Consider the following 114,489-nt stretch of genomic DNA (forward strand, 5'->3'; position numbering starts at 1 on the left):
AAGAACAGCCGATGGAGGGAAGGAGTTAAAAAAAAAAAAAATAAGAAAAAAGTAAGATTCTTTAAATCTGTATCCATACGAGCCAACTCAATGATGAGCTTCTGCCAGCTCTGTGCTTCTGCAGTTTCCTACACGGACCCCACAGCCGGCCCCTCCTTACGGGCGCAGCCACAGCTCCAGAGCACAGGTCATCTCCACCTTGGCCCAGGCGGCACAGGGCTGAGCAGCACAGCCTCCCTCCTAACCTCACCTGGCCCTCGCCAGCGCCCATGGAAGCGCCTGGGCACACTGTAATCCTCCCTTATGAGGGAGCATTAAATCAGTAATTACATGACACAACAGGGTGAGCAAGCACCAGAGACGTCTGTCTCCCAAGTGCCTAAGGCTGGGAAATAATCTTTTAAACCCCACAGGTGCTCAACACACAAAACCACAGCGAAGTCTTCAGAAGCCACTCATGTCTTTTATTAACTAGTAGGAATGAGAAGTAAGCCCAAAGAGGTAGTTAACAGCTCGCCTGCAGCAGGAGAGAAGAGACCCCGCACTCCCCAGGTATGCACGGGCTCATTGTGCAAGGCAATAAACCAGCCTCCCTTCCAGCCCTCTGAGTCAAAAGCGGCTGGCTCTTGGAGTAAAACCACCACTGCGGCAAGGACAAGTCAGTTCCAGTCATTTATTCATTGCAGCATTTGAAGTACACCAGGTACCTGGTGAAGCTCCCCAGACAGACAACAGGAAGATTACTCTGTACAGTAGATTTATGTAAAAAGAGAATTAAATAGATAAAATGACACGGTAACCTCTCACTCTTGCTAAAAACAGCGCAGACTAGCCCTGAGCCCAGGTTAACAGCAACAGCTTCAGTCTTTCCAGCCAGTCATGGTTAGAACCTTTATGGCCCCATACCCAGCAAGACATCTGTCCCCACAGCTGGGGCAGGGGGTGCGCTTCTCAGGCCAGCCCTTCAGGAGCTTGGCCTCAGACGCTGTGCAAAGCCTGGCTTCCAGTAAGGTTCAACCTTGTTGAGCACGTCCGGCAAGCTGTCCCCAGCTTTGGTGCACAAGTGTAAGAGTAGCTCTGCTGAAGATCGAGCCTTCAAGTACTTCAGGATCCACCACAGGTAATGTGTTCGAGCCATCTAGAAAGACTGGTAGAGCCAAGACACAGGGAAGCACCCCAGACTGTTGCCTTTCCTGCGCTAAGCCAGATTTAAACCACGTTTTGGGGCTGTTCCCGAACTGCGCACAGTTCAGTCATGCTTTTGCAAGACGCCGCATTGCAACTGTGTTAAAACAGTCTCCACCTACTCTAGGTCTCCTGTTTATGCCAGAAAAAAATCCTATACCAAAAAGACTAAGTATTTCTCTTCAGTTTTCACATTTCCATTTTCAGGAACTGTTCACCTTCTGTTGAGAAGACGGGGTCCAAAGCCACGTGCCTGCAGAACAGCAGGCAACATAAGTAGCACCAGAATGAAGAAAGCCCACGTTACTGAATACGAGACTGTTGATCCCACTGACACTGGCTGTACTTAATCTAGGAGATCACTGTATCTCTCCAGAGTCTCCCTCTCCAGCTCCAACAGCTTTTGGTAAAGTTTCTCAGCAGTGTCCTCATCCACATCAATCTGGAAGACAGTAAGAACAGCAGTGTGAGACCACCACTCAGGTGGCAGCCAGCAGAGATGCTGAGGGCAGCTCTGGGGACAGGCAGGGTGCATCTCCAGAGCTTCTGCGGTCACAGAGAGGGAAGCAGAGACATCTGTCACCAGGGCACAAGCCAGCATGTATTTTGGGGAAGCACCACTAGGCACTCACCCTGTTTTAACCATCACCTCCACCGCCTTCCAGACTCCAGCCTGAACCAAGTCACTCTAGGAAACCTCACAGATAATGTCAGATCCCTCCTTGCTGCTCAGCATTCAACAGGCCTCTTGTTTCCACTCCAGCCACAGGACACCCTTGGCACCAACCCTTCCATGCAAGGGAGATGGCAAGACCCCTAGCCAAGTCCCCTGCAGCAGGAGACTGCCATTTACCTTTCTGGGTTCCACGTAGTTCTTCCCCAGTCCAGAAGTACAGCTGTGGTACTTGACAAGTGCATCCAGGTGCTCCGGCTTCTGTTTGAACAGCCACACCTAGGAAGGACAGCAGAAGCGTGTCTGAGTCTGGTGCACACTGCCCCAGCCAAGCCTGCGGCCAGCAACCCAGCTGCCCATGGATGCAGCAGAACACGCCACAGGGGCTTCCATTGAGCAGGGGAAGACCCGGTATCTAGAGAAAAAGTTCTGAGCTGGCTCCCCTCAGCTGTGACCTGTCTGAGCCAACAGTACCCCAGGCTTGTGTCCCAGTGCTGAACCACTAACGTGGCTAAGTTGGGTCGCTGCTGTGCTTGAGACACACTGCGCCCTGCACCACCCACCTCCACCCCCATGCCAGCACGTCTACGGCTGCTGGGCTGCCAACAGGGAGAGCAGCCTTCCCCGCACTGAGATAGAAGGAATAGGTTTTTCTCCAAAACAGTTTATTTTATGGGTACCTGATGAAGGTCATAAAGCATCAGCTGGTGGATCAACCTCGCTCACAGCTGGGCCCCCAGCCCCCCCGCTGTACACTGCTGAGGGCTGAAACACAGCACCCACCCACCAGCCTTGCCAGAGGCTCTTTGCTCAAGCCAGCAGACCCTGGAAGGGCTACCCAGGAGGAGGGAATATTAAAATCAATTTTTGTGAACTACTTACATGAGCTTCTGCTCCATTATACGGTGTCAGAGTGTAAGTTTTGGCAAAAAATCGGATCTGAGGGGGAAAAGTAATGACAGAATCTGTATTGTGGCCCATGGGTTCTTTGGCAAGCCCCCTGCAGCCCAGCCACGCCAGATAATTTACTAGAGGTAGAAAGGCTTCTCAAAGCTGACTCAGGTAACACTGTGTGCTTACGACTAAAGCATCCCTTTAACACCACAAACTATCTTCTGGAGCCACCCAGCAGATCGGGAAGCCCTGTGCCACACTCACCCCCAAAGCAAGAGGCAACGGGCCACACATATGCCTTGTGGGCACCTCTCCCTGAACGGCCTCAAGCACACGTAGGGCAGGAGGCAGAGAGGATCTGCAGTGCTGCCAGCACCCAGGACAACCGAGAAGGCATTGCCTCTCCCCTGCTAGGAGAAACGTGATCCACCAGGATCAGCTGCTGCCAACTGGGGCAGCTTAAGGGGAAAGGCCAATCTTGCAGCAAGAGCACCAAAGCTTACAGCAGACAGCCTTCAGGGGCAGAACCGTAGCGAATGTAAAAAGCTAGAGCCCAGAGGAATAAAGACAAGGAAAGTTTTGGGGAAGAGGCAATAGAGTGCAGGAGGCTTTGGCTTCCAGAGGGAGGGAAAGAAGACAGCAGGAGACATGGCCTTCTGGACGGATGGAAAGGAGAACACTGAAAGATACAGAGTCTGTTCTAGAAACAAACAGCATTTCAAAGCACAGGGGCCAAGTTTTGTCCTCGGCTCTGCTGCCACCAAAGCGATGGTGCCTCACAGGCCCTCAGCAGGCTGGCTACCCTTCCAAGGCGAGCCTTTACAAACACCGCTGTGACCAAAGGGCAGAACCCCGGCTCTGTGCACAGTGCTGCCCAGCGCCAGACCTCTGAACTCAGCTTGGAAATCAGGGCACCAAGGTGGCAATGGGAAGGTTTGCAGAGGGGCCAGCCTGCTCCATCCAACAGAAGTGTATAGCAGCACAGGTGGCAAGGAGCCAGAAGCACGCTGCGCATCACTTGCGGTGAAGTGTATCACAGCAGAGCTACCTCAACCCAAAACCAGCCAGGAGATCCACTTACCAGCCACATGATGGGCATCAGCAGCTTCCACAGGAAAACTGGCAAAATTCTGTAGGTCATGTTAGACATAACGAGACCAGGACAAACAACACTGGAATACAGACCCTGCAGAGGAGAAACCGAGTCAGTGTGCAAATACACAACAGTCAGTTTAAAAACGGATCATAATCCTTCCGTCTTAGTACTTCTCAGCAAGAAAATGAAGGTGAGTATGGACTAGTAAACAGTAGGTATTCTCCTCTCTGAAGTTACCAGAGCTAGAGAGTGATTAGATGTCAGGACTTCTGAGAAGTTTAAGTTGAAGATGGTCAAGTTAAAGCTGTGCCTGTTGCAAGCCCACGAGACAGAAGGTGCAGCCTCCCAACACATCACCTCATGTTGCAGCCTCCATGCGGCTCAGCACCACCAGCAGTCATCCCATAAATTACAGCCCACTCAGGTCAAAGGCTACCTCGCACTTAAGAGATAAGGGCTCAGCCTTCTAGGACAAAGCCATTTTCTCCTGAAGTACTTCTAAAGAGTGCAATCACCATCACTGGACTAGGGCTGCAGCTTGCCAACAAAGGCTGGCAGTCCCCCGTGACAGGGAAGGCAAGTTGCTCATACATCTTCGTATAACAAATGTGAACAGCAGCGTTGGAGCCATCAGGAGAGACAGCAGAGCCTGCACCTCAAGAGCTCGCAGGCAAAGCTGCCAGTGCAGCCCTGTTCTGACAGGCAGGTACGCCTGAAAAGAGCCGCAGCTCTTTGCTCTTTAAGACCAATTCTTTAGTCTGAAGAGACGGCTAGAGCTTGCAAGGCAGGGACAGCTCTTAAAGTCTTCTCTTTCAGAAGTTTTTCCAACAAGAACCCCAGAAGCAATCTCTCTGGCAGATTCTCTACCACCCACACCACCAGTTCAACCTCAGGCGTGTTTAGCATCTACATGTGCATTAAGGAACATATAGGATTGCTATGAATGAATGCAACTAGGCAACAACAATGTAATGATAATTATAAATAGTAGGAGCTCATTAGGTTTCTTCAGACATACAAACCCCATCATCACCTGCTTATTAAATTTCCTGTTCAAAACCACACTTGTCAGGTCAGTAGCATATTTGGAGGAACTGTATGATTCCTGCCCCTTGGCATGCTGATAGTCAGAGAGGCTGAAGGCAGACTCCCTGGCATTGCTGGAAGAGGTCCAGATGAGTCGTGAGGGCTTTTCGTTACCGCAGAGTAGAGACTCAAGTTGACGAACCTGCAAGAGAATTTTTAACTTACTTAACACAGTAGTTGTCAAGTTTTACAGTATAGCTTTACAGTTCTCAAAAGCTGCAACCTTATGTCAGCTTTCTTGGCCAGTCTTCACTAGACAAGCCAGTGGCCACTGCTCACGTTGACTTTGGCCCAAAGTCCACCAGGAACATTTAGAAGCAGCTGCCATTCGCTTGCACAGCTCAGCTGAGCCCTCAGGATTTAACACAGCCGAGCCTCAGTATTCACTTCGGACACACAGAGAGAATTAGGTATGGCTCACCTCTATTCACTAGCTAACTAGAATAACCTTAAAATTATATCAATCCTTTCAATGCTGCTTTCAATTGCTATTTAAATGGAGCCTTTGCCCTATCATTCGTTACCTGCCAGGCTGCAGCATCATCCAAACCTGTAAGCCAGAACCAATTCACCAGTACTGCCTGCACCCACCCCTACCCACACCAGGCACACCTCGGCCCTCACACGCAGCCTCACCAGGATAAAGTGTCCAAAAAGGTTGGTAGCAAACACCTCCTGAAGTCCATCTCCGTTCAGCCTGTCTGTCTGGGTCATGATGCCTTCCGCAGTGGTCAGCATGTGAAGCACCCTCCTGAAAGCCAAGGATGTGAGTTAGGAACACTGTCAGGAGACACCTATTGCTCCCCAACTCACAGGCACCACATGGGCTCTCTAGTTTCACCTTCAAAGGATTCATGAAAAAAATGACGGGAAAAAAGTTATCAGAGTATCCCAGTCTCGTTATTTGTGAGCGTCTCAGTACTGACTTGAGCAGAGATGACTTGTCCCTTCCTTTCCCCACAGTAAAGTACCATTAAAGAAAAAAAAAAAAAGAAGTCTTACTCTCCCATTTCATATTCAGGTAACAAAAATCAAGCTCCAGCATAGAACTAAACCCTAATTCAGGTAAGGAAAGCAGTCTAGCACCTCTGGCCAACACCCCAACAACAGCATGGGACTCAGCGCCAGCCCCTTCGCTCCCTCGCTCAACATCCCCACGGGGCTTACAGGACGGAGATGCTCAGCCTCACAGCACTTACACCCACACCAACCATTAGCTTCACAAAACACGCAATCCGCAGCTGAAAACAACTACAAAAACCTACAGCAGAACCAAAACAACAGCAAGGAGACCCAGCAGCAGCAGCCTTCCCCCCCCCCCCCCCCGGCAGCGTGCCGGCGGTGTTCACCCGGTACCTGGCATCACCTTCTAGGTACCCGGGATCAGCAGCAGCCCCGGGTGCCCCACAACACCCCAGCTGCCAAGGCCACCCCACACAAGGCCACGCATCCCACTGGGACGTGATGGGGTCTGGCCTGGGACCCAGGGGCACACCCTGGCCGCTGTCAGCCGGCCCCCCCCCGGCATCTCCTACCCGGTGAGCAGGCCATGCCAGAGCGCCTTGAAGTTCACGTGTGGGTTGGGCATGATCCCAGCGTTGAGGTAGACAAAGTCCAGGTGCTGGAACCTGCGTGGGGCAGAGCACAGGGGTGAGGGGGCCCCGGCGGGGTGGCGGAGGGGGGGAAGGGGGACAGACGGACCCCGGCACGGGGGCCCCGTACCTGCAGCGCAGCTCACGGGCGACGCGCAGGACAGAGGCCAGGTTACCCAGGTCCACCTCCACGGTGGAGACCTGGGCGGCGGGGTGGGTGTCCAGGATGAGGTCCCGCGTGGCTTCGCTCTTCTGGGCGTTGCGGCAGGCGATGCAGAGGTGGATGCGGCCATCCTCCTCCAGCAGCCGCCGGCACAGCGCCAGCCCCACGCCGCTGCAACGGCACCGTGTCACCCGCCGGCTGACCCGCGCCCGCTCCCGTTCCCGCTCCTCCTCCCGTTCGCGCTCCCGCTCCCCCTCCCGTTCGCGCTCCCGTTCCCCCTCCTCCCCCTCCCGTTCGCGCTCCCGTTCCCCCTCCTCCTCCTCCTCCCGTTCGCGCTCCCGTTCCCCACCCGCTAGCACCGGTCACCAGCACCACCCGCTCCATCACGCTGCCACCGCTACCGCCGCCCCTCCCCCGCACTATAAGGGCGCCCGGCGGTGACGCCCCGCCCCGCTCCGCTGCCCCCGCCAATCGCCGCGCGCGGAGGGGGCGGGGACTGCGCCGCCGGTGGCGTGATGGTGGGCCGAGCGGAGGGGGCGGGGCGCAAGGGGACACGCCCTCTTGGACACGCCCCCATGTTGAGGCCACGCCCCACATGACGGCCACTCCCCTGTGCGAAGGCCACGCCTACTCTTTCGAGCTGCTCTCCTCGCCATGCTGCTTTGCCATGCGTTGCCCAGGCTTGCCTTGCCCTGTCATACCGTGCCTTGCTGCCTTGCCTCACCTTGTTATGCCTTGCCGCGATACTTGGCCTCGTTTCCTTGCCTTGCCTCACTGTTTTGTCTTGCTTTGCCTTGCTGCTTTGGCTTGCCTTGCCTTCCCCTGCCTTGCCACTCTGCCTTGCCTTGCCAGCCTGGCAAAGGCAAGCCCATTGTGCTCCGCCGCTGCAGCAGGCAGGCTTTCCGCAGGCAGCCCTGGCACGCTCTGCCCTCCCATCCTTCGCCACAGAGAGACGTTTTGCAGCCAAACAGAAGCACCACCAGGTCACTGTTTCCCGGTGCTACTGTGGCAGAAGTCTGGATGCCCAGACCCTGCCAGAGATGCCAGCTGCCACCCTTCTCCTGGTGGGCTGGTGTCATGGCTGGAGCAGAGGATGGACACGCCAGCCCCCAGCACCTCCCTGAGCCATGGCCCACGGCCATGTGCACCCAGTGCAGGGTGCCCAGGCACAAAGCCCAGGGGTCGGGTTGGCGGGGTCTGCGGTGTCCTTGGGCAGATGTGCCCCTGCCTGGCCTGATGCTCCCAGCTCCCAGCTTGCTGAGACAGGGCTGGGAGAGGCTGCAGTGCTCCCTGAGCAGGTAGAAGGCATCTGAGGCCAGAGACAGATATCAATTAAGTGGCATGAACAAAGCCTGTCCTCGCTCCTGGTTCAGCCACAGCGTGCCGTGTGGCCACCAGTAACACACACAGCAAGGACGAGATCTCCTCTGCCACAGCCAGCAGAACCACGTGCAGGGAGACCAGCCAGCCTGCCCACAGAGCACAGACCCCTACCCCTGCCCTCCCCTCTGCCAGACCCACCATCACACCTCGGTCCCTGCTGGTGACATCTCCTGATGCGGATGCTGAGCCTCAGAGCGCCCTCCCTCCCTGTCACCCAAGGAGATGGACAACTGCTGTGGGTCAACCAGCAGGTCTCTTCAGCATCCTTCCTCCATCTCTTGTGCTTACCCGTGTGTGCTCCCCCAAGCTCTCCCCACACAGCATCTCAGGGCACACAGTGCAGCCCCCAAGCACCCCAGCCGGTGGGTACTGGCTGGGCTCCCGGGGATGCCCACAGAGGAGGCGAGCTGCATTCTGAAGTGCCACAAGGAAACCATGCAAGCAGATTCACGTAGCAAGTGTCTCTTCAGCGGGTTTGCCCCTATATGTAGGTGCATCTACTGAATATATACATGCCTTAGCAATAGTATACTGGAAACTGTGCCACGCGTGACTTGATGGTGCTGAATTAATGCATACGAAAGTATGGAGGGGTCCGTGTACTCTCAAAGTACAAAGTTCCTCCTGTCCAGCAGCAGGAGGGTCCGATACGGGGGCATGATGGGTACCCTGCCAGGGCTCCTGGGGGACATGCGGCTTTGGCACCTGTCCAGTTTGCTCACGGAGCTGCCGGATCTGGAAGGACGGACTGGTGCCAGACTGCTGTGGGATGCTCAGGGCACCAGAGTCCAGGTGCTTTAGCCGAGCTGCGATCTCTGGGCCAAGAGCCAGGGAGAGCTGGGGTGCCTGCTGCTCCATGCCCACGGGCTGTTGCAGGCTTGGGCATTGGGCAGCAGCCGGTGAAAGCTCTGCTATGTGCAATTCCTCTCACGGCAGGTGGAGATGTGGATTTATCCTGGGAGAGGAGGACCTGAAGATTTCCCCTTGGAGGTGAAAGGTGCTAACATCCTGCTGCTGTGCAGCACCCGTGGGGCATCCAAAATGCATTTTGTGGGCAGTTGAGCAGCTCTAGAGTGGCTGTGGGTGGTGAGAGGAGGTCCCCTTGGCATGTTTCTCATCGGGGCTGGCATGCCCACTCCTCCCTGGCTGACAGGGAGGAGCTGCAGCTGAGCACGCTGCCCACCCCAGCAGCCAGGCAAGGAGCCGGCAGCACACCAGGCTTCTCCCTGTGCAACTGGGGTCTGGCCAGCAGGGACGGGGCTTCCTGCCCCTCCACACAGCATATCCAAAGTCCAAAATGTCTGGGGAGTTTTTGTTTTCTCCCTGTAATTGCACAGCCCGCTGTGAGCTAGCGGCAACTCCCAGCTCCTCCTTGAGCAGGTTGTGGCTGCTGGACGGTCCCTGCTCCAGCGGGCACGTACCCGCACGCATCCCTTCCCCAGGCACCTGCCCCATGTATGGGCCAGGAGATTCCTCATGGAGAAGGTCCAGCTGATGTTTCTCCCCTCCAACCAGGGGAGAGAAGCTGCTCTGTCCTGGTCATCATCACCAAGAACACACTGTGTCAATAAATAACCCTCATCTCAGCCCACGTCGCTCCTGGGCTCGGGTCAGCAAGCAAGCAGGAGGTCCGAATCGTCCCATGCCGTGGCTCTCCTTGCTGCCCTTGGGGTTTTCTTCTGAGGCTTCACTGTACAATGAGAACAAGACCAGCTGCCTGGGTTTTATTGCTAAGTCCGAGTGAAGTGGCTTCAGTTTGCGTATGGGGCTCCTCTGGGAATGGGAAGGGATGGGGACCAGGCTGCGGGGGAGCAAAAGGTCATTCTTCACTGGCTGACTCTTGGAGAAGGCAATGGATGTCCTGGAAGGATGGCCGATCTTTAGTGTCCCGTCTCCAGCAGCTGAGCATTAGCTTATAGACTGAGTCAGGGCAAAGTGCAGGCTGGGGAAGGTAGGTCTTCAAAACAAAAAGCAAAGATGACAAAGGGAGAGACTTACTGACACGGAAATAAAAAAGCAAACCGCTCCCTGCAGTGAGGCAAGGGGCTGTGCTGCTGTGTGTTGAGGGGCGAGGGGACATCCAGACAGCAAAGTGCAGGTCCTGGGAATGTTTCCCAGCCTGGCTAAACACCAGAGTGGGGTCAGCAGGCTGGCGGTGCCCAGGGCTGTGTAAAGTGCAGGATTTGCTGCGCCAGGCCCTTCACCAGGGCTCCTTCCCAGAGGAGCTCCTGTCCCATAACTCCCACATAGCCAGGCTCCCTATCTGGTCACCTTAAAGTCTTTCCCCAAGACCCTGGTGTCCCCAGCACACCACTGCCTGTCATGTCCCATCCTGTCCCATCCCCTCTCACCCAGCCCCATCCCATTCCATCCCGGCCCATCCTGTCCTGTCCCATCTCTACCTGCCGGCCCTGGTCCCGGAAGAACTCGCCGGTGTTTTCGATGACCTGCTCGTCGGAGAGCTGGGAGTAGGGCTGCTCCCGGCAGAGCGTGAAGGTCTCCCACAGCGTCACGCCGAATGCCCACACATCACTGGCTGTCGTGAACTTGCCCTGGCCAGAGGGAGCAGAGGAGGGTCAGGCACAGGCATTACCCCATCCTGCTCCATAAGCCCTACGTGCTCAGGATTCAATACATCTTTTGGGTTGCTTCAGCTTCCAGACCTGGGCCCAGAGCAGGGCTTGTCCCACGGACCGGCTCTCTGCCTGGGGCCAGAGCCTGGTGAGCTCCAGGTCCAGCTTGCAGCAACTGCTCTAAGAGCTGGGGCTTGGTAAGGACTCAGCTCCTTGCTGAGATAATGTAACCCTCCTCCCTCTTCCATGTCTGATCATGGCCATGAGAAAATATCAAGCATTCCTCCCAAAGGTTGGACACCAAAGATCACCTTTGTCCTCTTCTCCTGCCATGCCTTTCTGCATGCTTCACCCCAAAGCTAGGCTCCAGGAAGGAGAGAATTCCCCATCCCTTCTGCACCCCCCAGCCCAAGGAACCAAGACTGTGAGCAGCCCCAGGTCCACGTCGCATCCGTCAGAGGACCTCAGCCCCCACGTACCAGCAGGATGCTCTCCCAAGACATCCAGCGGATGGGGAGCACCGCCCGCCCCTGGATGCGGTAGTAGTCCCCGCTGTAGAGATTCCTGCTCATGCCGAAGTCTGCAATCTTGATGGTGTACTGCTTCCCCACCAGGCAGTTGCGTGTGGCCAGGTCTCGGTGCACAAAGTTGAGGGAGGAGAGGTACTTCATGCCAGAGGCGATCTGGGTGGCCATGAAGTGCAGGTCACTGTAGCTGCCGGGGGGGGGAACACAAAGTAGGACTGAGATGCCAGGAAGGACGGCAGCCATGGGGTCCATGGCCCCGAGCAGGTGCCCCATTGCCAAGCAGCGTGCCTAGAGCAGGCAGCGCTGCCTGCCCCTGCCTGTCCCGGGCAGTGCTACCTGACAGTGGGCGCATGGCCGGCGGGGGGGCTGCCTGCCTGCTGGCGGGACAGGAATTGATTGAGGTCTCCATTCTCCATGTACTCTGTAATCATGCACAGAGGGTCGTCCGCAATGCACACCGCCAGCAGCCGGATGATGTTGGGGTCCTTCAGCCGCGACATGATCTTGATTTCCTTCAGAAAATCATTCCTTTCCGGAACAGAAACCACACGGATCGGATAGACAGACCCCGAGGGGCACGGAGGTGCGCACGGACTGGCCAAACATGCCACCCGTGTGCCGTCCTCCCATCCAAGCCTCATGGGGGACCTGCGGGTCCCCCCTCCCCTGGGAATGGAAGCCACAAGGGGAAGCTCAGGGCTGATCCACACACGGCTTTGGGGTGACCTCAGTGGGTTGGTGGGGCACTGGGGAGCTGATTAGGACCAGCGAGGACCAAGAGTCCTGAATTGCAGCAGCCCAGCAGCCCCAGACAGCTCAGATGTGTGTTCCTCGCAGCTGCACCAAGCGCCTGGCTGCTGCAGGCGGGGGATGCTTTCCAAGCATCCCGGCTCTCCTGGGGGACCCTACATGGGGGGCAATGCCAGGGTGTGTGCACTCCCAGCCCCATACCTGGCGTTCTTGTTGGCATCCGCTCGCAGCATCTTCACAGCCACCAGCACGGGGCGGTTGGAGCTGGCGTCCAAGCCCTCCAGAAGAAAGTCCTTCACCTTGAACTTCTCCATCCCCTCCACTTCACAGAGGTGAACCTGGAGGGGTGCCCAGGGCAGCCATTACCTCTGTGGGCTGGCAGCCTCCCCCGGCCCCTGCAAACTGGGAAGAGCCTTGCCCGAGCCTGCCTCAGAGCAGGTCCAGCTGCCACTCACCTCCCCAAACTGGCCTTCCCCCAGCTTCTCCTTGAAGGTCAGCAGCTTCCTGGGGAACTCCTCGACGGCCACATCCTTGCCGGAGAGCAGGTCCATGGTGAGGGCCGGCACTGAGTAGGTGTTGCCGCCTGTCACACCCTGCAGGTTCACGATGTCTGCCTCTGCATAGTGGGGGACGCCCTCGGGGACACTGGCCTGGGATGGCTTCACGGGGCCGCTGCAGCCTGGGGAGGGACAGCAGGGCCAGCACCTCCGTGGGTGTCCTGCCCTGCACTCTCCGCTCCCTGGCACCCGCTCACACTCCAGCCACCGGCTTCTCCGTCCCCGTCCTCCCCAGAGCTGCCGTGCTGCCCCAGCATGGCTGGGCTCCTGCAGGCATCACAGGCTGCTCTGCCCCTTCCTCGCCACTGACAAATGCACCAGCCCAGCCCCAGGCACCAGACTTCACCAAGGAGGAGATGCCAGAGCATCCCAAGGATGCGCTGGGGACACAGCTTAGCCTGGCAATGGACACCGGCGATGGTTCCCGGCCGCAGGCTCTGCGTGACCTCCAAGCAGGATGCACAGGAGCATGGGTGACCTCCCCCCACCCCTCTGTGCTTAAATGTTTGGAGATTGGCCAGGAGCTGGGGCTGGGGAGAGGGGGCTTCAGCAGGGGGCTCAGGGCATGCAGGGTGTCCTGGCTCTCACCCGTGTCCTCCTCCCCTGGGGTGAACTCGGGCAGCTTGCGGATCAGGCGGGAGGGCTCCTGGTAGTCAGGTCCCAGGGGGAATATGCGGTCATAGGTTGAGCTGGACTCCTGCTCGCTGGAGGAGGAGGAGCGGTTGTGGTTGAACATGCTAGATTCGCTGGGCAGGGAGAGGCTGACGGTCATTTCGTCATCCAGCATCCTCCGCGACGCCTGTGAGAGAGGCACAAGGGAGGAGACAGCTGGGCAGCGGGTCCCCATGGCACTGGCAGGACGGGGTGTCCTGTGCTCCATGGCACCAAGCCTGTGCTCAGACCCAAGCTCCCCTCTCTAGCTCCCTGTCCCAGGGCTGCAGCACCCATCTAGGGAAGATGCTGGTCCTCATGTCACCCCTTTCTATTGTCTGCCTCTGCGGAGAAGAGTTTCACTACACCACCTTCGTGACTGCCCTCGATTAGCCGGGGGCTGCAGTGAGACCCCCTCCTCAGGTTCCTCTTCCCCAGCCCAGCTTTAGGATAGAGGGGTGGGAGAGCAGGAAGATCCCAGCATCACCACCCTGCTCAGCTAAATCCCCTTGCTTGGGAGATGGGTGCAAATCACAACCTTCCCAAAGAGGGGAAGGGAACATCAGCCCCCATGTGGAGTCTGCTTTCCCCGTTCTGGGACAAGCCCACCACCCTGGAGCACCTCACAAGCTACCCCACGCTTGCCCACCTTCTCCAGCATCTTCTGCCAGAACTGCCGCCACAATATGATGACGATGATGGCCACCAGGATGAAGATGATTGCCACCAGGCACCCAATCAGGATGCGTGTGTTGCTGTCATCTACCTTGAGTGTGGGGTCTGGCAGGAGAAAGGGACAGCAAGAGCCTGTCATGCTGTGGTGTGTGGAGAGCCACTGCCCCTTTCCTCCATCGGACAGGGCAGACCCCCCTCAGAGCATCCCCCCACCCAGCTCAGGGTGACGTGCTTTTTGATGCCTTACCATAAGTGGTAGGGACCACAGGTGCCTCAGGGGGGGGCACCGAGTTGTTGTACATGGCTGCGTCTGGCAAGGGAGAAGAGGACAGCATCAGAGTGGGGGGCGTGGGTACCCCACAGCCCCACTGCCTCCTTGAAACAGCCCCCCAGGAGTGTCCGGTCCCGGTGGGACCGGTGGTAGCAGGTACCTGACTGGAAAGTGATCTCGCTGAACATCATCCAGGCGTCGGCGAAGTAGTACTGGCACTTGATGGCACTGGCCATGCGGTGGAGCAGGGGCACGGTGACGAAGCGGGCGCTGGGGTTCACGTCATCCAGCACCGGCACTGAGGAGACGGCACCAGGCTCCCACTCGCTAGCGTCAGACCGAAAATAGCACTGCACCTCCTTGAAGATCTTCACCCCTTTGGCGAACATGTTGTTGCAGTGGACCTGTGGGGCAGCCTGTCAGCGCAGCCACAGTGGGGGACAGGGACAGGGAACAGGGCGGGGGGCGCACGGACCTTCATGGCAGTGAAGTTCCTGATGCGGTCGAACTCGAAGGTGATCTCCACGTAGCCACCAGCGGTGCTCTCATTGCGCCAGCCAACGTAGTCGTAGCCCGGCCAGACGTGGTACTCGTGGGTCTGCGTGAAGTCATCCAGCCCCGACACCCCGTCCGTCAGCTGGCCCAGGCCCTCTGTCATGCTGGTGTGTGTGAAGGGGAAAAGGAGCGTGACTCTTGCCAATCCTGCAAATCTGCCACCACCCAGCAACCCACCCACCCATCCCCCTCCAGCAGCTCCTCGCAGCCCCTGGAAAATTCAGGAGGGGTTTTTGTTCTTCTTATTGTTCTCTCTGGAAAAGGCTGCGGGGTGCTGTGCATGCAGTGCAGTCAGTGCAAATCTGAGCAGAGGTCTGGGGGTGCTTTCCCCACCATGATGTGCAGCCTCCCAGAGCTGGCCACGTCCCCCGCTTCAGGGACACCCCAAGTATTTTCTCTGCTGAGGATCAGCCCATCAGTCTGCAAATGCAGGGAAGAAACACCCCCATCCCCTCCTGCCCAGCACGGCACCCACAACATGCATGAGCCTGCCGGGTCCTCACCTGTACCCGAATGCCCCATCGTACACCGAGTCGTTCAGGTAGATGACGGTGCCGCCGGGAAGGATGAGCTGCTGCCCGGCTGGTGCGTTGTAGGATACCAGCCCATCTGTGGGGAGGAGAGGGTGAGCGGCAGCCCATGCTTGACACCCCACTCAGGGCTCTGCCAGCCCCCAGCGGGACAGGCATCCCCCTCACCGGGCTCCGGTGACACGGGCAAGGCACAGGGCTGCACCCACCCAGCCAGACGCAGCCGTACAGCTCCACGCGCAGGCAGACGTTCATGGAGTGGTCAGTGACAGGGATGAAGCGGACGAAGCGGGCGATGAGGGGTGGCTCCAGGTCCTTGAGGACAATGTCATAGGGGTTGGTGTTTCCATCCAGCACCTGAGGAGAGAGAAGCACCATGGGGATGGGCAGGTGCAGCCCCTTACCCAGTGCCCGGTGCAGCCCCTGCCCATCTCCTCACCTGCTTCCCGTGCCGGTTCCTCCAGGAGATCCAGCGGGTGCCGTCCCGGCTGTAGTTGATCTTATACATGGGTGCAAACTCATTGCCATGGCCACCAGCGTGGCGGCCCTGGGTGCCCACCAGTGTGATGAAGTGCAGGGCGCGCAGGTCGATCTGCAGGAATTCCTTCAGGTCATCAGGCTCCACTGGGATCTCAGGGCACCAGGCACCATCGCCATCCTCCGAGTCCAGCCTGCGAAGCCAGAGTGGAGGAACCGTTCCAGCAGCTGAAACCAGCCCCATGTCCACCTTTTGCCCCTCTGTGGCAGCCCAGACCCTGCCGTGGCTGTTGCAGGAAGGTCCCTGCACTCACCGTCCGTACTTGGCGGCTGTGGACTCTGACCACTGGCTGGAGGCTGAGATGTCCTCATCGGGGATGTGCCCGCCTGACATCCCCAAGGGGTACCGGCACACCGCTGCAACGAGACCAGCAGGGTGCTGAGCGGGCATGCCTCCTCGCCTCGCCAGCCAAGACACATGGCACTGCTGGGGCTGCAGCACATCCACAGCACCACGGGCAGCTCAGGCGCAGAGCTCTTCATCCCGCTGGCTTACAGAGAGGGGATGAAGGGTGGCGGGATGGTTCTGCACAGGCACACACCTGCCCGAGCAAACGGAGCCACTGGCCAGAAGCAGATGCCAGCCCAGCTCGAAGCAAAGCTGGGAGCAAGGGAAGGCAGCGTTCCAAGGGCTGCTGGGCATACCTGGTCCCTGGAGATCCCTCCAGCCTTACTGGCAAGCATTTCAGCTGCGGGAAGGGAGAGCCCGTGGCTTGGCACTGCTGTCCCCACGCTCCTCTTTCTGGGGGCATCCAGAGGGCTCGCTCCAGAGGCTGCTTGCCCAAAAAACCCACCCGCAGCAACCTGTTCTCCGCTGCCCCGTTGCTCCCCCACCTGCCTGGGGTACCAGCGACAAAGGTAGGCGCTCGCTGTCCCCACTGTCCCCACAGCTCCCATCACCAGCCCTGCTCCTGCTCCAGCTGCCAGTGGAAAAGTACCCGGGGTGGCGGGCGGGCTGCATCCTCGAGCGGCAGCCGGCTCCCCCGGCACTGCATCCACACCACTTCCCAGGAGTTATTTTTTCACGCCTGGCTGCCAAGAGAGCTGCTGAAAGGCCAGCTTGTTTGGCCATGTTTACTGTCTGGCCGCCGGCTCCAGCCCACAGTGCTCCCTCCGCAAGCCACCCCGAGCAAACACCCGCACAGAGGTGGCAGGGCCCAGGCAAGGGTGCAGTGCCAGGGCCACCTCCTGCTTCCACCGCCTCCAGCTGGCCCCATGCTGCACCAGCAAGGAGCCTGCATCCCAGCATGTGGTGCCACCTGGCAGCCAGCTCCCATGCCCAGGTCCCCATGCCACAGAGACCATCCCCTGCATCCCACTGTGGGATGGGAACATCTTCGGCATGACCCTCAGCACAATGGGGAGCATCGCTTCTTGGCTCCATCTTTCACATTTGCAATGTTCTGCAGAGTGCAACTCCCGCTGAATTCCCATTTAATTCTTGCTGAACGTGCCTAGCTCTTTTGCCCTAGGTAATAACCATCCTGGCCAGGCAAAGCCAGCACTGTCAGCCCTGGATGGCTGCAGAAGAAACAGAATTGCTTCCCTAAGCACCATGCAACCTTCAGGGAAGACCCAGCAGACTTCCAATGGATAGAAGAAGCCTTTGAAGGGACTTGTTACAGGGATGCCCTGGGGAAACCCTGACACACTGAGGAAGCCTGGGCTCTGCGTCCATCCCTGCAGCACAGGAGGGGGCTGAGCCCTGCAGAAACCACCACTTAAATACACATCTCTCGCTGACATCTGGCGCAGTGTTGTGGTTTCTGAGCAGAAGCCAGGCACCTAGTCAAGCCGCTTTACAAAAGCCAACCTTGGCTTGCTGCGAAACCACCAAAGAAAGCATGTCCCAGCGGCAGCAAACAATACCCCGGTGCCTCACCTTCTGCACGCCGCAGCCTCAAAACTGAGCAGGCTCAATGAGCCCCGATGAAGAAGGGCCCTGCTCAGCACCTGGGGCTCCAGCTGCAGCGCTTTGCCTGTGCCCCACCACCCCGCCAGTGCCAGGATAGGCACCCACAGCACACGGAGGATGCTTACTGTGTCACCAGCTGTGGCCAAGCCACATGCAGGACAGCAGTGCCCAGGGCAGGTGTGGGCTTGGGGGGCCATCACACACTGCTCGCAGAGCTGGGAAAGTCTCGGCGATGGTGGATATGGCACAAGCCCAAGCCCAGATGCCCTGACAGGAGCACAGCCCTGGAAACACACCCCGTGGCTCCTGCAGCCACCCGGTCACCATCTCACTTACCTGGGTTGACCTGGGCTCTCACAGCCTGTGGGATGTGCAGCAGAAGCAGCAGCAGCAGCAGGGCTGGCCTGGGGGTGGTCAGCATGTCGGCAGTCCTGCAGAGACAGAGCCAGGACTTGTCAAGCTGAGCCATGGGGAAATGCCAGTCCTGCTTGGGATGGTCAGCCGAGGACAAGAGGGCTTCCCCGGCACGAGACCCTGCGTCCCCACCTCAGCCCCAGAGCAGAGCCCCAAGCCTCACATCTGCGATGGTGGTCAAAGGGGTCCCCGTGTCCCATCCCCTCCACCACCACCCTGGCAGCCACGGCATGCCACGTCCTGGAGCCGGCCACATGAAAGGGCCACAGGGAGCTACACAAACCTCCCGGGACTCTGCTTAGGGCCGGCGCCGTCCGGCTCCACCGATGGGCAGAAAGGCTGGGCCGGCCGCCCTTGGATGGCTTTGAAAGCAAGACGTTGCACAACCCCATCGTATAACTAAATAATAGCGTGTTGCAACCAGCGGTTTCTCTGCCTGCTGGCTCGGGAGAGATAATAGCAGATAATGGCCTGAGATTTACAGTGTATTTATTGTGACAGTTCTCTCCGGTGGAGAGGATCTCAGGGACATGGGTGACACAGAAAGGTGTGACAGAGGGAGCGGGAACCAGCTTGTACCCGCTGCCTCTAGAGGAGTGTGGGGCTGGAGGGGACCGAGGGTCCTGGCAGCAGGGCTCAGGCTGCAACAAGGGGAGAAAGGACCAGTGCGAGTGGGGCTCCTCAGGGCAGCGTGCAGCCCATGGCATGAGGGGATTCCCCCTGGCCCCAGCTCTGGGATGTCCCTGCCTCTGAGTCAGCCCTGCCACCACCACCACTTTGCAGGGCAGCGGCCATGGCCCTGGCTCACCCTTGGCTGCCAGGATGCCCCAGACCCCCAGTAGCTCCTGCTGCACACACACACCTCTGGAGGCCCCCCACGGGACATGGCACCATGGAGGACACACCAGGGACACCCTGAAACCAACCCTGCCCCCAGCACCCCCTTCCCTTATTTGCCAAGAGGATATCTGTCCTCCTGGGACAGCCCTTCACACAAGCATTGGATGCAGATTAGTCCTCCTTTTATTTAAAAAAAAAAAATAAAATGTTATTTTAATCTAATTTACATGCACATTAACTTTTGCAGGAACAACTTATTAACTTGGGGGTTAAGGGGACCATAGCTCCTGGCCATACAGGTCCTGGCTGCACTCAAGTGCTGGGGTAAATCCCAGCCAAGTCCTGCCATACAGGGATGTCTGGGCTGGGTTGACAGGTCCCCAAGCTGGCTAAGCATCGGTGACACCACAGGTGGGTGCTTGGCTGTGTCTGCCTGTGCCCACCCCACCGGCAAGAGCGAGCCCGAGCCCACGCTGAAGCAGCTGCCATAGGGTGGGATGCCTCCATCCTGCAGAGCCCAGCTGGGAGGTGCTGGACACAGCCCCGCTGGCTAGCAGAACCGGGGGGCTTGGCCCGGCAGGAGCGAGGCAGGCTTGCTGGGACCGTGCCAGCATCCAAGGGGAGTGCAAAGCCCCGGGGGATGCCACCCACACCCTGCCAGAGGCTCTCTGCACCCAGCAGCGCATGGCTGCATTCCCAGGGGATCTCTGCTAAACGCCATGAGCTCTGCAGGAGGTAAAAATAAACACCTCGACTTAGGGTGACTTTTTCCCCTTTGTTTTTGAAAAAAAACCTATGCGGTTCCTCTTTTTTAAAATACATTCCCAGCTGGGAAAGTTTAGTTAGTTGCAACTCACTCAGCTGCAACTGGGAATTTCAGCTGCATCGCTGAGAGGTGCACACAAGGCTCCTGTGTTTGATGATGGCCAGTTCCCCCAACATTAAAAATCTTAATTTCCTTCTACATTCCAAAAAAACATCTAGGGATATTTTTTTCCCCACTATTCTTTCAGGCTGAGTAAACCCTTTAAGCATCAGGATACCAGATGCCGTAATCTCCCGCAGGGAATGTGCTTACATTTAGTCTAATATAGGGAAATTATCCCAGCGTGGCCATCGGGAAGCACTTGTCGCTCCTCAGGGGAGTGGGACTGGGGGACAACAGGGAGACAGTGACTCAGGCATCAAGGCTGGGGGCTAAGGGACACGCGGTCAAACTGGCCAAGCAGTACTGGCAACCCAGCTGGAAATAATTTTTGTTCCAACAGCCCTGCAAAAGGGATGGCTTTGCAACGTTTTGCCTGAAAATGTTTACCGAAAATTTTCGATCACTGGAAATATTTAGTGCAGAGAGTTTTTGGAGCTCCTCCTTAGCGTCGCCTGGACTCAGGACCTTCCCTCAGCTGCTGTATTTTTGTTTTCCCTTTTTATTTCCTGCCCTTCTTATTCTACTGAAATCACCAGGGGGGGAAATCAAATCCGTATTTGTTTAGAAACAAACACCACGCGAGCCGTGGTCCCTCTCGCTCCCAGCCCACGCTGGCTGTAGAAGTCCCCAGCTCGCTCCCCAGGTGGGCACCACTGTCCTTGCTGGCACCAGAGGAGCACTGTCCATGGGGAAGGGGCTGCACAGCAGCAGCCCACACCCCCTGTGCACCCCAGCTCCCGGACACAGGGTCTCCCAGGGCTCCCACTACAGAGTCCCTGCCCTCACGCGGGGCCAGGGACTCCCCACCTGCTGGCATGGCAGGCGGGTGGGAAGCACCAAGGCCACGCTGGAGGGAATGTCCCCAAGTGGCACGAGGCTCCCTGCAACCCTGGGCCATGACCCAAGGCACGCAGTGTTTCAGTAAGAGGGTTCAGGACCCCCACCCCAGCGGGCACTACAGCCCCCAGCATGCTGTGCCGCCGGCGCAGCCTCGGCGGGAGGGTAGTGCAGCATGCCGGGACCCGTAGTTCTCCTTCCTTCCAAAAAATGCCATTTTAGACCTTCTCTGGGCTGGATGCAGCCCCATTTTCTCCATAGGCAAGCACCTCCCCAGCCACAGGTTGGCCGGCTCAGCTGGGGGCATTGCAGTCGTACAGGGTGCAAGGGGAGTCCAATGCGTCCCCGCTGGTGCCAGCTGCCCTGGGGAGACCCGCCAGCGGCACAGCCGGTGGCCAAGGGGCCCGGGGATGTGGACCTGTGGGTGCTGCACCCTGCCAGCCTTCCCTGCCAGCTGGGAGCTTGCAGCCCTCCTCCTTGCCCCGTGCCCCGGCGCACAGAGGGGCTCTGCCACAGTGCAGGGCTGGGGTGCCACAAGCAGGTCCCCAGCACCAGGACAGGGGGCAGGATGCTCAGGACGACCAGCCCGGTGGCCCTGTGTCCCCTTGCCAGTGTGACCTGGTGCCTGGCGAGGGGGTCCCTGGGGACAGTGGGGCCTCTCTGGCTAGCCCAGCACCGCCGCTGGCTCTGCCAACAGACACACAGGTCTGTTAGAGGGCCACCACGCAACACTGGCCTGGCACGAGGCACAGGGGGGACAATGCTGGCAGTGGGGACAAAACTGGAGGGAAGGGGCCAAATGTCACCTCCCCGGGAGGGGACACTGCCCTGCTGTGCCCCAGCCCCTTCCCAGCCAACCCCACGCTCTGGCCCCTCTACGGAGCACGGCTGACCCCACATCCCCCCCAGACCCCAACCCGGGGACAAACATCTCCCCACGCACCCGAGAGCTACTCACCGGAGCGGGGCGGCGGTGGCGGCCGGGCGGGCTCCTCGCCCCTCGCCCGGGCCAGGGGAGCCAGGCGAGGAGCAAACTTCCCCGGGCTGATGCAAGATGCCTCTGGGAGCGCGTTTGCATTCTGCGGATTCCTGGGAGCCGGCCAGAAATCCCACAATCCTACATCTTGCACATTTGGTTTCAATTAGGGAGCGGAGAGGGGGAGCCAGTCACCAATCCAGGCTGCCTTTTCGACGGAGGTTATTTTCCTCGGCCCAAGGGAATGTGTGCAAAGCTATAATTTACAGCAAAACCCATTCATAGCGCAAGAGAAAAAATGAAAAAAAAAAAAAAAAAAATCCCCATGGCCAGTGAGGGAACTTAAAGCAATAGGCAGGGTTTTGCTTTCCAGCGCTCGCTCCCGTGGTTGCAGGATGGCACAGTGTTCAGGACCCTCCTCCTGCACCGTGGGGTATCAGGGTCAGGCGGGACACCCCCAGAATGCAGGTGATGGGGGGTCTCCACAAGGCCCCATCGCTGGCCTGGAGGGTCCCGCAGGGGCAGGGGCTGCCCCACTCCCAGCCCCTGGTGGGAAGGGTGCCCGTGCCCTGCGTGGGTACACACGGCACGGACACCGGCCGGGGGCTGCCTGGCCCTGGCACACGGTGTGGAAGCAGCGCTGGGGCTCCCCAGGCTGCATGCTGAAGTCGTGGTTTTGCATCATTTCCAGGCACTAGCTTGGCACCGCGGCCGCTGACTACACAACAGGGCAGGGAGAAAATAATAATCGTCAGATCACGTTCATTTTTGTGCAATAGGTAAAAACGTAATTAAAATCTTTTTTTTAAAAAAAAAGCATTTTTTTTTTTTTTAAGACTAGTGTTTTGGCTGTATTTTATGCCAGCACCCACACCGCTGTGGGAGGAAAGCAGCACCTCTAGCAGCAAGTCGGTGCTCCCAAAAAGTGCTCCCATCCCACCCGGCACCTCACAGCCTGGCTACAGCCTTGCTCCTAAACCAGCCACCTCCTGGGGCTCCCAACCTGCCTGCCCTCCAGCCGAGCAAACCCAGTCACAAGCAGGGAGAGCCATCCCCTGCCCGTGGCAGGATGCTGGTGACCCTCACTGCTGCCACCAGAGAGGGGCTGCGGTGCCAGCCCAGCCCAGCCCAGCCATGGATGCGGCGGGTGCAGTGGTTGCAGCAGCACAGCTATGGGAGGGCTGGCAAGGAGCAGGCTCACGCGGTGCCCACTGCAGGGCTCTGTGCCATGCCCCACGTGCCACCTTGGATCAGCTGGCAGAATGAAGCCCTTGCCGGCACACAGGCTGCCCTACGTGCATGCTGGCACAAACACAAGCCAGCTCCGCTCTGCTCACCTCCTGCTACCCAGGACTGGCGCTCAGATGACTTGGCAGCAGCCAGCACCACATCGCTCCATCCCAGGACCCAACGCAAAGGTGTCGATGTGCAGAGCCAAAAAATGCAAAGTGAACAACACCTCCTGCTCCACTCCTCCCAGCAGCTGTGAAGCCGGTCAGAGCAGTGATCCCCTCGGGCCCACTGTGCAGACCCTCGCTCCTGCTCATTACTGCTCCTAGGACCACGTGCATTCCCCCAAGGTGGGCCACACCATCCTCCAGCTGCTGCCTGCCCCATGCCAAGGAAGAGCAGCTTTGGGGGCGTCCACCTGCTCCCTGGAGAGCAGATATCCCTTCCTCGCAGTGCCTGCTCCCAGGGCCCAGCAGATGGGGGGCTGTGCAGACCACCCACAGCACTCCGCACCAGCTCCTTGCATCTACTCTGGCCCCCATCCCAGGCCATCCCCCCCAGGACCCGCAGCTGCCAGCCTGCCTTGGCCACACACAGCCCAGCTGGCCCATGGCGAGCCACCAGCAGCCACAGCACCGGCCAGGACCCCCCACATGGCCCCAGCTTCCCAGGCATGCTGCCTGGGGGGGCCAAGTGCTCAGTTGAGCCCGGGGTGCCCGACAGCCACCTTGGCACTTGGGGGACGGGTGACTTTCCCCAGGGGAGCAGTTTGGGCCCCAGTCCCAGCCCTGCAAGGGAAAATCCCCCCCAGGCAGCTGCAGTACAGTGGGTGGCTGTGCCCCCACCCCCCCAGTAGAGGCTGTGGTGGGGCTTGGGAGGAGGAGAGGAGCTGGCTGAGCACCATCTCCCCCGGCAAGCTGAAGGGGAGGCAGCAGAGCTGCTCTGCCCAAGGGCATAGGACACCCCACTGTGGGGATCTGGGCTCCAGCAGGAGCCCTCCTTGGAAAAGCAGTGGGCACGCAGCACAGCCGGAGGGCACCGTGCCAGGCTGGGTTCATCCCAAGCACTGTGGCAGCGCAGCACAGCACACCTGCCTGTTCCTACCTGCTCAGGGCTCGCCACCATTTGCTGAAACTCAAGAGGGAAATGCAGCCTTCCGCTTCCTGTGGCAATGCCCCAAATGAGTGTCACAGGCCAGAGGAGCTGCCTGCAGCCCCCCCGCAGCAAACCCTGCTATGCTGGGCAGAGTGGGGCACTTGGTGTGACACAGCCAGCCCTCTGTTCTAGCAGCAGAGCCTCTGCAGAAAGCCACCATCACTAAAACGCCACCAGATGACAGACAGGAGGGACTCACGAGTTTAATCGGGTGCTTCCAGTTGTGCAACATAAAAAGGATGACCAAAAGGGAGGACATGGGCAATGACAAGGACCCTAATAAAAAAAATAGTCATGTAGATTTGAGAAAAATAAAAATTCAAGATTAACCCCAGCCCCGTACCATAAAAATCCTCTGCATGTACAATGACTATTACTATATACATGTTTAAAAACAAATGCCCACAGCCTAGAGCACAAAAAGCAGCACCATAGCTGTGCTTTGTGGCAGGAGAATCCATAAAGTGTTTGGGTTTTAAATTAACATATAAATAGAAGCGTACAACATGGCAAGAACCAAGTGGGTTACATCCTCCTCTGCACAGGGCCAGAGCAAGCAGGACCAGCCCCTATCAGTAACAGCCAAAAACCTTCATGTGTCTGAACTCGCAGCCCAGCAGTGGGACGGGCAGCCTGGCTTGGGCACCATGCTGCCACTACATCCCATTCTTCACCAGCTCGTGGATCCCATCCTCATCGATAATCAAAGGTGCACGAAACTCTCGGTCCTTCACGTATTTTTCCAGACCCTAAGGGAGGACAAGGCAGCTCTTGAGGAACACACCACATGTCATCTGCTCTGCTGACCTCCTCACAGGTGGCTCTGGTCCCCTCCTGTGCCAGCAGCTTAGGGGACACTGCCTCAAAAAGCTCCACAGTGAATTCATGTCATGCTTTTGTGGCTTACACCCCCTCCCCGGCCAGGGCTCATGTGTGTGCCCTGCCAGCCCCCCACCCCGCTGGTTAATCTGCAAGGGCACCCGAGCTCTGGAGAGCCAGTACTCACTTCTCCTCCATAGGAGACAAGGGGAGAAATTTCACACTGGATTGGCAGGTCATTTGCATCCTTCAAGCTGCAGAGAATGATAAAAAAAGGGCAGGAGGGTTAGCTACATCCCACCAGGGACACGGGTGGTGCCCAGAGGTCTCACAGATGCCAGTGCGGGGGTCAGCGGCTGTCTGGGGCACCGGTGGCTGCCGGCCCACAAAGACCCCGCCAGTGCAGAGCTGCCCTGAGTTAGTCAAGCCTTGCGTGGCTTCCACAGAGGCGCAAGCTAAAGTTTAGGTACCAGCAGCGACTGAAAGAGAAGAGTTTTAGATGCGGCTTTAATGAGGATCTACATGCCTTTCCGTGTAGGCAACTACAGCAGCACCTATGCCCCTGGCCTGGACCACCGCCCTGCTGTACTTGATGCTGCATGCAAGCCAGTCACCCCTTCCTCCTCCTCCTCTTGCACCCTTGGCATGATGAAAGATGCACTCACAGCACCTTCCCGTTTGGCTTGTCACAACAGGTCTTTTTTTTAAATATACTCTTTGTTTAAAGCACAACCTGAGGACACAGGGTAAGCCTGTCTGCTTGCTCAGGAATACTCCCTGCGGCACTGCCTGCTCCTCCTGCCTTTGCCTTTCAGATCAATTGTCTCAGCTCCTCCTTTCTGCACGCAAGCCAGAGCTGGCGAGGACAACAGCAGACCCACACCAGCTCTGCCTGCCCCCGAGAACAGCCGCAGCAGCACTGCTGGGCAGGGTCTGCGGGGGTCCCTAACCGCACTCCTGCTGCCAGAAGCCTTTGTAGGATCCTGAGGATGCTCCCTGGATCCAGCCGGCACATAAGCCTGGCCCCAGGGAGTGCAGCCATGCGGAGCCGATGAGGAACCACAGCAGCACCCCAGGGTATCCCTTCACACCCTCTCGCCACTGCAGCATGTCACCTGTGACAACGTCATTGCCGCCACGCACTCACTCAGCCCCCTCCTGTTCCATCTGCGAGTAAATATAACTCACCCATCCTAACCCAGCCCTTGCACTTGTGTTTGCCTTAGAGCTGGATTAATTTCCAGATATTTTTTTGAAAAAAAAAAAAAAAAAAAAAATTGCCGTTAACTGGCATTGACAGATGTGTAGGATAAAGTGCCTCCTTTATCCTACACTGTAACTAGTGTGATGGCCTAGTAATAAGCCTTAAATCATTTGGAGCCTTGAACTAAAAACAAAGACCCCAGGTGTATCCCACCAGAAAGTACAACTTCTCCTGAAAAAAGGGAAGGCAACGGGCTAGCTTGCTCTGCAAGTCATTTTACACTCACCAGCTCTATGTGCCCTGCACCTGCAGAAGAACACGCTGCTATTACAGAAGTTGCTTTAACGTTTCTGTCAACTTTCCCATTTACTTCTGTAAACTTTTGAGTGCTGAGCCAGGGGCTTTCCCTGGTGTCACAGTCTGGATCTTCAAAACTCAAGAGCTGAAGTCACACAAAGCACAGCTGGCCGCCCACACTGAGATTTGCACATGCTACATCAAAGCCCGCTTGCTGTTTACTTTGTGTTTTTAATCCCGTTTCCATCTGCCCGGATGCCTGGCGGACACCGGGAGATGGCAGCCACCTCCAGCTAGGGACCGGCTGGGATCAGCCCGCGCTGTGCTACGCCACGGTGTGACGCACAGCGGAGCGTAACTGAAGGGACACGCCAGCGTGTTTCCCAACAGCATCCTGCCTTCAGGGCTGCGCGCAGACAGCCCACTGCCCTGCATTTGTACCAGCAGCACAAGCCCCTTCCAGTTATCCCCACTTCTGCGGAAAGGAGCCAAGGAGGGAGCAGACGCTGCCTACCGCCCGCCACCGTGAGAAGCGGCAGCCGCAGGGTCCTGTAGTGAGACATGCCCCACCCCCAGCATGCAGCCCCCAGCCCCGTTAGTCACTACGGGCACCTGCTCACCAGCACGCACCCATCGCGGCAACTGCAGCCTGGCACGCTGCTTCACCTACAGCCCGTTAGTGCCTAAGCACAGCCCCGCCACCATACACGCTGCACGGTATAGTTACTTGTCATTGACATCTGCTGGGGTGGCATCTGACCTTCCGTTTGTGACGCTACATGGGAATAAACAAGGGTTAGCAAGGGTGGGGAAAAAACAAAGTCTGGGGTTTGCTGTTCTCCAAACAGGGGTGGCGGGAGGTCTCTGGGTTGAGTGATGCTGCAACCCCAGCCTGGCTGCTGCAGGGGTCTGCTGGCACACTTGGGCTTTAGAAAGCCACCTCATTCTTGCACAAGCAACCTTGGCTATGCAGTAGAGATCGGCATGATTTGGTTCAAAGGCATTCAATCAAGAAGGAAAGCTCCTGCTGACTGAGCCAGCATCCCTCCAGCAGCCACCACCCGGCCCGCACCCAGCTCTACCCCACAGACCACCTGGGAGAAGGGACCTAGAGCTGGTCACTCCAGCAACGCTGGTTTCAGGAGCACTGGTTTCAGGGGACTGCCCGGTGCTTTATATCCGGCCCAGAAAGGATGCAGGAGTGCTGGGAGCAGCAACTCACCGAGGAATGGCAGGGATGCGCGTGCCATTTTCATCCACAAAGTGCCCCCCTGCATTGAGAACCCAGCAGTGGTGCAGGGACATCAAGGCGTGTCGGGCTGTGGTGGGGTTGTCCTTGCCGTTCTGGCTGTCTGCATTCTTCAGAGGAGAAAACTCATCCTCACGCAGCACCTCGTACACCACAAACTTCCTGGTGGGGGAGGGGAAACAGGGCACAGGAGGTTCAGGTTTGGGAAACACGGCTGCTCCCTGTCACTTTGGCTTCTCCCAAGGTCAGGAAGCACCTGTCCCTCCTGCTGTTCACGTCCCTGCTCATCTCAGAGCACAATCATCCACTGCTGTCAAACAGCACGGGAGCTGGGATCCTGTCCCATTGCCTGAGCACAACCCCGGCACCCCCCCAGAGGGTCTCCAAGCTGCCCGAGGAAAAGCCAGCAGCCTGCTCCCCACAGAGAGAAAAGAACATACTTGGAAAACTGGAAGATGTCAAAGACAAACTTTTCCATCTTGATCCCATTGGGCTTCTCCGGTTGGATCAGCTGCCCTGTAGCGATGTCCACATGTGGGATCTTCTTCTCTGCTACATGGTGCTGCAGCTGCGGTTCGTAAGTGCTGCAATGGGCCAAGGAAGAGGTGTCGGTCACCCAAGCAAGGCACATTTCCAGCCTCCCCGGCTCAGACACTGCTGCAGCAGGATGGCTGCTCTGCCCTGGCCCCCAACCCCCCCCCCGCCCCGAGGCAGGGGCTGTTCATCCCCATGGCAGCCAGGAGAGGACAGCCCCACGGGCCTGCACTCTGGCACCAGCGGAATGACCAAGGGGAACTTTAGCTGAAGGAAGGGACCACGTGAAGTTGGGGGTCAGGCCGTGCATGCTGGGGCCAGGGACCAGAGCCCCACAGGCCTCACCCCAGCACAGCTGCAAACAGCTGGAGCTCAACCAGCAGAAAGCAAGGCACAGGTGGCTGGGGCAGCCAGCTCGGCTCAGCACCAGCGCTCCTCCTCCAGCACCCCAGCAGGCCCTTACTTGACTATATCTTTCAGGAAGGCAGTGGTGAAGTAGTGATTGGCGATGTTGCCTGCATTGAAGAGCAGCCGTCCGTCTGGGCCCCGTTTCTGGGCAGTGACCAGGGAGATCTCACTGTACTCCACCACCTGGTAGACACCATCCACTCGGCACACCACGCCAACCGGCTCTGTGGGGTTGGTCTTCTCCACCACCTGCCCAAGGGAAGCACTGTTGGGGAAAGATCTCCAAAGCCCTGCACTTCAAATGTATTCCTGTATCTAGCAGCCCCTGTAGAACGGTGTTTGCCTGCACAGGAAAGTGCAGGGATAGGGATGCTGGAGCCCTCCCCTCCCAGCTGCTTTTGGTGCTGGCGACCAGAACTGGGTGAGATGGCAGGGCTGGGTCACAGGGTGCCGGGTATACTCAAGAGCATGCGGGCAGGATCTGGCATCAAGCCCGCACGTGGCTGGCAGAGGGCATGGATATTTTTAGCACCCAGCCCGCCTGCGAACAGCCAGCTTGCAGCGCACAGGCAGGAGGCTGCTGGTTCAGCAGTGCCATCACCCTACACCTGACCTCCCTCCTCTTCCTCGCATCCTACACACCTCCCTCTGGGCATGGGACCCCCTCAGCAAATCCCTACTCGTCACTGCCACCACAGCAGGGCCACAGGACTTTCTCCTTTCTGCCTGCTAAGGTTTATTTTCTCCTTCTCTCGCTCAGGCCAGGAGGAGGAACTGCTTTCCCTTTCCCAGCTCACTCAGAAACCTTCCAAGGCCAGCAAGCCTTCTCATTTGTTTGTCAGAGCCAAGCCCAACGCAAACACAATCACTCAGCCCCTTTGGCTGTTAATCCAGCCCTTAAATAAAGCTCTGGGTGTGTAACGTCCTACCCGGGAGACACGGGGCTGAGCTCAGCGTCAGCAGTCAGCTGCACCCACCCTGTCCTGGTCCAGTGCCCAGGACGTCACGGCTGGGGACAGCTGGCAGCTTGCACAGGCAGCCCGGATTCCTGCCGCTCCCCACAGCCACCCAGCATCCAGGGCTCCCTGGCAGCTCTTGGGCCCAGGGACTAGGGAACCTGTGAGCCCTAGGGTTGTCAGTGCCACGTTCCCAAGGGAGGGAAGGGGCAGTGCCAGGCAGGGGTCAGTGATGACCTGCATCCCCTGGGATGCCAGACCTGAGGGGCAGGTGGGACTCTGGCAGCACATGCTAATCCACCAGCAAGCTTCTGGTGCTTAGCAATCCCTCCTGACTGCAGCAAGCTGGCAAAGAAAGGATGAGGAGTTAGGGAAGTGGTGCCTGCCTTCCCTGGAAACCATACCTTGGCCCCACAGTCTGCTCCCTTCTCCAAACAGAACCCGATGAACCTGGGGTCAGCCACCTTCACCAGGATGTTGTCCACGCAGTAGACGTGGACGCTCTGCACGCCCCTCCGCTCCATGTCATCCACGATGCCGTGTGCCCCCAGGGCACGATACAGGCCCCCGTTGCCATCTGTAAAGGGAACAAGACACTGGGGATGCAGCAGCAACACTCAGCTGTCCTGTCAACCACCCACACCCATCTTCCTTCCCCATGGAGCCAGGGTGGAGGGTCACCAGCCCAGCCATACCCCACCCTGGTCCTCCCCCCACCAAGATGGACACCTCCCAGCCTGTGTCACCCATGGGCCACATCACGCTGTAAGGCTGCCCTATGCAGGCTCCAAAAGCTTGTTCTCAACACTGTGTCTCACCCCATGCACCCCTCCCGCCAGTTCCTCCTGGCCACCAACCTGGTGCCATAGCAATCTTGCCCTTCTCCTCCAGCAGGATCTTCCCATCAAACCCCAGGGCAGGCAGCATGCCCTGCTGGAAGAAGATAATGTTTTCCTTCTTCAAGCCAAAATAGCGATGCTTCAGGAAGAACTCCTTGGTGGACTCCATAGTCCGGCCACTTGTCATGATGTACCTGTCACAGCGCAGGAGAGAGATGATGAGCAGTGAGGAGAGGCAGGGTCTCACACCCCTCAGCCCAAACATGGCAAACAGCCCCAGCCACAACACCCATGGCAGGCTTCTTCCCCCTTGCCCGAGCATTCAGAATGATCTGACCTGGTGCGGTCCCACCTCTTTGGCAAGCCAACGAGGGGTTTCACCCCTCCTTCAAACACTCACCTCCACAACCCTACTGCACCTCAGGACTTGAGCAGGCAAGAGGGTGTGCATCGACTTATGGGCCCTCAGGCTGCCAAGGAGGCTGGAAATGACCCACGGGCTACTAACACCAAGGGGGTCAGCACTGACCCACAGGCCCTCGGGCTGCCACCGACCCGTGGGCTACTGGCATCAGCAGAGCTAGCACCAGCCCATGGGCTACAAACACCACGGGGGTCAGCACTGAACCCCAGGCCTTCAGGCTGCCGAGCACTGACCGGTGGGCTACTGACACCCACTGGGCTGGCACCACGCCACGGGCTACGGACACCAACAGGGTCAGCACTGACCCACGGGCCCTCGGACTGCCAAAGGGGTTAGCACCGACCTGCGGGCTATGGACACCAACCGGGCTGCCACCAGCCTGTGGGCTGCTGACACCAAGGGGGCTAGCATCCCTGTGACCCACCAAGGCCACCCCACGAGGCTGGCCCCACCGAGGCCACCCGGGGGCGCAGGGCAGGGCGCTCACCAGGGGATGTGGCAGGGGGTGCCGTGCTGCTCCTCCGCCAGCTGCTGCAGCCGCCGCAGGCGCTGGGCCTGGAGATGGAAGAGGGTCTTGCGGGAGGGCAGCCCCACGTCGCACATGCCCTTGGGGTAGGGGACGCCGAGGCGGGTGCCCTGCCCGCCGGCCAGCAGCAGCGCGGCCACGCGACTCCCCGCGATCTCCGCCAGCCCTGCGCCCGGGAGAGCACACACGCGTGGGGCCCGCCGCGCCGGCACCGCGCCGCGCCGGGCCCCGCCGGCCCCCCGCACCTACCGCGGCTCTCCCAGCCCGGCACCAGCCCGCGGTCGCGATAGGCGCTGCCCAGCACGTCCCGCGGCACCGGCTCCATCCGCGCGTCCAGCCCCGCCGCCGCCCCGCCGGTACCGCCGTTCCCGCGGGCGCGGCGGAAGAAGCGGTTGATCTCGACCACGTCCATGTCGCGCAGCTCCGCCGCCAGCGCCCGGCGGGCCGCGTCGCCCAGCTCGGGCCAGAAGCGCAGGACATGGTCCTGCCCGCCTGCCGCCAGCCGCTGCCGCAGCGCCTCGCCCGCGGGGTCCTCTACCGCCTCCATCCCGCCCGCCGCCACGGGGCCGCCGCGCCCCCCCCGCCGCCCTTTTATAGACCCCCGCCGCCGCGGGGCCGCCAATAGCAAGCGGCGGCGGTACGTCCCGCTCCCTCATTGGCTGCGGGGTGCAATGTCACCGCGGCGGGTGCACCCCGCGCGACGCGTGCCCGCCGCTCACCCAATGGGCGTGGAGGGAAGGAGCGCGTGGCAGCCCGCCCCCTTCCCCAGCGGCGCCGCCAATCGGAGCGGTGGTGGCGGAGGGGCGCGCGTGCCCCCCGCGGGTGCTATGGTAACGGCTGCCACGTCAGCGCGCCGGCCCGGGTCCCTCCGTGCGGGCGGGGCGGGAGCGGCCCTTCCCGTAACGGCCCCGCCCTCCCGGCCCACGCGTGACGCGGCGCTGCGGGACCCCCCCGGGGCGGACGGGCAGCACCCCTTCGCGCCGCAGGAGGGGGAACCTCCCCCCAGCGGGGCAGGCGGGGGCTCTGCACAGGAGCCCCACGGGCAGCCGTGCCCGGGCCAACCCCAGCGCGGCTCCGCTGTGCCTTCCTTAGGGGAGCATGGGGTAAAACCCGCGTGGGCTGCAGCCAGAACCCCGCCCGCCTCGGCCCACGCCCGCCCGGCTGCGGGAAGTTGTGCAAGGCCCGGGGGCGCCGCCCGACCCAGCCCGCGCTCCCTCCGGTGACATCATTTCGGAAACCGTTACGCCATGGCGAGCGCAGGGAGCGCGCGGGTGGCGCCGGCCAGCGGAGCCCGGGGGACACGGCGGGGCACGAGGGGACCCGGCCCGGCCCCCACCGGAATTTTCAGCCACTGAGCATAAGGCGCCAGCACCGCCGTGGCTGGGTCACGGCCCCGTCGCCCGGCCGGCCCGGCACGGGGTGACAGGCCTCCTGTGGCGGCGGTGTCCCAGAAAGTCACGCCGGACAACCGCTTCGTACTGAAGCATCGTTTATTAATTACCTGTATCAAGCACACATCTGCTCAGCAACGCTGCGTGCGGGGTACAACAGCTGACAGGGACCGAGGGGGCGCACGGGGCTGTGGGAGCACCGAGCCCCTCGCGGGGTACAACCTGGGGGCACCATGGTGCTCAGGCTGCCAGCTTCGGAGGCTGGAGAGCAGTGAGAAAACGAGGAATACAACTAAGATTGGAGCTAACTTGTGCTTCGGCCAGTGATTTAAAAACCAGTTTACCCTCCTTGCATATGATAAATCGGTGGAAGTGCAAAGAACCTTCTCCCTCGCTGCTCCCGCGCAGACGCTGGTGGCAGAGGAAGGATGCTACTCTTCAATGAGCGGTGACATTCTGTGTCAGAGCAGCTACAAAACCCCACCACCAAGGAACAGCAGAGCACCGCATTTCCTGGTTCACTCACACGCTCCCAGGGGACACAGCCCCTCGACTGCCTGCTCCAGTGGGGGGAGGAGGGCTGCATCCTGCCCTGGCATCCCACCAAGGCAGCCCTCCCCAGCTGGCTCCAAAGGCTCCATCCTTCATCCCTTTCCCCCCACTGCAAGCAGAGCTCTCCCTCAAAGGCAGCCTGTGGGTTTTTACGTTTAGCTGTCGCCTAGCTAGGACATAGGTGGGTGCTACCCCAAGGGCTATATTGTGTCAGCAGCACAGAGTGAGAAACCCAGCAAGCATCTGAGTAGAAAGCATCAATGCTTCTGCAACTCCAGCCGGCAGTACATTGGAGGTGAGGAAAGCCAGGCCCCCCAGGCACACACCACGACAAGACACCTTGGATTGAATCGCCACACACACTTCGGATACAATCTACAGAGTTAAGAAACTCACAGGCTTTAGCAGGGCTGAAACTTATGCCATGCCACCAACAGATCACCGAGACACTAAAGCGAGCTTCAGCTTGACAGAAAAAGGCTTTGAAGGTAGAGGATGAGGAATAAAGATAAAATGCTTCTGCTCCAAGGAGCTTCTAAACCTCCTTGTACCCCACAGCCTCCGGAGGGATGCCAGGGGCAGAGTACAGTGACAGGGCAGAGATCAGCATCTTCCAACTCTTGCCAGGAGGAAAATTAAAAAGAATAATTAAAAAAAGCAGCTTTGGGGGTTTTGCCCAGCTCAGTGCTCAAGCCTGAACAATGAGCATCCAGAGAGAAAATCTGGTAGCAGGAGTTTGCATCTTGAAGATTTATTTAGCTCCTTTAAAGCAGCTGAACAAAACCCTAGCCAAAATCTGGTAGAACAGCTCTACCATGTTGCAGGAACAGGTTGTAGCTCCTCTCTAAAGATTAATCCTGGCACGGCTCTTCATCTTTAGTTGCAAGTTCAAAGCATAGTTCTGACTGAAAAAGATGTGCTCGAAAGATGACAGAGCAGCTCACAGCCCCAGACAAACACATGTGAGAACTTAAATGCACTGAAGTTCTGCACCTGCAGCCCAGCATCTCCCTGCCCTGGTACCTCTGTAGGCGACAGACCTCACGCCCCACACACGGGGGAGCTCCCCATGTCCCCACATGGGCTGGCACTCAGCGGGGCTGGAGCTCTCAGTCTGCTTCTGCCAGCTGACAGGCACACACGCAGCCAGCTCAACGCTGCTGACACAATGGCATCCAACACGTGAATTTTGGGCCAAACTGCTTTCACCCATGGCTCAGCCCACCAGGGAAAGCAAAAACCCAGAATTGAGGAGGTCAGTCAACACCTACCAATGCTTGGAGTGCTTTTAACACTCCTCCTCACATAGGAGAAACCTTCACCCAGTTAATCATCCAATTCCTCCCAGACACTAAAGGTGCTTCACTGCAAGGACAGTTACATTAAAAGCAATGAATCACTCACTCCATCTATGCAAAGCTGCTTCACAGCTATGTACACCAAAGTAGCATAATTCCCAGAAAAAGTCTGATGGGCAGATCACACCTTAAAACTCATTGTGGGATTTCCCCACTCCCCTCCCTGGAAAACCTACCACCTCAAAGGCAAGAGAAAAATTCAGAGAGATTGGTCCTTTCTGGGAGAGTTTGGGAAGGGCCACAGCAGACAGGACTACACACCAGCACAGGGAGGAACTCAAGCTCCTGAAATGCTACAGACATCGGATCTCCTGACATACCGCACACACGTGCACAGGGCAAAAAAATTTCAAGTGGAACTTTGAAGTGCAGGATTCCAGCAAGTCCAGCATCAGCAAGACGCAAAAAGTAAACTGTAAGGTAATTCAGGTATTATTCCAGGGAAGATCAGAGATGGTTCAGGCAGCTGCCTGCAAGTGTTTCAGCTGGAGAAAAGAATTCACGAGGGCTCTCCTCCTCACAAAAACTGCACCAGGGCCATGAGCCAGGATATGCTGGTGCCCCTCTAAGGAGGGCTGTTTCACACTGCACTTGCCAGGAGCAAAGTGCCCCCTCTGCAGGGAGAGGGTCCGCTGGGTGCACGGGTTTGCACCCCCCTGGGAAAAAGCCACCGCCTGCCCCAGACGGCAGCTCCCACCTGTGCACTGAAGCCACAGCAGCAGAGAGCATGCTCTGGGGGGAGCAGCCATGCTGCTCGCCCAGGGATTTTTTCCCCCCAAAGCATGTGGCTGTTGTCCCTGATAACCCGGAACGACCTTCTCCTGACCGGTTAAGTCTGATTACTGACAGAGCCCTTTCCATACAGGATCTCAGATTGCCTCAGGCCCTTTATGTAACCTACGAAGGACCAAAAGTGTCAGTGCTTCTAACCTACAAGTCTAATGGGTTAATGCAAAACCAAAATGCACAACACAGAAAAGCCAAGCGTGGGACCTTTGACGGACAAATATTTGTTCTTTCTTACAAGACTTGCAGGGCAGGAGTCCTGCTGAGATACAAAGAATACTGTGTGCTGTAGCACTCTTTTCCAAAAATACCACCTAAGGACGCTTACGTATTACAGATGATTTGGCACCAGAGCTAGGGAGCATCAGTGCCAGCACAGGGTATAAGCTAGAAAGATGACTCCACACAACAGGGTTTTCATATATCACCTCAGGCTACAAAGTGCTTACAGGTCTGTTGGGACTGAGGCTGCACTGCTCTGACCACACGTATACACCAGCAGCCCCTGCCCACCCCAGGCATACAAGCAAGTTCAGCTCACCGCAGCGTCACCCACACCTCGCTGCCTAAGCCCAGCACGCCACGTGGGCCAGGCTGGATGGATGGCTCCTCTCGGGTCATGAGGCAGCGACAGGGTAACACTGTAGGCTCAGCAGATCCGATTTCACCACCTCCCTCTGCTCTGTGTGATGTGAAGACTCAAAAGTCCTCCTGGTTTGGTTTAGAAAGGATGGTGCTTCTGCTTGTTTATTTATTAGAGATATCAACAAAAAGCAGGTAAGCCTTCCTCCTCCTCCCCCACACTGGAGAAGAGCACATGTTACAGGGATAGGAAATCTTAAAGAAATCCTCTCCTCAGAGCAAAGTCAAGTGCTAAGGCCAAGACTTTCAATGGCCTCACTTCAACCACTTACAAGGGCTTGCCAAGATCTGCTTGGCCTCCCAGGCTCCCACAGTCACCACTCCTGCCACCCGAGCGCCCGCCGGGGCAAAGCCACACACCCGATGTAAACGAGCAAGCACAACATACACACAAGCACACGCTGAAAGCCATCCCAGCCTCCTCTGCACATCACAAAGCAGCAGTAAAGGTTTCAAAGCCCAGTTAAAGTCCTTTGCATCTCTCCTTCACAGATGACTCTGAAGCAGGGCTAGGAAGCTCTTTTGTACATTCAACTGTAAAACACGTGAGGAAGAGGAGCAAGACAACTCTCCTGATTGTTGCTACTGCCTACAGCAAGTTTTGGTACAGATATCCTCTCTTATAGGCACTCAGTGGGTAAAACGTAGCCACAACAAACTTGCCATCAAAAATCTTTCCAGTCAGCATTTTTTGGGCAGCTTTGGAATCACCAGCATTTGCATATTCAACAAAGACCTGAAAAAAGAGAGAGGAGAAACAGGACTTCCAGTGCAGCATGCCACTCGCTCCCTCCCACCCATGCAACCGGGGAAACTGTTCCTGAACAAATTTTTCCCCTCTACCCTTGGTTGAGCCCACAGCAGTACAGCTAAAAAGGAAGGAGCTGCATCTCTGAACTGGAATTTCATCTCTTGCTCCTCATTTCTAAAGGGAGCGTGCTCGGTAAGGTGGGACAAAGTATGATGCTGCTCTACATCTTCTCCCACCCCTTGGCTTCTCCTCATCCTGCCCATATCCCGGCTCCCCTGCTGAAGCTGTCTGGGCACCTCCCAGGTTAGGCAGCCTTACATAACGGGGAAGGAACCTGTGCCATCCTTCAAGATAACCAGCTATTTTTAGCACTGTCATCAGCCAGGAGATTTTCAGGAGCTGAGAGGCAGTCCTGCAGCACATGGAGTGTATGTGGGAATACACAGCCTCTTAATTCACTTACTTGGCCTTTACCAGGATTCTCCTTTGGAATAAGCAAGGAAACCACTGGTCCATATTTCTGACACTCCTCCCTTATGTCTTCCAGGATATCTGACAAAGGAAAGAGCTGGTTGTCTTGCGTTTTGCAAATGAGAATGAGCCAAGAAACAAACAAAGGCCAGATGAACACATCAAGAACACTCAGTCAACATATAGCCTTTTCCTTTCAATTTGAAATAAACAATCAAGACGTGCCAGGGCAGAAGGTGACACTGCTTAACAGCTGCATAATGAGACAAGTGTCTGAACCAAGGCTCAGAGCACAGACCGGCAGGCAGTGAATCCCCAACGGCACGCTCTGGAGCACATGGACAGTGCTTTTCCTTGCACACAAAGTCTGGCCTTCCACTAGCTAAAACATCTGGGATCTGTGAGTGCTTTTTTTTTTTCTTTTTGTTATGGTGCTTGGAGGAGGGGAACTAAAGTGGCTGCCACAAACCCTTCTTTGTATGAGCAGAACCCAGTCTCTTAAACTCATATCCCCAGAGCTCTCTAGCTTTTGCCACTCACGTGGATCTGAGAGCAAGCAAAAATGCAAATTCCACTGACATGCCTTGCCACCTACCATGCATAGTTTTTGCTACAGTTTAAGAACTCCAATGAGGTACTTCAGTTCTCTGCTGAGATATTGGGTAAGTTCATTAGCAAATTTTTAAGGATCTCTGCTACTGGGCTCCACAGTCCTGTACATGTCCAGTGGAAGCTCACAGCCACGAACGCATTATGAGGTCTGTTGGCATTTAACCAAAGGAGAAAAAAAACTTTTTTTTAATTTATTTTTTTTTTTATAAAATCTGGGATCCATCAAGAACTCGCTACAAGCTCTGCTTTCTGTTTCAATCTCTTAGTCTATTCTCTGTTGGTATAGTTGACCCACTGGTATCGAATCTCAGCTGAGCAGCTCTTTGTTTGCTGTTCCTGAGCCTATTAATTGCCCTCCTGCTTGCTCTCACATCCCCAAAGCCAAACAAAACAGTCTGTAAGATGACACTGCTATATTGAAATTGCATGGCTTGCACCAACCTTCATATTCTTCTTCACACTGCAGAGAAGCGTCACTTAGAACATTTAGCAGCCTCAGCACAGGCGTGGGGAGCATTACCAAATCTTCGATATGGGGAGCTGTTTGAAACACAAAGAATTAGAGAATAGAAATCAAAACCCAAAGGAGCAAGAAAACAGGAAGATGACTCAATATACACTATCATACACAAGCACTTACTGCTCTTTGCAGTAGTTCTGCTTTCTCTCCACTACCACCTGTGTGCCCCATTTCCAACTTCTCTTCACTTGTGCACTGAGACGCTCTTCCAAAGGGTTCAGCGCACTCTGCAATTATACTGAGGCCAGCACCTGAAATTGCTTTTAAAATTACAAAGCTAGCAGAAATTAAGAATAGAGTTACGTCTGCTTAGCTCAGGTTCAGAAACTGATGTGACCTTAAACGCTATGCTAGTTAAACAAACTGCCCTGTATATACAGAGACACGAGATGAAAGAACTACTCTGCAACTTGCCTCTCCTGCTACTGCTCCGAGACAAGCTGAAAACAGGCTGGCCAGCTTCTGCAACTCCAATTCTTAAGCTCTACTAAGGCACAAGCCTCGGCATTTTCTAGGGTATCTTTCAGTTCTTCCCTAAACCCCATGTAAACCATTCCCCCTTCAAAATCCAACTGCAATGCGCTGTTTTGAAGACCACCGGTGCAATCTTGCAAGAGAAATGGGGAAAACTACTTAGTTACTTAAACAATGCAGTGCTGTAGAATGAGGCATAGCCACAAGAAGGTGGCCGCAAGGTGGGTGAACAGTGATCCTGTCAACAGCTTTACAGGAGCAGAAATACAGCCCGCCGCCACAGAGCACATGGCTCTAGAAAACAAGCAGCTCCAGGATGGCCTGGAACAGTGTAGCAGAGATGCTAGCGTGGAATAAAGAAACAGCCAAGGTGGCCAGACTGAAGCCAAATTATGGGAGTCACGTCTGAGAGGACACTCAGTCCTCTAGAAACTCAAAACAGCAGGGACAGTACCACTTTTCCACAGACACATTCCTGAAAAGAACTGGCAGGCCAGTCAGGAATTTAAGACCTGGGAGCCCAACTTGCAGTGCTTGGAGAGTGTTAACGTTTTGTTTGTATTGGCAGCTACAGTAGCCAAACACAATAGCAGTATCTCACAGTTCCCCCACTTGACAGTGAGAGAGGGGAGAGAAAAGGGAAGAAACGGCTCCAGTTCTCCCATCTGAGCCTTCTGACTATGTTTACAAACATAGTGGGCCATTATTTCCTTGGAAATACTTTTCCAAGCTAAGCACACAATACAAATGAGGGAGCAGACATCTCTGCTAGGCACAGACTGAAGGCATTGATATCATAGTGCAAGAGGAGATGACAGACAAGCACACACACTATAAATCTCCTCCTGCCTGACATGGAAGAGTCCTTATGAAAAGCTTAGAGTATGAAACACCTTATCAGTCTAGACGACGCCCAGACAGGACTGTGGGACAGCCCTTTGAAGAAAGGTGCTGCATTCAGATAACCAGGCATGCTCCAGCTCCAAGCAAACCTCTGGGACCATTCCTCCACCGGACTGTTGGCAACCAAGAGACAACATCAGATGGAAATGGGAATGAAAGGAATATTAAAAATATTTAAGTGTTGCCTCGGTCTTGTATGTTGCCCCTTTTGTTCAAGTCAGTCTGTCCATTTCACATCTCTTTTTCAGACAGGGAAACAAACCAACTCCTAGGACTCAGAGCCATCTGGCCTTCCCGTAACCAAGTGACAACTGCATTTCTTGCAATACCCTTCCACCTTAGGAGGTACTTTCTGCCCAGCCCTTCTGGTCCTCTTCAAAGTGCCAGGTGATACCAACCACTCTGACAACAGAGCCTGCAGGCAGCTCAGGAAAGAAGTTGATGAACTTGAAAGTCAAAACTTGGCTGTAAATGGCAAGGAAAGCCATTCTCAGCTGTCTTTGCTCTCAACAGAAAAACCGTGTCCAAGTGAAAGGCAACGACAGATCGTTTTCTGACTTCCCAGGAAAGCAACAGTAAATGCTTCTTTGTGCAGACAAGTGTATGTACAAGTTTGGCAAAGCAGAGAACCAGCAAAGAGAACTACGGAAAACTGAAGCTGTTACATAAACTCGTAGTGCTAACCACAGAAGCACCTTCCCAGGTACAGTCAGAGGCCTGTGTTAAAACTAGACCAGAAAGTACTGCCAAAATACTATTCCCGCTGCTCTAAAGCAATACTGGCTGCAAGGTTCAGCCACAGAAAGTGGCTTTGATTACAACAGTCCCAGTTTCTGAGATGCAAGAGAAGCCTGAATACAGGAGCGAGTTTGTTATTACCTTTGCCTAATACAGAGGAACTCCAGTATCTTGACATGACCTCAACAGGCAATATACAACCTTCACTGCAAGGTACACCAAGCAGCTCAAAAAAAGCAGGGCTAGATCCAAGGGAAAATGCTAGCCTAGCCAGAAGCTGGATGCCTGAAGCATTAATTTATGCTGCAGAAAAACTGGATGCAGAGCTCTTTGCTGGTGTTCTTGAAAGCAGGCAAGCTCTGGAGAATGCTACCGTGTTGCTTTTGGAACAGAAAACACGGATATGGGCCTAAACACAGCCCATCTTTTGCTGACAGCCTGCAACCCACATGGGGCTGGTCCTGGGAAAACATCACCATTTTATTAAATTGAAGAGAAAGTGCCAGTGAAAACAACACTGACATCTATCCATGACCTGCCACACAGGCACCAGAGGAGGCAGGCCAGTCACTGCAAAAACAGGCTCGCACCACAGGAACACAGTGGGACTACTGGACCTGAGCAGAGGAGGCAGGAGCAGATGCTCCCACCACCCTAGTCACTCACATTCCTGGCTTCTGAACTGGGAAACGCCTGTCTTAAGAAAAACCATCCACTTGCCACAAATAGCACCGCACTCTTCAAAAGCACCTTCACGGTCACAGTACTAGGTAGATACCTTAGTTATTTTTGTCCTTTCACGAATGGCGCTGCTGATACACTCTTGGTCAGTTGGATCTGGGCAGAATTTAATGGGAGTCCAACCAAGGAAAAAGCGACAGCTCACAGAGCAAGAGGGGCAGGGCAGCACTGAGAGTACAGGCATTGCTCCGACCCGCCTGCTGTAGTACCACAGAGGGCTGGCAAGCGCCAGCAAAGAGCAAAGGAGCAGCAACCAGGCCAAAACCAGAACCACCACAATTTAACTGCACTCGGCCCTGCTTCCAGTACATGCTGAGAAAGCCGTGAGCACGGTTGACATGCACAGCTTACCAAAGGGAATGCTGAAGAACGGGCTGCATAAAGCCTTCTCAGCGGAGGCTCGCTTTCCTTGGTCACAATGAAGCATGCTGGAAGAGAAGACACCTTTATGACCTTGCACGTGACATTCCCGCATCAACAAATTCAACTCGGGTTGGAAGCCAGTACAGAGGAATACCCTGTCTTTGGGGTGCTTATGGTACAAAGAGAAGAGGGAGAAGCATGTCTTCCAATTCACAGCTAAAGCACACCAGAACGATTCCCTGAAAGCATTTTGGGTACATGGTACAGTAGGGCATCCTTCTCGATGTCTCTCAGCACCAGATGATGGAAGTCATTTACAAGTTCACAAGGAACATGGCACGTTCCAGCTCCACGTCCCCGAGCCATTCAGCCCATGTCTCAGGCACACATGCAGACTCAGGAAAGAAATCACACTCCAAGGAGCTCCCACATCTTTCCATAAATGGGATTCAAAGCAGGTAATAGCCCAGGGCTTGCCTGAGAACATCCCCTACTCGGCTTTACTAGAAGCTCCTGATATTATTTCTGCCAAGTTGTGTCCTCAATCACTCTGTAGCCTCAGAGCAGAGTCACAGGACAGCAAAAACAATCCCCACAGCAGACCTCTCAGTAGGGAGTGCACAAGTGCATTTGAATCTTGACAGTGGTGGAGGAGCAGCAGTGTCTGTCTGCTCCCCTCATTTCTGACAACACTCCCCTAAAGCATCAAAGTCTGCAGTCTTCTCCAAATACAACCTCATTGGCAGGAAATGCAAAACACTGAAAGAGCAAGTAATTAATACAATGACTGATATTCTTTATGTGCTTATTCCAAACTGTGCCAAAATCAGAGGAGCTGAAGCATCTCCGCTAATGCTTGCACTTGTTACTAGCACAGCAGAGGGAGATTTAAAAAAACAACAACAAAAAAAAAAGTGTTAGGTGTGGGCTCTAAGTTACCAAGAGCAAAGTATAAGACTTCACAGAGCACATCTTTAAGCAACAGTAAATATTATAAGATACCTTTTGATAAGGTCTCTGAGGTGATAAGCTGGAATGGCTGAATTAACCACCCCTTCACTGGCAAATATGCGATCAATGATGGCAGAACTGTTTGTCTGGAACGAAAAAGAAACAGTGCTTAGGGAGGAAAAAAAAAAAAAATCACCAACGCAAAGCTTGCAACATCCCACCATCTTCTGGACTGCATGCAGAGGGCTCTGGTACTGTGGCATTTTGTGAGAGATCCCCAGTGCTCAAGCCTCACATGTTAAACCAGCAGGCCCAAAGCAGACAAAGTTTTTCCCCGTTTCCCTGTGCAAAAGCTGGAAATTTCTAGGCACAGCCAAATTTGCTGCTACTGTGGATGTCATGATGGTGAAAGGATACTTACTGGGAAGGGGAACACAAAACAATATTGTTTCATACAGAACGAAGGACAGAGTCAGGCTCTAGGCTTGCAGCACAGAGCCTTCCCCTTGTTTTCTCAGGATACAGACTTACAAGAAGATCCCTAAATCGGAGCTACTATTAGACTAAAACCAGCAAATAATTCCTCTGTCATTGTGCTGCTGAACTAGCTGGCAGCCATCAGCCATACATTTCATTCTTGCTTCTGTGCCACACTACAGCCAGCGCAACTCGCCTCCCAAACTCTGGCAAGACACAGGCTCCAAACACAGACTCCCGGATCCCTTAGCTTTCAGTAACCTGAACACAGGCAGCCTTCAGACATGCCAGACCCACAGGGCAGGCGGGTCTTTATGGCTCTGGAACCTTAATTCTCCAGGCAACAGGATTAGAGGAACATCCTGAAAACACTCTCTAGTTGCCAGGTGCTAGCTCACAAATCCAGGTTATGAACAAGAAGCAGGAGGACTTGTTCGATGCAAGCAAGAATGCCTGCAGCAGCTCTCACTCACCTTCCATTCCTGAGATTGGACTGTATGTTTCAGTTTCATTCCTGAGAACATTTCCAGTAAAACAATTCCCAGACTCCACAGATCCACAGCAGAGGTACACTCCGTCTCGCTCTGGAGCCCTGCCTGTGCCAGGCAGTTCTGCAGTTCTGCCTCTGGAGCCCGATACCCGTCTGTCTGAATATATTTCACATCCTATGGAAGATGAAACACACAGAAAACATTAATCTTCCAGATCCAGGTTCTCCACTCTATCCTTAAATCAGTCCACAGACATCCTTCCAAACAGATCACCAAAATACTACCGCTACATTGACAGAAAGCGTTGTACAGACAGTCATGTTAGGCAGGCAGTTCAACTCGCTATACTGCTGTGCTGATGAGGAAAAAAAACCCAGACTGACTGGAAAACATCTCCCAGCAAAACAGCAGGCACTCCACTAACATCTGATCACTCTGAAAGACAGCACTGCTGGGAGGAAGAGGCTGGATGTCACTGCAGACTGGCCCATTAACTCTCATAAGCACAGAAGATGCTAGAAGTTTCAGGATAAGTCTCGGACACCCACAACACGCTCTCACATTGGCTGCATGAGAGCACAAACAACCCGGTCTGAAGAGTGGGGATCAGTAACAGCTGCCATTATTCAAGTACTGACATTCTCTGGAACAAAACATTGAAAGAATGAAGCAGACACCTAACGCTCTCACAAGGAAATTATCAAAGATGCTTCCCACGCATCTCTTCCTTCTTCCCCTTGCAGCCAGAAGTGCTGCGGCAATCAACACCTGCCCAGCTGCTGTGGCTGGCTGAGTAAAATAAAATGCCCACCCACTGCCTCCTTAGAAGAAAACAGGAAATTATAGAACCACACAAGTGCTGGCTGGAGGGGCTGCTCTGAAGGTCTCCAGTCCAGCCTCCTGCTCACAGCCAATACCCCATCAGCCAGCTGTGGCTTTGTCTAGCCAAGTCTTCTAAGGGTCCAAAGACAAACTGCACGCTGCACCTTTTTAACACGGGAGGGCTCATTTTAGACACACTGATGCAACTCAAGGAATGACAGAGAAATAGGCAAGCCTACCTCCTGAACAAGGCGCAGGATTGGGAATTCTTACCAGGGGAATATATTCAAACCAAAGTTATCTAAGTTTCTGATTGAAAACAGAGTTTACAGAAGACATTTTCCGGCAACAGAGCTCAAAAGTGGTTTATGAACTTAAAAAAAATTGATACACAAATTACCCATCAGAGCCCATCCTCCTATCAGCAAAGAGCAGAACCTCCAGCATGGCAAAATCAGCAATTTAGCAGCCCCACCAAAAAACATTTAGAGATAGGGAAAAAAATGTGGTCAATGGCACCAGCAAAAACAGCAAGATGGAATTTCACTCCTACCATCTAAATAATTGTGAGAGATATAAGTGGCTGAGACCTTGTGCTATGTACAGCTATTATCTGTTACACAGCAACAATGTGAAAAGTTATGCAAGGATAAGCTCAGCAAAGCTATCACAAATAAAAGTAGTATAGTCTTGACTCAGACAAGGAAATCATGCGTGTATGCTGCTGCCCAAGGCAGGGGTGGGAAAGCGAGGGGAAGCTGATACCCAGTGCACATTCAGAGCAGGGTCAGAAGGTTAGTCATATAGCCAGCATATTTTTGAGAACAGGCAAGGGCAAATCAGCCCAAAGAAAGCAGACTGGCAGGAACCACAGAAGCAAATAAAACACCTGATCAACTATTATGAGGCAACTTACAGAGCAAGCAGCAGAACACAGACCTGAATTAAAAAAAAAATCTGCATTAGACACAGGACACCAAGAGAATGTTTTTTTCTGATAGACAGCAACAGATTACCAGCAGAAACCAGCATTCAGCCAAGAACGTGGGAGAAGTGAAGACAACATGGAGGAGTTAAGAAGTACAAACATTAAAACCAGCTCCTGTATGAAAGAATTCAGAGACAGGTCACCCACACAGTCCTCTGATAGTCACAGATCAGTGGGCTGTACCATCAAATACCAGGTAAACCAGTTAAAATAGTATATGAATTTAAAGCCTCTAAATGAGTAAGACTGCATGGAATAGGGACAAGCCAGGACAGCGTCTGCACAGAAAAACCATAGCCTGTTTACTAGACTTACTGTCCATCACCCAGTGATTAAAGGGCTAAGAGGTTACCTGATGAAAAACTTTACTGATACCCCTCACGGGCCATTACTGAGAGAGGTAGGGGTGAAAAAAACCCTATCAAGCCTACAGCAGAACCTCCTGAGGCTCTCCACTTTCATCAGAGGCCACGGAACACAATAAAATGGGCAAGGACAAACCTACAAAACCCAGTACAACCAAAACAAAAAAGTGACAGCATGAAGAGGGAGTGAAAGCCCAACAAATGGGAAAAGCAGAGCAGGACAGGCAGAGATCTGTTCACATCAGTAAAGAGTGGACCCTGCCCACCCACAACCACAGTATGGGCTTTCATCAACACAGTAACATGGGAAAGAAATATTAAGACTTCCTGAAACAGGGAAGCTGCTGAAGATAGGATGAAAGTAAAGACAGGCATAAGGACACTGCCAGAGATAATGCAATTGATTGGGGAGGCTCACGGTGAAGCCTGGATTATGACTACATACGATAAGGGATGATAAAAGGACATTCCACAGATCTGGGTGTTCCCACTCATCTGACCACATGAAAACTAGCAAACTTTCCAGGAAGCTGAGACATCGCTTTCATCAGTGCATCATTAACTTTGGAATTCGTTGTCATGTGTAATGCAAAGGTTAAGACGTCAACAGAAACCAGAGAAACAGAAACAGACAGAGAATGGGAACACGAGCTCCTGTTTCTGGGGTCAGACAACATTTTAGCCTTTTCCAGGAAACCCTCTGCACCAGCTCAGCTACTGCTCTCATCAGGTCACGTCAACTGCTACGCTCATGAGCTGAAAGCATCACAGACTCACACAAACCAACACAGACAACTGCTTTGAGAGCAGCATGTTCCAAACCTGATTCCCTTCTTTGAAGCTAAGTCCAAAGTCAATGAGCTTAAAGCACTCCTCCTCTGCACTCCACAGGATGTTGCGTGGCTTGAGGTCTGCATGCACGTAGCCTTTGTGGTGCAGGAAAGCCAGGGCTTCGAGAACATCTCGGGCGCAGTGTTGGATCATCCACATGGAGCAGCCCTGGTTGCTGGAGTGCAGCAGCAGCTCAGACACGCTGATGTCCAGCAGCTCCAGCAGGAGACAGCGAGACGGGCCATTTGCAGAGTAGTGGTTGGTGAACACGCCATACAGTGTCACTATGGTGAGACACAGTGACAGGCATCAGTAACAAGCAATTACACTGTCATCATGTTCCACCACTCTCCACTACTGCCCAGAAGACCACAAAAGCTGCAGGAGGCAGCTCATCTGTTTTACAAGGTGTGATGTTCAGAGATGGAGAACCAGATACCACAGGCAAGCGGCAAGGGAAAACCAGCCATGTCACCCCTACGGGCTTTGGAGGACAGGCTGGTCTCACAGCACCCTGCCAGGCTCTGCGAAAGCGACAGGGATGGGTGCTCCCGCTCAGGACAATCTCTGGGACATGGATAAGCAGGTCCCAGTAGGTAAAACAGAGGTAATACCACCCTTCTTGGGATGTGTCAGTCTCCTCCTGTGACAGACCTAGCACAGTGGGAACCTGAACTCTGTCTGGGTGTCTAGGTATTAAAAAGCATTAAAAACCCTGTCGCACCGACAAAGAAACCCAAAGAGAAGCAGGTGAACCTGGGGGCTTCCAGCAGCCGCCTCTGACACACAGGCTTCCTCCCCCCACAGGCTCATTCCCACCCACACGGCAGACCAGGGGCTCCTGCCACAGTTGGGGGGCTAGCAGGGGGGCTAGCAGGGGGGCTAGCAGGTAGCACAGCTCTTGCTGGGGCAGCTCAGCCAGCCATGCCCAAAAAGGGACTTTGGGGTGCCCTGCCTGTGGCCACCTACTCTGCCAGCCCAAAGGGTGACACCATCTCCTGCTCCTGCCCACCCCAGGGACGTCACCTACAGGCCCCCAGCCCAGGGAAGGGGTGGGGGATACCCAGGAGCCTGCCCCGGGGCAGGGGGTACCAGGAAGCACCCACTGCAGGGACACTGCTTCGGCGTGTCTGGGCACAGGGCCATCAAACCTGCCCACCTAGGGGTGCCAAGCTTGGGAGGTGCACCGGGCTGGGGGTCCCTGGGGGGGACATGAGGATGGACACCGGGCTGGGGGTCCGTGGGGGGGGACAGACACCGGGCTGGGGGGCTGGGGAGGGGGAATGCACTGGGCCGAGGGTCCTGGGAGGGTGGGTGGGGGTAGTGCACCGGGCTGGGGGGCCGTGGGGGGGCCGGACACCGGGCTGGGGGGCCGGGGAGGGAGGGGGGGCGCACCGGGCTGGGGATCCGGGGAGGGCGGGGAGGGGCGCACCGGGCTGCGGACCGAGCCCTGCCAGCGGGGCTCTGCCTGGGGGCGAGGGAACGCGCATTCCCAAAGGGTCTGGGGGCTCCCCTCCCTGCTGGGGGGTGGGGGCGCCGCCTGGCCCTGGGGGGACCCCGCGGCGGCCGCGGTGCCGTTACCGATGTTGCGGTGCCCGCGGAGGTGCTCGAGCGCGGCGCGCTCCTTGCGGAAGCCGTACTCCGCGCAGTCGGCGGCGGGCGGGCGGGCCCCGGGGCGGCGAGCCGGGCCGGGCCGCGGCGGGGGCGGCACGAACTCCTTGACGGCACCGGGGGGGGCCCGCGGGTCCCCGCAGCAGCGCACCCGGTAGACGGAGGCCGAGGAGCCGCTGCCCAGCGGCGCCTGTACCTCCCACAGCCGGCCCAGCGCCTCCAGCAGCGGCGCCGCGCCCCACACGCACCCCGACATGGCGCCGCCCCGCCTCACATCGCCCCCCCGCCGCTCCCGCTGCCCCGCCGCTGCCGCGCCACCGCCGCCCGCCCCGGCGCCGGCCTCCGCCGCGCTCCGGCCGCCATGACACCGGAAACGGGGCGGGGCGGTGGCGGCAGCTCCCGGCGGGACCTCCCCTCCCGCGGGGCGGGGCCGACAGCGGGGCGGGGCCGACAGCGGGGCGGGCCTTGCCCGCGGGCCCGCGGCCCCTCAGCACCCGCGGCCCGGCCTCTCCTCAGGCCCGCAGCGGAAGGGCTGGGGTCCCCTCAGCCCCGGCGGTTCATCCCGTCAGCCCCGGGGCCAGTCCTCCCCTCCGCCTCGGAGCGGGCGGGCCTGTCACCTCAACCCCGAGGCCTGTCCTCCCCTCAAGCCCCGGAGCGGGTGGGCTGCGGTCCCCTCACCCCCGCGGCCAGTCTTCCCCTCAGCATAGGAGCAGACAGGCTTCGGTGCCCTCAGCGCCGGGGTTCTGTCCTCCCCTCAGCCCCGAAGCGGGCGGGCTTCAGTCCCTCAGCAGCTGTGGGGGTCCTACCCCCTCAGCCCAGCCACTGACTGGGGGTCCCATCCCCTCAGCACCAAGCTCAACCAGGCAGCCATGCCACGCTCAGCCTGGGCACTGCCAGACTCGCCTGATGAGTGCCTGGCTGTGCCACCGGGCCTGGCTTCCAGGACTGGGGTGCCCTTTGTAGGTGTCAGGCCTCTGGTGGTGCTTTGCGGGGATACTTCCCTTAAACCCATGGCTTAACACAGCAGACCCTGTCGTCCTATGCGATCAGTCCAGCAGTATGGAACTGGATGGCAGCTTTCTCCAGCTCCCCTCACCTCCATGGGGCTGGGCTGCCAGGGCCACTGCCTCACTCCTCGGCTGTGCAGCCCCCCCTGCATGAGCACCTGGCAGGTACCTGGCCTTGCTCAGGGGCTTCAGGGCTATACTGAGCTGGGGTTGGCAGTCCCCTTCCATCAAGGGACAGCTACGTGTCGGTGAGTAAAAAAGAAAAAAAAAATATTTATTGTGCAATCTGCATATTTTGTCCCAAACTACATACACACCCTAGACAACATAAATAGAGGGACTGGACCAGCAGTGAGGTTCTTTTGTGATTGGCAGGGTTGGAAGATGCTGGTTCCTCAAAAAGTGGCTACAAGCCCTTCTTTCCATGAACATATACAATGCAGTGTAGGTCTAGGCAGCATACACATATACATACTCATGTAGATTTCTGTTTGTGGGGTGGCATCAGCCATGCACAACATAATCACATTATACACAGGGTGTGTTATACCTCAGCACCGACCACAGGCTCTGTGCGTCTCTGGCATCTCCTTCGCTCTTGAGTGAGGCCTTCCCAGTGGCTGAGCACTGCAGAGCCCCAGCGCCACCACGAAAGCCACCACGCCACCAGGCAAGGAGGCACAGCGGCTACTCCCAGGGCAAAGGCAGCCATGCTCACAACCTCCTTCCTTCAGCAGGACCACAACGTGGCTTTGGGTGGTGGAAGACATTGCTTCAGCCCAGCCACCCTGTGTCGCCCAGGAGAAGCTGCGAGCAGAGGTACCCCATCCATGACTCCCTAGCTTCCTCCAGACAGAATCTGGTCTTTGGAGCTTTTTTTTCTCAAAAGCACTTTTGCAGTGAGGACGCATGTAAAAGTTCCGAGCAAAAAGTGCCATCTCACAGCTGCTTCCTTGCACCAGCCCAAGGGTCCACAGGCTGCCTAACCTCTCCTGTAATTCATGGCGAAACAATCATAGAGCAGTATCAGAGGACCGCATGGCTTCCTGCATCCCAGTCTCGCAAAGACATCACTGCCCCAGGAAAGGAAGGAGAGGGGTGGTGGGCTTCCTGCTTGGGTGGTGGCTGGGGCAAGACCAAGAAACAAGCGGGAGCTGGAGAGGGTTCTCCTGGGGAGCTCCACTCCCCACCAGAGCCAATGGCCAGCAGCCATGCGGCCCCAGGCATCCAGCCCCGCTCCCCACAAAGCCTGCACTGCAAGCGCATCTCCGAGGCTGGGGCTTCACTGCAAAGAGATGGCACTTGGGAGGAATAACGCTGAGGGGTCAGTACCTGGAGGCGGTCTGGGGCACATCTGCCGTCTGGCTCCCTGGCATCAGGCACTAGGGCTGGGTGAGCCTGCTGGCACCCCGGGACGGGGTATCTCAGCAAGCACACAACATAGGCTGGGAAATCCTCCGGACAGGGGCAGTCATCGCAGATGTGGGGAACAGTGTGGGACACTCACCCCGGCAAAGCCAACAGGGCTGGGGGCAGGCTGGCATTTCTGCTCCCACGCACAAGGACCCAGGCTGCTGGGCGAGCCCACCCTTGGTCCCCAGCTCAGCATGGCCCCTGGCTGCGGACAGGATGGTGGCGCCGTGGCAGGACGGGAGCTTTGCACTGACTGGGATGGGGCTGCAGAAACCATAGCAGGATGGGCCGTGCCCCCATGGGTGTTTGGGGAGAAGTGGGGTGTCATGGCTCCCCACACCCCACGCTGGGGCAGCAATGGCTCCTGCCACCCCAGCGCTCCCCCCACTCTCCAAAATAATGACCCCAAAACCAGCAAGTAGCAGCGAGAGACATGTTTGGGAGAGCCAGCCCCCACGGTGCCCTTGTCACAGCTCCCCCGCCGCTACTCGAAGGACAGTAGGTCGGGATGGGGCCCTTCCACCTCCCAGCTGGGGGTATGTGGCTCCGTCTGCCCCGTGCTCCCCGGTGGCTCATGCTCCAGCAGCCCCTGTCTCCGCGAGGGCTTCTCTGTGCAGGGTGAGGTCTCAGCAGCCCTCTCGCCCACTCGCCTCTGGCTATCCAGGCTGCCCTTATGGATGAGGTCGGGCACGGGGAGGGCACCGGTGGGCTGGTCCCCGCTGGACTCTGGGGTGCCCATCATGCTGGCAACCCCAGGGCATTCTGGAGGGGACGGGTCCCTCATCCCCGACTGCTCCTCTGCAGGGTCAGGGTGGGCTGTGGGCGGTTCAGGGGGCTCTTCCGTGCTGCTCCTTGGGCTGGTCCCTGCCGGCTGTGGTGCGATGAGCATGTCCTGTGGGGTCTTCAGGGCACGCGGCATCCGCTTCTTGGTGACAGGGGGCGGGGGTTCCAGCCGGGGAAAGGCATCCAGCCCCACAGCCCTGCAAGCACAGAGAAGTCACATACAGCCCCGTGCTGAGGCCCCTCCAGCCTGTCCCAATGGCCCCGCCGTGGGGTGTACGCCATGGAGGTGCTCACCCATCCTCACTAGCCGGCTGTCCCGTGTCCAGCATGGCCCCAGCGCTGGCGTTCACCTCCATCACTCCCACGACAGGGAGGCCGGCTGGCTCCTTGCGGCGCAGGAGGTCATTCACCTTGGCCCCCATGGCCTTGCCCAGGTTGCGGAGGTGCTGGCTGCTGGCGGGGCGGGAAGGCTGCAACGGGGTGCCCGCCGTGGCAGGGATGTGCTGTGGCCGGGGGGTAGGTGCCGTGCTGGCGCTGGCGTTCTCAAACATGCTCTGGTCCACTGGAGTGGGAAAGAGAACAGAGAGGGGGTGTGAGCCAGGCTGGAGGGGGGACCCTGGCAGGGATGGCATGTCCCAGAGCTGCCTGCCAGTTCCCAACCCAGCAGCATGGGAACACAATCTGGGGGCTGGGGAGGCTGCTCCTGCGGCCCCGCAGAGGCTGTGGGCAGCCAGGCCATGCCAGGGCTGCACAGGGCAGTGCATGCACTGGGGATAGCATAGGGTGAGTTGGGGTAGCGGCAAGCCCAAGGCTCCACACTGGCACTGCCATCACACTGAGAGCATCTCTTACCTGACACCGAGTGACTTGGGAAGCAGGTTGTGGAAAGAAAGAGAGAGAGAGAGGATTTACCAAGGGAATGGCAAGGGGACAGCAGGCAAGTCCCTTCCGCGCTGCTGGGCAAGACGTGCTGCCGACCCCCTGCCCAGACCTGTCGTGCTGCCTGCAGAGACATCTCGTGTGGTGCCAGCCAGGCACCCACAAAGCAGCAGGGGCTCTCTGGGGGCACACACAGCCTGGGCTCTGCACTGCCCACCCCCACAAGGCTCCCTCTCCAGCCCAAGCTGGCTCTCCCCTTGCGCTGGCCAAGCTCCCCAGAGGTCCTGGGGGCTGAGCACACTGCCCAGAGTATCCTGCTATGTACTGCACACACGTGTGACATCATGCCTTTTATGACATCAGCCAAATAACAGCATGGGTACCGTGGCACAGGAGCCACACAGCGGCTACGCGAGGGTGATGGAGAGCTTTGTGGAGCCCACCGTTTCTATCAGGGCCATGCCCTGTGGCACCAGGACAAGAAGCCTGGAGGCCCCATGCCCCTGGGGCACTGCCAGCCTTCCCGGTGAGCCTGCCATGGGGAGGGCTCCCCCAGGCACAGCCCTGGCACTGCTCAGCTTCCCGCAGCACAGCGAGGGCTGGTGGGCAGGTGGCCACCGAGGGGTTTTGCTGGGCACATCCTCCTGCATGGGTGGGGAAAAGGGGACCAGGTGGGTCTGTGGCAGCGGGTGCTTTCTGGGAACCTGGTGGGCTCATGCAGTCACACTCCACCTCTGAGCTACACTGGTTTCTCCCCTGTGTCTTCCCAGTAGGAATCCTCAAAGTTGTGGGTGCTGCCCCTAGGAGTGCCAGCTCAGTCCCCACCTTGCTGCCCCTGTGCCAGCCAGCGCAGCCCTCTGCGAGACGGCTCCAGCCGGCTGCTGGGTGAGCCCGGTGCTGTGCTGGTGCCTCAGCGCCCACCACCACCCTGCGCCCATCTCTACCCATGCCCCATGAGGGGAGGGATGCTACCCTCCATGCCGGGGGGACATACTGGGATAGAACCAGCCACCTCTGCATCCCATGGAGACACAGAGGAAGGGTCTCCAGCACAGCTCCCAACCCTGCAGGGGCCAGGTTCTTACGGGGACCCGTGAGTCACTGCAGACCCTTTCCTCCGCAGCCAGCAGCCCCGCAACCCCATCGGTCAGTGAGCCCCCTGCCAGTACCTGCACCATCTACCGGCCCTGGTGCTCGCCCTACAGCTACTTTGTGTGCACCGAAGGAGCCACCCAGCAGCACTGGGGCTGCCTCTCCTGCGGCTCAGCCACCAGCACCCAGGAGGACGAGGAGCCTGATGACCTCTCAGAGATTGTCTGCTCCTCCTCTGGCTCCTCAGACGAGCCCCAGCCCCCCGAGTGGGACAGGCTGGCCAGCAGCAGAGCCAGCATCATGGTCGGGGACATCCTTGCTGCTTCCCAGGGGCAGCCAGTGACCCGGCACGGCTACCAGTGCATGTCGTGCTGCCGCCTCTTCCCCACACTGTGGATGGTCAAGACCCACATCCAGCACAGCTCCCAGGAGGGCTACAGCTGCAAGGTGTACTACCGCAAGCTCAAGGCCCTGCAAGGCGCAGGAGGCTGCAGCTCCCAAGGCAGCGGTGCAGCCCAGCCAGCGGTGCAGCCGCCGCGGGAGGGCACTGCTCCATTGCTCCTGCCGGCGCCGGAATAAATCGTTTTAGGAGCAGCCAGCCCCGTCTGCCTGCTGCTCTTGCCTGCACAACATTTCCGCCATCCTTTAAGAGGCTCTTCCTGACTTCTCCTTCCCCAGCGGCCAAAAATCGCACGAGCCCCTGAAAGCGCCGCTTAGCATCTCTGCAGGGAGCTCTGCTGATGCTGGGGGTGCCCCGGCACCCATGAGCTGTGGGGTCAGCCCTGAGACGAGCCTGGGCTGTGCAGTGGCGGAAGGGGAAGGCTGAACCCCCCGCTACTCCCAGCAATGTTCAGGCACCTCGCTCTGGTGGGCACAAACGAGGGTCCCACTGGGGAGGGTGCTTAGGTTGGAGGGGTCTGTGCAAGGGATGCCACAGCCGGTGCTGACTCCCAGCGTGGAGGGGGAGAGAAGTACAGAAAGAGAGTCAGTGAGAAGGAAGAGACAACAGAAAGCCTTGAGAAATAGAAAGATTTATTTAGCAAAAGCCAGTCGACTAATGACAACACCCAAGGGTTAAGTGCACTTACATTGACAGATTGGTTTCCCAGATAAGATTGAGTCAACAGTTAGTAACACAACAGTTGTAGGAAAAGAAAGGACAAAAAAATATAGCTATAAATCCCCAGTCAAGGCCCATAACAAAAGTGAGAGGCTAGAGAGGCATCTTGGAGGCAGCGCTGACTGAGGAGAAGGATCATTTACACATGTACACTTGTGGTGCAGCGGGACGCTGGCAGGGTCCCATCCAGCTCCAGCAGCACCCTCAGCCTGTGGGGCACCCACCACCGTCCCCTGCGCGCAGAGCGCTGGGCAGCAGCCTGAGCCCGCGGCTGGTCCCGACAGCTCCTTGTGGGGCACAGCCTGGGCTGGGCATGTGTGGCAGGGACGGGCAGGAGCAGTGGTGTGGGGAGATGGCTCAGCCCTAGCTGCTTTCTGAGACAGCACAGCCTGGAAGAGAGCTCTTGCCTGCTGCTGCTCCTCCCAGGCTTTCCCTTCATCTGCCCTGTGCATAGGGCCAAGCTCCTGCAGTCCCCTCTCCTGCGCGATCTGTCTGCCCACATGGAAGTCGCGCTCTGAGCTCACCCACACATCCCTACGCTGCCTGCACCACGTCCTGTGCATGCTGTCATCCCCGCCTCTTCCCTCTGGGGAGACCAGCTTCCCACCCCATGCTTTCACCTCCAACCACTGTGAGCTGGCAGTGGGGTGTCGGGGTCCCCAGCAGAGGGGCTGGCACACAGCAGGGTGGGACAGGACATATGGAGGTATTGGTGGCCAGAGGACAGGAGCACCCGTGTCCCAAACAGCACCCACTCCCACTCTGCCTCCTCCATGGCCAGTGCAGGGGGCTCCCCTGGACACCAGGCCACTGCTAGGGACACCGAAACACATCCATCCCTCCCACTAGGACTCTACTCCTCACAGCACCCAGCCTCCTGCGGCAGAGGGTGCATAGCACAGCCCGTACCGACCCCGAGGGTCTCACCCACACCTCACTCCTCAGCAGCTCTCAGTTCCAAAGGGCAGAAAGAAGTGATGGACCTTCCTCAGCAGCTGGGCTAAGCCCTGGAGGAGAGCAAGAGTTCATGTCTGGGAGATCCTCAGCTAGGGGTTAGTTGCAGGCAGATCTAGCAGAGACAGAGCTGGCAAAGGCAAGAGCAGCAGGGAAGCAACAAAGCAAAGCAGAAGCAGGATAGAAGGGTGTATGGGGAGGAAGGTAACGGTGCCAATTCCCACCTCATCCATCGAGTGTTTCCACAGGGAGCAGGGGGGACATTAGGACTGGTTCACACCCCTTCAGCTGTGGCCTCTTACAGGCTGCAGCAACAGGCAGCTAATAAATGTGTTTGTAGAAAAGAAACAAGCTCTGGATCCCTTGGAGGTTGGGATGATCTCCAGGCGGCTCTCAGCCATGGTTACCTTGGGTTCTGGTGGGGGATTCTGAGGTCTTGGATTCACTTTTCTGGAGGGTACAAACCAGAGGCAGGAAGGAGCCCCACTGCAGAAGAAGCAGTTTGCTCCCCATCAAGGGGTGGCAAATGTGCCCATCCCTGCACAAGGTCGACACCAGCACTGCATCCCCCAGCCCTGGTCTGGGAGCAAACAAGTGCTGGGAAATGGGAGGGGTTTCTACAAAGCAAAGCAGGGAGCCTGTGGTGATGGGGGGTGCAGGGAAGTGCTTGAAAACATGACTTGAGAGCACCAGAAAGGCTTTGAAACCTCGCAGCCATACCAAGGAGCCCAAGGACTGGACAATGAGGGAAAGGACACTCCACAGCCCCGTGCTGTCTGCCCTGGCTCCCTGCTCCGCACCAAGCCATGCCTTCCTCTCTGCTCCGCAGCCTGGGAGAGAAGTGGGCAGTGCCTGTGTGACCTCCCTCTGCCTTAGGCTGGGACAAACCCTGTCCTGGAAGCGCCACAGACACCATCACCTTGCCAGGAGCTGCTTGTGCCCGGCCACCCTGCACAACCTCACCTCATCCCATCCTTCCAGCTCCTTCCCAGGCTCATCTCCCGCTGCTTCACCTCTCACACGCCCTCGCTGACAGCGCACCATCACCAACCCCAACCACCCCGCTAGCATGGCCCTGGCCTCGTCCCCCACCCTCTCCGCCACGCAGAGAGCCAGACCACCCACCAGCAGCTCTGTCCCTGCCCACTGCCCTGACGCTGCCTCCTTGGTCCCTCTTGTCCCTGCTCACTGCCCCATGCCTGCTCTCTCATTCTCCCAGCGAAAACCTCCACCTGCTTTACTGCTGCCCCACCAGCAGCAGTGGCTAATCCAGCAGGGAGCCCCTTGTTTCTGCCCAACCTCAAAAGGCATCTTGTGGACCTCAGGGACCAAGGGGTAGCACAAGCGGCTGTCAGCTCACTGTCTGATGCGAAGCGGGGACACTCCAGCTCAGCACACAAGCCCATGCACGCCAGAGCGCAGCACACCCAGCGCACCCCCTCGGCACGGCTGCATCCTCACCTCCGCACACCTCCCGGCCGCGGGCTGGAAGAATCGCGCTCCCTTCTCTGCCCTCTCTCCCTCTGGGCTGTCCCATCCCTGCCAGGGCCAGGGGGCTACGGCCAGGGTCCACCCCAGCTCCGGCAGGGCCCGGCTGCTCTGCACCACCTCCTGCTGACCCCTACACCGCGATCTCATCCTCCAGGCTGTCACCCAGGTCCTGCCTGGGCTGGACATGGAGCAGGTGCGGCGGTTCCTCCTGGGACCAGGAGTCGCGCTCCTCGCTCTCGTCCGTGTTGGACTCATACTCGGAGGCGATGCCCGACTCGCGGAACTTGATGAGCTCCAGGCTGCCCAGTGCTGGCTCCGGGGCGGGTGGCCCCGAGCCTGGCAGAAAGCGGTAGCACTCCAGCTTCACCAGACAGTCGTTCCTACCTATGGGGCTGCCCAGGGTGCTGGGGAAGCCTGAGCCAGAGCCCAGCGGTGGCGGGTGGGTGTCCTCGGGCTGCGGGGTGGTCGGGTCGCAGAGGACGGGGAGGACGTTGGAGCGGAAGGTGATCTCCAGCAGACTGTCCTGGGAGCCCGCTGCAAGAGAAGGGCACAGCTGAGAGACAGGCAGTGCCACCCCGGCTCGCCTGGGCATCCCCCGGCCACCACGGCTGGCTGCAGACTGGCCAGCGGAGGACGGTCTGGGGCCGTTTCGGTGTCAGTCTCCCCACTGCCACCATTTGGAGGGGCTCATTTGGTGACACTGGTGCCTGGAGCTGCTGCTGGCCAACGAAGAGCCAGTTTTGCAGGACAAAAAGTTGTCTGTCTCCCACCCCAGCTCCTGCAGGGAGCTGAGGGCCACATCTGCTGGAGAAGAAGGTCAAGGAGGGGCTCTTGGGCAGGTAAGGAGCTGGCCTAGAGCACACAGCCACTGGGGAAAGCAGACGTACAGCTGATAGCCGTATGTGACTGCCTGTCCATACAGCCCTCCCCATGCCCCTTCCCACGCTGCATGCAGGCACCCTGCCGCACATGCACAAGCCAGGCCAGAAGGGCACTAATACTTCCCTACACAAAACCACTGGAAGTGCACAAAAACCCCAAGAGAAACAGGCACATGCATGTCCTCCACAGACCCAGCTAGCTGTGAGAGAAGAAGAAAGGGCAGGAGCGCTTACTGGTGGTGTTCCCCGCCAGCTTCAGCTCCAGCTCCTGCACCTGTTTGACCAGGAGCGAGATGTGCTGCAGCAAGTCCTTGTTCTGGAGCAGGAGCTGGTGCACACGAGCCTGGGCCTCCAGCCGCGCTGCTGCTTCCGCAGCCAGCTGGTCCTTCAGCAAGTGGACCTGTGTGATGGGAAAGTAGGGGTGAGCATGTGGGAGATGCTGCTTGAAGGCTGAGAGCTTCAACTCCGGCCACCCCTGCTCATCTACCGGGGCTCACCAGTATCCCACCAAGCTTTGATGAAGAAGCGCAGGTATCCGCAGGTACCCGCAGATGTGATGGGGAGCGGGAGCAAGCAGCAGTGTTGCACCAGGGCACAGAAAATCTAGCGCATGGTCCCCTGGCCTCTCTGATGGAAAAGCCCAAGGCAAAGGGAGGTGGCACTGACTGGAACTCTTGGCCAGGCACATGTGCCATGAATGCACAAGGAAAGGGCAGCCCAGAAGGAAGCCAGATGGATGCAGAAGAGAAGACAGGCTTGACCAACTGGATGGTGCTGGGGGTGCAAGCCAGCCCTGGCCGAGCTGCCTTTCTGGGCAGGTTTCCCAGAGACAGGGTCCTGCCAGCGGCGCCTGTCGCTAGCAGGGGCTGGAGCATCAGAGCTGCCCTGGAGCTGCAGGCAGCTCCGGCTGCAACAGGCACGACACGCCTGGAGCAACACAGATGGCAGTGCTGCTGGGACACGGTGGCTCTGGGGATGCGACCTGGCTGCTCGCTCTGGCCCCGGAAAGAAATGCCTTAATGTTAGTCCAGGGGAAGTCCATGGGCAAGAAGATGGTTAATTTCAGCACAACTACGCGTATGCAAGCATCTGTACCACCAGCACCACGCCCCAGGGAAGGTGGGATGCTGCTGGGTGAGGCCAGCCAGGAGCCCCTGCCAGGGGCAGCTTGGGCAGCTCTCTGGTCTGAGCTCAAGCAAGGAGAGCCCCAGGAGCGTACTCTGGACACGGGAGAGCAGCGCGGAGCCACCCGGAGCCCACACCAGCTCAGCACCCCTTCCCTGCCACCCACCCACAGCTCCTACAAATGCCTGCAAGGACTGCACCAGCCACAACTCATGGGCAACTGGGAGAGCACAGATTAAACATCAAACAAAAAAACCTCAAAACACAAAAGCCCCACCAACAAACACGAAGAGTTTTACCTTGGCCTGGAAGGTGACCTTGGGGAAGAGGAGGGCTGCTAAGGGTGAGGTGCTGCTGCGGCTACAGGGCCCCAAAAGCAGCCCAGCTGGGGACCACCTGCCCCCCTGGATGGGTACCAGGAGGCAGTGCCGGTGCTGCCTGCTTTGTCCTGAGCTGCCCAAACGCAGCCAGCGAGGCAGCGGGGCAGTGCCCTTGGCAGAGCAGTGCTGAAGCGCAGTGAGCTCGAGGCCAGGCCAGGGGCTGGGACTTGCAACTGCCCATGAAGTCAGACCAAGGGCAAAGGGGTGCAATACTTTGTACTCTGAGCAGGCAGCACAGAGAGAGCCCTTTTGGTTTGCCTGTGGGCCATCAGCCAGGTGAGACACTCGACACCATTGCAGCAGGAGCAACAGTCACCTCCTCCTCCTGCCGCCACTGGTAGGGCAGGGCGGGCACGGCAGCATGGTGGGAAAGGGACTCTCTGCCCAAATACTGGTGGGTGAAGCAGAGACCCCAAGCCGAGCTGGCAGGGATGGAATCACATTTAAATGTTAAGCGGGTGCCAAAGCTTGGTGCTGGCAGCGTCAGCCTGGAAATCACCCTTCCTTGCAGCCCGTAGCTGTCTCCACCACAGGTGCCTGCAGCAGGGGCCAGGTGATGCTCATGTGATGCCAAGAGAAGATGCAAGCACAGCCCAAACATCGTATCTTGCATATCTGGGACAAGACCCATGAAGGACTCCTGGCCTTAATTCAAGACAACGAACTCTCACAGGTATCTGGAAACGTCTTGCAAAAGCAAGTGTCTGGTCAGTGAGGGAACTAAATGGCGTCTCATCCTCACCCAAGTAATTACAAGCCAACATAATTACAGGATGGTCCCCGTAGCAATAGACTAAGCACAGGCCCTGGTCAGCACAGTGGATCTCCCAACTTTGTTAGTGAAGAATTAAGCCTGTGCTCACCACCACATGTTCAAAGAAAAATTGACTCGATACTTTTTGAGAGAAGATGACAAATGCCATTGACAGAGGTGTTGATGTAATGCATGCAGTCATCTGAAAGGCATCTGACATGATAGGACCCAGCTTTCTCATTAATAAATTACAATACAAAATCACCACAGTGCGCACTGAAGAGACTGGGGAGCAGCTCAGTGACAAGAACCACCCTGGGGGTGGCCAGGGGTCCAGAGCAGGGCATCAGCTCTTAAGAGAGAGGGGGGTGAGGCCACTGGCTGCCATCCCAGGAGCCAGCCAAGAAATGGCATTAGGCTATTCCATAAGAAGAAAAAGAAATTGCCACCACAAGGCTCTGCAGCTACACAAAGACTGGGAATTACTGAAGGTGAGTAGTCCCTACCGCAGAAGCACTGCTTGCCTGGCAAGCTTTGCCTGTAGCAACACCATACTTGAGCAGACATCAAGGATTCCCCGAGGATGCAGGTCCCTCTTCCAGAAGGGAAAGCAGCTTCCCAAGACCATGACCCCAGCAGCCACATGGGCTCTTGGGGCAGCAGCTTGGCCAGAAGGACCAATACTGACTTTCTGATGCTGGAGCTGATTGCTCAGGCCAGAAAGAAGGTCGAGCAATTGCAGAGAGCACCGAGATGGGTCAGGGAACAACTAAAGCTAAGGTAATCAGTTGGATGAAGCAGCTAGAGTTGCTTAAATGAGAAATACCGGCACGGAGAACGAGCTGTCAGCTGCACAGCCCAGGCAGCACTTGGCCGGGGCAAACGCTGAGGCCAGGTGCTGGCAAGCAGACAGGAGCCAAAGGACCAAGAAACCTGGTGGCACGCAGACCTAAGCACCTCATCTTTTGTGCAGGGGCCAGGGCAAATGGCCACTCCTCTCCCCTTGCTGCAGAGCCCAGGAGGCAGCCCCTCCCCATCCCCTGTGCCCCAGCTTCCCCCACAGCCACCACCTCAGCATCTGGGCCTGGAGGCAGCCTGCCCTCCCCAGGGAGCTGCCCGCCTTCAACACCGCCTCGGGCAGGAAGCCTGCTGCTTCCCCTGGGCAGAGAGCGGAGGGGAGAACCTGTGCCACGGCTACTTGTGTCTGCTGCTGCTGCTGCTGCAGGAGCTGCTGGAGGAGCTGCATTTGGTGGTGGGCAGAGAGGGGTGTTCCCAGGTCAGGCAGCTGGGCGGACGAGGGCAGCAGCATTTTGGGCGACGCCGTCAAGATATCTTCAGGGTGGAGGCAGCTCTGCAAAACACCAACATCAAAAAGTGTGATCTTGTGCCCCTCGCCACAGAGAGCCACCAGGCACACACGGGCTGCGGCACAGAGAAGCCCCCAAAATACCCAGGAAAGAAGCTGCTGCATTCAAAGCAAATGCTCGCTTTGCTGGGGGTGCTGAAAAACTTCAAAGACAGTATTTTTTCAGTATTAAACACAGCCCAAATACTTCTGTAGAAAACTCCCGAAAGTGCTGATGCTTCTCATGAAATTTCCAGTGTATCAAAACAGTCTTTTTTTTTTTTTTTGCGTGCGTGAAAAAATCCCTATCAGCTCTGCCCCAGACGCTTTCCGTGTGGCTGCACACAGCTGAGGCTCAGCACAGTGCTCTCCGGAGCGCCCTGGGCCCGGAGCCAAAGGGCTGCCCTGCGGCGGCAGATGGCTTTGACCGAGGAGCTGGGGAATGCTGCACAATCCCTCCGGATCCTGGGGCCCCTGGGATGCACATCAGAGCCGCCGGGGCTGGGGCCGTACCATGCCCTGAGAGCGGAGGGCAGGGACCCACGCACCTTGGCGTCGGCATAGGTGGTCGCCTCCTTGCCCACAGCGTCGAGGTCGGTCACGCCGCGGCTGAAGTCGAGGATGTCGGCTCCAGGCAGCGGCAGCTCCACGGCATCAATGTCCGTCTCCTCTGCTGAGGCGGCTGCCCTCTCCACGCTGGTGAGGCGGCAGGCTGTGGGAGCAGCGTCAGAGCAGAACACAGCCCGTGTGGAGTGGGAGCTTGCTACGCTGCGCCCACGGCATGGTGGGCGATGCCCACCGGTCGGTCCCCACCGCCCCCATGCCACCCACCCTCCGGCTCTGGTACGGAGGTATACAGCTGTGCTTCCTGGTGCTGCTTTGAATGAGGCTTGTGGCCAAAAACACAGCCAGCCCCAGCACACCAAACCTGGGGAACAGCTGCCAAAACCCCTGATGTGAGACAAGTGGGCCACCAAGAGCAGGAGACACAGAGACAGCTAAAGAAAGGTAAACAAGAGATTACAGTGGAAAAAAACCCACTAAAAACAGATGCTCAGAAATCCCCAGGGAGCTGTGTATCACGGCCAGGACATTGTGTGGAGGAAAACCAAACAATGACCAGTCCAGGACAGCCCAATGATTAGGTCATCACAACAGCACTGGTTGCAAAGGCAAGCAGGAAACGGCGGCACAGCCCAGGCTGCTCCTGTTGGGATGGGGGGGATCCAGCACCTGGCCGGGCAGGGGCACCCACCAGCATCCCAACGGGCACTGGAGGCGTTTGACCAACCTCTTGCAAAACATCTGCCACCCCTCCACGGCAGGCACCAGCACCAAGGAGCACAGCAGCTTCCCGGGGCCCGGCAGAGCCTGGGGTGATGAGGCTGCACCAGCAGCCCCCCAGCCAGCAGCACGCCTCCCTGCACCCTCTGCCCATGGAGCTGATAAGGGGGCAGGGGGTCCGCAGGCTGCCTGCAGCTCTGGGAGCTTGATGCAAGACCCCAAGTGCAGCTTCACACATGCAGGGAATCGCAGAGCGCCAGTCCCGGCCCCGGGAGCACCTCGGGACATGAGGAAGGGCTGAGCTTAGGGCTTCTGTGGAAGCAGCAAGGAAATGTTTGCAGTGTGTGCAGCCGAGCACGCAGAGTACTTCGGCGCCCAGCAGAGTCCCTGGTGCTGCTAATGGGCTCCCAGCAAGGGGGATGTCTGCGAGGATGATGGCTAACACCTAGCGAAGGCTCCTTGCTGGGCAAGATCCCAGCTTGAGCCCGAGGTGCCGCAGGCCAGATTGCTGTGCAAATCCATTCCCTGCAGGTGTCAGCCAGCAAGGAGTGGCAGGGGAAGATGCTGACCCTGCAAACCACATCTGCCAGGCTCCAGGACCCGCATGCCACCCCTGCCTTTGCCCTCGCAGAATACCTGGGACATCCAGATCATCCCCATTCCTCTCACTGTCTCCGTCCTCCTGCCCATCTGCATTTTGCTGGGTGTGCTGCAGGCTCAGCTTGTGGCAGACCTCAAATGCCTGTCCCACCGTCCGGACGATGCGCATGGCTTGGCTCTGCAGCAGGCAAGGAAAGGAGAGAAGGAACATAACCTCAGCTGGGTTGCCCCTGCCCAGTGACCTCCCCAGCCTGGCACAGCTCTCGGGTCTTGGTGTGCTGCCACAGGGACTGAGGCACCAGAGTTCAGATCCCCAGGGTGCTCTGGGCCACCAGCTGCAGCACAATGCCATGGGGTCCTGCCCCAGCCATCCCACCGAGACCCTGCGATGGTTGAATGCACATCCCAGCATCTTTACCTTCTTCTTGGATTTGAAGACATTGCACCTGAAGACATTGCTAGACCCATCCCTGGCAATGTAGCTGAAGATCTTTAGGTCCTGGGAGTCATGAGACACATAGAATATCCTGCAAAGACAGAAAGGAAGGGAAGATATCAACATACATATTACCCACAGGCCCAGGAGACTGCCGAGGCCACAGCCAGTGCTTCCCAGGGCATGGGGTGCTGGCAGATGCCCAGCCTCTGCAGCACATCCCTGCTAAAGCCCATTAGAAAATTTTTTGGCAGTGGTTTTGCCTTGGCTGGAAAATTAGCCTGCTGACTTGGCAGCAGCAAGCATTCTGCAAAGGCAGCATGGGGCTTTCTCCGCTCCGCCCCCAGGTACAGGAGTCCCAGAGCCCTCCAGGGACAGAGAAGAGCAAACCTCACCCCTCTGCTTTGCCTGCTCAGAGAGCTGGCCTCCTTACTGGGGTGCCTGCTGCTCCCTCCCTGGCATGGCTGGGGCCCTTTCTTGCTCCCATCAGCTTCCCCAGGACACGGACACCTCATGCTCTTAGCTTTTGCCAGCAAGATGGAAGAAGAGCGATGGGCAGTTTTGGAAAGCACAGCACGTGAGGGGAGCTGCCCTCTGTGGCGACAGCAGCAGCTCCGCACAGTCGGTCCCCAGTGTGGTGCTGGTGTGGCATGGGGTAAGTGGCACGGTGGAGCCACACGAGCCTCTGTCCCCTCACCAAGCAGGCTCACCTGTAGATGGGATCGTGCATGACGAGCATTTTGTTCTCATCCCAGGCCCATTCTTTTTTCTGCAATGAAAGAAGCTGAAAATGAGTACGTCAGATGCTGCCCCTGAGATCAAGGACAGGGCAGACCATCCAGGGACAGACCCGGGAAGCTCTTGTCACAGCTCTGCTGCTTTTCCCCTGCAACCCTTTGCCAAGGGACAGGTCTTGATGGGGACCAGCCATGTCCCACATCACCTCCCATGTGGGCCCCTGAGCCTCTTCTACACCTGCATCAGGACTGGCTCAGCCACCCTGAGAGTACTGGCCCATCCGAGGCTGATTCCAGCCCCTCCCTCCTTCTCTCAGTGCACCAGTACCCCAGAAATTCAAGGATGCTGCAGGTCCCTGCACCGTGAGGGGAGGGCTCCTGCTGCTGAGGCACGGCTGCCTACCTTCTTCTTCTTCTTCAGAATGACCTTCACGCCGTCCACCGACACAATGAGACTCACTTTCTTCTTCTTGATATTCTTGGCTTTAAACTCATACTGCGGGAGATGGAAGAAAAACCTGAATTAGCCTCCCGGCACCAGGAAAGCCCCAGGGAGGACTGAAAAGGCTCTGCTGGGAAGGGGCGAGAGGGACAGGGAAAGGTTTCCCTGATCCCAGATGACTCCCTGAGCACATGCCTCCATCAGCCTGCGCACCCACACTAGGACAGCACAGGGGGGGCCCTGCAGTGTCCCCATGCCCAGCAGCTGGAGGAGCACACCCCAAGGCAGGCTGGCTCCTGGATGTGGATAATGCTTTGCTCAGCTCAGGATGCTGCTGCAAACATGAACTGGTGTTTTCCACTTGCTCTGGCCCTCCAAAGGGCTGTACTTCCCTGGAAAGAGACTGCCACCTCCCCGGCACTGCCAGCCCCCAGGGCCGGCCGGTCTGCCCTGCTGGCTTGTGGCCATTGCTGAGCTCTGGTAAAGGAAACGGCATTTCGAGTGGGGGTTATTTTTGGGCTCAGTATAGAACTGAAGGTGATTACTGAGGACTCTTTGAACCTCCCTCTCCAGGGGAGATGGGATAATGCAATTACCCACTTGAATTAGAAGTCGCTGGACAGGAAAAAAACCCAACAGGAACTTTCAAGGATCAGTGACTAAACACAAAGCTCTGGTCCAGCTCAGGGAGAGAACTAGAGCCCCCAAAATTCAGCCACTTTAGCATTTAGATTCTTACAGGCAGGGAGGGGGCTGGCAGGGGAATAGGCTAGATGAGCCATTTAGGCTGAGCAACCTCCTGCGGTGGGACTTTTGGGGAGTCCCATAACCAGTCTGCCACGGGTGCACCCACATCAGGTACCCGGTGTGCTGGTCCCACACGCAGGGTGCTGTGCACAGCCATAGGGACAGACCCTCTGTGCCTGCCCAGCAGCAGGAAAGCCCAGCAGCGGGAAAGCCCCGCATCCTGCACATCGCACACCCGAGGAAGAAGAATTTAATTTATCCTCTCATTATTTTGCCAGTTTCTCTGCAGAGGGAGCACAAGGCAGGCGCCCCGATGCAAAGCTCTGCCTCCAGTCCGTGCCGAGCCTCGAGCCTTGGTGTGACATTTCCAGCACTGCATGATGTATTAACTTTGGCAGCCAGAACCAGCAGGCAGGAAAAGCTGCTGGCCCTGACCTGTGATCGAATGATAAAAGAGCTGAAAGTATAATTCCTCAAAGCCATTTTAAAGTCCACTGATGGGGATGGGAGATACAGATGACTCAGAAAACAGCAGGGGGGGTGGGGACGGGACACAGCTCTGCCCCCCTCAGTGCACAGACCAGGTGAGTTGTACAAGCCCACCCACTATGGGGCTGAAGCCGTGGTGATGGGCTCGAGAAAAAGCAGAGCTCAGGCTCCCATCATGGCTACAGCCAGCCTCAAAATCCCCAGCACATACCTGTATGCTGCTTGCAGGGCTCATTCTGCAGGGAGAAGGGTCTCACCAAAAAGCCCATCAGGGTCCCTCTTGTATTCCCCTTCTCTCATAGTCCCCTTCCCCATCGTTACAAGCAGAGGTGAAACCGCATCCAAGAACTCCCTCTCTGAGCCTTGCTAAGACACCAATCCAATAGCGAGGTCACAGCAGTGTCTGGTACCTAACACTAAAGAAATGTCTTGACTTAGCTCTGTAAAGGTGAGCTCCAGCCCAGCTACCTTGCATTAATTAACCCAGCAGCACCTTCTAAAGCTCTGCATGCCGTTGTTTCAGGAGCCGTGGCTGAGCTGGATGCTCTCTGCAGCACCCACAGTGATGCATGGCACCTTGTGGAGCTGCAGCCTGATGTTATTGGTCCTAACCATCATTGATTATAAACAGCAAGTTGCATTTCCACGTGCCTGGAGCGTGGGGTTTTCTAGTTCTGGGCCATCCCAAGTGCTAATTAATGATGGGCTTGGGAAGAAACAACAACCCTGAAGAAATATCTCAGGGGTAAGAGACTGATTTTTAGCCTGGTTTGGGGGTGAGTAACAGCCCCAGGACAGCAATGCAGACAGGCCAGGATGTTTCCACAAAGATGCGACCTCAGGCTCTGGCACTTGTTTTCAGGACAGAATGCAGATGCAAAGCTCCTTGGAGAAGCGTCCACAATCCCTGGCTGCAAGGCAAGGCAATTCTGCCCGGGCTCGCCCCGAGCCTGGCATAGCGGAGTGCCATGGAGAAAGCTGTTTTGCCTCTGCCACGCTGAAGCCCAGTCCCTTTGTGTTGACAGCTCACGGCAAAACTCCAATGAGACTGACTGGATCAAAGAAGTCAAATTCTCAGACAGGTCGACCAGACCAGAGTTGTTAAGCCCTTGCATAAATCCAGGCCCTTATCCTGATGCCGAGGCAAAAGCAAAGCTCCTTTGCAAGTCCGAGCCATGCGCTTAGAGAGCTACGGCACATCCCGCCCCAACCAGAGCTCACAGGCGCAATCGCTCCGACGAGTTCAGATGCTCTTTGGGACACATTTCCCATTCATGAAGCGCAGCTCTAGCCAACTAAAAATCTTAATGAACTCATGCCCACTGGGGCTTTAATGAAACACTAACCATAATTTAATAACAAATTAGCACGGAAGAGGATTCAATAAAACAGCAATTCCACTGAGCCGCCACACACATCCCTGGGCTGCGCAGGGCAGCATGCCGAGTCCCACCGGCCAGGAGATGCATCGCTGGTTTTGAGGGGCTTTCAAATTTGAGTTTGGGTGAATAGGTGCAAGAAAGCGAGGAAAAAGGACCCAGGAGAGAGGAGCAGCAGACCAAAACCAAGAGGAAGCTCTGCAGAGCCTGGCACACCGTTCTTAGGCTGCCACCCCACTTCTTACAGCCACAGTGTGCAATTTGCTCTTTGTTCACAAAGCTAATTCAGCAAATCAGCGGGATTTAACCCCAAGCAGTACCTGTGGCTAGAGTCCAAGGGGGCATCAGGCTTATGTAGTTCCTCTATGTGAGATTTGAGCCACAGAGACTGTAAGGGATGAACCCCAAACTGCGCAGGGCAGAACCTGTGCTCAGACCTGCCGGCTCATGGCGCAGCAGTTCATGTTGGCAGTGACAGCAGCTGCCACAGCCAGCCCCGCTCAGTGCCCTGCCATGCCAGGGTACTGCTTGCTGGTTACGGCAGGAGAAAGGCACGTCTCACCACAAGTCCTTGCACACCCCAGCAAGCCCCCGCAGCTCCCGGGAAGGCAGTGGCTGATGGTCACAGTCAGCCGGAGGCACTAGGCGAGTGCCAGGAGCAGTGCTTGGGGCTGGGCTGGCTGCCCTGCGTGCACCCTGGCATTCCCCAGCCCGGGAGGGGTGGCTGGCCCTCTGCTATCTCCTTGGACTTCTCCGAAGCAATGGCAAATCCTTCCCATTAGCAGACTACAGGTGCCGGTATGGGCTTTTTGTTCCTGCTGGACATCTCAGATGGTCTCACTGACGTGGTGCACATCGACAGGACCTGCCCTTGCTAACACCTGCCCTGCAAGCCTCTTTACTTAATGGGGCCACAGAAAACATCTCTCTGTACAACTGATCAGGACCTCCCTGGCTTGGAGTTATTGTTGACCACAGCCTGTCTGCCCTGGGCACAGAGTTCTGCTGGGTCTGCCCACATCTGTCAACATCCCTCCTTCTGCTGGGGAACAGAGAGGGATGCAAAGCATTAAGATTTTAGCTTTCCCTATTGCTGGGAGGAGAGCAGAGGTGATGGCAAGGTTTGGAAATGCCACCGAAGGGACTTTGAGATGGTCTGCACAGCCTCAGCAGCTGCTGCTGAATCCAAACCCAACAGGCACTAGCTGACCCAGGGGAGAGGAAAACCTGCACATTTCCAGGGGCACCGGACCAATGCCATACACCCTTGCTGGGAACACGCCTGCATCCCCAAAGATGCACTAAAATCCACACCATGGCTGCTAACGAGCTTCTCACTGAGCCCACAAGCAAAGCAAAAGGGGGGTTTCTCAAAGCACACCAGCCCGGAGCCTGCCCTGCTGCTGGGAGAGGAGGGGGATGCTCAGGGGGAGCTTGCTGTGCATTGTGACAGGAGCAACAGGAGCGCCTCTGCAACTAGGTGCAGGGAGCTGGGTGACAGCAATTCACTCCGTGCTCTCTGGTACCCGCATTTCTGATTTTAAGTGACTACTTCAGGACAAAGACCCCCCACATTTCCCTCCACTGAGGGAACCAGGATGGTATCTCAGCTACCGATGCTCCAGCTCCAGCCTACTGTTAATAAAGAAAATTATATAGAATAATTATCCAGCGTCGATCAAGGAAAGAATGAAGATTTGTGCAACTTCCCCAGGATCCCTTTTTAGTTTCACACCACGCAGCATTTCACTGCCAAATGGTGTAACAGTCAGAGGGAGCTTTCTTGGCCTTCAACCCAGGTAGTTTGCCCATCTTGGGGTATGATTCGGATCTTTAAATGTCTGTAATAATACCGCAAGTTCGGTTAATTCTTGGCTACAGCAATGTGGCAATCCTAGAAGATAGATGGGAAATAATTTCAGGGAAATACACAGAAAATGGAAAGAGCGGAAGAGACACCAGTCTGTTCCTGGACTTGCACAGCTCCACAGTCAGTCTCCAGCTGAAGCTCTAAGCACTCTACTAAAATTTTTAAGCACGCATTGAAAATGAACCTATGAGAGAGATATATATAAAAATAATCAAGAAAAAAAGTACAGGTGGTCACACTAATAAAAAAGATCACTCATAACCCAAGCAGCTAAGAGGTGAATACAGATTATCCATTAATTTTACACTGCCCACAAAGAAGAGGTTCATCTTCCCAATTAGAAAAGAAACGTCCATTTAATCAGATCATGAGCACCTTACCATTCACCTGAGGTTAGTAGTAGTCTATTTTCAACATTTGCCTTTTATGCAGAGTTCACTATTTAAATAACTTTAGATGGAAAATAACGGCAGCTGGGGTATGCATCATTGTGCAACATATTCCTACTGGTGGAGTATTAAAATTGCCCTTTCTGGAGAACAGAGTAACATATGTTGCTTAATAGAGAGCGCATGTAACCTTGTCAGCTTAGAGTAAAATTGTGTATGAATCCAAGTATTACGGGTATGTGTGAAAAGCACAGAAAACTCAGCATCCTTAGAAATGTGTTATCCATCCCTGTCACGCTGTTTCTACACAGTAAAAGTGTAAGAAAACTTGTAACCACGCACTGCACACTAGGTTAGGCAGATCAGACACTAAAGAGGAGAGATGATGTCTTTCTAGATTCATCATATTCCCCCACCCCACCCCCCCACATTCTCAAGCACCTGAAAAAAGTTAACTTGAATAAAACTGGCCCCATTTTATTCCAGCCCATCTAAACTGCGGCGGGTACAGATTTAAGTCTGCCCACTAGCACTCTCCATCACGAAGGGAAGGTACCAGGAATATGGTACCAGGAATATGGTCAGGTTGTGCTAGCAGAACACAAATAAACAGAAAATTTTTTAATGAAGTTCCCCTAAATGCATCGAGCTGTCCCTGTCCCCTTCCATCCTCTATCCTCTTCCTCCTCTTCCTCATATTAAAAAAAAAAAATTACAAGCTTGTGCTGGGGAAAGAGCAGTGGTTTGAGAATTAACAAAATTCGGTGCTACTCTGCTAGCTTGGGAGGCAGGAGAAAAAAGATCTGCTGTAAGAAATAGCAGAGAAAGGGGGGTATTTTTCTGCCAGAAAACTGTATTTCTTTGTGTTTACATGAAAGGACACAAACCTGAGCAAAGTGGCATCTGGCAGAGCCCCTTAGCTGAGGGCGAAGGGCTGGCTGGCCAGGACCCTCCGACCTGTGCCTGCTGTGATGTCCCCGCAGCTCTCCCATGGCTCCTGCCACCCTTTGTCATGGGGACCCAACGGCAAGCACAGGGCTGGCGCTGGCCGGGGAGCGGGGCAGGGTGCTGGGAGCCGGTGCCCACTCCCTTGGCTCCTCCTCGCAGCTGCCTGGCACGGCAGCTAATAAAATACCTTCAGAGTTAGACTTTAACCCAAGGTCAGCTCAGGCTAACGAAAGACGTGGCAGACCAGTGAAAGCACTTTGGGGGGAGGAGTGGTTACTGGTTCTCTTGATGAAGAATTAACTTATTGCAAAATGACAGCTGAGGCACAGGCTCCACAGCTCCAAGTATTAATGACCGTGGGGGGAAACCACATACCTTGAAACTTCTGCTGCTGAAAACACAGAGAATGAAAGTAAATCTCAGAAAGGTACAGGAGATCAGGCACACCCCGCAGGAGGGAAGCCTGAGAAACCCTGCTAGGATCCTAACAGCAGTAATTGGGAGGAACGGCTAACGGCGGCACTGTGCAGGGGACAAGGACTTCGCTTTACTGAACACACAAGGAAATGGCACCAACACTGGTGCCCTTGGATGACTCACAGGTGCCCGCAGGCTGTGCAGGAAAGGGAACCTGGGAGGGACACAGGCCCCCTTCCTGGCCAGGGGTGCTGAGCTGCCCAGCCGATGGGCTTGGAAAGCAGAAGGAGCAGGTAGGCAGCACCTGCTGCCCGCTAGCCCTTTGTGGGGTAAACAACATGCAGAACTCAGTGCCAGGGTCCTGCCGAAGCACTGGCAGCACACCGCAGCCAGGAACATCTCATTGCTTCTTTTTTTTCCTTCTGGTGCTTTGCTAACTGGAGGAGAAGCGGGGCTTCCAGTGATGGAGGGGCTGCACCACCTCGAGGCAGGCAGCGCAGCGAGCACAGGACGGTGACGTGCCTGTGGGTCCTGTGAACCAACAGCTTCCTGGGCCCAAAGGCTGGCAAAGCCCACGCGTCGGCAAGGCACACGCTGCGCCCAGCTTGCCAGGTGCAGACACGCTGTGCGCTGGGACTGGCGCCACACATACAGGACGCATCAAATGCAACCCTGCCCGATAAGGATGCGCTGCAATGCCACTGTGCAGGATGAGTACTCATTAGAATCACACGGTACAAGCCCAGACAGGCTTATGTGGGCAAGAAAGCAGCACAGAGAAAGGTTTCCTGATGAGTTTCAGCCGGGAGCACTGGCCATCCAAGAGAAGTGTAAGCATTTCTGCTAAATGGGAGAACACGACCAGTATCTCTAAACGCAGTGGCAGAAAGATAAGAGCACTGGAGAGAAAGAGAATAATTTAAAATACAGCTTTGGCACAGCAGCAGACAGATGCAGCCTGGCCAGGAGTAGCCTCGCAGATCAGAAGAGAGTCCCTGACCCACACGGGTCTGGGAATATCAGAGTGGCGTGTGGCAGGCAGCTGGGCACAGCCTGCCACGGGGCAGGGAGCGCAGGCAGCACTGCCTCTCCCGAGAGCACGGCTGTCAGGCGGGCAGGGCAGCGGAGAGCCGGGGGTCCTGCCCTGCCCGCGGGGTCCCCAGGCGTGCAGCATCACTCCCTCCCGCTGCGGGCTGCTGCTCCCACTAGCACAAAGGCACATGCCAGCCCGCCCCTGCCCACCTCTCCTTCGTGCATCGCCCCAGCTCTACCGTGGCAGCAGCAGATGTCAGGGGATAAAGCAGCTGGAAAGTGTGATACCTCCCAGGAACGCGGTCAGCTTCATCCAAGAGGCGTTTCTGAACAAGGCTTCAAAACCTGACAGTCTGCTTTTCCAGGCTGCACTTTAAACCCACAGGGACTCAGGCTTGCGGGAGGGGAGCAGGCTGGAATACCTGCTTAGTCTACTAATCTGATCAGCAATAAATGGACTGAAACCCATTTTTAGAAGACTGCCTTAAGCTGCCCTACCAAAGTGCTGTGCTGCTGCCTGTGCCTGTCGAGGACTCCCCTGACCCTTTGCCAGGGGCATGGCAATCCATTGCAGCTCTGGTGAAGACATGTTACCACCTCAATTCCCACATGCAGCTGTAAAGTACATGCTGGCCATGGCCGTGGTCACGCCTGTGCACCACGCACCAGCAGGGGCTCACCCGTGGGATGCCAGCAGCACCTCCCTGCTCTCTCTTGGGGCTGGGAGACAGACAAGGACAGCAGGGAGATTTGGGGATCTCCTTGGTGTGGCCACTTTGCTTGTGCTCCCCTCTCCTGCCACCAAAACCTGGGACAAAACCAGCCTGCAGCACTCGCACTTGCGGTGGGGATGGCTCCCACTGCGGGGCATGAAATCACAGAGATGTTTCGGGGCAGGACCAAGATTCCTGCTGGCTCCATCAGCAAACAACTGCCAGCACGGCATGGGCAAACAAGCTGGATGCCTCTGCCATCCTACCAGCTCAGATTTGAGCTGCTCCTCAGGCTTACATTTCCCCCAACACACTGTCTACACCCCGGTGCTGGTGGTTTTGCCAGTAGCTAGACTTTAATCAAAGGGCATGGTAATTTGGAAGTGGGGGAGGAGTAATGAAGTATTGGATGCTTGTTCTTGGGCTTAACGATGCTTTTTAAAACTCTTCCATGGTTCCACAGAGTTTGCATTTGCACATATGGGAAAATGCAACTCCGAGGTGCATGTGTTTGTCTGAAATAAGATGATTTTGGTTCGTACTGACAAGGTCAATGCCTATTTTCCCATCCAACTTCAGGTTTAATTTTGGTATCCGTCTGTGACGGTTGCGAGTACTGATGGGTATAAATGGGAATCAGTCTAAAAATACCCATGTTGTGAGAGCAGCAGAGTTAAAGTTGCTTCTTTGAAACAATCCCTGGATCACAGCATACCCATTTATCACAGAAAAAATATTTTCCAATAACACTGAATACTTCACAATAAATTCTTTCTGCTTGGCTTGCTATTTCCTACCAGATAGCTGCCTTGATCTGCTTCCGCCAGCCTCCCCTCACCACCTGCATGCTTCACGGGTCGAGGTGGCAAACTGGGTCACATACAAAAGCCATCTTCCATCCGAGCAGTTTCACAGGAATCTCAGAGAAATCAGAACTGGTACCAATTAAATCAATATCAATCATAGGGTTAAACGGAGACGGTTCCTCTAGGAAGCACCTATTCTCACCCCCTCTTTTGCAGACTTCCATTTACAAGATTATTTACCTCCCTTACAGGAAATCCTTAGGGGTTCCATACCTCCTTGTCCCAGTCTTACAGTGTTGTGGTGGTTTGTTTTTTTTTTTTAAATTACATCAAATCAGAGATTCAAAGGAGACCTGAGACACACCAGCATATCCCCCCTCCCAAGGCAGCTTGCAGCCACTCTGTGTGCTGTGGAAGCCCAGCGCTGTGCAGAGGGGTGCAGCAGCACAATGCACATGAGGGATGGAGCCGGTAGTGCAGGAGCACGCTCCCCAGCAACACCCCTCAGCTCCACCCAGCAGCTCATCAAAGCCACCAACAGGTCCCTGCGCACGTGTTATTGTTCACTTCATTGGGGCTTAAGTAATACCAAGCTTATAAAAGAAAGCTGAGAGACCCCATCCCAGCACAACCATAATCGCACACACAGCGATGGCTCCGAGCGGCAGCAACTGCTCATGGGCTGGGAAAAGCAGTGCCTCTCAGCCAGGCCTGAAGGCCAGTGGAGACCGTCCCACAGGCTACCCCCTGCCTTGAAATTTTCTCTAGACTCCTTTCAGAAATCCAAGGAAGTGATAACAGCAGGGACCGGACCTGTGTGGGAGACAGCAGGCTCCCACCTGCCTTCACACGCTGCCATCTCCAATGACCAAGCACAGCGCACACAGATTAACTGGTGCATGGGTGCCTATGGGATACTGGTTGAACTGGTTGCAAAAATAACTAGGCTTTGAGCTGCTCCCTTCGGTTAACAAAAAGAAGGAGCAGGCTCTGTGTGCATCTGCAGGCACTGCTTTCGCACTGCTTTTCACAGCCCTGGAGACAGAAGACAAGAGATGAGCTGTACACATTTTAATATTTACCACCTGTTGCTAAAAGAAGCAGAAGCACATTCCTTGGGAACTCCACATCTGACTGGAATTTGTGGCATTTTTAATTAGATAAGCATTGGTTTGACCTATGCAGGCAAAGGCAGTGGCTGCACTAGCTGTTTGGTGACGGTTCCTCACAATCGCCCTTTGAAGGTAAGAAGCTACAATAGCCTTGAAATGGCCTCTACTCACTCAGCCTACAGCGGTTTCGAACCCATGTGCTAGAATGAGCTCAGCTTAACGAAAAGCATTGCCATTTGCAGAAGTTTAGTCATGCCTGTTTACAGTAATCCCTAATTAAACTCCTGCTTCCTTCTGGCGCGGCAAGAACCGATGCCCTGGGGGACCCCGGGAGCACGCGGTGCCAAGCAGTGCAGGCAGTGCCCAGCTGGGCATCTTCCACCGCCTCAGCAGGAAAACAACATTTCTGTGTTCAAGATTAGCTTTCTTCCCCAAATGCTTTCTTTCTAAGAGGGACCCTGCCTCAAGGCAGCTGAGATCATCGCCACCCCCACGCAGGGGGCTGGAGACCGGGCTGACACTGCAGGAGAGCGCGGAGTCGCCCCAAGTAGGTGAGAAAGAGAGGGGCACCAGAAGAACATGCCCACGCAGTGCTTCAGAAAGGTTTCAGCTCAGCAAAGCGAGCCAAATCAGAACACGGCGAGATTTACACCCTAAGTTGTGAAATACAGGATTTATTTTGGTATTTTTCTACTGTTCACCAAAGAGCTGCTCTCCCACAGTTGCATAAAAAGCTTGAGTAAGACCAGCTGAGAAGGCAGATGAGAACAGCCAGGTGGAATTACAGAATCATAGGATGGTTTGGTTTAGAAGGGACTTTAAAGATCATCTCTTTCCAACCAAGTTACTCCAAGTCCTGTCCAACCTGGTCTTGAGCACTTCCAGGGATGGGGCATCCACAGCTGCTCTGGGCAGCCTGCATCAGTGCCTCAACACCCTCGCAGTAAAGAATTTCTCCCCAATATCTAATCTAAATGTACCCTCCTTGAGTTTAAAATCATTACCCCTCATCCTATGGCTACAGGCCCTACTAAATACAGTGATGAACGGAAGGAAGGCAAGCTGGTAACAGTGTAACTAAATCAGCAATTATGAAATTCAGACAATTAATAAAGAATGAATGAGCAGCAGCATTAAATGCTCGGCACAGCAGAAACAAGCCAGCCCTGTGGGGCTCATTAGATGCTGGCAGTGCTCAACGATGTTTCTGGGTTGTAACTGGAGAAAAGAGGTAATGATTCGTATCACACTTGTTTCACGGTTCCTATTTCAGCAATAACTAATGCAGGTATTAAAAATCATTCACTACATTCTACACGTTAGTCAACAAGTCAGAAGAACGTCCTTTAGAGAGATCTAGAAAGACTTACAGAAAAATTTCCAAGCTAATAAAAGCTCCAAGACTTTAGGCAGAGTTAGAAAACAGCCAGCACAGGACTTCATATCTAGCAAAAGGATTGCAGTACAACTTGGCACAGCATGAGTTCTATGCAAGTTGAAACCCTGAACTATCTCATTGAAATTAAGTGTGTACTTCACAAACCCATCAGTCTGGCTGAGAAACTGAAGAGAATACATGGCCGTTTCCCCCTTTGCGTGCGTTTTGACAAAAAACTTTATCTAAAGTGACCACACAGCCCAGATTAAGGGGCTAAAATCCACCTCACTGGTGGAGCCCCAAATGAAGCAATGACAGACAGGTGACAAAATGGTGCTGTGCTTCCAGGAAACCCCATGGCGAGGGGAGCACAGCAATGCTCACTTTTATGCAGGTCTGGAAGAAAAAAAGAGTATTTGCTCTCCATGTCAAGTGTACAGGAATTCAGCATCCACTCATTTCAGGTTGATTTTACATGGCACTGGCCAAGCAGCCTCCCAAAGGAAAAAGGAACAGAAGCTGCATCCACATGATGCAGAAATGCATCCTAAAAAACCCCTGGAGACATTGATAGGAGTCACCCAGTGGAAAGGACACTGAAGAGCGTGTGGTCCTGGGCACATGAGCAGGGCAACATGTAGCAAAACAGCAAGGTGATACTATCTCAAAACATGCCACTGCTGGAATCACTACTAATACCCATCCTGACATAAAACGTTCTGCTTTATCATACACTTGAAGCAACAGAAAAGAGTTTAGAAAAAAGCAACAGGAACATGAGGCAGGTTTCTCAGACTCTGAAGTGCCAGAGGTTAAAACAAACTCCTTCCACTCAGCTTATCTAAAGAGTAGGCTGGGGGGGACTTGTCCACAGCTGAGACCTGGGACTCGGGGAGAGCTTCGGCACATCGAAGGGTCTTTGACTTTAGGCAAATGGAGAAGATTGACTAACTGGGAGTTGAAGTCGGACCCGTTCAAACCACAGAAAGATGCGTCTGTCTTCCCAGAAAGCTCAACAGGACCTGCACCCTGAATCACACTCACCACCAGCTTTGGGCCAATTACTCCAGATTGCTCTTTTTTAGATACTAAGGATTCCTTAGCATGCATGTAGAGGTCAGCAGAGACGTGCTCTTTGTGTTTCCAGTACTGGAGAGATACGCACGCATCCCCGAAATTCCTTGGGATCAGGGAGTGTTTGAAGGAGTCCAGCACAGTCCCATCCATCATGTTAAGAGGGAGTAACAAAATGTCATTGGAGCAAAATGCCAAAACAAAACTGGAGGCCTTGGAGGGGAAAAAGGCCTTGGCTCTTTATAATGCATATCACTATTGCAATCCAAGAACAACACTGTAAACATCACAGTTTTACTGTGAGCGGGGCTGTTCTCAGTTGAAGAGTTAAGATGAAATTTAACCTTCTTTGCTGCAGTTTCCTGCAATGAATACCTGCTTCAGGCCGATTTTTACAGTTTCCACTGAAAGGGATCTGCAGTTTCCATAGGCAAGCATATGGCAAGGAGAACTGATTTGGCTGGGCCTTTTCTCACCATGTTAAACTCAGGCTGGTGAAAACCAAGTGACAGATTAAGAACCACTAGGATCCTCATTCTCCATTGGGGAAGACTGACCTGAGAAGGTTTTCTTCTCCGAAAATTCATTCAAATTTGGCTACATTCTTCATGTAGCATCTTTGCCCAGGGTAGACTTCACTCCAGCCTGGGAAAGTCCAATCCCTCCAAAAATCCCAGTTGAAGCACGTTGCTTCACCCACCGACTATCGTCTACGGGGGCAGCGGGGCAGCCGGGGACCTGGCCTGTGGCTGCAGTGCCGTGCCGAGAAGCAGCAGCAGCCCCTGCACGGCCGTGACGGCCTCCCCGCAGGGTGAGAGGTGCAGGCAGAAGGCGGCAGGGGACCTCCAGGGCTTTCATCACGCTTTGCAGGCTACAGCCCTTCTCCGCTAGGACTGGGAGAGGACTCGACTCCTTTATCTTGTTCTCAGCTGTGCTTGTTCTGCTGTCCTACAATAGACACATCCTTTCCACCAGCTCTATAATTAAACAAGATCCATTCCACAGACCAGCGCACACAATAGTTTTTGCAGCCTCTCCACTTAAAACAGATGCGATCCTTTCCTCTGCTCCCGCACACCGCAGGAACACACCGTTACGCACCCGCCCTTACAGCTCTCACAGCCACAAACCCCCGTGCCAAAATCCTTCGCACCTTGCTGCAGGCTGCAAGGCAGGCTCTGACACTGCTCTTCCCCCCGACTGTTTGGTGTACAGCATCCCCTGGAACATCTTCCTGCCGCAACAAGCCAAAACCACCAAAAATTTATTTTAACAGTGAAGAAACTGGGGCACGTGGCATTTTTTTGCATGGCTGTAAATCTGCGTTTTGCCTCTCTTCTAAGGTGATGCAGCAGAGAACAGTTCAACAAATTAAATAAAGAGGTCCCTGGCCCTCCAGGACTGGCAGGGAAGCACGAGAGCAGAAAGAATCACACACAAGAGTAGCATGTAAAGTGTTGGCTTCAGCTTGGTTTGATTTTAATTCAGTCCGGTTCCCTGCGCAGAGATGCCTCCCTCGGAAGGAGTCTGGCAGGTCACTTAGTCTCCCCATGCCTCAGTTTCTCATCCATAAGACAGATACTAAATACTGTTTGACCTGTGACCCCCTGCTTATTAGTGGTTTTTTTACTCTTTGCTCTCCTTTTCCTAAGCTATTTCTCCCCCTAATCACAGAGCAAGAGCCAGGTGTCATCTCTGGACACACTCATGCCTGGCTGGAAGAGGCAGCTGCCCAGGATATGGCTGCCCATGTCTCTCCTGCTCAGGTCCGTAAACTCCAGTGTTCAGCACAAGGCAGCACTTGGACCCCGCTCCATCCCAAGAGTAAAATGCTGCCATTGTGGCAGCAAACCGATGAAAGCCCTGATATATTAAAAAACACAGGAAAATTCCATGTTGTGGTAGAAGAAAAAACCTCCAAATAAAAGCAATGCCATGGGTGTGAAGAGACACACCCTCAAAGGAACTGGAAAAGAGGGATGGGTCCAGCTCTCTTCTCCGGCCAAGTACAAAAGTCAGCGGTTCCCCATCTCAGCCCAGAAAGCAGGTAGCCCAACTTTTGTGGTGCTTTTCATCAGGCTACCGGGGCAGTGTGAGAACTACCAACAGAATTCCTTTCTGGCACCTTCTGTGCTGCTCAGGGAAGTGCTGGGAGATGCTAGGATGAGTTGCAGACCCTGAAATCAGCCATACCTCAGCGTACCCCTCTCAAACCCATTTCTCCTCCTCTCAACCACCTCTCAGGTCTGCCAGGAGCTCCCTCTTACATGCAGTTTGGAATTTACTCTAAAATGCAAAGGTAAGTGGAGATGTTATCTTTGCTAGCAAGTTTCTAGCAGTAGAAGAGACTGTCACCTCTTCGTGACAGTGGTGGGGCTGGAGAGCACTGAGCTGGGTGCATTACGGCTGGTGACACTGAACACAGTCCCTTCCCTCAGTAATAATACTTTCTGCAGAGGTTTATGCAGGTTAGAGGGTCAGGCAATCAAAGGCAGCTCTGTCACCTTGCAGAAGGAGCAGAGAGCTATCAAAGGACAATGGTTTCTGTAAGCACTCTTCAAACCCTCACAAACAGCAATTACTAGTGCCCTCGTGACCCCAAAGCTCCCAGAGCAAGCTGCAGACCTCCCCCTTGACAGCCAGGCTAAATCCGTTCATGCCCGTGAGCCAGAGCATGTAACACATCACTCCTTTCTTGGCAGGAGGAAAAGCCAGAGCAGGCACACAGGGAGCAGGAGGGCGACCTGGGCACCGCTGGCAGCTTCCACAGCATTTGCAGAAGGTTCTGTGCATCAGTGCTCCAGCTACGCCACGTTCCCGCAGAAAGCAAGGTTTGCAGCACCAGACTGCCCTGCTTCCAGTGCAGCTGAGCCCTGGCACTGAACTGGGCCTGCTGTGCTACCAAAACCGCGTGTGCAATATGGGAGCCTCAAAGGAAGGAGCCACGGAAAGCCGGGGGCACCTCTCCAGCACACAGTGACACCCCTGCACGTGCTCTGCTGAGCCCAACAGGTAACGAAACCCATCAGTGCAATACTTACAGCCTGCCTGAAGTAACGTTTCCAAGGAAGAACACGCATGAAGCAGGAGTGAGAGGAGGGAGCACAAGGGCACACAAGGGGACAGACATTTGTGAAATGACTTTAGGTGTTGGCCATGAATTTAGAGGGGGGGTGGGAGCTGGCAGAGTAGCACCTGGCTGAGAAGGAGCAATGCGAAGGTCTGCCCTCCCCCCCATGCTCAGGGAGCCTGGCAGATGTTATTCCCCGTCCTCTCCCTTCAGCTCCCAGCAGACACTTGCCAATGGCTCAGGCATCGGCAAGCTGGTAACTTGACTCACGGCGAGTGCCGGTGGGGAAAGCCCCCAGCCTGGGAGTGAGATGAGTCACAGGGAGCCACTGCCGGCTTTCAGAGAAGGAAGCCCAGCCGAGGAAAGGCCAACCCAAGCAAACACAGGGCAAGGATGTGTGACAGAGATGCAGAGGACACAAAGCACTGCTGCCTCCCAGCTTTCTGCCAGCAGCTCCAGTCCCACCCCAGGCTCAGTGCCTACTTGGCTCCAGCCCTCTCAAAGGCATTTGACTGGCTACAGGCCAGCATCGCCCACCAGGGCATCACTGCTTGCACTGGCATGCCCAGTGTCAGCTGATGTGTTCCTGCCAGAGCACTGCCTGCCCCTGGGACACTCGCCCAGATCAGAAGTGCTGAGCTCCTCAGAGAGACAGGAGGTATGGGGAAGACCACGTGCCAGCATGCACCTCCTGGCTCACTAGCTTTCCCAAAGCACTCTCCCCCACCTGGGTTACAGTTTCCTTCATCCTCACTGGTTCCACAACTGAGCTCTCCGTCTGGCTGGGAACCCCCTGCTCTTTCCCAGGCTGGACCCCCTGCCACCAAGCTCCCCTCCCCACCATGGTTTGGAGACTGGCCACAAGGGACGTGCTGCTGCCCCAACCCTAGCAGAGGATTCTTAGCTAAGGTACTGCTGAAAGCCAACAGACAATGAGCTTATCATGACTTATTTATGAGGCCAGCTACTGGGGGAAGAGGAACGTGCCTGTTCCTCGTCTCCTCGGGACCCATCATGTTGCACATCTGGCTGAGCCCAGTCATTCCTGCCACTGCGTGACCCAGCAAGCCTGGCAGACAGCTGGCACAGGCAATACTTGCTCACATCTGCCCGGGAGTGCCTTTCCGAAGTCCCTCTGGCAAGCAGTGCCCAAAGCCTCATCCCCACCTGGCTTCCCCAGGGGCTCAGACCTTGCTTTCCATCGTTAATGTCTCACACCACACCTTCTTACCAGTTCAGATGCCTGCCCTCTGCCACATGGAATCATTCACCTCCTTCAACTTCTAATTTTACTACACATGCATTACAACAGAGCCTATGTACAACTCACACTACTTAACACTGCCAGTAACCTTCAAAGCATCACTGGAAAGCACCTGCCGCACCCTGGCCATGGTATTAAAACAGAGAGCAAAGCCAGGGCCACCACGCTTTGGCCAGCTCTCCTGGAAACCATCCTTCCCCTATAGGTAGTCTTGGTTAAAAGGCTGCTCCAGTGAATCTGGGTACTAATTTAATCAGTTTATTCATTAAATACTAACCACAGGATGAGATCCTGACCTATTTCATGCAATCAAGTAGGCAGCACGTTGGTAGCAAGAGCAGACTAGCCGTTATTTCATTAAGAAGTTAAGTGGCGTTGGTGGTGCCGGGAGAAATACAATGAACTTGCCCGGAAGCCTTCAGTCTTTTTACTGCGATTGTCAGAGCACTGAAAGAGCAATTGAAATTATTACAGATATCCCTTCGATTCCTCCCAGATCTAATACAACGTAATCTTGTTCATCTGGGATAATCACATCAAGTCATTAGCCCGGCGATAATTCACCTTGCGCGGAGTGCCTTGGCAAAGAGCAGGCTGAGCTTTTCGGGAGGCCAAAGCTTGAGCATCTCCTGGCCAGCCTGCTGCCTGCCTGCAGGTCCCCCACGGGCAGCCAGGGGTGGGCTGCCCCCAGGCAGGGCTCTTGCACGCAGGGCCAGCTCACTTTCAAATCCTGCTCTGCTTTACAGCAGGGACATCCATGCTGCTCGTTGCATGATGAAAGAAAAAAAACCAAAAAAAAGGAAAAAAAGGAAGGCATCATTGTAAATGACCCAACGCTTTTAAAAACTCGCCATGGCAGAACAGGGATATCTCAGAAATATTTTAATTAAATGAGCTCAAACTACACCAGGTGCTCTACACAAATAACTGCCCGCATGCACTAATTTTCACACCAGTCCGACTGTGCATGTGGCTTAGCAGAGGATGCAAAATCTAGCTTTAAACAAGCTTGTTGAAATTCAGCAATTTTGCCAATTTGCTAAATCAGAGCTCAGCTATGCAAAGCAGCATAAGTTCCACAAGATCAGATGTACCTGACAGAGTAGGAGGCGTAGAGGAGCTAGATTTTAAAATACTTTAAATGTCTCCTTGTTCTGAGCCTGCAAAACTCAGCTGGACGCTTCCCAGAAACAGGCTTGCAGAAGACTTCCACAGAAGCAGCTTTTAAGAAGTGCCTATATAGGACTTCATCCTTTCTGGCACCAAAGAAAACCTGGATTAAAGCTGCACTAAGCAATCCAAGCAGCAAAAAAAGGATCATTCCAAATTCTCTAGAACGACCGCACCAAGCCCCAGCCAGGTAGCACTGGCGACATGCCAGGAGCACAAAGAGGAAAGCATTTGCATATATTTACATCACGACAACATGAAAAATATACAGTTATCCTTGTCATTTAGGGCCCCATGTGCTTAGCCATTCTGGAAAGAAAAGAAAACAAGAAAGGATGTCTTGCAGCTAGCTCAGGCACTTTAAACTGCCCATAGTCCTCATGGTTGGGAAGATGCATCAATTGGGCTCTTGCTCTCCCGTACCATAACACCCTCTTTGGCAACTGATAGGTGTACGACCTGTCCCAGACCACTCTCATGAGCTCCCATGTGAGTTTCTCAAGCCTTGCCCGTGACCGGCGCAGAGCAGAAGAGCACTGTGACCTCTGGGCTGCTGCTTCCCAGGAGAGCCTGGGCAAGGAAGATCCCCCGGGCACACCCCAACAGGACAGGCTGGCTGCAGCTTTAACAACCATTTAATTACTGTTGAGCTTAGGATTTTTTGATGTTCAGGTGCCCAACAGGTAACTATCTGGACTTACGGATTGGTTTCTCACACCTTGCATCCTGAGGAGCCAAAGAGCACTCTGAAGGCCAACCTACCCCAGCAGTGCAGGGCATGAAGCAACACAGACCGGGTCACCCTGTTTTGGGATGATGAGGAGAAGGGATTCAGTTGTACAGACACAAGCCCAGCCACTTGCCAGGAAAACAAGTCCTTGCCTGTTGTATTTATGAGTACTGACATGGCAATCAGTGATCTGCAGGAAAGCCAGAAGACATAGCTTTGATGGAAAGCTGCAGCAAACAGCCAGAAGATGTAGGCTTTGGAGGAAAGCTGCAGCTTGCAAAACTGCTGTCCAAGTGCATCCTTGGCACGGCTAATGTCCCATTCCACCGAGTCCTTTCAGGGCTAGGGATTTGCACCAAGACACAGAGCAGGATGGGGCTGTGTCTCTAACAACCCCAGCTGATATCCCAGGAAAGCCCAGCGACAAATAAACAGACATTAAAAGTCTCTCTGGCAGATCTGAGCTGCAAAGCCATGGCCTTTCAATGACTTGCATCTCCCTTGTCTTACTCTATATCAGGGAAGCCCGAGCACGCATTTCAAGCAGGAAAAGCAGGAAGGCAGAGGCAGCTGGCTGAGCACCTCCCCTTCCCTCCTCTCTCCCCTGAGCTGTAAGAATCCCGGGAATTCTCCAACATCCTCCTGCTTCTGGACAGAAACTCTCCCTGCAGCTAGTGCAGTCACCATGGCCATGCCACTGCCAGCCCTTCAGCTGGGGGTAGGAAGGGGATGGCACCCCTGCTTTGCAACACTGATGCCCTGTATGAAACCCCTCTCAATCCAACCCACGAAAGGGACCAGATTTGGGCTTTAGATATATATATAAAAATATATTGCTCTGGTGGAGCCGTTCTGCCCACAGCCGTTGCTCTGCTTTGCTCTAGGGAGAGTGGCAGCAGGGCCCTGCCGGAGCAGGAATTCCAGCAATGCTGGCTATGCTGTGTTCTCCTCTTTGCCCCCAAAGGGTCAGGTCTCCACCTAACCAGGACGCTGGGATCAGCCAGGCCTGAGGCACTTGCCCTGCAGTCCCAGCTGCCAGGGAGGAGAGGGCAGGCAGCACTGCAGGAGCTGCTGCTGCTCATGGCCCCATCCCTCCCTGCTCCCAGCCCAGCACAGGGGTCTTCCAGGGCGCTCTCCCCCTCGGGACCCTCACAGCCAGGCAGCATGCTTCCTCACTTCTTGACAGGATCATTTTTTTTTATCATTTAGTAAACAGAGGCAAAGCCCAGCGAGCGGCTAGGGCGAAGGCAGCACTGAGAAAGGGGAGCTGCAGCAGCAGGGCAGCCAGCGAGGGTCCCCCTCCTTCACCAGCAGCCACTAACTCAGAACATACTGGGACACAGCACTTTCTTCCTAAACCAAGGACTGCATTAAAATCCATACAAACCTCAGGGACAGCAGCTGCTTCACACACCACATGCAGAACCACTGCAGCTTGCACCTGACCATCTCCCATTGCTTGCTTTCTGTGCCTAAATAAAATTTTTCTTCCTCTGGTTTCCCCATATCAATATTTTGGGATTACTTTATTCCTTGAAGAACATAACTACCCTTCTGCTTTAAGAACATGCATTCCTTGACCTCCAGCCAAACTGAAACCAGCTTCCAGCACCCAGCTCAGCCAACAAATGCCCTTGCTATGCTGCAGTAACATCTTGCTGCTGGGTGCAAGGCCAGCACAAAACATGGGAAACCAGGGAAGGGCTACAGGACTAAATTTCCATAAAACAAACCATCTTGGCATCCTCTTCACAAACAGCACACCATAACAAATAAACAGGCATTAAAAGTCTCCCTGGCAGATCTGATCTGCAAAATCACGGTTTTTCAATGACTTGCATCTCTCTTGCCTTACACTAGGTCAGGGAAGCCTGAGCACACGTTTCAAGCACATCATTCACCATGAGAAATCATTATTTTACCCTAATTTGTGTCCTTCCCCTGCCCATTCAGAGCTTTACCTATGGATTTTCTCGACTATGGTTAAGTTTATTTATATTTGTCAACAAGGATGCTTTGGTGTTTGGGGTTTTTTTTCTACCTAGGGTTTATTTAAGCCCCCAAAGTTGTGCCCATTCTCCCATACAGCTGTGGAGTTACATGATTTTTGGGGGTGGAGCTGCATTCTTTCAAAAGTCTTATTTTGAAAGGCAGGGAAGGAAACAGCTGTTTATAACAGCTCTTGACACCGTAACAGTTGTTCTGCCCCAAACCTCATCTGGAACCAAGGTGAGCAAACCTAATGCCAGAAAGGACTTCCCAGCTTGTGCAGTGGCCACAACGTTCACCACCAAGAGGACAGGGCAAGGGGTAGGAAAGCTGTTGAGAAAAGCCCACAAAGTATTTACACCCTGAAAATTTGAAACAGATGAGTCTTGCAATCTGTGTCCTTGCGATACAATACTTCTCTTCTTGGGATATGATACTCCTCTCTTCCACTGGTGATGAGAAAAGGGAAAACGAGATTATAGCCTGAGTCCACAGAAGGGGCTGAGAGAGGAGCAGGGTGACAGCAGAGCCCTGGTAGGGCTGCTCAGCTGCACGAGCAGGTCCGGTGCTTAGAGGATCCCATGAGGCCACCAGAAAGACAGCTCATCCATTACTCAACATCCCTGCAAGCATCCTCAGTTCCTTCCAGTTAAGAATGTTATTCCAAGGAGAGAGCCACCCCTGGAAGACAGGGGAGACCCCTTGCTGTGACCCACGGAGCAGACCAAATTCCCTGTGCCTATGGCCATACCACCATGTATGCCAGACCAAGGTCCAACCAAAGGGCTGTCTCATACCTCAAAAAGCAGTCAGGCTTGTGCTGTTTTAACCCTGGGGGCAGCAAGCTCCCCGGGTGTGTGGTTTGCTCACCACCCAGTCTGCCCCTGAACACCTTCCAGTTTGCAGGCGAGAGGCCAGGGAGCACAAGAAAAGCTCCTCTCCTGGCTATCAGCCAAGTGTTACATGGCAAGAGCACCCCGCACCCTGGCTATAAGTATTTTGGGAAGCCAGATGACTTCATTACCAGATGACATCCCCTGACCTACTTGCTGTTAAACAAGCTCGCTGCTGGCTGGCCCCAGCAGCTCATTACTCAGCACTTTAATTTGCACACTGCCATTTACCAGGCACTAACCTGCTGGCATATCCAGGCAGTGCCCAAATTCTCATGCAGCTGAAGCATTGACACAAGCAGTAAAACACAAACAGACCTCTTCCACAAGTAGTTTGCTATTATTTTTTAATTGGGACTGATGCATGAGGAAATCCTCCAAATTGCAGACATGCTACCACGGCACACGGGATGCCCAGGTACCACAGGGGACAGCCAGCGCTAGGGATGCTCCAAACTGACGGTGTGGCACATAAAGCTTGCAGGCATCGTGCTGGATTACATGGAGATCTCAATGGACAGAAGGACGGTGAAAAATACAGAGTTATGAATAACCTGGAGAACAGGATTTATGCAAGTAAAGGCTGTAAGCAGAGAGGGCGGATCGGTGCACCCACCACCCCAACGCAGAAGTGGAACGAGCATCCTCACCACACTCACCCTGATCCGCCGCATGGCCGTCACAATCTCCACCCGGCTGTTTGGCCGCGGCACATCCAGGCTCCCGATGTACTGGGGGGAAAGAAACAGCAGATTAGTTGAGTTTCCATGGCACTGGAAACCTCATAGTCCCACCACGGCCTCGATGGCATGCCTGGAAGGAACCCAGGGACACTTCTGGGGAACAGGTGGTGTTTTGCCCACTGCACCTGAAGCCTTACACGCCTCCCACCATGAAGCTGTTCCCTCACTGCTATGTTTCAAGAATTCAGCAGCCCTTATTCTAAAAGGAAAATAACTTCAGTGATCAGGCCAGCAGGACTCATTCATCTATGCCGCAACCAAAGTACATAGGTATAAGCCAATATCCCCTCGGCTGCACCGAGTCATCTATTAGAGACTTGGATATTGGAATATCCCTAAAATAGCTGGGGCAACCTGTCCTGTGACAGGCCCTTCAGTATTTAATTACAGCACTGTCAAACCCTTGGCTGTTTCTGCAGCAATGCTGAGCCTCCAGGCCAAGCCTCCAGAATAAAGGAACCGCTTTGCTATTCAAAGGGGACCAAAGGCAGCACCACTGTGACCCAGCACAGAGAGATGCCGAACAAAAACCTTTTTAAAAATAAAATAGAAGAGGGCAGATTCAGAAGAAGGATCAGAAAACAGACAAGCGATGAAGAGTCAAAGCTGAGCGCTAAAAACGTGTAGTTAGAAGAAAAGTGGTTTGAGTCTATTTACTAGCCCCCTGTGCTCCCACGCCTCATCTCGACATGAGCGCTGACGTAACCCTCGGCAGCGCAGCACAGGCACTAAAGCTGGCAGGGCTGTATGTTCCTGTGAATACGGCCGTAACCTTCACTGGCACCGTGAAAACCCAGGTCACTGGTTTCAAGCACCAGTAGTTAACATGGTTGAACATGTGCTGGGGTCACCGCACAGGAAGGGGCTGTGGAGAGGGGTTATTTCTCACCCAGCATTGCCACGGGAGTGCCAGCATCTCTCCGCTGGGACGCTGCTGCCATCTCTATTGAGGGCACAGTGTGGGGGCTGTGTGACCCTGCCTGGGCTTAGTGTGTGCATGCTGTCCCAGAGAGCCCTCCTTGCTCACCCTCACGTCTGCACCACAAACTCGACAAGCCCAACCACCCAGCATGGCCAGCCCCAGCTGCCTGGGGTGGAGACAGAGGCAGGCATCCAGCGGCCGGCACCGGGCAGTCAGTGCTGAGAGTAGATGTGAAGACAGAGGATATAAAAATAAACACCAAACAGCTGGCATGTTTGTCACGTGCTGAGCAGGCTGCCACGGTGCAGGGCAGCTTTATGTAAGCAGGAATTAAAGCCCACGATGCACACCACCGGCAACGGCAACATTAACTGCCCAGACCCCAACCACACGACTGCAAAAGCACAGGTTTTGATAAATTTTCAGTCACATCCCCTAAGCAGAGCCTTCCCACCTCTTCAAAGGTTCAGGCCATATTAAGAGAGGCATCTCTGACATCAGTCGATTCTCTTTTCTTACATAAAGTCTGGAAATCATCAATAAAAAGTAGGAGGTGAGGAGGGCTGAGGCAGCCAGAGCCCTGGGCACACGATGACAGTGCAGCACGTAAGGAAGGACCTTCCCCCACCATCCCCTGCCAGGTGAACATCTCAGCTGCTCAGCACCTCTCCCACCCGGCCTCCCCACGCTGCTCTCTGGGTGGGACTGCCCGGCACTGCTTCCCATGCACCTGCAAGGCAGACTATAGCTTAGACGAGGAGAGGGAGAGCCATTTGCAGCCAGAGGATATCTGCCTCCTTCCAACTATTCCCGACAGCACGAGGTCACTGCCACCAGAGGGGTAATCGTTTTTCTTTTCCCTGCATTTTCCTTCCCCAGGCGGGCGCAGAATACAGCCACGTGCAAGGACAGGGCAAGCATCGGCAGCTATCAGCAGGGCAGGAGACGGCCTCATCCACCACTGGCTCCCACAGCCACACGAATTCGAGCAATGCCAACCTCCTGGCTGACAACCACAACCTTGGCCAGCAGCCACACTCAGTCATGCCCATAATTGTATGGGGGACCCCAGCAGGGCTGGGTCGCCTCATAAGCAAGTGATGGAGCAGAAGCCAGACACCACCTTGAACCAGGCAGCACCTCCTTGGATGGCCCTCCTGGGAAACAGCACCAACAGTAGGAATGTCTTGATGCTGTCCTATCTACACCCCTTTATTCAGCTATTCCCCTCCAGCGCACGTTCACGTGTACCCAAACCAAGGGGCGCGGGACATAAACCATGCAGGATTCACCTTTTCTCCTAAGCCTGGGCTCCAGGGCATCCTGTTGCATCCCACATTCTGCGGGAGTGTGCCCCTGCCAGAGCCCATGGCAGCTCCAGCCCCAGTGTGGGTTCGCTCCACACAATTACTGTCCTCACAGCTCCAAACACACCCACCTCTCCCTCCGGTTCCAGGTATTTTTCGCACATTTCACAAAACTCAACAGAAGGATAAAGTCCCCCCAGATTATTTTTGCTTTCAGGGCAGAAATCCCACATGGGAACTGCACGGCAGAGGAGTAACCCTTCCCAATGTGGTGAGCATCCCCCCAAAAACGTGGACTCGGAGGTCAGCCTGTCAGCTAAGCTACCGTTGCCCAGGCGAGGAGCAGGGATGGCCTGAGAAACCGCCCCTATTTACCAGTGATCTGCAGGCGATAAGCGCACCGAGGGCCGCTCCTGCTCCACTCCCCTCCAGCCCTCCTACTCACAGCACCGACTTCCATTTCGGAAAGAGGTGTGGGATAAAGCAGGCAAGGCGGAGGCAAGGATCAGCAAAGCAGCCGGAGCCTCCGGGGTGTGGGACTTCCCCCCTATCCCACCCCAACGCTGAGACCCAGGTCCCCTCTCCCAGGGCAGCAGCCCCAGGGACCCCTGAGCACTGGGGCTCCCAGACCCCAGGCATAGGCTTTTGCCTGCCTTTAAAACTTATGTGCCCCAGGCAGGGTGCCAGGCATGGTGGTGGTCCTGGTCCCCGCAGGGGCTGGCGTCCTGGCTCCCAGGGCTCGAGCTGGCATCCATGCCAGCATCCGTACCAGCAGGTCGACCCTGCGGGAAAGGGAGGCAGCAGGGCTGGGGCTGAGCCCGGGGAGGAGAAAGGAAGGCGCCCGAGACAAAAGGAGGGAAAATAAAGCTGTGTGAAAGAGAGCTGACAAAGAAAATAAACCCATGAAAGAGCCCACCCTCCCCACGCTGCCAGGAACTGAGGAGGAAACCATATGTACATATGCAGGACGTGGCTTTTCCAAATAATCACCTCCAGATCCATGGCCCCACCACACTGCCGGGGATGGGGGGCAGAGGTGGGGGCCCCCCACGTGCACCCAAGAGCCAGGCAGGATCAGGGGGTCACTGATCCCCATGTTCTGAAAGCAGGGGGCACGGCTGGCTCAGTGGGGAGGGCAATCCCAGGCAGCCCCCTCCTCCCCGGTCCAATTAGGAGAAGAAAGGCCACCCTCTCAGAGTGCTGGTGAATGGGCAGCTGAGGGGGTCCCTTCTGTAACGAGGCGCTCTGGCAGCCCGACAAAGGCAGCCCTCGCATTGCAAACGGTCAGAGCTGCTCGGGGCCACGTCACGCCCGGTGGCACGGGCAGGGAGGCACAAAGCACCTCTTTTGCAGGGTGCTTCTGGTCCCCTGTGTGCTCCACTGCTCCTCATCCTCCTGCGTGGGATCCAGCCTTCCATCGGTCAGGGCCTCTAGAAAGGGCAGCCCCTCTCTCTGCTGTTGCACAGGCTTGGTGGCTGTCACCCACCGGGCTTCTCAGCACCTGAGGGGACCTTGCTTGCTGCCCCCCTCCCCTGCAAACAGGTTCCTCTGTCTGTCCCAGACACAGCCCACACCACGCACCCTCCTCCTACGGCTTACGAAAGACCTGTCCAGTTCAGGGAAATACTGGTCCTTCCCTGGCCAGAGGGAAAAAAATATAACACAAGAAAACAAAGGAGATCACTTTGCCAAACCACTGTTTGCACAAGTCACTTAGTTTCTCTTTTTTCCTTGACGTTGTTTAATATTGCTTTTTTTCTGCTCTGTCAGAAATTCATTTTCTTGAGAAGGTGCTTTTTCTGTGACAGCAGGTGGCAGATATTTTCAGAAACCTGAAGGCCGATTGCATCGCTGCCAGGGGGACACCTTCCAAGGGGTGTTGATGAGATCCCTTGCGGGTGGTGGGCAGTGGTGGGCAGTGAAAGCCTTCCCAAAGAGGAGCTGCCGCCTTCCCGAGGGAGGCACACTGCTGCTCTGCCAGCCCCACACTGCATGCAAAGGTCAGCGCTGAATCATACCCAACTTACAGGGGAGCCTAGATTGGCTGGCTGCCGGGCTTCCAGCTTCAAAAGCCACCCTGAGTCAGAGAGCTTGCCACGCATGGGGAGCCACTGCTTCTGCAAAGGAGCTGCAGGCAGGTGGGCAACGGGGCAGCGCAGGCAGAGGAGACACACTGGCATCAGGCCCAGGCTGGGGCATCGCACCACGGTGTACACAGCCATCCCCTGGGCCATGGAGCCTCGTCCAAGCAGGGGGTCCTGCTTCAACCCCAGCTTGGCTGGAAGGAGTTGCCAGATGTACCGGCAGCTGGGTGGCAGACATCAGATACGGGGTGCAAGTGTCCCATGATTTCTGAAGAGTCCAGGGCCGTGTGAGGCTGTACCTGGTACTGGGACACTGGCACCATGACACACGGCTGTGCCACAAAGCGAGGGCCAAAGTGCTCAGGCACCAGTCCCCAGCCAGGTGCCCCAAGAAACCTCTTTATTTCACCAGCGCCCAGGGAAACACGCAGCCTGTCTGCAGCCTGGCTGGTAAGAACTTCTCCCCCAGGGCTGCTGCCATCAGGGAAAGCAAGGAGAAATCCAGTTCCTGCGACTTTCGCTGTCCTGGTGCTCCCGCTTGCCGGTTGCCCACACACGGCCTCTGCCCGAGGAGCCACGGGGCTGGGCTGGCACGGCCCCAGCTCTGCCTGCGCCCCAGGAACACCCAGCCTCGCTGGAAGGAAATGGGGGGAAGTTTATTCAGGCTGTGGTGGTGCAGGCTCAGAGGCCAAAAGGGATGGAAAAGTCAGCATGCCAGCTGACTTCAGTGGAAAAAAGCCCTGGCTTTCCAGCCTGAGCCTGGCAGGCAGGTGCAGCAGCCTCTGCTGAGCTGGAGGGCTCTAGCCCTGCCCGGTCCTCCCTTAATGGGGCTCTGCACCCCGAGAAACCAGGGTGCACCTAGCTGTGGCAGCCAGGCAGTTTAATGCAGCATATCAGATCCATGCAGAGCTACGCAACCAGACAGACAGCGGGCATTAGCACTGGGACACCTCACACCAGGCAGCACTGGTCAAATTGATGCCTTAAGGATATTTAGTGCTTATCTGCCTGCTGATACTAGAATCATTTGCACTGCCTATGAGCTGCACTGGGGCTCGAGTACCATAAACAGAGCTCTGAGGGTCCCAAGACCCCAGCACCCACCAGAGCCATGTGTACCTCACCCACGCTCCCCTCTCGCCAGCCAAAACAGGGCTCATGTGGTAACAGCAGACACCTTTGCAGCAGGAAGCGGCCCTGCAGCGGGAACACCAGGACCCAGAGCGAGCAGGTGCAGCAGGAAAGCTGAAGTTTTTCCATATCAAAAGAGTAGGGCTGTACGCTCGTCCCCGTTTCCATACCCACCCAGCCCTGCCGCCCACAGCTGCCCCCACGCAGGGGCCAAGCTTCCTGCACTTACACCCAGCTACGGGACTTAACAAGCCTTCAGGTATGGGATGTGCAAGCCCAGCACTGTAGCGGCCAGACAGCAGGGCTGGGAGCATCCCACACCCATCGCTCCCTCCTCGGGACCTTCTGGCATCCGCCAAGCCCACGCGCTGCCAGGCCGGGACCCGTGGTCTGGGCATGCACAGCCCTGCCAAATCCCAGCAGAGATGGGCGGTTTTGGTTTGGGGTTTTTTTGTTGGTTTTTTTTTTTTTTTTGCTAAGAGCTTCACTAAGCAGCCTGTGAACTGACTTAACAAGTATGGCAGAAATATGCCACTGTTTCAAGATGAGAACTTTTGTGGCACTTGGGAAGGTTATTTATAGCCTTGAGCAAGCAATCCCTGGCTAAATCACACAGCAGCTTTGCTCTGGGCTGAGCAGCCCTGACAGAGCACACCATACCCCAGAGCTGCCAGTACAAACAGCCCCCAAATAAAGCTGCCAAGTCTCTCCCAGCCAGCTAAAGAAGTGCAGAGCTTCACATAACCTGTCTCCAGCTTCCCAGCCCTTGAGGAAAGGGAACCTCGCTGGGAAGGGAGCCTGAAGCAGAGGATGGGAACTAAAACCCTGATCGGAGCTGCCTGCAATTCAACTCACTTCAAAACCCTTTCATGTATAGCCCCTATGTACATGAAAATACACACAGGAATGGAAACACGCATCCGCTGCATAGTGTTCACCTGAGGCTATAATCCTTTTTCCTGATAAATGATTTATCTTTGCAGCAATTGGCAGGCACTGCCAGCGCTTGCAGCCTCGGAAGGATGGCGGGCAGGTGAGCTGCAGGGTTCATAGGAAAGGGCATAACTGAATCAGAATAAAGTCTCCTTCATGTCCCGTCTCCAAACATAGACAGCAGCAGATGCTTGGTTCGACTTCAGTTTCCCACGCACAAAAGAGGAGAAAAGTACTGACAAACGAGAGAAAATGCCTGGTTGCCAAGATCCCTTAAGGGGAAAAAAAGAAGAAACCGAACCACCACTCATATGCAAAAAACCCACCTGCTGCCCAGAAGAACAGCAATCCTCCCAAACCTCCAGCCCCACATCTACCTGCAAACAGGCCTGGGATTGGGAACACCAGCACGTGTCTCGTCCCAGCTCTTGGCAGTCCTGGACGACAGGTGGTGGGTCTCTCCAAGGACCAGGGTTTGCTTGGACAGCCCCTTCTACTGCTGATGGGGGAGCAGCAGAGAGGGTCCTTGCACCCACCTGCCCCTTCATTGGGAACCATGTACATTAGAGCACTGTGACTGGATTAATGAGTCTCAGGACTGAAGGACTGACAGCTGTTTCCAAATAATGGGTACTCGGTAGGTGGGACCTCACTGTGGGCCACGAGATCTCCACGGCAGGAGGAGAGCCCAGCCCAGCGAAACTGCCGAGAGCAGATTTAACAGGGGCCAGTAACACCTTGCCTGTGCGAACCCAGCAGCACCCAGAACCCCTGCACTCAAACAGACAGGGGGTCTGGCACTCCAGACAGGCTCCAACACCCCACTTAATACCCTCTACACACTGATCTCTCTGGAGGCGTTGGAGTAGCCTGAGTCATGATTTCTGAATGTGCGGAATTGCTGGTGTTGCACAAGATGGCCCTTGGGTTTTGTCCCGCAGCACCAAGGCCTTGGGAAGATAAGGAGTAAGCTTGCATCCCCCTCCTCTTCACCCGGACTGGAGGAGCCGTGCTGCGTAGAGAGGTGGAGGAGGACACGAGCTGTCTTTACTCTCTACATAGCCAGTTATTTAATCAAAAAAACATTGCACAAGTGGGAATTTCTGTCTGCTCCCCTGTGCCATGCTGCAGCTCCCAGCTCCTTCTTCTGAACGCTTCAGCTAAACCAAGAGGCCAGGCTTTTGATTTTACTCAACAATTCAGACCACAAGGCGCAGAAGAAAATGAACTTCTGGCCTCCCCTTGGAGCCAGCTCCTCCGACTCCCAGCAGCCTGGCCGAGGCGGCTCCAGGACACACAGGGGTCTGATGTCAAGAGAGGTGGCCAATGAAAACAGATCCAAAAGTGTGAAATGTATTACTATTCCTAAGAAGATGGAGTGGGATTTTCCAACTATTGGATTTATGTCCAGAAAATGGATTAACATAATCCTTAGAGGACACTTCGCTCAGACGCAGTGTCCCTGTGCCAGAGCATATGGCTGCAAATGGCTTCAGCGGGGACAAGCAACAAAGTCTCCTGATGGCATCACGTGTGACAGTACCTCTTGCTTCAGAGTGAGTCCATTGCTCTGTGCTTGAAAATGGCCAAATCCTAACTGCCTGCAGCCACTCACCCCTGGGATGCCAGGACTCCCTTGGGAGAAAGGCAAAGGGGACAACAGCATGGATGTCAGCAACTACTGATGAACCAAAACACACACTACATCCACTACACGTGCCATTTAAAGACAGCAACAGACAGCGTAGGTCTGAGTTTACAAATAATATTAAAAATTAAAACAATAAATCAGCACATACTGACCCAAGCCCACATTACCCCCCTGCAGTGAGCCCCAAGCAAGCTCGTCAGGAATCCCAGGCGGCAGAGCAAAGAGCACTGATCCAGCTGCTGAGGGCTGTTAACACCAGGATCCCCACTGCCTGCACTATCAGTGATCCCAGGAGGCTTTTAGGAGACAGGCACACAAGTCCCAGCACCCCACATGAGTATTTTTCTTCTTCAATCTTCCCCCAAAGTTCTGCTCTAAATCAGAGTTCCTCATTTTTGTGACTCGCACTGGGTGCCTGGCAGAAACAAGAGCCGCGCTGGTTTAAGTGCTCCGGATTCTTGGGGATAAAAGGAACTAAAGGAGTGTAAGCATTTAATTAATCTCCAGCAATCTAATAAAAGGATGGAGTAATTGCCTAAGCCATCTGCATTCTGCATCTGGCATTAGGGGATGCTGGAGAAACCCACAAATTCGGAAGATGGGTTTTGTACGGACTGTGCTTGGCATCAACGCGTGCCACAGGATACCAAATAAGAGAAAGAGGAGCTAACAAAGACTAATACGCACTACCCTATTAATGCAGCCAAACCCAGCAGCACGGAAAAAAAGATGAGCCACAAGCAGACTGAGGGGCAACTGAAGCCCCATCCCACTCCTCACCCCCCAAGCCAGGCATGGAAGAGGCACACGGGGTTTAGAAGGCGAGATGCTTTGCAGCCTCCCCACAGGTGAGGGGTGAGCAGGTACTAGCAACAAAATGGCAATTGGCTCCAATAACCCAGGAGCAAAAGGCTGAAAAGCTGAATTTGAACAGTTTTTCCCAGGAAACAGCTGCAAAGCAGGTTTAAGTTTGCTCCGTAAACAACTCTGCTGCTTTATACTCTGCAGCAGGGTGCCTGCCATCGGGTGGGTGATGGTGTCTGCAGAGGAACCCTCCTAGCCCTGAGAAAAGGGGCAAAGCAACACTTCAACACCCTCCCATGAGCCACAGCCTTGACCCCAGGGCACTGTGCACAATTAGATGCCATATCTGTGTCCCCTACCAGTACATGTGCTCCGAGGAAAACAGTGGGTGACAGATGCCTGCTTCCCTGCCACTCAAAACTATTTCACACCAGGTGTTTTTCCAAGTCGACCTCACTTGCGTATCTCAACAGTGTGATAACTGTATCCCCCAGGAACAGCAAACAGGGAAGGATTTTGTTTTCCCTTTTCAAATTCCATGGTCAGCGACTTCCCGGTGTACTGCCAGCCAGCGTTACCGACCCACGGACAGGTAGCTCAGCTTTTTCTCAGCCCGCCCCGAGACTGCAAGCTTTCAGCCAGCGGGAAGCCACGGTCTAAGTGGAGTAAGAGACTGAGAGGTCCCAACAGAAAAAAAGAAAAAGAAAGAGCGCTTCCTGCCAAACCCACTAGCGAGAATGGTAAGGAAAAATAGCAAGATTTTTTTTCAGGCGGGCGGCCCTGACCTCTTGCACTGCACCGCAAGTGGCATGCGGTTCCTCCGGCTGCGCACACGATGGGTTTATCCCATGAGCGGAGCACCAGGGTACAAAGCATCCTGCAGGCACCCACCGCCCACCCGCCAGCCACCACTCCAGCACTACCCACGGCGGTGGGAACGCAGGGCAAAGCCCGAGCCCGCGACCCTTTCCCGGGAAGGTGCACACAGCCCCCGGCTCCCTGGGGCCAACGGCCCCAAGCAGCGCAAGGCAGAGACGTGGAGGGATGCAGGGCCACGGAGGGATGCTGGGGTGAAGCAGCAGGGTGGCCCCGCTCCCGCTTGACTCGGCTAGCCAGCTTCCACATCCTTACGGGATGGGTGGAAAGCCTCACCCAACTCTTTGCAGCTGAGTTTGGGGAAGAGGAGGCAACACCAACGGGAAGGGCTCCCGGGGAAAGCGGAGAAAACCCAAGAAGGGAGAGCTGGAAAACGGGGAATCGCGGGGGGTGAGGGTGCGAGCGCTGGGCAGGGGCCCCCGCGGACCTCTCCCGCCGCTGCCCACCTTGGCCTCGAAGCAGATGCCGTGCTGGAAGGCGTCCTCGTTGTGCAGGGGGATGCGGAGGTCATGCCGGTCGTCCACCAGGTTGTACTTGGACTTGGCGGGCATGGCGGCCCCGCGGCGGCCGGGCTGCCCCTGCAGCGCGCCCGGCGCCGCCGCCGCGGAACCTCCGCCCCTCGCCACCGGCCGGCCCCGGGGCGGGGACGCGCCGCCGCGCAGCGCGGAGGAAGGGCGGGGAGGGGGCTGCCAGCGCGGGTCTCCGCACCCCCCCGCGGGGGAGCCGGCGAAAAACCAGCACCCGAGAGGGGCGCCGGGGAAGGCACCGCTGACACCTAGTGCGCGGTGCCGGGTATGCACCCCGGCCCCGCCGAAGTTGTTGGTTTTTTTAAACCCCAAATATAATAAATAAAGGAACATTAAAAAGCCTGGCACGTGGTTGCGGGATGGGGGGGCCAGGCGAGCCCGGGGCGCGCAGAGCAGTGGCGGAGCACCGTGTCACCTTCCCGGGGGCTGGCAGCGGGGCCGGGAGACCCTGGCTGGGAGATCCCGGGCTGCTACAGCCACGCGGGCCGATGGACTCTATGTCCAGGTCTCGGTATCGGCACCCGACGCGACGGCAATCAAGCCGAAATCACCACCCTGTGCTTAACGACGGTCATGAGCAGACACTATTGTGCCCTACTTTAGAGAAGCCCCGAAAGCTGTACAGTGCCCCCCCCACCCACGGAAAGCACCCCACCGCTGCTTTCCAGACGCACAGAGACCCACTCACCCAGCTCTGCCTGCAAGCGCAGGCTGTGTCACCCCTTCCCCCCAGCACACGTCATGCATCCGCAGGTCAGGCTCTATCCCTCTGGGGTTTGGTACCCACAGACACAGCCGTGGAGCTCATCTCACTGCAGTATGGCTTGAGAACTCATGCTGGCCTTATGCTTGGAACAAGATGCACCCTCCCGCTCCACAGGAGACCCCCCCATTCCCAAAGCCCTTGCATTGCTCTGCTTGCATGTTTCTACACACCAGCACACGTTTCCCTCGTGTGCCTTGGGTTTCTAAATGACTGCAGTGCCCACAGTGGTGCTAACTGTTGATCCTTCCTGGGTGGAATAGATTCAGGGCCATTGATTTTTCAGACTCGTGCATTTGTAACATAGTTACAGAGCCAGCCACATCTGAAAAATTATTGTTCCCTTCAAAGCAAAGCAAGTTTTCCAGCATCCCTAGAGGCTGAGAAATCCCTGTGTTCCATCATGCCCAGGAGATGTGCATGGGAATGGCTGCTGTGCCGCTCAGGGTGGGATCACACGGAGCTGTCAGCATTTGGACTAGTGAATCAAGGGCTGATTTCCCACTGAAGGCAAGATGCCAGCAAGCCCTGGGCTCTTGAAAGCCTTTACTCCTTGTTTTGGAAGGGGGCAGGGGATCAGCGCTGTGTGTTGCAGCTGCAGCAGCTTGGTGACTGCGCTTGCAGAGATCCCTGGGCGAAAAGGGTGCAGAGCACTGAACACCCACAAGGCACTCGAGCTCACTTAAGTCTGGAGAAGGCAGATTGGTGGGACAGTCTTGAGGCAGGATCTGCTCCATGGTGTTTGATGCTCTGGCTTCTTGCTGAAGGTTTCTGTTTACCTCTAGCAAAGTTTTAGCTGACAGCACTGAAGTCCCAGTGCTGGGAATGATACAGCCACTGGAGAAGTCCCCTGGAGGTCTCTAGTCCAACGCCTGCACCGAGGAGGGCAAGCTTCAAGATGAGAGCAGCAGCTCAGGGCTGTGTCTAGGTAGGCTCCAAGTATCCCCAGGGACAGAGATCCCACAGCTTCTCTGGAGCCCTGCTCCTGTACTAAATTTGATTAAAGACATACAGTCTTGCCAGCTGCTGGCTTTCCACAGCTAGCAAAGCCCTGTAGATTTGGTGAAGAACTGAATTCCTATGTGGGAAGGCTTGTGAGCATCTCTTCAGTGAACGGTGCCTTTCAGGAGGTTTTTCCCCAGGCGCAGACATTGGTGTTTGATGGAAAGACTTCAGAGCCTGGCAAGCAAACCAGTCCCTCCCAGGCAGTCTTGGTGGGTTTGCCTGGCAGCGCTGGGGCTGCTGGCAGCCCCTGGTAGGTGGTGGATGCCCTGGGCAGTCCATAGCCAGCTCCTCTGGACCCTTTCATGGTCACAGTGGCTGTTTTCACCAACTGCTGTGGTGCCTGGAGCCTCCTCTGAAAATACCAGGGTTGAACCAAAGGACGAGTCTCACTCCACAGTTGCTTCTGGATCAGCTTGTGGGCCCCCACATCAGCAGCTCAGTACTGCTGTGGTGTGTGAAACAGCAGCTCGTGTGTGTGTGTGTGTGTGTGTGTGTGTGTAACTCTTCCTGCAACTTGTTTATCCCCAAAGCCCCCACCTGCTGCCCCGAGTGTGGTTTGGGTAGTACTTGCTGCATCAGGAGGTGCTCCAGACACAGGTGCTGCAGGCGGTTTGGGATACTTCTGGCGTTTCACATGATTCCACCTTCCTGTTATAAAAACAAACACTGTCTTTTTTTCCAAGATCAGTGACCAGCTCTCCCTGCCTTTGCCCTATGCCTGCCAAGCCACCACCTTGTCCTGGGAGACCCTTTCTGGGCTTTTGATCCCAGGATTGAGCCTAGTCCACTACCAGAAAGTACAGATCTCCAAAGAAAGGGAGAGGATTAATTTCTCACACTCTTGTTTGTCCTGCAGGTCCGGAACCTGTTTCCTCGCTCTCAGAATCAATAATTAGAAGCCCTGGAAGCACACGTTGGAGTTGTGTAACCGGTTTGCTTGTTATTGCAGCCCCATGCACTTCCACCCTGCGCGGCTCGCCCGCCTTCACGCAACAGCCGGGGACAAAGGTCCCGTGTGCCACCCCAGCAGGGGGGGGACCCCAAAGCCAGGGACACCTATGATCGGGGACATGGCCCCCGAGTGAACCACAAAGACATTTTGAAGGGCTCATCTATTAACAAGAGGTTTCAGCAGGCCCCAAGGGCTCCTCCATGAGGCAGGGAACTGCGAGCAGGCGCCGAGGGCCCCTCCAGGAGGGAGCATAGGGCCCCGAGGGCCCCTCTATGGGCCTGGGAGCTGCGGGCAGGGCCCCTCGGGCCTCTCCATGAAGGAGGGCAGGGCCCCCAGGGTCCCTCCGTGTGCCAGGGAGCCGCGGGCAGGGCCCCTCGGGCCCCTCTGTGTGCCAGGGGGGCGTGGGCAGGGCCACCAGGGCCCCTCCATGAAGGAGGGCAGGGCCCCTCGGGTCCCTCCATGGGCCAGGGGGGCACGGGTAGGGTTCCCAGGGTCCCTCCATGAAGGGGGGCAGGGCCACCAGGGCCCCTCCATGGGCCAGGGGGTCACAGGCAGGGCCCTACGGGCCCCTCCATAAAGGAGAGCAGGGCCCCCGGGCTCCGCCACTGGCCAACACAGGGCCCCGCGGGCCCCTCCACGGGCGACCGGCGGTCCCCGAGGGCCCCTCCGTGGGCCAGCACAGGGCCCCGCGGGGCGGGCGGCCGTGCCGGGGGTAGGCGGCTGCGGCCCCGCTCCGCCCCCGGCGCTCGGGGGCCCTGCCCAGGCCTCTCCCGGCGCCGGCCGCCCGCCGCGGCGTGTGGCTCTGTGAGGCTGGGCTGCCATCTCCTGGGCAGGCCGGGGAGTGCAGCACAGGCAGCCCGGGCCCGGCGGCCACGGCTGGCGCCGGCCTGGTCCCAGCCCCCTGCGCGGCAGCCCGGAGCTTCGAAACCGGGCCGGCCCCGGCCTGCTCCCCGCCGCCCGCCATCCCCCGTCCGTTGAGGATGTTCTTGCAGCCAGGCATGCGAAAGCCGGACAAAAATATACCAAGGATGTCACTGCGTGCCCGCAGCGGCGAGCCCTCCAGGCAGGCCCAGCAGCCCCGCTCCAGGCCGCGGGTGCTGGGGTGCCATTGGGCACGCTTTGGTCCGCACTGGACACGTACCCAAAAGCCTGGAAGAGTGGGTCAGGAGGGTTTCAGGTTTGCCTGTGGCAGTTTTCAAAGCATCACAAAGCTTTGGTAGGGTTTGGGACTAGAGAAGAGCTGATAATCGTGCTAGTATTTAATAAAGGTAGTCAGGCCTGCAAGTGCCAGCATCCATTGTCTGGTCTCACCCTTAAAAAAACCTGCGTGCATATCTATATCTATCTATCTATGTATACAAACACACTCTCTATATATACACGCTGCAGTAATTCCAGCAGAAAGGTACATTTGTTACTGAAATATCCACAGCCTCTAACAGAATCCACCTGCAATCCTTAACCTAGCCTGGAAGACATGGGAAACGCAATGTTTGCAGAGCACTTGGCACCTCAAAACACTGTTTGCACCAGCATGGCAACACTGCAGCCTTCCCCCCAGCCCCTGTGCCACACGGCTGCGGGAGGAGAGGACAGCCATCTGTGAAGCAGCCGGTGGCAAGCACTCCCCACAGCCCCAGGAGGCCGGGACCCCCTTCCCTGGCTGCCAGTGCTCCCAGAGCCAGCAATTCCATGCACACACAGCTGATTACTCCACAGCCACCATCGCACTTGTTGCTCCCCCAGGAACAGCGCAGCATGGTGGTTTCGGGGAAAACACACTGCGTGCTGTTGGCGCCTGGGAGGCCCCTCCTCCAGACAACGATAATAAAAGAGCTTTTGGCCAGGTATGCAAATATTTTTTTTATTGTGCTGGATGTGGGTGGGAATGGGAAACATCGCAGAGCGTGGCTATGAGTGGTAATGAGCAGATGGCAGATTTTGCAGCTCTAAGCAATAAATTATAAAACAAATTGGCCCTTAGGCAGGCATTCAAATGGGAAAGGTAGGATCCAGCTCATAGCTGGGTGCTCTAGATCCACAAAATCCTATAGCAGTAAATTATTTTAAGGTCATGGTCCTGCAGTTGAAGAGTGCACTAGAGCACACACCTGTGTGACAGTAGAGCATCCCAATGCTCACTGCCTGTGAGCTTATGATGGGCTTGGGCAGGGAGTCACCTTGTCCCTCCAGTCACATGCACAGTCCCAGGTGGAAGAAGTGCTAAGCAAGGCATGTGGGTCAGCACAGCAAGCAGATTCGTTTTCTGCCTAATAAAACCTGGTGATTAACATCTAAATAGCAAGGGCTAGGAAGGAAGCAAAAAACTTCAGAAAGGGGAGGAAGGCAAGCCGCTGAATTAAGGTCAGGAACTTGCTGGCATTTGCTGACATTTTATTCTGATGAGCTGGCAGAGCTCATTCTCATCAGGCAAACACTTATGTATTTATTTATTTTAGAGGTGGGACTGGGAACAATTCCAGAGCTGTTTTTAAAAACACAGGCACATCTTTGATATCTGCTGGGGTGCAGACAGACTGTTAATGGAACAACCTGAAAACTCAGATTTTGTCTTTGTAGGCATTATGATTCTTTGCACTATGATTTCTATTCAATTTGCAATTAGCCCAGGTTTTTGGAAGCTCTCCACAAACCTCAAGTCTTGAAACATTTTTGTTTCAGAAAGACAAACACATGGTGCTTCTGAAATAAACACACTCCGGGGAGTGAAGCAGGTGCTGGCTAAAATTAATGTTCCTCCCCGACAGCTTACAGTCTGCAACTAAGCTAGGAGAGCCTGGAAGGTATGGAGCACCCAGGGTCCCAGTGCCATGGCAGGGAGCTAGTGGCAGTGAGAGCCCACCCCTGGGAGCCTCCTACGGGGCTCCACATGTAGGAGCTACCCAGGACCAGGAGTACTCCCACAGCGGGCTGGAGCAACACCCATATCCACTGACCACTTCCCAGCCACGCAGAAGCCATACTGTACAATATTCGTCTTGTTCTAATCTCACTGGCCCATTAATGATAAACATGCCTACAAGGCATAATAAGAAACACACACTGCATAAACATCATTCTTAACGATCCTCAGCATGATCAGTTACAATAGTTGTCAGTAAACTTATCAATAAATGTATTAACAGCTGCTCACTGTAAGAACCAGAACTTACCTTCTTGATGTACAGTGTTAGCCATCCCCACAGCAAGCACAGCATACAGCACCAGGGCTCAGCTCCTTCCCCAGTTCCCAGAACTTTTAGGTTGTATCTAGATGGAGCCAGAAAACATCTGCAGCAAGCTGCTGAGGGCTGCCCACCCAAGATATCATGCCAGACCACCTCACTGCAAGGTAAATCATATCCTCTTAAATCATCACTCCTCCACATACTCCCAATGAATGAAACAAGCTGCCCCACGCTACCTGTCAGACCATGGAGGTGAAAAAGAAAATGCAAAAGTGGAAGAAGCCAACAAATGGGCTTGTTCATGGCTGGCTGGCAGGTTCCCCTGCCCACACAAGGTTTGAGCTGTACACAGCAATGAGGATGGGAATTGCAGAGGGCAGATGCCCAAGAGGAGGGCGAGGACCTGAAGAGAGAGGGAGCCCTGCTGGCGATCCCGCAGCAGGGTGGTAGGGTGGGCTGCGGCAGCAAGCAGATGCCCTGGGGGTGTGACACCGCAAGGTGCTGGCTCGGAGAGCTGCTGGTCTGAAATTCATTCACGGTTTATCAGGATGCTGTTCCCAAGGTTGAATCACTGTGGAAGGAAAGGTCTTGAGGCTGGTTTTGTCTGAATGTAAGGGAATTTATACAGCAAGACTTCCCTCACGGCAGCAAGAGCCCAGGACGCCTGGGACTCCAAGCTAGCCTTGTCCCTATCATCCCCGTCCAGAGGGCAGGATTTTGGCCATAGCTTTTATGTTGCACCAGAGATGAGAAAGAAGGAATATGGCTTTTCTCAGCTTCTATACCAAGGCACAAGGAAGAAGAGCATCTTCCTTATTTGTGTGACAAGCAAGTAGCCATATTCAAATGATATGTTAATTGCCGCATCTAGTTGTCAAGCTTCTTGTAGCAATGCCTCACTTGTGGCTGATAAATAAATACAATACTTAGCATTCTTCATTTGGGAATGCAGCTTTTGATCTTCAGACATGTTATTGCTGGGTTCCCGAGTGTAAGACACCAAAATGAGGAGGAGCTGTTATCCTGGGTGCTCTCCCCCGTGAATCACTGCAGCTAATTGGAACTACCTTTGATATGTTTGTAATTTGCCAAGGCTTATTTGCTGTATAATCAGACACATGGCCCCTTCCTTTAATTGCCTTGTAAACTGCCAGAATGATTAATTCTGACACACGCCTGTGTTCATCTGGGGATTGACATGCAGTGACTTACGAGAGTGGTGAGGCAGGGGCTGGGACACCTCCGTGCAGCCCACCAGGCTGGGGGAGCTCCTCTCCGGCTAGGTACGAGTGGTCGGTCTTCACCCTTGCTGAAAGTGAGAGTGTGCACACCTTTCCCCGTGCAAGGGGATGTGAAAATCCCATGGGTGCTCAGACCACAGCTGTACCTGTGCCATAGCTGTGCCCTCGGGCCAGTGCCTGCAGATGGGTGCAGCGTTCCCAGAAACACTCCCTGCACCCAGCCCTGCCAGGGCAAAGCTCATGGCAAATGTCTCTCTCAGCACTTACGTACAACTTTGGGGACACACACTGGTCCCTACCCTCACCTAGAAAACCTCCCCTGGCTCTGCTCCTCACCCGCAGCTCTCTTCCCACAGCCTGTCGATAGGCAATGGCCTGCGAAGGCAATATTTCACTCTCACTCCCACGTATTGTACATGCTAACGCCATAACTCTGATATATTCTCCTAAGGGACCTCTCATATCTGGGCAATGAACATTTCTGTGTTTGTTGCTCAACTTTCTTGCCTGGAGATGTATTCACATGAAAAAATAATATATATCAGCCCCCAAAACCCAGTGACTGCAAATGCTGGGGGAGAATTAAAGCAGCACAGTTAACAGCCCTGGTTTCCATCATTACAGAATTCACGTAATTTCACTGTGGCTGGACACTCGCGAGAGAAGGGATGAACAGCTTAGGTGGGTGCTTGCTGCTGCTGGGATGGGTGGACAGATGGATGGAAGGAGGTGTGGGGACCACCGTGCTGAGTCCAAGCCAGCTCCTTGGTGGGACATTGGGAAGCGGGGTAAGGGATGCTCAGAGCCCCCTGTGCCCAGCAGCTGCCTGCCAGAGCCAGAGCATGGCTGGTCCTCAGCATCACCAGTGCCACCAGAGGGAGGTGGCAAGCCACACCGGGTGGGGTGGTGTCCCTCAGCACTGGGGAACCGGGGCTGTGGGAGATGTGGAGATGTGCTGGGCATGCCAGCAGGGTGACAGTGAATGGGCAAGAAGGGGACATGGGGATGTAGCTGCAGGCTGCATGATGGGGCTAGCGGGGGTGACCAAGCCCCGCAGGAGGAGCTGGGAGTTGGGATCCAGAGGGAACCATTTCCACAGCCTCAGCTGAAGTTGGCACCCAGGGAAGGGTCATCTGTCCAAAAATCTGTGGCACAGGGTTTGTCCTGGGCTGAGAGCGAGTGCCTGGACTGTCAGAGGATCAGGCATGGGGGAACATGCCTGCATCTCCTGGGCACCCCGGGTCTGCTTCCCTGCAGGAGGTTTTGGTGCTGGTGGAAGCACAGAGAGGTCAGTGGGAAGGGAAGCGTGCCAGCGGGAGTGTGCAGCCGGAAGAAAGCTCTTGAGATTGTCCCTCTCTTGCCTCTTCTCTGTTTCAAGGACCGGGTTATTTCAGAAACATGCTGTAAGTGGCAAAATGCCCACAAAGGAAAGAAGGCAAGGTGGGTAAGAGGGCAGGTGTGGGTGCTCGGTGGGAAAGCAGCAGCTACACACCAGAGCCCTTGGGTCCCCATTTTATTTTCCCTTTCTGCTCCTTTTGGGGCCTGATTAGGCATCAGCTGAACCCTGCTGCAGCCAGTTTAGCCCCCTCCCAGAGCCAAGGGAGAAATTAAAGAGGACTTTGTTTCCAAACAATTGCAAACGCATAGTTTGAGAATCCGTAATTTAAACTCAAATCTTCCTTCCGCTAACAGTGATGGATGGCTTTTTCCTACTGCTTTGAGAGCCCTTGGATCCTGCACGGCAGATGCCTTCCTGATTTATGGCTTGCCTCTTCATGCAATGGGAAACAAACAGCCCAATTCTAATTACCACACTCCTGTTAGGATAGTTTCTTATATTGCTTCCATCTTATTACCGGGGCTCCCCACTCCACCTTTGTGTGGCTGATTTGTGTTTTATGGGTAACCTTGGTATGGATTCAAATAATCTCTGTTGCACTCATTTCACGGGCAAATAAGTTTATCCGCACGATAGATGGACAACATGCTAGAAATTGTGAGGTTTTCCTGCTAGAAATTGTGTTTTTTCCCCGAGTGGCTCAATCAGTGAAAGGGGGTCATAATGTGGGGTTGGGGATGAGGGGGAGGAAGGAGAAAAGCCAATGCCAGCGGTATTTGCCTGCCTCCGACAGGCGCTGGCAGAAAAGAGGGAGGGGTGGATGGGGCCACACAAGGCGCTAAAAATAAATGTTCTTCTTCCTAAAGAGAATCTTGCTGGTTCAACTCTTTCCCATTCTTTTCTGTGTGAGAGTGGTTAATTCTCCTTGGGAGCCCATTCACTCAGCAGATGTTGCTTTTCTTTGTGTGATTAGCCTGAAATCAACAGAAAATAATCCTGTCCTTTAACAAATATTGGAGCACGCGATTCCAGTGCTACAAGGTGCTTCAGCAGCCTGAACAGATGCTGAGATTACTGTCTGTAAGAAAAGCGCACATGGACATATTTTTGCTTTTAAAATAGCACCACCCAAGTTCATGTGATGATGGAGGAAAAATGCAGCTGCAGAGCTGGGGCTGGCTTGGGCTCCCCAGCACAAGGACAGTGACATCCCGAAGCGAGGCCGGTGAGGCCACTGTGGTGGCCAGCATGGGAGCACAGGCTCTAAGGACAGAAGCTGAGAGCTAAATTAGCTCAGCCTAGGGAAGGGGAGCTGTTTGAGAAGCCCCTACCCCTGTCTCCCCGTTTGGCACAGACTGCAAAGCTCAGCCTTTTGTGTTCACCCTCGTGGCCGCTTGGCTCACCCTGGCCAAGCAGCAAACACTTCCAGCAGCTACCGGCAGAAATGCCAAATCCTGACCTGCACAGACCCCAGTGATGCCTACCGGCTCCGGGTTTCTGGCTCATACCGACTTCTTAAAACAAGCTTGTCAGCTGTGTTTTAACTCACCTAATGTGTCTTTTCCTGATAACTTTTAAAGTCAAACTGTTGCACTGTCCAGATTCAAATGCCAGGAAAGCCCAAGTATTTCATGCCTGTGCCATTACCTTTACCAGCCAAAGCTGTAGCCTCACCAAAGAGCAAAATCAGAATTATCTGATGAGCACAGAGTCCTCGTAAAAGCCAGAGAAGGGGCATGAATTTTCTTCTTATCACTCACTCTAAAATCACTGAATCCCAGTAAACTTGCCCTTTATTTGCTGCTGTGAAGTTACGAGGGATGCTATCCCCATCACGGCTCCAGTCCATCCTTCTGCCAGCTCCTTCACAGCCTGTCAGTCAACATGCCTAGCTGGAGCATGCTCTGGTGCCCACTTCTTCCCTCCTCCCTCTCATGCAGTGTGGGAAAAGACCCTTATTTCTGATCCCCCCACTGCTGCTTGGCTCAGCAGCATGGGGCAATCCCCCAGCACGGGGCGGCTGTGTCACTGCTCTGCGTGGAGCCCAGTCCTCACGCCACCACTAGTCACATCCTCCTGCTTGTTCAGGTGATAATTTTCCCCACCCTTTGAGTCGCATAACGAGTACTTTTATTACAACTGCTTTGCCGTCAACGCCGTTTCATATTTCAAAGTCACTTCTTGTGTGCTGAGGAGAGAGGAGGGACTAGCCCGTGAGAGCTTTTTTGAAGGTGGTGTCTCTGATCTTCCTCTCAGACGTATGAAAATGCAAACCCTTTCCAAACGGCATTAGATCATTGAATTCAGTAATATATTTGTATGGGCAATTTGTTGTCTGTCCCTGAAATCACTGCCCTGCCTCAGTGCAGCTCTGGAGTGTTCTCTGCCGTGATGGCTCCAAATCAGCATCTCCCTGCTGGGCACGGGGAGGAGGCTCACCGGAGCAGTTGGGCTGACCCTGCCTGGAATCAGGATGCTGACACCAGCCCAGAAAAACTTCTTCTTTCCCTTGCCCAGATCCCAAGATTGTTTCAAGGAGTAATGAGCTCCACCAGGCTCCGTCGCACTGCGAGCCAGCAACAAGCTGACTGTGGGCTAGCCCACCGTCCGCTCCCTTCGGCTCTGGGGGGAGCTGGGGACAGCCCCCACAAATGGGGAGACATGAAACCCATTAATCATCTCCCCGGTGCTGTTCCATTGCATGAAATTGGATTTAGCACCATTAGCTGAGTGGCTTCTGAGCAGCTCCTTGACTCCTGCTGAAACCACTCTCCCATTGCAAAGCTGATTAACGGAGTGCATCCACAGTATTTAATTAACCTAATGAACCCTGATGATAAAATTAGAGTCCACTTAATTCCTCATCCCCCACTGTGGTATGCAGGTGAAACAGCTCACGATGCCACAACCACCTGCAACTGCTTTGCAGTGGGTGCGAGGGACCGGGTGCTGGGGCTAGGGGCTCCCGGGCAGCGGGGAGCGCATCAGTCTCTGCCTACTGCACTTGCAAGACTCTTCACAGCCCCAAAAGGAGGGTCTGGAGGTAACAGATCAACAGCTCGTGTTGGAGCAATCAACTGGTCCTCACACCCCAGGGGCTGGAGTCCCTGTGGCTTCTGTGAAGGGCCCCAGGTCCCACTTCTAGGCGTTTCTCCTCATAGGAAAGGAAAGGGTAATAACTGAGAGGCTCAGGGGCTCTGGCAGGGTCTGTGATGTCCAGTCGTGCTGCCCTGGATGTTACAGATGCTGACACCCATGGGGAGAAGGGAGGTGATGGATGGTGCAGGGATGGGTACCCTGGCTGGGCTCTCCGGAACTGGCACAGCCCTGGCCGATGTGCGCCCCTGCCGTAGATGGCAGCAGCCGGCTGGATTGGTGCCGCCAGCCCAGCCTCGGCTCGTCCTTCCTCTGCAATTGCTCCAGACATTAGGAAGGAAACGGTCGAAGCAGAGAGGGTTGGCTTTTTTTCTGCTATAAACAGAGCTCTGTCTTAATGAGAGCGAGCCGGGAGCTGGCTGCAGGGCGCGTGGGCTGCCCCCCTGCTGCTGTCAGGGTGGCTGGGGAGGAGAACTGCCAAGCACCCTGCACAGGTACAGGGCACCCACAGGTGATGTAAATTCTCCAGCATTTGATGCTTTCTAGTTATGAATGGGTTTCTGTCTGTGTAAAGATGGATTGTCACTTGGCCAGAAATGCTGGGCTTGAGGGAGGAATCATCAGGCGAGCTTCTCTGGCTGCGGCTCTGCAGATAATAGTCCCTTCTGGCCCTAAAGCCTCTGAATCTATAAGCCAGATAATTACTAAAATAGCTATGCCATTTCCCTGTGACATAACAATCATTTAGAATATATTTTAATATACAGGATGTAAAAAAGAAATTTCCCAGGGAAACAGAAATGTCAAAGAGCGTGGATTCTGTCACTTGCAGCAAACCAAGTGGCTTTTTTGTGATAGAAGTGTTGTTTTTAGGAAGGTGAGAAAAGCTCCTCTCCTGCTTCGGGTTCCCAGGAGCCTCGTTCCCTGACCTGAATTACATCCACCTGCCCCCTAAGCCCCACACCTTGCAACCAGCTCAGTAGCCAGGTGTGTGGTGAGAAGTGCCAGTACAAGCAGGGGTGTAGCATCAGGTAACAGTCTAAGGGAAAGCTAAATTTCCTCCCTGAAACTCAGTTTTTCCCTTTGTGCCCAATTTGTGGAGTCCAAATGACTTTTAGCCTTCCTGGGTGCAACAACTCAGTGGAGGAGTTTAAGGGACCAATTTAAAGGCAGGTTCAATGACTGGGGAGCCTCATCTTACACTTGCTTTGTGCTTGGTCACCCTCAGGCTGCTCCGTTCAAAGAAACAGATCCAAAACACGTGGGAGAAAAACCCTTCTGAGCCTGGAATGAAGAAGAAATACAATACACTTGTTCCTGGAGAGCCACAGAAACATGACCTGAGCATAAGAATTTGTGGGAGCCATCTCTTTTCTGGATTTCAGTATGCCTTTGAAGTCTCAGGGTCTGGGACTGAGGAACTGGGGAGAAACAGTAGTTCAGCTGCCCAAGCTGTTTACAATTGCAAGGTGATAGGCATGGGGAAAAAGGTGAAAAAATAAAGTAAATGAGAGACTGAGTAAGATTTTTGTTTAATTTTTAACTTGTCATAATCTATACTGGTGCTTGTCCTGAAGAAAAGCAAATGACGGATACTCCAAATCCACCCAGATGGAGTTATTTAGTATGCCTTCAACACGGAGAGAAATGGAAATGAAGCCTAATAAGGCTTCCGAACTCTTTCTTTATTACCCTCAGAGACAACCAAAAGGCACTGAATTTTCTGCAGCCCAAGAGCATAAACTGCACTCAGACACTTTATAAAACCCATCAGGCATCTTTCTGAAAGATTAAATAAGTAGGACAACATTTTCAAGAAGCTGAATTGGAGCTGCATGAGCAAACTGCCTGGCCAGAGCTGCGCTGTGCCTCTGATTTCTGCCCTTCTGCACGGCTCTTCTCTCACTGTCAGTGAAGCAGAAATGAGCCTTTGATGGCATCAGCCACCCCCCAAGCAGCGGCAGTGCCCCATGCCTGCCTGTCCCTGGCAGCAGAGGTGCAGGGCTTGTTTTGCCACCTCCACATCCCCTTTTAGAAGGTCAGAGCTCCTGAGCATCACTCCTGCTGCATGGCACAGAGGACAAGGTGCAGAGATTGCTGCCCTTCAGTGAGGGGAGATGTTGAGGTCTGGTCCCTTTCCCAGGGCTGCTCAGTAAAATGGGGAAAGTTTGAGGGGTCTGTCTGTCAGAGCATCCCCCGCAGCTAATGGGTGCTGTGCACCCAGCCGTGGGTGCTGAGCACTGTGTGCAGGGCGAGGGACCAGCAGCCCTCCGTCGGAGACACTGCTGCTTTCACAGCTGCACAGCTCTTGCAATGCACAGGAAGCCTGGCGAGCCACTGCCCAGGGCAAGGTTATATTTAGGATGGGTTTTGTTTAAGCAGAGGGAAGATGGTCCGATTTGCAAGCGCGCTGGCTTCCCCATGGGAGTGGTGTCAGATTTGAGCGGGGGATGGAAAAGTGCTGCAGACTGTATGGCGTGGGGAGGGGGCTCAGCTGACCTGCAGCATGGGGAAACCGCAGCACTTAGGGTAAGAACAAGCAAGAATTAAGAATAATAAGCTCTTATTTAGCTGCACAGAGTTGTGCAGCATGAGGGGGGCACCCCCTTCTGCGTTATCCTCCTCTCCTGCCGGATTAGGGTAATTCAGTGAAGCTGAGCAGGCCAGGGAACTTTCGATTCCCCCATCCGGGTGAGAAATAGGGATCTCTTGGCTGGCCCCGCACCCAAGGAAGCAAGCCTCAGAAGAATTCCAGGTGCTCTTCTCTTGCAGGCAAGAGCCACGCCACCTGGGCAGCTCTGCTTCTTTGCCATACACCTTAATCTTGCAGCAAAGGAATTCAGGGAGCAAAGCACCTGTGTGCAAGGGAGAGCCCAGTTAAAGGAAGAGCTCCCAGTGCCTTTGGGAAAGAGCTGTGGGTAAGGGAAGGGCATGGTGTGACTGCGCGCTGTTGGCTTGGGCATCCCCTCTCGGGTCTGCACTCTTCAAACTCTTTGTCGTGGGCAATAAAACCTCAAAAGTACAGGAAAGATTCCCAGGTGTACCGGTTCCTGTCCTGCACGCTGGGGCGTGGGGACAGTGTGTTCGGGGAGCATTGCAGGGGGAAGGGGCCGGATCCTGTGTAAGGATGGACAGCTCCTTTCTGCACAGGAGGCAGAATTTCTGTATCAGACACGGAAGCTGGAAAGAGCCCAAAAACTGCAGCTGTGTTGAGCAAATTGGATCGTTATATTAAAAACTGAACAGGAGGAATCTGTGAGCAAGAGCAGCTTGATGCTAGCTATTTTTCATCTGAAGAGGGATTCAACAAGGCGAACCCACTTCCCACCGTTACCTTGGCCACAAGATGACGGAGATGACAGTTTGATATTCATTCCCATCATATCTCCTGCTATCAATGCAAATAGCCCGTCAGGCTTCTTCCACCCCTGCCTGCTTCTCTGACTGACACGGTCCTGCTGGGAGCACGCAGAACACCCAAGCCCCAGGAGTCTGCAGAGCAAAAGGGCTGAAACACAAATCAAGGCAAGACATGTTGGTGACAGGAGCTCTCCACAGCCTCATGAAAACCTGAAAATCCCTGCACTGGGGCCAGGGGGAAGGGTGGCTGCAGAGCACGGGCAACTACAGCTGGGCGTCCTGGCAGGCAAGTGCCGGCTTTGGTGCTGCTGGAAGGAGGATGTCACAGACCGACCTGGTTTTGGGTCACAGGACCCCTCCTTGGGTGCTCACTGTGCTCTCTGCATGTACTGGTGAGGACTGGAGCAGGGAGCAAAAGGGCATGAGCTATCCTAGCTGTGGGGCTGGGCTCTTGACCTTGCCCCATGGTTTTATTTAAAAGAGAAGTAGCCTGCACCCCCACAGGGGACTCAGTTACTGGCACAGTGAGCTGTGAGTCCGCTTCCAGCCCCTGTGCTAGGGGAAAACCCAGCCCCTTGCTTTGCTGGCAGCATGAAATGGGAGAGAGGGCTCTTCTGCAGGATGCACATGGTTGTGCCTGGTTAAAAGCCCCAGCCAGCCAGCAGCATCCAGGGCAACATCCAAGACTGAGCAAGGACTGCAGCTCACAAGGAAGGTTCAACCAGGAGTTGTGCTGCCCGTGGTCATTAGCTCCTGGGGATGGCAGCGCTCCCAGCCTTGAGCATCAGCTGCAGAGGTGAGCCCACCTGCAAAGGGGCCAGGGGCTCTGCTCGCCTTGGCTGGCACAAGCCTGCCCGGAGCAGTGTGTTGAAGCACACTTGGCTAGGGGAGTTTAAGTGAGATGTCAGTTGTGATTTGACATTTTATCTCTAAGTGGGGGTGAGTGACCTTTCTGGCTACAGTCAGCACGTATTCCCAGCCCCACAGAGGCAGGCACAGGTGGCTGCGGGAGGATGCACCGGTCACGCACTGATTTTAGCAGGAACAACATTCATTCTTTGCTGTTTACTGTTTCTTTGCTGCCCTTGAGTCGTCATTAAATTTGTCAAGAGTGATTTACAACTGTGTCAACAAGTGGAATCCAAGCTGCTGGTCCACACGGAGGGGAGGAAGAGGGGGAATAGCTCCTGAGATGCAATACAAACTGGAAGGCTCAAAGAGAAAAGTGCAGCTACTCTCCTAAGCCTCAGGTTTGCCTTGTTGGGTATTGCTGTAATTGCTCTGTATGTCCCAGGGTCTGACATTGCCCCTGGACATTTCTCTTACCATTTGAACATGGCTGAGTCTGTTTGGCAAGGCTGCAATTCAGACTATGGTTCACAAGGGTTCAGCGTCTTCATCTTGTTGCTGCAGCGTACCAAGAAGCGGCATGCTTGTCTCCCCAAAGACGTCACGGTCCTTCCCTTGCAGGGAAGACCTTGCATGTCAAACCCCAGAATCGCTGAAGTTTGCTGTCTGGCCCCTAATCCAGCCCGTCTGGCTCAGAGCAGGACTATCACCAGTGCTAGATCTGGCCCTGACCACCTTAGCCTTTGGTTTCTCCCCAAAGCCTCTTCTGAGCTGGGGGTGGGACCCAAAGTGGGCACTACTTCAGGCGCAGCCTTGCCAGCACTGAGCAGAACGATGTCATAACTCCCCTGCATCACCTGTCCTTCCTCATCCCAAAGTAGCCCAGGATGTGGTTGCCTTGTCCTGCGGTGTCTCTGCAGACTGGCATGCCTGGGGGCCTGTTTCTGAGGAGGGGGTCACAAATCCACCCCTCCCTGAGATGACAGGCAGCTGGCCACCAACCACAGGGTCACCCACCACTGGAGCAAATTCTCTGGCTTGCAGTGGATGGAGCCGGATCAATGCATGAAGGAGATGACTGAGCTTCCGCGTCGCCCTGCTCAAATCAAACACCCTCTCCTTTGCAAAGTGCTGAAGGGTTCAGAAAGCCAAGCCAAGGAAAGACACGATTCACTTCTATTTAACATCACATGTCAGTGCCTGCAGAGCCCTTCTGCTCCATTGGAAATGCTGCAGAGCCCTTCAACTGGCACCAGGAAACATCTTCTCATGGCATCAGGCCCTGATCCTTGGGTACTTTTCTGCCTGCTGCATCCGACTCCGAGCAGAAGGCTGTGGCAGTTCCTGCTCACAAATCCCCGCCATAACACTTGTCTGATGTCGGGTGGGGAAGGACACGTTGTTGCTCCCTGGAGACCTGTGGAAGTGGTACTGGGGA

The 114,489-nt window shown here is 55.3% G+C and overlaps 7 protein-coding genes across 10 annotated transcripts; 1 reads left to right on the forward strand and 6 right to left on the reverse strand.

Moving 5' to 3' along the window:
- Window positions 1-447: 447 nt before the first annotated feature.
- HSD17B7 (hydroxysteroid 17-beta dehydrogenase 7) lies at window positions 448-7,123 on the reverse strand. Its single transcript, XM_037404351.1, has 9 exons — window positions 7,039-7,123; window positions 6,657-6,860; window positions 6,470-6,562; window positions 5,571-5,685; window positions 4,882-5,076; window positions 3,834-3,938; window positions 2,741-2,797; window positions 2,039-2,137; window positions 448-1,627 (listed from the first exon to the last, which is right to left on the reverse strand). Exons 1-9 carry the CDS (start codon window positions 7,071-7,073, stop codon window positions 1,532-1,534), a joined length of 999 nt encoding a protein of 332 aa, XP_037260248.1. The 5' UTR covers window positions 7,074-7,123; the 3' UTR covers window positions 448-1,531.
- A 1,395-nt stretch (window positions 7,124-8,518) lies between these two features.
- On the reverse strand, window positions 8,519-21,841 carry DDR2 (discoidin domain receptor tyrosine kinase 2). Of its 2 annotated transcripts, XM_037404350.1 has the most exons (17): window positions 21,591-21,681; window positions 17,950-18,044; window positions 15,953-16,055; window positions 15,601-15,832; window positions 15,371-15,518; window positions 15,135-15,240; window positions 14,552-14,735; window positions 14,237-14,480; window positions 14,053-14,115; window positions 13,780-13,910; window positions 13,068-13,278; window positions 12,378-12,601; window positions 12,124-12,260; window positions 11,509-11,700; window positions 11,125-11,359; window positions 10,475-10,624; window positions 8,519-10,029 (listed from the first exon to the last, which is right to left on the reverse strand). In XM_037404350.1, the coding sequence occupies exons 2-17, from the start codon at window positions 18,032-18,034 to the stop codon at window positions 9,892-9,894; spliced, it is 2,583 nt and encodes an 860-aa protein (XP_037260247.1). In that variant the 5' UTR covers window positions 18,035-18,044; window positions 21,591-21,681; the 3' UTR covers window positions 8,519-9,891. The 2 variants fall into 2 exon arrangements, with proteins under 2 accessions (XP_037260247.1, XP_037260246.1); XM_037404349.1 differs by lacking the exon at window positions 15,953-16,055 and having other exon boundaries at window positions 21,591-21,841.
- A 2,335-nt stretch (window positions 21,842-24,176) lies between these two features.
- Window positions 24,177-31,817, reverse strand: UAP1 (UDP-N-acetylglucosamine pyrophosphorylase 1). 2 transcript variants are annotated; one of them, XM_037404618.1, is made up of 10 exons: window positions 31,499-31,817; window positions 31,211-31,415; window positions 30,318-30,493; window positions 29,865-30,037; window positions 28,560-28,753; window positions 28,003-28,146; window positions 27,536-27,724; window positions 27,041-27,088; window positions 25,000-25,066; window positions 24,177-24,742 (listed from the first exon to the last, which is right to left on the reverse strand). In XM_037404618.1, exons 1-10 carry the CDS (start codon window positions 31,794-31,796, stop codon window positions 24,650-24,652), a joined length of 1,587 nt encoding a protein of 528 aa, XP_037260515.1. In that variant the 5' UTR covers window positions 31,797-31,817; the 3' UTR covers window positions 24,177-24,649. The 2 variants fall into 2 exon arrangements, with proteins under 2 accessions (XP_037260515.1, XP_037260516.1); XM_037404619.1 differs by lacking the exon at window positions 27,041-27,088.
- Window positions 31,818-32,721: 904 nt separating this feature from the next.
- On the reverse strand, window positions 32,722-48,401 carry UHMK1 (U2AF homology motif kinase 1). Its single transcript, XM_037404148.1, has 8 exons — window positions 48,058-48,401; window positions 46,468-46,760; window positions 43,453-43,644; window positions 42,554-42,648; window positions 41,540-41,616; window positions 38,254-38,352; window positions 37,193-37,281; window positions 32,722-36,714 (listed from the first exon to the last, which is right to left on the reverse strand). Exons 1-8 carry the CDS (start codon window positions 48,341-48,343, stop codon window positions 36,568-36,570), a joined length of 1,278 nt encoding a protein of 425 aa, XP_037260045.1. The 5' UTR covers window positions 48,344-48,401; the 3' UTR covers window positions 32,722-36,567.
- A 946-nt stretch (window positions 48,402-49,347) lies between these two features.
- C11H1orf226 (chromosome 11 C1orf226 homolog) lies at window positions 49,348-52,608 on the reverse strand. Its single transcript, XM_037404338.1, is given in 6 exon segments — window positions 49,348-51,487; window positions 51,585-51,852; window positions 52,253-52,313; window positions 52,315-52,404; window positions 52,406-52,479; window positions 52,482-52,608. Coding segments are annotated over 6 exon segments (1,023 nt in total). The 5' UTR covers window positions 52,516-52,608; the 3' UTR covers window positions 49,348-50,991.
- On the forward strand, window positions 52,537-54,205 carry SPATA46 (spermatogenesis associated 46). Its single transcript, XM_037404339.1, has 2 exons — window positions 52,537-52,695; window positions 53,293-54,205. Exons 1-2 carry the CDS (start codon window positions 52,545-52,547, stop codon window positions 53,838-53,840), a joined length of 699 nt encoding a protein of 232 aa, XP_037260236.1. The 5' UTR covers window positions 52,537-52,544; the 3' UTR covers window positions 53,841-54,205.
- Window positions 54,206-54,276: 71 nt separating this feature from the next.
- On the reverse strand, window positions 54,277-97,362 carry LOC119155529 (nitric oxide synthase 1 adaptor protein). 2 transcript variants are annotated; one of them, XM_037404337.1, is made up of 10 exons: window positions 97,178-97,362; window positions 86,940-87,011; window positions 64,772-64,864; window positions 64,342-64,400; window positions 63,614-63,722; window positions 63,232-63,373; window positions 61,860-62,023; window positions 61,150-61,317; window positions 57,942-58,107; window positions 54,277-57,360 (listed from the first exon to the last, which is right to left on the reverse strand). In XM_037404337.1, exons 1-10 carry the CDS (start codon window positions 97,280-97,282, stop codon window positions 56,957-56,959), a joined length of 1,482 nt encoding a protein of 493 aa, XP_037260234.1. In that variant the 5' UTR covers window positions 97,283-97,362; the 3' UTR covers window positions 54,277-56,956. The 2 variants fall into 2 exon arrangements, with proteins under 2 accessions (XP_037260234.1, XP_037260232.1); XM_037404335.1 differs by having other exon boundaries at window positions 64,342-64,415.
- Between the last annotated feature and the right edge of the window lie 17,127 nt (window positions 97,363-114,489).

This window comes from Falco rusticolus, chromosome 11 (genome assembly GCF_015220075.1).
Source record: "Falco rusticolus isolate bFalRus1 chromosome 11, bFalRus1.pri, whole genome shotgun sequence".
Taxonomy (NCBI): Eukaryota; Metazoa; Chordata; class Aves; order Falconiformes; family Falconidae; genus Falco; species Falco rusticolus.

Excerpts from the sequence above, each read along its gene's own strand:
- UHMK1 (XM_037404148.1), bottom strand. The coding sequence starts at position 48,343 with ATGTCGGGGTGCGTGTGGGGCGCGGCGCCGCTGCTGGAGGCGCTGGGC. Across the intron at positions 42,649-43,452 it reads TCCAATCTCAGGAATGGAAG|ACAAACAGTTCTGCCATCAT; the intron begins GTGAGTGAGAGC and ends TTTTCGTTCCAG. Across the intron at positions 41,617-42,553 it reads CTCAGAGACCTTATCAAAAG|CATGCTTCATTGTGACCAAG; the intron begins GTATCTTATAAT and ends CTTCTCTTCCAG.
- UAP1 (XM_037404618.1), bottom strand. The coding sequence starts at position 31,796 with ATGGAGGCGGTAGAGGACCCCGCGGGCGAGGCGCTGCGGCAGCGGCTG. Across the intron at positions 27,089-27,535 it reads CGCATCCCTGCCATTCCTCG|CGTCACAAACGGAAGGTCAG; the intron begins GTGAGTTGCTGC and ends ATTCCCATGTAG. Across the intron at positions 24,743-24,999 it reads TTGTCTCCTATGGAGGAGAA|GGTCTGGAAAAATACGTGAA; the intron begins GTGAGTACTGGC and ends GTCCTCCCTTAG.
- HSD17B7 (XM_037404351.1), bottom strand. The coding sequence starts at position 7,073 with ATGGAGCGGGTGGTGCTGGTGACCGGTGCTAGCGG. Across the intron at positions 5,686-6,469 it reads TGGCATGGCCTGCTCACCGG|GAGGGTGCTTCACATGCTGA; the intron begins GTAGGAGATGCC and ends CTTGGCTTTCAG. Across the intron at positions 2,138-2,740 it reads ATAATGGAGCAGAAGCTCAT|GTGTGGCTGTTCAAACAGAA; the intron begins GTAAGTAGTTCA and ends TGTCCTTCCTAG.
- LOC119155529 (XM_037404335.1), bottom strand. The coding sequence starts at position 97,282 with ATGCCCGCCAAGTCCAAGTACAACCTGGTGGACGACCGGCATGACCTC. Across the intron at positions 64,416-64,771 it reads TTCTGAAGAAGAAGAAGAAG|CTTCTTTCATTGCAGAAAAA; the intron begins GTAGGCAGCCGT and ends ACTCATTTTCAG. Across the intron at positions 58,108-61,149 it reads CACAAGTAGCCGTGGCACAG|GTCCACTTGCTGAAGGACCA; the intron begins GTTCTCCCCTCC and ends CCCATCACACAG.
- SPATA46 (XM_037404339.1), top strand. The coding sequence starts at position 52,545 with ATGGGTACCGTGGCACAGGAGCCACACAGCGGCTACGCGAGGGTGATG. Across the intron at positions 52,696-53,292 it reads GGGCACTGCCAGCCTTCCCG|CCAGCAGCCCCGCAACCCCA; the intron begins GTGAGCCTGCCA and ends TTTCCTCCGCAG.
- DDR2 (XM_037404349.1), bottom strand. The coding sequence starts at position 21,710 with ATGCAAACGCGCTCCCAGAGGCATCTTGCATCAGCCCGGGGAAGTTTG. Across the intron at positions 15,519-15,600 it reads GGAACCGGCACGGGAAGCAG|GTGCTGGATGGAAACACCAA; the intron begins GTGAGGAGATGG and ends CTCTCTCCTCAG. Across the intron at positions 11,360-11,508 it reads GGCCATGCGCCCACTGTCAG|CTACAGTGACCTGCACTTCA; the intron begins GTAGCACTGCCC and ends CCCCCCCGGCAG.